We start from the raw sequence: 144,179 nt of genomic DNA, 5'->3' as shown, positions 1-144,179 counted from the left end.
GACACTTCATAAAAGAAGACATAAGACTGACCAGTAGTCCTACAAAAGATGCCCAACATCACTGTCATTGGGAAAATGCAAAATAAAATCACAACGAGATACCACCACTCATGCACCAGAATGGCTAAAATTTAAATGACTGCCAGCACCAAGCGACAGCAAGCATGTGGAGCCACCAAAATTCTCAAACATTGCTGGTAGGAACGTCAGCTAGTACAACCACTTCGGAAAATTCTTTGTAGTTATGTATAAAATTAAACATACACTTACCACATAACTGAACAATTCCACCTGTAGGTGTTTACCCAAATGAAAACATATGTCCACACAAAAACTTAGACATGAAAGTGAATGTTCAGAACAGCTTTGCTAAAAATAGTCAAAGACTTAAAGCAACACAATTGTCCATCAGCAGGTGAGTGGATAAGCAAACCATAGCCTATCCACACAATTTATGAACTGGATTTTAAAAAATGAATAACTGATACATGCGACAACATGGATGAATCTCATAGAGTGTTGACTGAAAGAAGTCAGACACAAAAGAGTACATACACATGATTCCGTTTATATGAAGTTCTAGAATAGGACAAATTAATCTATAGTCATAGAAAGCTAATTAGTGCTTGCCTGGGACGAGGAGTGGGGTAGGGAGTGAGGCTGGACTACAAAGGGTCATGAAGAACTTTGGGGGATGATGGAAATCTTCTATATGTTGATTTAGGTGGTAGTCACATAGATGTATACGTTTTCCTAAACCTGAATACTGTACACCTAGAATTTACATTTATTGTATATAAATTATACCTCGATAAAGTTGATTTTGAAAACTCAACTGAGATACTATTTCTTACCTATTAGATTAGTAAAAATCAAACAGTTTGGAAACATACCTTGTTGATGAGGCTGTGAGAGGAATGGGAACTCTCATACATTTCTTGTGACAATGCAAAATTGGATCATTCATAGGGCAATTGCCAATAGCTACCAAATGACATATGCATTTACCTTTAACCCATATATCTCACTTCTAGGAATCCATTCCAAAGGTGTATTATCAAAAATATGGAAAACATATACAAACAACTTTTCATTAAAGCACTATTTGCTCTGAAATAGAATGCAGAACAATGGGAAAATACCTAAATACCTAGGGAATATGATAAATTTAGGACAGGGGTACAAGCTAGACTTCTCTGAATATGCCTTGTGTTTCATTTATATATATATATATATACACTTATATTTATATTTCCTAGTTCTGTTTATTGAAAATGCCTAAAACAATGGTCAACCCCAGGAGCAATGAGCACCTTGACTGTGTTCTCTAAATACTATTTCCCGCCAAGAAGAGGCAGAGTTTTTAAGAAAGATAGCTGATCCCAGTTCTGGAAAAGGAAATGTACAGATGGGTCCCAATCAAAGCCAACGAAACTATCAAATACTACTCTAGTCAAAAAGACTCAGAAGTCAAACTGAAGAATCTTCCACTGGCTGAAGATGGGACAATTTGAGCATCAATAAAGATGATAAATGCACGGACTGAACAAGCAAATTTTTAAAAATCCATTCATTTATAATGGTACTAAAAAAAATACACTCATTGGTCATTGAAGGATGTTAGGGAACCAATTCATTAATTTGAAAACTGGTAAATAAAGGGAAAGAAGGAGGCTTCAGGAAATCCAGACTGCAGAAAAGGCTATAGGACAAATACCTTGTTTTTCAACAATAAATGCCAAGAAAAAAATTAAGAGATGGAAGAGTTCTCCACAGATAATATAAGATCAAGTGACTCATCAACCTGATAGCAATGTGTGGACCTTATTTAGATCTTTATTCAAACAAACAATTTTTAAAATATACTTATGAGACAACCAAGGAATATGAACATTGACTGTATATTAGATGATAGTGAGGTCTTATTGTCAATTTTGCTAAATGTTATAATGATATTTAATAAGCTTTCAAGAAAATCCTTATCATTTAGAAATATGTACTATATTGAAAGATGATATATGTCATCTAGGATCTGATTTAACATAATGGCACACAGAAACAAGGGGAATGGATGTATAGCGGAAACAAGATTGCCCATGAGTTCATTATTGTTGAAGCTGGGCAATGGGTACAAGGAGTTCATTATATTATTCTCTCTAGATTTTTGTGTGTTTAAAATTTGTCATAATAAAAAAAGGGATTTTTTAAAGTATCCTATGTAAACAGTTGAAAGGAAAAGAGAAATCCAGATCTGGACATGTGAGCTGAAAATAGATGTCATGTACAAGAGAGGTCAGACTTGGTGAAAGCTACAACTCCATGTAAACAATTACATTCTAAAACTCAACCTATGCAAAAAGTTAACAATAAGATATTTGATAAGTTATGTTTGGTGAAATATAAATAATCAATCAATCAAACAATCAACCAATCATATAATAAGGCCATGAGGTCCCTGGAGCAGGAAAAGGAAAGGAGTACATGAACCACAAGGAAACATGTACCCAACTAGAGCAGAGGAAAAAAGTGGGGGGGTCTCAGTCTGGAGGGGATAGCTAGCAAAAAATAACAGAAGGACAGTGAGGGTCTGAAACCAGGAGCAAGCAGTGAATGAAGATGATGGGATGAATTCTAGAGACAATTCATAAGAACAGTTGACAGTCCTTGATATTGAGATGAAGAAGAAAGAGGAGTCAACGACGATTTAATTCAATTCACCAAACATTTACCCAGCATGTGTGTGCCTGAAAAGGTCTCAAAGACCTGGCAGTCTAATGAAAGAGAGAAATAATTAAAACAATTAACCATAATATATACAAATGTTTTATAACAGAAAGTAGCATGAAAGTTGTAGGAGAACATAGACTAAGCAGCAACTGAATAGATGGTGATATGACCGAGATGGGCAAATACTGGAGGACAGCAGATTACAAAGGACTGCAGATTTTGAGGTGCATATAGGACAGCCAGTTGAAGAGCTTCAACAGAAGGTTAGACATAGACGTCATCTGTCAGCATACAGGCGGCAACCTTTCAAAATAAATGGATTAGTTAGGTTTGTTGGAAGAGAGTAAAAAAATTGCCATCTTTACACTTTGGTTCTATAAATACAATATTTAATTTTATCAGCATCTTCACCAAGTTTAAATTTTTATTTATTTAAATCTTTCCTGAATGCTAAGTAAAGAATATTCTAATTACTGCTACTATAAAGACTTTCCAAAATCATCTGAAAATCATGTCAAATTCCCTGTTGCACCATTTAAGTGCATCATTTAAGATAGATTCAAACAATTCATTTACAAATGTTTTAAATTGTATAAATTTAAAGGTATAAACGTAAAATGAGTAAATATCTATACTGCACTTATCAGTATAGATATAAAATAGCATAGAGATAATGGCTACCTTCAATTACAAAAAATGTTATTTCAAAGATGGAAATGTAATAAATCGTTGTTTTAAGGGCTATGTAATGAGAGAAGGCAGATACTGCTCTGCTGATGTAAGTGAACGGAAGTAACTTTTCCAAATGAAAACAAATCATATTTCTCTTCAGAAATGTTTGTACTCAATTTCTGAATGCCCTGTTTTAGAATTTACAGTTTTCTTGGAAACTCTGGGAAATTGTTTCTAAAGTTCATTTATCAATTGGTCCAAATATATGCAATAGAGCTATGACTCAGAAGTGTTCACAACACTTGCCATGTATGGTTAAACTGTAAAACACAGTTTTCAACATCGATAGGCATCGGAAACTCAATAAGTAGAAGTGCCATATGGCATTAAGTTCATATGATAGAAACATGGACAACATGTCCACTATTTAATCACCATTTACAGCCATTTTCTTGGGTTGAGAAAGAAATCCAATAACATCCTATGTAAGTAAAGGTGGCTACGAGATTATCATTGAGCATTTGCATATTAATTTTTTAAATTTATTAGAAAATATAAGAAAAATCCTTATGATGGGCCATTTTCATCTTACACACATTCGATATATCTTTATAGTGAGAAAGGAAAGTCAGTATTCTCGAAAATAACTTCACCAACTTGAAAAATGAACTAAAGTTGAGTAACGGGAAAAATGGAAGGGTTTGTTTAACTCCCACCTCACAGAGATACAGAATGGAAGACTGCCTCGAGATCCTCGTCCATAGAACGCACGGTTTTATTTTGCTCTAAGCAATGCGCGTGATACAGTACATGACTAAACATAATCCGGTTTGATTTGTGTTGCAGTGGTTCTCCAAAGAACAAATCTGTAAAATTACAACATGTGAAAGCTTAACACAGTGATATAAAATGGCAGTGGCATGGTTCATATCTTAAACTGACAGACTGATGGTGATTATTGCAAGGACAATGCCCTGCATATGTCAAACGATTTGCAAATAATTTATGTCACCTTCCCCTCCATTATTGTTTTTGCAGAGGACATAAACTGTGTCACCAATATTAAACTGTCTGCAAAAAGAGCCGAGCTCAGCTTTCTTCTCTCTGAGAACGCAGAGCCATCTGCACCCAGACAAACATGCATATGGCCATCATTTGTCCAACATCTTACACAGTGTGAAGGTTTTTTACTTGAAATGCCAACCTGGGTGGCAGATGATGTATGTGTTTCCTCAGTCCCGTGATTACCAGGCCCGCGCCACCGTGCCGCGCTCTCCCCTCATCAGTTCCACAAGCTGCACCCCAAGGTGTGTGAGGCATCTGCGGCAATATGGCTTCTGACACGCAGGGACACGGAGGCGTGCTGGTGTGAATAGCCGACTCCAGATTGTGTTCCAATCAGGGTCAAAGTCTGACCTGCAGAAATGAGTGTGGGTAGAGATTTAGGATTCAAAAACAGCAATTTGAAAACTGGAATGAATATATTTTGATAAAGGGAAAAAAACCAAAGGGCATCCTTGCTCTCCCCTGGTTAACTGCTGTGCCAAATGCTTGGAAACAGCCTGTGTTTTGTTCCCTGGGAAGAGAATGTAGCGTAAGGCCTACTGGTTATCACTAGTTGTAAACAGAAAAGGTTACACCTACAACTAGAAGGTGCAATTAGTCTTAGGATTTGCCGTTACTACAGACTAGATGTAGAGAGAATTGTTGTGCCTGCAAAATGCCATGACAAGGCAGCTCTTCTCCAGATGTAGATAAAGATTTGGGACAACTTCAATAGGATTTTCTTTTATGTATATGTACGTACACACATGTGCACACACACACAGGATAAGAATGAGATTCTAAAACATAAGTTCTAAGCTATTAAGATAGCTCTTTTTTTTTGCTTTGAAGAGCTCTCCAGAATCCAAACATTTAATTCAAGGCAGAATACAGTATTTTTCTCTTACTATGACCCTCTGTTTTTATCGGGGAGTGAGAAGGAGCAACAGAGGAGAACTAAGAAGTTTAAAGATTATCCCAAAGGGATCTGTTCAGACATCAAATAGCTTTTACAAAACCACACATTTGATGAGTTAAGTGTAAATTCATCAGAAACATATGGACTTATTTTCCTATAAAATTCACATGGGCATAAAATATCTCCCCAACCTCTCTTTTTCAATGGCGGGTGGGTGGGGAGACTAAAAGAAGACATGTGATATTTAGTTCTTGTCCTCCACTGTTTACCATATTTGGACATAAACAAAAAAGTTTTCAAACATGGACTTTGCAAATTCCACCAAAGGTACCTAATTTTAATAAAAAGAAATAATTCCTCAAAATTAATTTATAAAACTATGTACTTACCAAAATGAAAACATATCCCACTTAGGACCAGTTATGCTTATGGGAGTAAATGAAATAGAAGCCAATAAGGCCATCTTAGTAGTCACTCAATATGATACGATTTCCAGAAACTGAATAGTCTCAACGGAAAATAACAGGCAGTTAAGAGAATTTCCATCAATATTTGCCACTTCTGATTACCTGCAATTCTCTCAATTACTGACAAGAGGGAAGAAAATGGGAACAAACATATGTTAATAATAAAATTATAGAAAAATAGGCATGTTGAGTTTTGTGAATTTACATTTGAGGAGTTTTTAAGATGTGGCTGCAGCCCCTTAGGAGCTTATCCTGACAAGTATAATTTACATAATTTTTAAACGAGCATTGTCAAGGTTGGCAGAGCCTAATTACACCCAGCTTACCCCTCCCCCATCCCCAGCCTTTTGTTCTCCAATACCCTAAAAATCCCAGGGACGTGGTTATTGAAGATCTCTCTTAAGTACAGAAGATTCTTTGGGAGATTCGTTAAATTAGAATTGTGAAAAATTAATGTCTTTTTAAACTGCTTGCTGGACAATTTCCTTTGGATGTCCAGCTCAACGTGTCCAAAATTGGCTTCCAAACTGTCAACATCACCTGAGTTTGCTTTTCGCAATTATCCCTTTTCTGCCATTGAGGCTCCAGATCTTTGATGTTACTTTTTCTTTCACCACATCTGATTAGCTAACAGCCTTGTAAGTTTTCCTCCCAAGTTTTTCTCAGATATGCCCCTCTATTTCCTTTTTCTTGGTGACCTTCCTAATTCAGGTACTCTTTACCTCAACTTAAATTAATGAAATGACCTTTCGTTTTTGCCTCCCAGCTGCAGGAGGCATGCGACACATCACTTCCTGGTCAATCTTGCTCAGCAGCCAATTTAATCATGTCTTATTCTTCTCTCCAATGAAAAGAACACTTTGGATTTGTGGAGCGCTTCATAATTCACAATTCACATAATTCATTTTCACCTTAATTAATTTGTTTGATCTTCACACCAAGCCTGTGAGGTGACGGAACAAGTATTAACATTTTCCTTTTGTAGATGAGGAAGCCGAAACTTAGAGAGGGAGTGACCTGCCTGAGATCACGTATGTAGCTACCAGTTGGAGCCAGGAGTCCAATTCTAGTCTTTTGACTTCAAGCTCAGAGCAATTTCCATTACATCATTCTGTCTAGGATGACAGCACATTGCCTGAATATCTAAATTGCTTAAGTGCACTCAAGGCCTTTTATAATCTAGTCCAAATTTACACTTAAAACTTCGTTCTTGGGGCCTGCCCGGTGGCATAGTTGTTAAGTTCATGCGCTCTGCTTTGGCTGCCTGGGGTTCACGGGTTTGGATCCTGGGCTCAGACCCACACTCCGTTCGTCAAGCCACGCTGTGTCGGCCTCCCACAAAAAAATAGAGGAAGATGGGCACAGATGTTAGCTCAGGGCCAATCTTCCTCAAGCAAAAAGAGACAGATTGGCAACAGATGTCAGCTCAGGGCCAATCCTCCTCACACACACACAAAAATTTCGTCTTTCATGGCTACTCTACAGAAACCTCCAGATCTAACCACAGTGATTTGCCTGCTGTCCATGAATTTGCTGGGCACTTTTACTCATACTGTGACTTTCTATAAGTCTTCCTCCATTCAAAATCTACCTCCCTCCCTTTTCAAATGCAATGCAGTTTACCTTCTCCATGAAGCTTTCTACAGCCATTCCACTAAATGTCAGTAATTTTTCACATATTTAAATCATGTCATTTTTTGAATATTTAACTATATATGACCTATGTCCCTTCTTAAATTGTTGCTTTTTGCATTCTCATTTAACTTTTCACACATCTTTGTCTTATCTACTAGTATAGATTAGAATCTTCTAGAGAGCAGGGACTGGCTATCTTTGTATCTCCTTTAGAACCTAACAAATGCAATGTAAAAGATGTTCAGTAGATATTTGTTTAATTGAATTAAATTCATTTTAGTTGAGTTTTGTTAGTAGATGGCTTTGATATTTGGAATTTCCATTCTGGTCTTTTTTTTTAATTAAACATGGGTTTTTGTGTGGTTTTTTTTTTTTAGGAAGATTAGCCCTGAGCTGACATCTGCTGCCAACCCTCTTCTTTTAGCTGAGGAAGACTGGCCCTGAGCTAACATCCATGACCATCTTCCTCTACTTTATATGTGGGACGCCTATTACAGCAAGGCTTTCGAAGCCATGCTATGTCTGCACCCCAGATCAGAACCAGCAAACCCTGGGCTGCTGAAGCAGAATGTGTGAACTTAACCACTGTGCCACTGGGCTGGCCCCTTCTTATTAAACATGGTTTTGATGTTTTGTTTTGTTTTGTTTTGCAGGGAAGGGTTCGTCCTGAGCTGACATTTGTTGCCAATCTTCCTCTTTCTTTTCTTTTTTTTCATCCCCAAAACCCCAGTGCATGGTTGTAAATACTAGTTGTAAGTCCTTCTAGTTCTTCTATGTGAGTCACTGCCACAACATGGCTACTGACAGAAAAGTGGTGTGGTTCTACTCCCAGGAAATGAACCCAGGCCGCCAAAGCAGTGAGAGCACAGAACTCTAACCACGAGGCCATCAGAATGGCTCTCCATTCTGGTCTTACAATAGGAGACCATATATGGATATTCTGACTACCCTCAATTAGATACTTTCAATTTAATTTGACGTATTTAAAAAATTTATAGTTACTTTAAATACTACACATATTATTAATCACCATCAAATGAGAATTTTTAAAATAAAGTGACCTGTTTTCTTGGGCTCTTTTAGAAGTCAAGTTTTCACGTGACATGTTATTTTCTGATCAGGTGTACAGAGAGATGGTATTCACTGACCCCATTAGAAAACCACTTGGAACAACTTCTATGGCAGAAATGCGTCATTCATCAATAGTAATAATAGAATTTACTATAAAGCTTTGACAATATACCAAGTGAAAAAAAATAAGCCTACACTTTGTTTATTCCTTTATATATTTATATATATACATACTTTATATATATTTTTAATCATCTTAAAATAATTTCTAACACAAGCAGAAATAAGATAAACTTCAGCATTTCAATTTGCCATTTAAGATAACTTTTTCCTATTGTCTGAAAATACAAATGACAAATTTTTTCAAGGCCTTCTGTACTTTTTTTAAAATTTTTTTTATTGAGTTAATGATAGGTTACAATCTTGTGTGATTTCAGTTGTACATTAATGTTTGTCATTCGTGTTGTAGGTGCACCACTTCACCCTTTGTGCCCACCCCCCCACCCCACCTTTCCCCTGGTAGCCACTAAACTGTTCTTAGTCCACATTTTTAAATTCCTCATATGAGTGGAGTCATACACAGATTATCCTTCTCTAGCTGGCTTATTTCGCTTAACATAATTCCCTCAGGGTCCATCCATGTTATTGCAAATGGAATGATTTTGTTCTGTTTTGCAGCTGAGTAGTATTCCATTGTATATATGTACCACATCTTCTTTATCCCTTCATCTATTGATGGGCACTTAGGTTGCTTCCATGTCTTGGCTATTGTAAATAATGCTGCAATGAACATTGGGGTACATAGGAATTTTGGGATTGCTGACTTCAAGCTCTTTAGATAAATACCCAGTAGTGGGATGGCTGGATCGTATGGTAGTTCTATTTTTAATTTTTTGGCTTTCTGTACTTATTGAAATGCATCTTCTGAAAAGTCAATCATATTAACCCTGCCTTGTTCACATTTATTCAATCCTTAGCACACTTTCAAAATCCCAACATCAATTGTAAATGTAGAATAACACTGATTTTCATCTACATTCTTGAACATACGAAGTATATTTATAATGGCCATTGTAACATCCTTGTGTAGTATTTATGTCACCTCTGTCATTTCTAGGTCATTTTCAGCTGATTGATTTTTCTCCTCATGTTTCTTTGCACGCCTGGTAATTTTTTCTTGGATGCCAGACATTGTGAATTTTACATTATTGGATGCTGCAGATTTTTATGTTCCTTAAATATTTTAAGGTTTTGTTCTGGGATGCAGTTACTTGAAATTAATTCAACCCTTTTGAGCCTTGCTTTGAAGCTTTATTAGGCAGGTTCACAGACTGCCTTCACCTTGGTCTAATTTAGCCCCAACCCCCTTCCGAGGCAATCTCCTTCTGAGGACTCCACTCCTGCCACCGTTTATCAGGTCATCTTTCCAGTCTGACTGGTGGGAACACAAACTCCTTCCAGCCCTCCATGAGCTCTAAAGATCATTCTGCTTCCTCGTTTCCAAGAGTTCTTTCCTGAGGCTTGGTAGTTTCTTTAGATGCGTGGAATGATCAACACTCAGTTGAAGACTAGAAGTGGAACCCTCTCCAGCTCTCTAGAATTCTCTCTCTATGCACTTGTCTCCTCTCCAGTACTCTGCTTTGTGAATTCTAGCCACGTTGGCCTTCTTGAACTGTGAATGCTTATCTTCTCAACTCAAGGAATCTTCTGGGCTCTGTTTGGGTTCCCCTCTACTGTGCTGCAGCCTGGGAATGCTCTCTAAGCAGAAGTTGAGGCTTTCTCTTCATGCAGAGATCGTTGCCCTGGGCTGACTATTGTTTCATGTGTGAAAACCATTGTTTCATATATTTTTTCCTGGGCTCTTAGTTGTTTAAGGCAGGAGAATAACTCCAGTCTCCATTACTCACATCATCACTGGAAGTGGGAGTTCTTAGATAGCATTATAAAAGGTAAAGATTGCTCTAGGGTCAGAGTAAAAATGAGCTTTTCTTATTTGGAATGGTCAAAACAACAACAGAAATGAAAATCTGCCTTTCTAAAATAGGCCCTTCAGCAATGGTATTCAGTGAAAAGTAGAAAAAGCAAAAATGTATCGACACTTTAGAGTAAAATCTTTAACTTATACACATATGAGGAGGTAATTTGACATTTTAAAGGTAATTTACCTAATCTCTTTTGAATTCATTTTAATTTCTTACAGGTTACAAAAAAGACTATTTCAATAGGCAGAAATATTTTCCAATATACTATTAAAATTTAAGGTATTCTCCACTTGTGTTATTTGGTAGCAAAAAACAAAACAATAGTATGACTGGCAGCACAAATCTGTTCATAGTCAAAAAAAAAAAAAGAGCAAGAAAAACAAGAAAGAAATAAACAGAAAAATTGGTCTGAGTAAGCTGGTACTTTTTTTCCTTACATGCCCCACTTTGTATTGGTAAGACCAGATAATGAGTAGCACTTTTTCTTTGTAACAATTCATTAATCAGAGAAATGATCCTTGCTAGTGTTTAGATGTTTTACTTAATTTGGTACCTCTGGCCTGCTGCCCCACTAGTGCCAAAATTATTATTTCTCACCCAGCAGGTGATAAATAACAACTTCAGTGGTGATTAATACCGTGAATCCTTCAACCTGACTAAAGCAAAAAAACTTGAGAGCCACAGAACAAGTGGGTGATAATTGTTGAGAGAACTGTTCAAGCTCTGCTCAGCTTGTGAGGAAAGAAATCCACAGGAAACGGAGCGTTTGCTAGCAGCCCAGCTGATCCTAAGAGGCTTCATTAAGCCCATCTCAGCAACATTCGCCATTTGAATACCAGTGTTAAGTTCTCCCCCTCTCAACACTAAGTTTTAAGTATCTCCAGAGAAAAGAAACCACTAACTCATTTTTGCATACATTTAAATATATACTGAATGAATAATACATGAGAAAATAGAATTCTTGCCCAAATACTCGACATGGTAATATGGGTCATTTGAAAGCTACATATGTTATCTCTTGTCATTTCTCTAACAATACAATTGTGCACAAATGTAGTTTTGCTAAAACTCACAGCAAAATTAACATTCTCCGCTGGCCAAAAGAAAAGTGTTAGTAATGGCCAGTAACTAAAGCCACATGGTGCCATCAACTTGATTACTATCATTTAGCACTAGATACAAAGATAGTATACCAGTTGTCCTCAATTAGGCAGATGGTAAGGGGAATACATATTGTTCAAAAAGCTTCCCAGGATATTCCTTGCCTCCTAATTGAGAAACTTCTTTAAATGCTACTAAATATGTGGAGTCACAAGTCCATGGATTCATAATGATGGTCAACCAGTTGAATACAGCCTACAGACATATTTGTTAGGCAGGTAAGTTATCTTAATATTTTTATATTATTTAAACCCTTTAGGTAAAGGGATGCATTCTCCAGTTTGGCACAGCCCCCACTATTCCCTATTGTCTTAATATGCTGTCAGTCTCACTCTATTCATTACATGGCTGGCTTCTGAATTGAGTTTGTGATTCCTGGCTAAATGGAGAGATTAAATAATAACAACCAAGAAAAAAAACCTAATAAAATAGCTTGGATCAAGATGTGTGGCTAAATATACCCAGAGATTTTCAAGAATCATAAATTATACAAGCATCAATTTCTTAAGAAATATTTTACTGCCCTTATCTAAACAAGCAATGCCTGGCATGGTATCCAGATCACTTGAAAATTGCACAATATAATAAGTGACATGGAAACACAGAAGAGGGGAATGTAACCCAGGCTAGATCACAGGAGAACTCTTCAGAATAGTTTTAACCAGGATTTGGAATACGTGGAGAAAGAAACAGAAAGAAACAAGAACCCTCTTCCCTCAGTAACCAAATATCTCATAATTCTTAATAAAAAGTGAAGAAAAGTACCTTAAATTGAAATTTTACTCTACTTTATCACTGATTCGTTCTTTAAATTAAGAGAAAAATAGAAAACCTAAATAAGTAATGATCAAAAATGTAATTCAAATTGGTAGTCAAAAATCTATTCCTCCCCCAAATCTAATAACCTTTGAAGAATGATAATCCCTATCTTAGATAAGTTTCAGAGAACAGAAAGTGTCACCCAATTGATTTCTTTAAATCAACTTTACAGAGGCATAACCTAGACAGAATAAAATGTAGTTTGATGAGTTTTGACAAACATACACATCTTATAAGCAACACCAAAATAAAAAAAATATACCCCATTCCCCCAGAAAGCTTCCTTCTTGTGCTCCTCTGCAGTCAATCAAAAACAAACAAACAAACAAAAAAAACCCACCAAAACAAAACTCCTCACCAAGGCAAACAGTGATCTACTGTCACTGTAAATACCTTTGCCTACTCTACAATTTCACTTATACATGCAGAGAATATATTTTCACTTCTGGACTCTTACCCTCAGCATGCATAATGGTTTTGAGATTCATCCAGGCTGTTGCAAGTAATACTAATTTGTTCCTTTTTATTAATCGAATAGTGTTCCATTGTTTGAATATACTATAATTTATCTATTCATCTGTAGAGGGACATTTGGATTTTTTTTCAAATTCTAGGCTATTATGTACGAATTAAGCTACTGTGAACTTTCAGGAACAAATCTTTATATGGACACTTTCATTCCTCTAGGACAAATACTTAGAAGTGGATTTGCTCAGTCATACAGTAAATATATATTTAAGAAACTGCCACCTTTCCAAAGTGCTGCACAATTCATACTCCCACTTGCAGTGTATGAGCATTCTAATCATTCCACATCCTTGTCAACACTTGGTAATGTCAAACCTTTCAATTTTAGCTATTTTCGTAGGTGTGTAGTGGCATCTCATTGTGGCTTAATTTACATTTACCTGATGACTAATGACATCAAGCTTGTTTTCATGTATTTATTGGCCATTTATATATTTTCTTTTTTATGATGTCTAAGTTTCTTACTCACTTTTTAACCTGGGCTGTTTGTCTTTTTATTAAGTTCTAAGAATTCTGTATGTGTTCTAGGTACAAGATTTTTATCATATATGTTTGTGTAAATATTTTCTCCCAGTCTGTGGAAAGCCTTTTCATTTTATAAAGTGTCTCTGGAAGAGCAGTTTTTGATTTTGATGAAGTTCAATTTTTCAATATTTTCTTTTTTCATAAATGCTTTCTGTGTCCTATCTACAAAATCTTTGCCTACCCCAGAGTTACAAAGATTTGCCCAGCATTTTCTTCTAGAAGTTTTAGTTTTAACTTTTATATTTAGAACTATAATACAGCTTGAGTTAATTTTTGTGCATGGTTGAGGTAAGATTTGTGGGGGTTTTTTTTCATATGGTATTGAGTTGTTTCAGAACCACATGTCTAAAAGATTATCCATTCTCCCCTTTGAATTATCTAGGATTTTATTGATTTTTTCTACAGTGTGTCTGTTTCCTATGTCTTTTGGGGTTTATTTTCTCTATTGTCTGTCCATTTCCTATTTTATTGATTTCCATTCTTTATTATTTCCTTTGTAGTACTAATTTGGCAGTTAATTTCCCTTCTTTTTCTGTATTCTAATGGTGGGAGCTGAGATAATTGATCACAAACTTTTTTCCTTTTCTATTATGAACATTTAAAGCTATAATTTCCCCTCTAAGCATTGCTTAAGTTAAATCCCACAAACTTGAATATATTTTCCTTATTCTTAAATTCAAAACATTTTCTAATTTCCTTTCTGATTTTGTCTCCAACTCTAGGTTATTTTGAAGTATGTTAATTTCCAAGTATTATGGGATTATCCATGACCTAAATTCACTCAATAACTATTTGTTGAGCACCTACCATGTGCTTAACTGGTGAGTAAGCTCCTGGAGATAAGGGGCAGTGAATTATTCAGCAGATCTTTATCCAGACTACTTACCTTGCATAGTCCTTTGCAAATAAACATTTATTGAATGAACGAAAATAAGCACTTTGGGGAATTTAAACATGAGATTTGATTAGAACGTAATTCTTAAGAGCATTAGTCTAGTGATGAAATAAAAATATGATACCAAGAGATAAAAACTATACGGGTATTCAAGAACTTGACGAAATAATGCTTCTTTGGTTGTCCAATGAGAAATCCAGCATTTCTAAATTCTCCCAGGGAACACAAAATGGATGCCTAATCTGTTATTGTTTCTAGTTGGAAAAAACTTTTACCATCATATAGTCAAATGACTGCCAATAAATGATACTATGGATTTACATTATGTAAAAAACTTAAGTCATTGTTTACACAATTATGGCCTTATATTCAGGAATATATCATAGATTATTAACTAATCTCCCAGCCTATTTAAAACTCAACTATTTATCATGATAAACAACCAGACAGTTCAAAAGTGATCTTTCCTATTTAAAAGCCGGACATTTAAAGAATTCACTAATTGCCTTAATTTTGTTATTAGCTTTGTCAGTTCACTTTGAGACTCCATGAGACACAGCATTTTCTTCTTGTCTTTCAGTTTCTCTGTTGAACAAGTTCCAAATAACACCCTGAAGTATATAACTTGCTTATTCCAACAGAAAAAATAAATAGGACCAGGAATTCAAACTAAATGTGTGCAACAAAAAGCTACAAATAGCAATATCCTTAATATTTTATTTTTAGTTCTCTAAAATTTTTTTTTACAGGACTGAAACATTACACTGATGAAAGTATATTGCATTAAACTCAGTAAGGCAACAGTTCTGATTTAAAGAAAAAAGAATTACCATAAAATTAGCAGTTTTTCTGGTTTAAGTTATAGTTCTTTAATACATCATTTTTAAAACAATCTTTCTTAAGTTTAGTTTCAAAACCTAGACAATGAAAAACAATACGGAGCTAATTCCCTAGAAACAAATTTGTGCCTGTGAATGGTACTTCTTCTGAATGTATGATTAAACTAAAATGAAATAATTACATGTTCAACTTTAACAAAATACACGTTATATGGGAGCAGAGACATTTAAGATTGCTCTCCCCTCACAAACACAATTTTGACTCAGTAATTATCAGAAGTGCACAGATTAAATACCTGGGTGTGAAAACCACAAAAGTACTGAATAATATCTAATCCAACAAACTTAGGACATTGATCTTATAGCCAGTAAAAATTAATTTAATCCATCACCTAATATTTTAGTAATTTGACATATCTGGTGAAGTTTTCAAAATACTTGGTAAATACAAAGTGTTTGTTCTTTAAGGCATAGTCTGACTATCTTTCACTAGTGGAAGAAGGTAGGAGTCAGGAGGGAGAAACACTGTTTTTCAAATTAGAATCAATAATACTTTTTCCTCCAACACAACCTCATCAGTAGGTAGGCAAGGATAAAATGAATACAATATATCTTCAGTGTTTAAATAGGATGTGAATAAATCAAATAAAGTTTCAGAACTTTATAAGGATTAATAATTATGATATAAACATATATCTAACATTCTCGCAACTAGATATATCAATTGGTTACAAAATTCTTCATTTTAATTATAACTGATTTTAATAACAATAACTCTAAAGAATTACAATAGCATACTTCTGATTCATTCTGAGCTCAAATTATGCCTCATGCAATTTCATTATTAATTATATTCTACCGCGTTTTAATTATTTGAAAACTGATAATTCATATAACAAGAAATACTATAACTTAACTATAAAAACTAAAGTTACTGTAACATTTCTGGACAAAACTTCAAGTTGGAATTTAGTATGATAAACAAGGCATTTCTAATCAGTGAATTCATAAAATGGTGTTGGGACAAGTCGTTAGCCATTTGTATAAACAATAAATAAATATACAAACAAACAATAATTCCAAATCCTTCACACTCACTTCTTGCCTCTACATAATTTGCAGATAGAACAAAAGAAGCATATAAATCAGAAAGTCAGAAGGGAAAAGAACAATATAACTCAATACATTTAAAAAATTTAAATTTACTTCTGGAAAAAATAAAGTCAAAAGCAAACGGCAAGCTGAGGACAAATATCCACAACACCTATGCAAACAATGGGTTAATTTATCTATGATACAAAGATCACACATAATTCGATTGGCAACAGAAAACCAGAGATTACAAACAACCGATAAAGATAGGAAAATATGTTTAACCTCACTTATATAATTAGAGACATAAAATCAAAGAGTGATAAGACACTCTTGAGAGTATCAATGAGAGCAGTTTTAGGTTCACAGCAAAATAGAGGGGAAAGTACAGAGATTTCTCACCTACTCCCGCCCCCACATCTGCATAGCTTCCCCCTATTAACAACATCCCTCACCAGAGTGGTACATTTATTACAATTGACAAACCCACACTGACACATCACAATCACTCAAAGTCTGTAGTTTACATTATGGTTCACTCTTGGTATTGTACATTCTATGGATTTGGACAAATGTAAATACACTTTTTAGAAGGATAATTTGACAATATACACTTTTAAAATTTATCAAAAGCAAGAAGCACATACCCTGTGACAGAAAATTTCCACTATTGGGAATTTACCCTTCAGAAATATTTACATAAATATTTAAACATATGTGTCCAAGAATGTTTTTACAGTATAACTTATACACACTGTAAGCCACCTAAATTTCTTATTAACGAGGGCTAATAAACTATTTATGGTACACCTTCATATAATGAAACATTATGTGACCATTGAACATGTGTCCACATCTCCTTCTACCCCATAGCCCATAAATTGTCAGAAAATACACATATTTTTAAAAGAATTTATCTATGACAACAGTGGAAAACAAGAAAAAGTAGTACCAGAGGGGCAGAAATTCTGAAGAAGTCTTCATTAAAAATATGATGCAGATGGCATAAGATCTACATAGAAATAAGTTTGGAGGAAACCAAAGCTCCAAGTAGTAGCAGAAGGTCATCACAAAAAAAAGCAAGAGTCCAAGGAAACTCCATAGGTCAGTGGCACCTTATACAAAATGCAGGAAAGAATCCTAGGTATTCAAGTGATTAATCAGGAAAATGAAATCAGAGCAGCTGGGCTAATGGCGCTTTCCTCCATGTCCAGCTTTTCCTAAGAAGCAAGTGCTCAACAGCAGCATCTGCTCTCAGGATGACATAGTGAGCATAGATCTGGGATTAGAGAGACGGTGATGTGCACAAATAACAATTAATCCCAAGGATGAGGAAGAACACACCCACAAGAGAAACTGCCACCAACCTCTTTTTGGAAGCATAGCCCGGAAAATGAGAAGAACCAGATAAGATAATATAACTAGTATCCACAAAGAAATGTATAGCAATTCTCAAACACAACAAAAGATAAGAAGAGAGTCAAGAATTGTCAAACATATAAAGAAAACCAACTGCATAAAAGACCCCAAATTCAACAGAGAAACTATCATCCCAAAAGAGTGAATTATGCAACTGAAGATGAATTTAAAATAATTGATATTGAAGCCAGCCCTGTGGCCAAGTGGTTAAAGTTCCATGTGCTCCACTTCAGCTTTGTGGGTTTGGACCCTGGGTGCGGACCTACTCCACTCTCCACTCTTCAGCCACGCCGTGGAGGCATCCCACATACAAAGTGGAGGAGATTGGCATGGATGTAAAAAAATTTAAGTCTCCTTGTTACAAAAAATAAATATGACCTTTCAAATAAAGTCTCATGTTAAAAAAAATAATAATGGATATCTTCAGGGAGTCAAGAAAGAATACTATACTCATGAAACAAAAATAAATAGAAATCTTGGAAATTAAAGTATTATTTGGATATCAGCTTCGGCCAAGATAAGAGGAATAGGGACTAGATTAACCCTCCAACCTGAAACATCTAAAAATTCAGACAAAAACATGAAACAATGGTTTCAAAACACTGGATATCAGGCAACAAAGGTCAGTGATCCCTGAGAGGTGAGAAAGCAAATCCTACGAATGTCCCCAGATTACCGCCTTGAGAGTTCCCAGGACAAGGCGCAGGGGAGAGGCATCCAAGCAGAGCTGGTAGACTCTTTAAATGGAGGAGGTAGATGGGAGAGTCCAGGGGAACAAAGGCAGCTAGAGCTTGCAGGGCAGAGTAGTGGAGAGGAAAGAGAACTCCAGAGATATGCAGATGGTCCCCGTTGGGTATTCAGTAGACTATGGATGAGTGCATGCATATGAGGAAACTGTCTGAGGTTGAGGCTGGAAGAACACCTGAAGAGATCAGAGGTAGCCGTACTCAAAGATCATACAAGGGTGAGAGTAGTGTCTATTCCTCACAGTGAGATTTTAAAAATTCATAATTCACAGGACATTAGATAGTGTATTTCGAAGAGTCTTATCTCAGAAGAGAAAATAATTAGCCCTAAATGTTGTTCTTCTCATGCCTAACAAATCTTAAAAACAAGACCCAAAAGGATCAAACTGCTCCCAAATAATTTAACTGCATCTCAGAACAAAACCCAAGAATACTCACAGGAATACAAAAGTATCCAGCCTTCCAAAAGATAAAATTCACAATATCTGGCATCAAAAGTTACCATGTATGCAAAGAAGCAGGAAAGTACAATCTGTAAAAAGGAAAAAAGTCAGTCTACATGCAGCAAAATATAAGACTTTCGTGAAGTACACAAAAGAAAATCTAAAGAAATGGAGCGATTTACCATGTTTTAAGAGAGGAAACAATATTTTTTAAATGTCAATTCCTATCTAATTAATCTACAAGGATCTTCCTTTTTTATTTAACATTAACTTAGAGATGCTAGTTACCACAATATGACAAGAAAAAGAAACAAAAATTTAAGAAACAAAGCTGCCATTATCTAAGGATTATATTATCTATAGAAAACCAAAAAGGATCCTTAGAAAGATCATTACAATAAAAAGGTTCAACAGGATTACTGGGTAGATTTCATACAAAAGTCAAGAGCATTTCTTTATACTAACAATTTAAAATTTTAATTAAGCTATCATTTATAATAGCTAAACACAGAGTGAGCAAATAGGAACAAAATCCACAAAGGATGATCAAGACTTCCATGGAGAAAAACGTTATTGACGGACATTAAAGAAACATGGAAGCAAGACACATTTATGAATACAAAGACGCAATTTTATAAAGATAGTGATTCTTCCCAAACTAATCCAGAGATTCTATGTAGATCAAATCAAAATCCTAGTTTTCATTTTTTGTGGAATTTTAAAAATTGATTCCAAAATTTAATGGAAGTATAAAGGTCCAACTTCAATTCCTGAAGGTAAAGAATAAGACAGGGGATTTGCCCCATCAGATACCAAAACTTGATATAAACTATAGCAATTAAGAGAATATAATTTTGATGCAAAATAGGATAGCCAATGTAAGACACCAATGTAATTAGACAAGAAACAATCCTATGTGCAACCTGATAGATAATAGAATTGGGATTGCATATCAGCAGGAAAAAGCCAGATCCATCAATAAGGTCAATAAACAGTACTGCAAAAATTATCCATGTGAGAAAAGAATGAAATTAAATAGCTACCTCATACCATCGAAAAAAGATATTCCAGATACACTGAGAACTTGAAAGGCAAAACTTGTATAAAAAAATGTTGGGGAGTAGCTTTACAACCTCAAGGGTGATGAATACAGTGGATGGACACTCAACATCCACTGTATCATCCTTTTAGCATGCCTTCTTCTCTGGCAGAAGTGAGACAGTCAAAACATACAGGGCTGGCCTAGTGGCACAGCAGTTAAGTGCACACATTCCGCTTCGGCAGCCAGGGGTTCCCTGGTTCGGATCCGGGGTGCGGAGATGGCACTGCTTGGCACACCATGCTGTGGTAGGCATCCCACATATAAAGTGGAGGAAGAAGGGTACGGATGTTACCTCAGGGCCAGTCTTCCTCAGCTAAAAGAGGAGGGTTGGCAAATGTTAGCTCAGGGCTAATCTTCCTTTGGGGGGAAAAAAAAATACAATTTCCAGGGTCCTTTACAAATAGGGCTCTGGATGTTATTTAGGTTCAGCCAATCAGACACATTTTGAAAGATTTGAAAAGCAAAAGTGAAGTGGAAGTTACAATTCTACTGTTTCTCTGGCAAGCATTATTATAAAGGCTTTGCTTTTTCTGTAGCAGAATCAGCAGAGGCCCTGGTATCTAGGTGCTATCTTGGTGAAGTTAAAAGGCAGAGTGTGGGCATCCATTTTGCGAGTGCATATTACAGTAGGCCTTGTCTGATCCATGCTCAGAATGCTGCAGCAGTGGCAAGAGCACCCCAATCACGGCAGCTTCTTGATCACAGCAGTGACAGTAAGGAGATGGTTGTGGAGCCCATAGCATCCTATCATAGAAGAGGCAGAAGCTTCATTCACGTCTCAGTTCTGTGAAGCCATTCTTAAAAGTACCACCTAGAGTGTTTCTTCAGTACTGTCAAAGATTCCAGAAACTATTTAATATCTTATAATAAATTCCTTCCTGCTTAAACTATCTGGAGGGAATTCTGGTGGGATTTTGCCTTGTTTTGCTTTTTAATGTTTTAGAAGATTTATTCATTAATAGAGTCATCATAAATTGTCATCAAAAAATCCTGTATAGAACACAGGAGCCAGGCGAGCAGAGTTTGGCCCTTGGTAGGACAATTCTTCATACTAACCAGTACCTGAAGGTCTTGACTTTTTTCTCCTGAACTTTTATAGAGGAGTGCTATGTAATTGAAAATTACACCTTTTTCAACATATCTGATGTCAGTTTCCCATTGTCTACCTACACAAATTTCAACAAAAAGTAAACTGAACGCACTTAGGAATTTCACAAACTGTTCTTTGCTGGTATTACTTTTGACATACAGTTTTTTAAGGTCTTCCCTCACTTGGTAAAGTAGGCAAAAACTTACAAGGGGAACACTAAAATACACAGAAATACTTTACTCAATATCACACAATGGGTTTAGTTTCCAGTCACCTGCTCTATGACACTGAGATCCACCATAACCATATTAGTTCCCAAGACTGTGTCCAACTAATGGGTTAAAATACAGAAAATAAACCAGCCACAAGGTCTTAGGAGTCACTTGCCATGGAAAACAATAGGCCTTCTGATTTTGGAGTTCCATGAATGATAGGAAACTGAACTCTGACTTATACATAAGGATTGGGAAGAATGTCATTTATAAACAAGGCACAAAAAGCTCAAATCACAAAGGAAAAGATTAATCATCACTCTGACTATATAAAAATTAAGAATTTTTGTACATGAGAGCACATCATAATGGGAGTAAAAAGACAAACCACAAACTAGGAGGAGATATTTGTAACACTTATAAGCAAGTAGCCATTGATATCCATAACACAAACAGGACTCTCATAAATCACTAAGAATAGGCAAATAACCCAACAGAAAACTAGGCAAAGCCACTATGAGTAGTCATTTCACACACACCAGATTGGCCAATAAGCACATAAATATACACTCAGCTCACTGGTAATCTGGAAAATACAAATTAAAACCACATTGGAAGAAATCAGTCTACTAATTCCAAACGTTGGCAAAGAGGTGGATAAGTGTGTGTAAACTGGCACAAACAGTTAGGAAAGCAACTTGGAATTGCTTAGTAAAGTTAAATATACACATACCTGACAACGCAGCAAATACACTCCCCTAAGTATAGACCCTGGAAAAACTCGTGCACATTTATACCAGGAAATATGTACAGGATTGTTCGTAAGCAGCATTTTTTTATAATAGCAAAACACCAGACACAACCAAAATGTCCACTGACAACAAAGTGTGTATTTGCATATAAAAGAGTATTAAATAGTGAAAGCTAATCACTGCTAGTTGAAACAAAATGGATGAAATTCAACAATGTAATATCGTGTGAAAGAAACAAAACACAGAAGAATGCATATGGTATGATTCCACTTATATAAAGATCAAAAATAAAAAAATTAAATTATGGGAATGATAAACACAAAATTCAGGATAGTGGCAACCTCCAGTGGTGGAGTAAGGAGCTGGGATTAGATGAAAATGGTAAGTGTCATTTAGAGGTCTTTAAGATACTAGTAATGTTCTATTTTTAACGTAGGTCTGGGTATGATCTGCATAACAAAATATTAGGAAAAAATAACACGTTTGTGTATCACATCTTTTAAAAAGCACACTTAGGTGAACTTATGTGCAACATATATTATTAAGTAAATAAAACATAAAAAAGACTGGGGGTATAGACTGCTCTGAGTTGGTAACTGTTGAAGCAAGGTAGAGGTTCACAGGTGTATGGAATTTCTGTTTTTTTCTCTTGTTTTTGGATGTTTGAAAATTTTGGTAATAAAACCTCTTTAAAAATTCAGCACTTTCAATTCTAAATGAGTATTTCTTATTTCAAGAATAAAAAGCAACCTAGATGTCCAGATTTTCCATTTTAGACTGCAGAAAGCTGGAAAAAGCATTGCTCCCACCCTCACAATGATGATGAACTTTTCAGCAGGCAATCTGTAAATTCACCCCAGTTCTTGAACCAGCAGCGAGCTGAGGGTGCAGGCTAACTAACCCAAAGTCTAAGAAGAGAAGGTACACGAACACTTCTTTACCTGAAACAGACTCTACCGGACAACAGGAAGGAGAACTTACTCAAGTTTTAACTAATCGCTTAAGGCTGAGTGTAGGCTAACAAAAGACCATTAAAACCCTGGGGGCCATAGACAAAAGAGGAATTCACACTCACTCATAGGCTCTGCTCAAAGGATCTCACAGGAAGTTCGCCAAAACACATTAGAGACATTGTGGGAATCTGAGAAAGTGTCCCTCGAGAGGAGAACAGCAGTAGTTGCAGGAAAGGTACAAAACCCCCACCTGGATCCTCCTCCCCTATTTCTCACAGAGAACAAAAGGTGCCAAAGAAAATCGACTGTATATCCACATGCAAAAAAAACAAACTTAGACTCTTACCTCATCCCATTATAATTAGCTCAATATGCATCATAGACTTAAATGATCTAAGAGCTAAAATAATAAGACTTCCAAAAGAAAACACAGAAGAAAATCTTTAGAACTTTGGATGAGGCAAAGATGTTTTAGATATGACAAAAAAAGTATAAGCCATAAAAGAAAGACTTGATAAACTGGCCTTCATCAAAATTAAAAATTTCTGCCCAAGACACCACTGAGAAAATGAAGACAAACCATAGACTGGGAGTAAAGCAGTACATATTATTTGAACATAGGCTCTGGTTAAAGACATATATTGTAAACCCTGGGTAACTACCAAAAAAAGATTTTAAAGGTAATAATAAGCCAAAAGTAGAGATGAAACAGCCTCATTTAAAAACCTCAATCAATCCAAAAAGAAGGAAGAAAGAGTAAAAAGAAACAGAGAACAAGTAGAAAAAATAGACAATGCCTGGCAATATGATATATTTTAATCCACCTCTATTAATAATTACGTTAAATGTAAACACCCTAAACACACCAATTAAAAGACAAATTATCAGGTAATCCAAGATCCAATTCTAAGCTGTTTATAAGAAAACATTTTAAATAAAAGGACATAAGTAGGCTAAAAGTAAAATAATAAAAATATATAGGCCTTGCGAACATTAATCTATAGAAAGTTTGAGTACCTGTATCAAATAACTTATTAGCTGAAAGAACTAGTATCAGAGAAATTTAGAGCAAGAAACATTACCAGGGATAAAGAAGGGAAGTACATATTAATAAAGGGATCAATTTTCCAAGAACTAATAATCCCAAATATAGATACACCTAACAAGAGATCTTCAAAATGCACAAAGCAAATTGATAGAAATGAAAGGAGAAAAAAAAGTCACAATTCAACACTCCTCTCCAGTAATGGAGAACAAGTAGGCAGAAAATTATGTGGATATGAAAGACCTGAACAACACTATCAACAAATTAGACCAACTTAACATTTATAGAATACTCTACCCAATAATAGCAAAATATAAACTCTTTTCAATTGCACAAGGAACCTTACTCACCAAGATAAACCATACTCTGGACCATAATGCAAAATTTAACAAATTTTTAAAAACTGAAATATAAAGTATGTTCTAGAAATAAAACAGAATAAAACTAGAAATCAATAATAGAATGATATCTGGGAAATTGCTCAAATATTTTCAAATTAAAGAATACACTTACAAATAACCCATGGGTCATGGAAGAAATCACGAGGGAATTAGAAAATATTTTGAACTGAATGAAAATAAAAGCACAACATCTCAAAATTCTCTGCAAGCAGTGCTTGGAGGGAAATTTATAGTATTAAATGCTTATACCAGAAAACAACGTTTCAAAGCAGTCTAAGCTTTCACACTAAGAAACTATAAAATGTAGAGCAAGTTAAACCCAAAGCAAGTAGACGACAGGAAATAATGATAAGAGCAGAGAAGAAACTGAGAACAACAAAACTACAGAGAAAAAATGAATGAAACTAAAAGCTGGATTTTTGGAAAAACAATAAAATTGGTAAACCTCTGGCCAGACTGACAAAGAAAAAGAGAAGACAAAAATTACAAATATGAAGAAGGAAAGAAGGGACATCACTACAGATGCTATAGACGTTAAAAGGATAATAATGGAATACCAAGAACAGCTCTATGCCCATAAATTCAAAAACTTAGAGAAAATAGACAAATTCCTTGAAAGGTAGATGCCAAAACTCAATCCAAAAGAAAAAGATGACCTGAATAGCCCTAAATCTATCAAATAAATTAAAATTTTAAATTTAAGAATTTCCAACAAAGAAACCTCCAGGCCTAAATAGTTGCATTGGTAAATTCTACCAAACATTCAAGGAAGAACTAATACAAATCTGAACTATTCTAGAACATAGAAGAGGAAGGAAGATTTCCCAACTCATTTAATGAGGCCAGCATTAACTGGATACCAAAAACAGAAAAAGGTATTACAAGAAAACTGGAGACCAACATTTCTCATGAATATGGGCACAAAAATCCTTAACAAAATACTAGGAAATCAAGTCCAACAATGTATAAAAAGGATAGCAGATCATTACCACATGGGTTTTATCCTAGGAAATTAAAGCTGATTCAACATTTAAAAATCAATTAATGTGGCATAGTGGTTGAGTTCGAACGCTCCGCTTCAGTGGCCCAGGGTCCAGAGGTTTGGATCCCAGGTGCCGGACCTAGCACCGCTCATCACGCCATGCTGTGGCAGCGACCCACATGAAATAGAGGAAGATTGACACAGATGTTAGCTCAGGGCCAATCTTCCTCATAAAAAAAAATAACAATAAATAAATAAAAATCAATTAATGTAACTCACCATTTCTACAGACTAAATGAAAAAGAATATCATCGTGACACAGCAAAAGCCTTTGGAAAAACACACCATTCATTCATGATTTAAACACATACACATACACACACACACACACACACACACTCTCTCTCAGCAAATCAGAAATAGAAACTTTCTCAATCTGATAAAGGGCATCTATAAGAACCTACAATCATACTTAACGATACAAGACTGAACACTTTCCCCCTAAGATCACGAATACGGCAAAGATGTCCATTCTCACTACTCCTGTTCAACACTATCCTGGAAGTCCCAGGCAGTGCAAGAAGGCACAACAAAAAAACAAAACAAGCAAAAGGCATACCAATTAGAAAGAATTAAATAAAAGTACTTCTATTCACAGGAAACAGGATTGTCTAAGTAGAAAATCCTAGAGAATCTACTACCATCTCATCACAAATTCAATTACTAGAATTTGATAAAAATATAAAAAAACTACAGACAGAAATCTGATTCCAATTCTTAGGAACTTAAAAATAGATTGGGAAAATATTTATATCAGTCCAGATATAATCAAACTTTTTAATATTTCCTTTTTAAGACAATAAAATTTAGAAATTATCTCATAAGAAGCAACTTGTAATACTCCAAAACAAGAAATTAAAATAAGTTAAAAAAATTGTATCATCTTAAATTTCACTTTAAAATGTAGTATCTTGAAATATCTTAACATACAGCTACATTTAACCCATTCTCGTTTTTTTATCATGACAGTAAGAAAAATACTACTCATTATGTTTGTCAAAAAAGTATCAACACATTATTAGCAAATCTCTCAAACTGACATATTTTATAATTTCTACTTTTCCTGGACTTAGGGCACCTAACAAATTAATACAATATCTACTCATCCAATATTCAAATCAATTAAAAAGTAACAAGTTAGACTTCTAAAGGGTTTCACAAAAGAGAGTTATATTAAACCCAATAATGCACATCATTCAGAAGTCATCAAATGATACTGTAGACTATACCTGTCTTGATTTAAAATTTTGTAACTATAGGACCAGGAACAGAATTTGCCACCCCAAAATATGCCTCTTTGGGGGCAAGTGCTGTGATGCAGCGGTTAAGTTCACACATTCGGCTTCAGCAGCCCAGGGTTTGCCGGTTTGGATCCTGAGTGCAGACCTATGCACCGCTTATCAAGTCATGCTGTGGCAGGCGTCCCATGTATAAAATAGAGGATGGGCATGGATGTCAGCTCAGGGCCAATCTTCCTCAGCAAAAAAGAGCAGGACTGGCAGCAGACGTTACTCAGTGATAATCTTCCTCATAAAAAATAAAAAAAAGAAATATGCCTCTTTGGCATAAGGGCTATCTTGAGCTGATGATGATTAAGAAAGAGCAGACAGAGTTCTCGTCAAGATAGCGCTGTGAGCAGACATTGAACTCGCCTCCTCCCACGAACACAACCAGGTTACAACAATTTTGGGAAGAATCACCCTGGATTGAAAACTAGATAAAAAGAGCGCCCACGACAAGGGACAGTCCTGACGAAAGCAGAAGAGGCAGTAACTCCGGCCGGAGAGGAAAAAAGCCACCTTTGGGAGCAGCGGAGCTTCTCAGCTGGCCAGGCGGGAGCCAACCTAAGGTACGAGCCCTCCCTGGAGGAGTGAGGTCCGGAGCGGGGACGATACTGCTATAACCATCCTTCAGACTCAGCCCAACTGAGAGCGGGGTCTTACTATCTGGCTTTGCTGGCTATTAACTGCAGCGAGGACACCCCAGAAAAGCTATTGGCCGAAAACTGAAAAGATCCAGGTCTTAAAGGGCCCACACACAAACTCACTCACTGCAGCAACCTAAAATCACCAGAGAGAAGGCTGACTGTCCTTTGGTGAAACAAGACTCACTGGGTGGGCTCTGGGGGCATCTTGGTGAGAGGAGGATCCTCTCCTGAGACTGAGACATTGGTGGGGGCCATTGTTCTGAGCTGGTCCAGGCTTGCTGATACAGACACCGGTGGGGGCCATTGAGGTGCGTCCCTTGGGCTGTTAGCCCAGGGGTCTGCCACACCCACTAGAGCACAGATTTAATCCAGCTCAGCCAGGGCAGGCAACCCACCTTAGGGACTGGCCCCACCTAACAGCAAGCCCTCAGGCTACTTTTCAGCCTGCATTGACTGAGTGCCTTGATCCTCTACAGGCAGGCAAGGGTGTCTGCCTCTGTGGGGCAGGGCTTGTGTGAGGACCAGGTGAACTGTGGGGGGCATTGGGGCAGAGGTGGGGGACTCTGCAGTGTGGTGGTGGGGTATGTTCCAGGGGGTTGAGAAGTGTGCATGGACCAGGACTCTGTTGACAGTGTACGTGGTCCAGTGAGGGGTGAGGCTTATCAAAGGCAGAAGACTTGCGCTTCACAAATAGCCATAAAAAGGATCAGCCCCACCTTCCAAAGCCTGAAACAACTGAGTGCCTCCATGCCAAGGGCCACCCCCACTCAGCTGCACTCCTAAGAGAGCTGACATCAGCCTTGTTGGCCTCAGGCCTATCACAACTGTACGCCCCTGAGCCTAGCAACCACCTACACTGGGTACCAACCCAATTAAGAGGACAACTGCAATAAAAGTGTGCTGATAGACTTTGTAGCCAACAGTGCTGAGGCCCGTCCAAACCGGATTTACTAACAGCTGGCCAGGGAAGGAAAGATCAGACTCCCTGGGTACCTGCAGTGGGAGCAACCCTGCCACAGCAGAAGAACACAAGTAGCCCACAAAGGGGTCACTCCTGGTTCTTATGGTCTGGTGACGAGAGGGAAGCACACTGCTGGGCCTCATAAGGCATCTCATACATAAGGCCACTTCTCCAAGATCAGGAGACACAGCCAACTTACCTAGTACAAACAAAATAGCACAGAGAAAGAGGCATAATGAGGAGGGAAAGGAATACATTCCAAGCAAGGGAACACTACAGAACACCAGAAAAAGAACTAAGTGAAACAGAAACTAGTGACCTCCTTGACAAAGAATTCAAACAAAATATAATGAGGATGCTCACAGATATGCAGAGAAGAATGGATGAACACAGTGAGCACATCAGCAAAGAATTGGAAGATATAAAAAAGAACCAATCCGAAATGAAGAATACAATACTCAAAATGAGAAATTCACTAGAGGGACTCAATAGCAGAGTAGAGGAAGCAGAAGAACGGATCAGCGAGCTAGACGAAAGATTAGAGGAAATCACCCAAGCAGAACAGAAAAGAGAAAAAAGAATTAGACAGAATGAGAACAGTGTAAGGGAACTCTGGGACAATATAAAGCGTGCTAACATTCGGATTATAGGGGTCCCAGAAAGAGAAGAGAAAGACAAAGGGGCAGAAAATTTATTTGTCGAAATAATAGAGGAAAATTTTCCTCACCTAAGGAAGGAAACAGACATCCAAGTTCAGGAAGCACAGAGAGCTCCAAACAAGAGAAGCCCAAAGAGGCCCACACAAAGACATATTATAATCAAAATGTCTAAAATTAAAGACAAAGAGAGAATCCTAAAAGCAGCAAGAGAAAGGCCATATAAAGTGACATATAAAGGGAAGCCCATCAGGCTGTCAGGAGACTTCTCAGTGGAGACCCTACAGGCGAGAAGAGAATGGCACTACATATTTGAAGTGCTAAAAGGAAAAAACCTACAACCAAGAATACTCTATCCATCAAGGCTCTCATTCAGAATGGAAGGAGAGATAAAGAGCTTCCCAGACAAGCAAAAATTAAAGTTTATCACCAAGAAACCAGTTCTACAAGAAATGCCAAAGGGACTTATTTAAGTGGGAAAGCAATGACCACAAATAGAGATAAAAGAAAAAAAATTATCAAAAAAACCCAAAACAACAAGAAAAAACAGGCAATAAAATCACTTGTAAGGTAAAAGTATAGTAAAGGCAGCAGATCAACTACCTGTTAAGACAATATGAAGGTTAAAAGACAAATGTACTAAATTACCTATTTCAACGATAAGAGGGTAATGGATAGACAGACATTAAGCAAAAGACTATATATGACGTGAAAAACATATAATGTGGGAGGAGGGGAGTGAAAATGTAGAGCTTTTAGAAAGAGGTCAAGCTAAAGAGTCTATCTACTCAGTATAGACTGTTATATGCATAGTATATTAAATAGGATCTTCATGGTAACCACAAATCAGAAACCTATAACAAGCAGGAAAAAAAGTAAGACAAAAGAAATCAAACATATTACTAAAGATAGCCACCAAACCACAAGGGAAGAGAGCAAGAGAAAAAGAAAGGAACTGAGAAGAACTACTAAAACACCCAAAGAAAACAAAAAGTGACAAAATGGCAATAAATACATATTTATCAATAGCTACTTTAAATGTCAATGGACTAAATGCTCCAATCAAATGCCATAGGGTGGTCAACTGGATAAAAAAACAAGATCCATGTATATGCTGCATACAAGAGACACACTTCAGACCTACAGACACTCACAAACTGAAAGTGAAAGGATGGAAAAAGATATTCCATGCAAATGGCAAAGAAAAGAAAGCAGGGGTAGCAATACTTATATCAGACAAAATAGACTTTAAATCAAAAACTGTAATAAGAGACAAAGACGGCACTACACAATGATAAAGGGAACAATCCAACAAGAAAATATAACACTTGTAAATATCTATGCACCCAACATAGGAGCACCTAAATATATAAATCAATTATTAACAGACATAACAGGAGAAATAGACAGTAACACAATAATAGGAGGGGACTTTAACACTCCACTTACACCACTGGATAGATCATCCAAACAAAAGATCAACAAGGAAACACTCGCCTTAAAGGATACATTATACCAGATGGACTTAGTAGATATATACAGAACATTCCATCCAAAAACCACAGAATACACATTCTTTTCAAATGTCCATGGAACATTCTCCAGAATTGATCATACATTAGGCCACAAAACAAGTCTCAATAAATTTAAGAAGATCAAAATAATACCATGCATCTTTTCTGACCACAAAGGTATGAAACTGGAAATCAACTACAGAAAGAAAACCAGAAAACCCACAAAAATGTGGAGATTGAACAAAATGCTACTGAACAATGATAGGGTCAATGAAGAAATCAAAGAAGAAATCAAAAAATTCCTGGAGACAAATGAAAATGAAAACACGACATACCAAAATCTGTGGGATACAGCAAAAGTGGTTCTACGAGGGAAGTTTATAGCAATTCAGGCCTACCTCAACAAAGAAGAAAAATCCCAAATAGACAATCTAAAAGTACACCTAAAGGTACTGGAAAAAGAACAACAAACAAAGCCCAAAATCAGCAGAAGGAAGGAAATAATAAAAATCAGAGCAGAAATAAATGAAATAGAGACTGAAAAAAAAATAGAAAAAATTAATGAAATCAAGAGCTGGTTCTGCAAAAAGATGAACAAAATTGACAAACCCTTAGCTAGACTCACCAAGAAAAAAAGAGAGAAGGCTCAAATAAATAAAGTCAGAAATGAAAGAGGAGAGATTACAACGGACACCTCAGAAATACAAACGATATTAAGAGAATACTATGAAAAGCTATACGCCAACAAATTGGATAATCCAGAAGAAATGGATAAATTCTTAGAAACATACAACCTTCCAAAACTGGACCAAGATGTAGAAAATTTGAATAGACCGATCACCAGTAAGGAGATCGAAACAGCAATTAAAAACCTCCCAAAAAATAAAAGTCCAGGACCAGATGGCTTCCCTGGTGAATTCTACCAAACATTCCTGGTGAATTCTACCAAACATTCAAAGAAGACCTAATACCTATCCTTCTCAAACTCTTCCAAAAAATTGAAGAGGAGGGGAAGCTTCCTATCTCCTTCTACGAAGCAAACATTATCCTGATACCAAAACCAGACACGGACAACACAAAAAAAGAAAATTACAGGCCAATATCACTGATGAACATCGATGCAAAAATCCTCAACAAAATACTAACAAATCGAATACAACAATACATTAAAAAGATCATACATCATGATCAAGTGGGTTTCATTCTGGGGATGCAGGCATGGTTCAACATCCGCAAATCTATCAACGTGATACACCACATTAACAAAACGAAGAATAAAAATCACATGATCATCTCAATAGATGCAGAGGAAGCCTTTGACAAGATACAGCATCCATTTATGATAAAAACTCTAAATAAAATGGGTATAGAAGGAAAATACTTCAACATAATAAAGGCCATATATGACAAACACACAGCAAATATTCTCAATGGAGGAAAACTGAAAGCTATCCCTCTAAGAGCAGGAACCAGACAAGGATGCCCATTGTCACCACTCTTATTTAACATAGTATTGGAAGTCCTAGCCAGAGCAATCAGGCAAGAAAAAGAAATAAAAGGGATCCACATTGGAAAAGAAGTGGTGAAACTATCACTTTTTGCAGATGACATGATTTTATATCTAGAAAACCCTAAAGAATTCACTAAAAAACTTTTAGAAATAATAAAGGAATACAGCAAGTTGCGGGATACAAAATCAATGTACAAAAGTCGGTTGCGTTTCTATACACCAACAATGAAGCAGCAGAAAGAGAAATTAAGAATACAATCCCATTTACAATTGCAACAAAAAGAATAAAATACCTAGGAATAAACTTAACGAAAGAGGTGAGAGATCTGTACACTGAAAACTATAAGACATTGTTGAAAGAAATCGAAGAAGACACAAAGAAATGGAAAGATATTCCGTGCTCTTGGATTGGAAGAATTAACATTGTTAAAATATCCATACTTCCTAAAGCAATCTATAGATTCAATGCAATCCCTATCAAAGTTCCAACAACATTTTTTACAGAAATAGAACAAAGAATCCTAAAATTTATATGGAACAACAAAAGACCCCGAATAGTCAAAGGATTCCTGAGAAAAAAGAACAAAGCTGGAGGTATCACACTCCCCGATTTCAAATTATACTACAAAGCCATAGTAACCAAAACAGCATGGTACTGGCACAAAAACAGACACACAGATCAATGGAACAAAATTGAGAGCCCAGAAGTAAACCCACACATTTATGGACAGCTAATATTCGACAAGGGAGCCAAGAGCATACGATGGAGAAAGGAGAGTCTCTTCAATAAATGGTGTTGGGAAAACTGAACAGCCACATGCAAAAGAATGAAAGTAGACCATTCCCTTACACCATGCACAAAAATAAACTCAAAATGGATTAAAGACTTGAATGTAAGACCCAAAACCATGAAACTTCTAGAAGAAAACATAGGTAGTACGCTCTATGACATTGGTCTGAGCAGCATATTTTCAAGTCCCATGTCTGACCGGGCAAGGGAAACAAAAGAAAAAATGAACAAACGGGACTACATCAAACTAAAAAGTTTCTGCACAGCAAAGGAAACCATCAACAAAACGAAAAGACAACCTAACAATTGGGAGAAGATATTTGCAAACCACATATCAGATAAGGGGTCAATATCCAAAATATACAAAGAACTCACACAGCTCAACAACAAAAAAACCAACAATCCAATTAGAAAATGGGCAAGAGATCTGAACAGAGATTTCTCCAAAGAAGATACACAGATGGCCAACAGGCATATGAAAAGATGCTCAACATCATTAGCTATCAGGGAAATGCAAATCAAAACTACAATGAGGTATCACCTCAATCCGGTCAGGATGGCTATAATTAACAAGACAGGAAACGACAACTGTTAGGGTATGGAGAGAAGGGAACCCTTGTTCACTGCTGGTGGGAGTGCAAACTGGTGCAGCCACTATGGAAAGCAGTATAGAGTATCCTCAGAAAATTAAGGATAGATCTACCATATGATCCAGCTATTCCACTGCTGGGTATTTATCCAAAGAACTTGAAAACACAAAGGCATAAAGATACTTGCACCCCTATGTTCATTGCGGCATTATACACAATAGCCAAGACTTGGAAGCAACCTAGGTGCCCATCAAGGGACGAATGGATAAAGAAGATGTGGTATTTATACACGATGGACTACTACTCAGCCATAAGAAATGACGAAATCCGCCATTTGTGACAACATGGATGGACCTTGAGGGTATTATGCTGAGTGAAATAAGTCAGAAGGAGAAAGTCAAATACCATATGATCTCACTCTTAAGTAGAAGATAAAAACGACAAAAAAAAAAACAACATAGCATTGGAGATGGGACTGTGGTTACCATTGGGGAAGGGGGTAGGGGGGAGGGCAAAAGGGGTGATTAGGGTCACATGGGAGGGGATGCACTATAATTAGTGTTCGGGTGGTGAAGATGATGTAATGCATACAGAATTTGAAATATGATGTACATCCGGAAAAAAAAAATTAAAAAAAAATTTAAAAAATAAAGAAAAAAAAGAAACAGCAGACACAGGAAAAGCTCTGAAAACCTAGTAGAGGTTATTTTGTAAGGCATATTTACATTTACAAGAGATATCTCCATTTGTAAGGGTTTCTCCTTCTCTGTGCCAGGAAGAGGAGGATAACTCTAAATCTCTAGAAACTCTTTATCAATGGAGAAGACAATGACTTAAATCTGCTTAACAACTGTACCCTTGTTTACTGTACTTTTCCTGGTAAGCTCCCCTAACTGATCCCATCTTAACAACAGAATGTTAAAGCTATTTTTCAGGGACAGTGAGCCAGCCAGGAGCATATGCAGAAGAGAAAAATTTGACCTGCCGATGGAAACTCACCCTGCTAGCACTTCCGCATACCAGTCAGCCCTCCTTGCTCCCTTAAACTTTACCCCATACCTTGGACCAAAAAGACAGATTTGAGAGCTTATCTCCTGTCTTCTTGCTGGTCAACCTTGCAATGAAGCCTTTTTTCTCTCAAAAGCCAGTTGTGCCACGGTGTCGCCTTCTGTGCACATCTGGTGGCTAGCCGTTGCTCAGTAACAGTTTCTCACCACTTACGATTTTAATTTAAATAAGGTATGCCACTTATTTTAAAATCCAGTACACAGGTAAGTATTTTGGCAGCAAAACCACATTTAACTCTGGTCAGCAAACTGGCTTTTCAGGGGTAATTTTTAGCTACTGTGACTTGGCTTTCTGACCCAAATTTAAAAGATAAAAGCAGGTAACTGAATCACCATAATGGGATGTCGAGATTTCTGTTTTCTACTACATTCTGTTTTGGTGGTGATTCACTCAACACGAGAGAGAAATAAGACCTCTCTGAGAGTGATCCCTACAGTGTAAGTCTTAAATAAGGGTAAATATCTCAACTTGGAATAAATAACCTCTGTCTCCCAGTGTTCCTCACATTAAGACAATACAGCTAGTTGCAATGACTAAGACTAAAATATGGTGTCGTACTATCTTTACATCCAAAAAACTGAAAGAAAAAAGTATAGATTTTATATACTAACATACAAACGGTACTTATTCAATTAAATGAATGTCATGATAATATTAAAAGAAAAAAGTATATAGTAAGTACAGAACAAGTATACAAAAATATACACAAAAAACCTGTCATAAAAATTGTGCAAGAACACAGGTAACTTGGGATTTCTTATTTTAATACTACTACACATGACAAAATTAGTTCAGGAAAGCTATAATAAATAGCACTATAGTCCAAAGAGAGTACCCAAAGTTTATGTGGGATTTAGACTAAGGAGAACCTAACACATCCCTTGTATGCTATAAACCTATAATCTTAAAAAAAAAAAAAATTTTGTTAAAAATCAAACAAATACCAGACTGCCTGGGTTTGAATTCCAACTGCCTGGGTTTGAATTCTACCACTTACTAACTCTCTGACCTTGGGAAAGGTATTATTACCCTTTCTGTGTCTCCATTTCCTATTCCGTGAACTGGGGATAATAACCTTCATAGTGTGTTTGCAAGGATTAAATGAGTTAAAAATGCCTGGTACATAAAAAAAATAATAATAAAAGTACTATTACTGTAGACATTTGCAAGAAAAGATTTTTACATTTGATCTTTATAGCGTCATTGGTTTTATATAAAATGTTAGAAAATTTGAAAGTGATACAACATATAATCCTCCAAGCTTATATATAAATTCCTGTTTATACTTCTGTGAAAACTCTCCTCCCTTCCCCACAAAAGGAACAAAACAGCATTATTAAAATATTCTTGTTTCAAAAAAAAGTTTCAAAAAGATAAAGTCCTTCAAACTATCCCTTTATCAAATGTAAATTATAGCTGCTCAGATGAAATGTCTTTAAATTCAACTAAGTTTAGATATACGAACAATGTTCTTAAATGGCACTCTGTTCCAGGATTTAATTGTCTTGCAAGCATTCACATTTTCTAAGTGCATACTTGTTAAGAACATACTAAGTGCATACTTTCCCATGACCAGGTCCACCATGTATCTAGCAAAATCATCTTGGGAGTATGGAACATAAATTACTTGCCTTAGAAAAGACACTGTTTATTTCATGTATAAAGCTCAGAGAGTGGCTTACAGAAAGATCAAAAGAAAGTAAGCACACCAGCCATACAGTTGTTTGAGCTTTATTTTTATATGCACACATATTTGAAAGGAACAAAAATTTCAAGATATAGAGTACAACATATCAAATTATATCATTTAACATTATTTTAATGTGTACACAAAATAATGGTATAAAGTACCTATGTAGGATACATTATGTTTGTTTTGAGGATTGGAAAAGCAGTGTTTTCGGTTTTAAAATTCTGATACCATTATCTGTTACATCATTCAAGTAATATGTATTTCAAAAGTTAATTTTTTTAAATAATAACTAGATTTACACATAACTCTAAGACAATCTGATAGATGAGCTGCCTTTACCACGATCTTCAAAATAGTGCTGTTCAATTCTTCTACAGAAAGCAAGGAGGTTGCTATAGTTCTTCACCTTCTCAGAAAGTTCATCACTGGTCAACTGTGTGGTAAGAATGGTGTACAGATGGCCAAATACCAGTGCATCTAGCTCAGTAGGCCTAAAACAACAGCAGAAATGAGAGTAACATGAATAGTGATTAAGTTATATAGAATACATACTATTTTTGAAAAGATTTTGTTCATCTATTTAAAAGAAAAAAGTCACATAAGAAATAAATCCTACCCCAACTTGGTAAAATTGATTGTTTTAACTTGGAGTTTCTGTTACAAGATAAGAAAAAAAAAAATCTTTTTAACTATGATTTGCTAGGTGTGTGACTTGCTTCTTGAAGTAGCAGTATCATTTAAATGTGTTAAAACAATTGGTGTAATTGACTATATTCAGTAATTTATTCACTAAATAATACAGGTCTCCATCGAAGGGATAGTCAAAACTATCTAATATTTGTTGTTAATTGTCTGTCTCCCTCTACCGAGACCTTGTCCACTTGTTTCCTGTTATGTCCCCAAAACCTGGAACAATACTCAGCAAGAAAGTAGGCTCTCAATAAGTAAGTGTCGAATGAAGCAATGAAAAGGTGCTGCACTTCTCATCCCACACTATCACTATGTTTACTTAACCAGTTCCCCCATTATACTCCAAGCTCTTTAAAGGCAACACTGCATAGATCTTTATATCCCTAGTTCTTAGCAAAGTATCTGAGGAACTGAGTCCATATTTGCTGAATGAATGAATAAAATAAGGTGTGTAGGATATTTAATTTTTCAGTAGTAGTTACTCAAATTCTTTCAAATCCTTCCATCTTTTGACACATTCACGAAGTATCAATCAAAGTCAATTGTGCAGTCTCTGGTCATGTTTAAGAGGGTAGCCAACAGGATAGTTAAAAAAAAATCACAGTGTCCTTGGACTTGATAGCACCGTGATCTTATCATTACAGATGAAGAATAATTAACAAATGGACACCTGAAAAGAACCAAGGATGTAGAAGGTGGATAAATGTAGAGCTGAGGCACTTTGTGAGAAGTAATATGAACACCAACTCTTCCATATTCCTAAACATATTTCTTAAAAGCTCTATCTTATCTCATCAATTTAGGATTTATTCTCCTAATCCTTATTTAGAGTTAAGTACCCTTCGCTTCTTGTACTCGAGCTTAAAAAAGGTGAATATATTCCCTGATACAACTTCCAGTAGTGTAGATGAGCATTTTTTTAATCAATAAATGAAGGCTCGGAATGAGTTCAAGTAGGAATGTATGTTCAAACTAGAGTGGTCTAGAAGTACCCCTGAAGTGGTCAAAATGTTATTTGCTGCAAATACACATCCACATAACTCAAAAGGTGCTGAATAATATATGGGTAATGAGCATACAAAAATTGATCTGATGTAACAAAGATAGCAACTTTGTGGCAAGTTACTTTAGAATATCTAACAGGAAGTAGAATACAATATACTAAATCAAACAAAACACACACACAGGGCCGGCCCCATGGCCGAGTGGTTAAGTTTGCACTCTGCTTCGGCGACCCAGGGTTTTGCCAGCTCAGATCCCGGGCACGGACATGGCACTGCTCATCAGGCCATGCTGAGGTAGCGCTCCACATAGCAGTACGAGAAGGACCGACAACTAGAATATACAACTATGTACTGGGGGAACTTTGGGGAGAAGAAGAAGAAGGAAGAAGAAGATTGGCAACAGATGTTAGCTCAGGTGCCAATCTTAAAGAAAAGAAGCCCACAAACACATAACTTTTAATGTATATTTTTTGTAATCCTTAAAAATTTCAGCAACTATTTATATTAATTGACTCTGATATATATAAATTACCAATTCCCACAATTCTTTCTTTTTGAAAAGTATACTTTTGGTAGTGGTTACACAAATATACACCATTGTAAAAACTCATAGAACTAGACACATAAAATCGTCAATTTTACTACATGCAAATTATACTACAATAAACCTGACTTCAAAAAAAAAAGCAATAAACTCAGAAAAATATTTGCAACTCAAATGTGAGACAGACAAAAAAATATACTTTACTCAGTATTTCTACTGAACTGTTTAATCAAGCCAAGATCTTCACATAACTCCAGTTTTAATTACTTTTCCTATACCACATGGAGAGAAAACACAACATTTCCACCCTTCTGCTTACTAAATGTTTGTGGATTGTAATTTGAATATAAGTAGCAACTCTCCTCCTAAGACCTTTAACATCTTTGATATACATTATTGCATTTACCTTATAGACTTTTTATTAGAAAAACAGTCTACGGTGACAAATATACTTTTAAAGTCCTAAAAAATTTGTTGCCTTTTTATCTTGCATTATCATTCTTTCCACATTTCTGTTGGTTATCTACTATTCTTTTTCTTTTCCAGTTTTAGAGAGAAAGAATTGACCTACACCACTGGATAAGTTTAAGGTGCACATCATGATGGTTTGATTTACATATACTGTGAAATAAATGATTATCCCAATAGGTTCTGCTAATATCCACCAGATATCTACTATTCTTTCATTTGAGTATCAAAATAAAAACAGTACTGTAAAATATGAATGTTTTCCTAAGCTTTTCCATTTAAAATTTTTATGCATTTATCTCTTTTGCTTTCTTATGAATCCATATTTCTTTCTTCCTCTCTGACACCTTTCATTGTCAGTCTAGTTTCAAAAACATTAATTTTGCCTGAGTGTTCCCTAATTTTTTTCCCCATTACACTATTAACTTGTCATATCTTTATACTACTAGAAGCAATCTACACATCCTTTCTTTCTTTTTTTGCTGTAGGGAAGGAATTCACTCTGAGCTGATATCTGCTGCTGATCTTGCTCTTTTTTTCCTTCTCTCCAAAGCCCCAGTACATGGTTATATATCTTAGTTCTAAGTATCCTTCTAGTTCTTCTATGTGAGCTGCTGCCATAGCATGGCAACTGACAGAATGATAGATGAGTGGTGTGGTTCTGCAACAGGAAACAAACCTGAGCCACCAAAGGAGTGAGAGTGCCAAACTTTAACCACGAGACCATCAGGGCTGGCTCTACACATCCTTTCTTTATACATCAATCACTGATCTTTAGGACTGTCATTCAAGCTTGTACATTAAGCCTCTTGCCATCAACCTCTTCTAAATTTGCCTTTGGATATTTTTGAGCAATTTCCCCTCAATTTTCCTAACTGGTGATTTCCTAATTGAATAAACCTCAATATAATCCTATTCCTCCCCGAAATTTTTTCATCTTAAGATTCCCAAGCATAATTTTTGCACCATTTCTTCAGTATACTCTCCCGTCAGTACATGAAGGTATATTTTCGAATTTTACCATGTACCCTAACGGTTAATAGCAGTAGTTTTTCTTTTTCAAATCAAATTCCTTTTCCACTTTCTCATTCAATTTGATCTAGTTTTAATTACTGAGCTTCTTCTAGCTAACAGGTTTTGTTTGAAAAACACACAGACCTACAAGGAGCTCATAAAAGTTTTAGAATAGTATAACTCTTTCTATCATGATTACATTTAGAAAAAGTACACATATATATTTTTCTACTCTTTCTTCCCCTTTATTAAAAAGGTAACATAAAAATACCACTTTAAAAAAGTTTTAGTTGTTCATTGCAAGTCCACACTCACCAGGTGAAAGGGAAAAAATGACCTAGCAGTCTTTGTGTAGCTGTCTTAACAGATATCACATGAGCAAAATAGCATGTATGTCATAGGTAGTACAGATTTTATTTTAGTTGCATTTCTCAAATATAATTTAAATATTTAAAAGCTACCAACCGTATATATTATGAAGGGTAAAAAAGGCCACTAATGTTAGTATCTACCTTGTACTATTACTAATTTTTTTCAAATTCATTCTCCTCTTTCCCTTCCACCATTTAGCTTCTTTGTCCTCTTTTTCTCAATTGCTGTTCTTGCTGCAAGCTCTCCCTAAACAACTCTTTTACTTTCTCTCATCAAGTAAAGCTATTGGCTTTCTTTTCATGAGTCCTCTCAACATCCTTAGTAGACAAGTTAGGAGAAAAGTTGATTCTAACTTTAGAGGGTAAAGGGAGGATACACACAGAAATAATGTCACCTGCCAAAGTTTGGTATATGTTAGAGCCAAGAATAGCATTCGGGGTGTCAGACTTAGAATCTAATACTATATATCTTGACCTAAGCCAGTGCTCTTTTCACTAAGGTATGGTGTCTCACAAACTAATGACTCCTGCAACATAAAGGAATGAGAAAAACTTTGCCACAACAAAGTGAAAATAAGTTACTTTTTCCTAAATGTAGTTTACCTGCATTTTAATATTAATTAAACAACTGAGTAAAATTAAAATTAAAAATAAAAAAATCTATTTATCAATAATAATTGTTAGGGAAAAATATTTGTCTGAGACTCATATAAGGTAAAATTATTTCAAAAACCTACATCTTAATATTAAACAGTTCCTCAGTAGCAACCTTTGGTTTTGCACCTGTTCTAAATTTTGAATTTTTCATTATAAGTTTAAATGTAATTGGACACTTATGAAGAAAAAAATATTTTTATATTTCCACTGAAATCACATGTCAAATGATACCTGGTTACTAACTCTTTGAGACTGAGTTTAAAGGAGGAGAAAAATAAGTTAGATCTATTCTCCTGGCCTCCCATTAAGACAGCCTGCATAACAAAACTAACTCCTAACACAGAATGATGCACTTCAAACAGTGAAACATACCCCTTCTGAGCTCTTCAACTAGTAAGAATTCCTGTATCAGAAAGAAAAGGATCTACATAATATACTAACATTTGGATACATTTCTTTTGTGTTACAGACTAAACAAACAGAACCTGCAGAGGAAACATCACCAGAAACAGGAACACAGCTATAGAAGCCTTAGCTACCAGCATTTCATGATTTGAATTCTATGACCTTCCTGCTTCAGAGATCAAGAGACCCCAAATTTTATTTTAACATCAGTTACATATAGTACATATTAATATAACTACTATTTCCAAGCCATCATCATAGTCACTTTTGTTACAAATATTAGCATCTCTACCAAAAGATGTTAGATATGGCTACAGAAGATGATTGCCTATGAAGATATAATAAATAATAGCAAATAAAGCTTTTTAAAAATTACTAATCTAAAAGCAAGGAATTTTTATTAAAAAGTCAAGAAAAAGTTAGAATTTCTAAGCAAATCATTGAGATTAAAAGGCTAAATTTAAGCTCATCTTAAACCAGATCACAGACTAGCTGATTCTGATATATTAAATTACTTTTTTAAAAAAAGGGAAAACTCATTCTTTGCTTACACTAAACATTCGTTTCCAAATTACAAAAAAAAAAATCTGTCTTAATGAAACATGACTTACTCAATTTACATATTTAATCTATAGCCTTCATTTCTGTGCTTTACAAATATTTCATTAACTTTGAAAAAATAAGTTCATAATAGTGCTTGTCCATCCAACAGTATTTGTTATTGTTTAGTTTCATTCACTTCTCTAGTCCCCAGGGTATTACCTTATACAGACAAGTATGGTTACACTTCATATTTTAATAGTAATTTGCAAGTTTAGAATTTTGTTGATGTCGTAGTTCCATACACAGCACCGTGAACTACCTCTAGCAGAACCTCTACATATCATACAAAGTGACTGATTTACACGTCTCCCCTTAGGAGAAATTCTTGATGGCAAGGACCACATTTTAGAAATCTGTCTCCCAGAGCCTAGTGTTGCGCCTGACACCCAAGAAGAGCTAAGTAAGTGTTTACTTGAAGGAAAAATGAATTCAAATATAACTAAATTTTTTCATAAATATTTCTTGATAAAACAATTCCTCTATGATAAAATAAGTGTGTAACCTAACAATACAGAAATTAAAAACAATAAAATTTCTTACTGCTTATTGAAGAAATATGGTTGTGTTCCCAGTCTTTGAGAAAGAGCTTGACAGCACTGGTCTACATCTTCTAAGACCTAACATAGGCAGCAGACCCCAAAAGAAAAACATTTAAATTAGCAAAATAATAAAATGTGTCTAAAACTTAATTTATATCACACTTTACAACAAAAATATAAATTTAGGTAACTTTTTGGAATATATTTAAATAAGACTACAGACCACACATAGAACATAAATAATACTTTCTATATAAGAAATAGGAAGAAAATGAGAGCAAATTTCCTTTAAATACAAGTGCATTTAAGTTACTTATAAGGATTACTATAAAGAAAGTTTTTATCTGAAAACTCCATTCCCTACAAAAATGTTTTCCTGAATCCATATGTTCAAATGACTGACTTTATATATATTAAAAAAATCTACTCCATAAAGATGACACTGCTGACCTACCATGAGTAAAAGCATTTGAGTTGTTTTCCTACTAGTGAAGATGGGTTTTATTTACTCCATCCCTCTTCAATTACCCAATCATCCTTGTGGCCAATGGCACACATCAGTAAGCTGGCTAGCTAGGACTAGGGGTAGCCTTGGAAAAGAGACATTAATTAGCTTAATGATTGATGCTCAAACTCATGACCTTGACAAGATATATATTTTGTTAATTTTGCTACTTCAGTAAATTTAAGACCAAAGAAAAATAGATATTTTAAGCACTGTATTTAACAGGGTTTTTTTTAAGCCATGATGCCACATCTATATTTATTGGCTTAAAAGATGCCCACGATGTAATGTCGAATGGAAAAAAAATCAGGTTATAGAATGGTAGGTATAATATGATCCCATTTTAAGGAAAACGTTATTAAGAGACATCCAGAAGAATGTTCTCCAAATAGCTAACAGTGGCGATTTCTAGGTGGTAGGATTTCAGGCAATTTTATTTCCTTTGAACTTTTTGGTATTATATCATTTGCTTTACAATAAGCATCTGTGATTTTTATAAAACAAATAAAACTACTTCATGCCAGAGAAAATAAGAGCAAACGTTTTGTTAATTTTTTATTACGTTGGGATTTATAAGACTTTGAATACAAACAATGAATTTCTTAATGCATTAAAGTTGAGGGTTTTGTCAACTTCAGTCTGAACTGACCTGGTCCAGAGTCTTCTTACCCCATCCAATAGCTTTCATCTTACGCCTGACTTCCCACTGCTTCTGATAGGCCAAAATATGATTCAGAGGCCAAGGGTAAGGAGATCCATACCTAGCATGAGTGATCTAAAGAAAAAGACTTTGTTAAAAATGTGATTCTTTCTAAAAACAAAGCCTGTTTTAACTAATAGAATTCTAAGAGAAATATATTTTCAGAACACAAATAGAGGAATCTGAAAAAAATACATAGCTTACAATCTAAAAAATTAAAATTTTAAACCATTCCCTTTAAAAATATATAAACTTTTATGTACTTTGCAACCAGTTATATCAAATAATGACACATAGCTTCCCTAAAATGTATGTGCAAGCAAAATTAAAGTAAGTGAAAAACTATATCACTAATGGTATAAACCACAATGTTTCATTTATGAGCAGGGACTTACGATTCTGAGCAAAAGTGTTTTCTCATTAAATTTTAATTAAGATAAATGCTGCAGAACCACTCACCTCCCCTACTGTAGCTTCGTCACACCACTGAAGATACAACTAGGAACAAAAGAACAATCACTAAAACTTTAGAATACCAAAGAGAAAAATGGATAAAGAAAGTTATTTCTTGCCATGGTCATTTTTTATAAGCAATTTTATAAAAGTCACATATGTGAGGGTTTTTTTCCTTGGCTAATGTTGCTATACAGAATTATTACGTTTAATGGCAGTACTTTATAAAAATATTTCTTATTCATACAGTATATCTCTAAATACCATTAACATATTTTACAGATATTATTTTATTTAAGTAAACTTCACAAGGCCAAAGCAAAATAATGAGTGGGCAAGAATCACTCTTTTTACAAACAGAAAAACTAGAACTGAAAACGTCAGGCAACTCGTTCAAAGATAATGACCAAATATCTAGTTTATTTGGCCTGAGAATTGCTTGACTATTTTCCTATTTCTCAGTAACTTTAAAATAGTCCATGAGAAAGATTATATTTTATGAGAAAAAAGCTTATTTTCAAGGCCTAGTATCTTCTATTGTACCTCTGCAGTCAACAGCATATTGTTGACTAATTCCATGTAGGCTTTCATTTCTGCTTTTTGGACTTCATCCAGCCCATCACTAAGAGAATGACCCTAAAGGGAATTTAAAAAAATTTAAAAGAGCATCATATTAAAAATACAAAAACTTTCAGTTATCTTACTACCAAGTAATATAACATCAATGCTTTTACTGCAAATGTCCAATGGATTAATTTCTAAAACCTCCTAAGACAAAATTATTTTATATGAAAAATACTAATATTCCGCTATTACTATAAAATATTAATCAGTACTATTTACTTGTCATTATAAAAACCTATCTTTCAATGGACAAAATTATCAATTATTTCACAAAAGAAGAAAACAAGAATGGTCAGTAAACCTTGTATTTTTAAGAGACTAACCTTATTAGTAATAAAATAAATGCCAAAAGATTGACAAGTGTTGCTTATAAAGTAGTCAAATGTGAAAAATATGTCAGTAAAGGTATAGGGAAATAGACACTAATTTTTAACTCTAATACACAATAGTAATGAGTCAATGCATAAAACAGTATAACCGTTAATTCAATCTGGCAATCTATTGCAAAATTTAAAAAATGTGTACCCTATAATGCTGCAATATCATTCATAGGAATTTATCCTAAGGAGATAAGCTGACAAGTGTACAAAGGTGTATACACAAGAGTATTTATCTTAGCACTCAATAACAGCAAAAAAAGGGCAATAAATAAATAAGTGAATAAATTATAATACATCCATATACTAGAATACTGTACAGTCATGCACTGCCTAATGACGTTTTGGTCAACAATGGACCACATATGCAACAGTAGTCCCATAAGGTTAGTACCATATAGCCTAGGTGTATAGTAGGCTATACCATCCAGGTTTGTGTAAGTACTGTGGGGGAGAAAGAAATTTTCCTCTACCCTTCTAGGTTCGCCCGGCTGGGCTAAGAATTAAACTGATGTGAGATAGATAAACAGGAGAAAAACACACAAAAGTTTAAAAATACACATACATGGGAGAAACCCAGGAAAACCGAGTAACTGCCAAAATGGCAGAAGCCCTCACCTTAAATACCATCCTAAGCTAAAGACAAACGAAGACGCTGGGGGTATGGAGAGTTAGAGACATCAAAAGAAAAGAAGGGAATTCACAGGTAGGTGAAAAGGAACAAACATTAGGAAAACAAGTGTTTGGCCACAGAGAAACAGAAGAATACAGAGGGGAGTCCAACAAGCAGGCTTTTTGAGCTTCTACCACCTAGTTCATGTTATGCTAAGGCGATAGCTCGCTTCCTGAAACAGGTTTTGTTATCTGAATTCTTTTAGGCAGTTAAGGGGAGGTAACACGAAAAACTTTCTGAGTCTATCATTTCTTAAAAATAATCAGCCTAAATTAATCCTCATGTTGAAGAGACACATTTTGGGGTGGCAAATTTTGTTCCCCTTCAGTATACTCTACGATGTTCGAACAACAAGAAAATCGCCTAACAACATGTTTCTCAGAATATATCCCCGTATTTAAGCAATGCATGAATGTGTAACAATTTAAAAGGATAATGTATATCTATGTATCTAGAGACGTTAACACGGAAGAATTCCCAAATCTATTGATGATTTTACAAGGCAGGTTGCAAAATAATACATAATAGTATGATTTATATTTTTCTATATATGCAAAGAGAAAAGTCTGGAAGGATGTTCCCCAAAATGTTAATAGGGGTTGTCCTTTGTTAACTATTAAAATCTAAACTCAATAATTAAAATAAATTAGTACATTTAACTTCTAAACATATCCTGTATCTCCCTTCTCAAAGATTAACCTGACATTTCATAATAACCTACAGTTTTCATTTATGACCAAAATTCTCATAAGCATAAGTTAGAAAATTATCTATCATCTTGTAAAGATCAAATTACCTCTTCTGCCGTTGATTTACATTATGAAAAAAAAAAACTCACACTTTAGACAGATTTCTCCAGTAGTCTATATTGGTATTTTATAAGACTAGGTTAAAATCAATGTAAATGTAAGATACTAAAGAATGATGAATGACTTTAAGAGTAACTGTGATCAAATGCATTTAATATCTTTTTTATTACCTTGGCTTTAACGAATTGGACTATTGGACCAAGTTCTGATACTACTTGATTTCCTACATGAATAAAAGGTACTTTACCTGTTGAGAAAAGAAAACATGAAAACACTTTCAGTAAATTAAAGTCTGTGCTAATAAGAAATTAACACAAAACTGGGATAAGTTTTATTAATACGCAGATTTCATAAAACTATAACTTTTGAAAATTATAGTTAAATGTGTATGCTAAATTCTACAAATTTTTAAACACTGAATGCCAACTAATTTTAAAACAAAAGAAAAAAGAATAAGGAGATTCATTTCTAGAGTTCTCATTTGTATATAATAACAGATCACAATATTCCCTTTTCAGAGCTAACACTAACAAATCAGTAATTAGTACAGCAGTAAATGCTAATTATTCAAATCACATGAGCCACGCCTGGACATTGTTTCATGACCACCAATAAATTTCAAAGACAGTTAACTGGGTTTTCTCTTCAGAGTACAATGACTCAATCCATATTTTAAACTACATTTAAGAAGATTTCTTTTTACATCTTCTACTTTTACATCTCAGATACCCATTAAGGTCAATATTTTAAGCACATAATGGTGCACTAATAAATGCCTGTGACTCAAAAATATCAGGAATTAAGAGAATTAACAATCTTTGAAGGTATGCTACTTTATGAATTATAATACACAGTATATTCATTAACACACATGGGAAAAGAGAAGCAAAAGTACTATGCTTATAAAAACTGGCTTCTCTAAATGAATGTCACATTAAAAAGGTAATTATTTCATTTTTATAAATACTAATATTTGATGAAATTCTCAGAAATGATGAGAACAGAACAGTCTCCAAATAGCAATAAAGTTTACCCCAAAAGCTACAAGGTGAAACCTGCTGTCAGACCTAGTTCAAACAGAGTTCACACTAACAGCAGGCTTCCTCAGGGTCCTTTTCAATAGATTTCCTCCTCTCCAGCTCAGTCAAGCCTGAGGGTAATGGATGAGTTGCAGAACACCACCAAAAGCCTCATCTGCATCCACGGGATAACACACATGACAAAGGAAAGGCAGGCTTTTTGGAAGACAACAATCAATAGACGTATTTAGAAGACATTTCCGTGTAACCAATATAAAACCACTGAATTCTGCATTCCTTTCTTCCGCTGCTTTATAACAATCTTGTAAAAAGAAAAGAATTTCCTATCTGGATAAGCACTAGGTCATATTGTTTTAACTTGGGATAAAATCCTTCTAACTACTATGCTGCTAGAAATAGTGCAGGTCCTCTGAGATAAAACGATCTGAGAAAGACAACTATTTGTGAATGAATGTCTAGACTAAAGGGGATTTTTAGGGTGTGACTTTGGAGAGCAAAGTATATTTCTCATTTTCAATATCCAATTTGGAGTTCGTGGAAGAAAGAGTTTGCATTTTATTTCTTTTCTTAAAAATACTGTAGATTCTGAAACAGGGAAGCAGTGTGGGTAGTCAAGTGAGTATCCATATCTCTATAAATATAAAGAGATACATAAAAATCAAGGCAAGAAATTAGAAGTGAATAATGTTTTCTGTGACTAGCCTGGCTTAAAGGAGGAGCCAATGTTATATATCCTTATTATTGCAGGTACCAGGGAGGAGCACGGTGACACAGGTATTTTCCAGCACCAGTCAAAGGTCAAACAAAAAAACTGAGGGCCCTGTTTCTCATTTTAGGCAGAATAATCACTTTTAAAACTTTTATTTCTAAAGAAAGCAAGAAGATATTGCCAAGTAAGTTTGTAGTTTCAGAAGATATTAGAAATAGAAAGGACCTTGGATGCCATCTAATGCAACTACTTCAAATATTACAGATGAAGTCACAGGGGCTCAAAGAAGAGAAGTAAAATTTCCCACAGAAATGTTAATATGTGACAAAGTTACAGAAGGATTAGAGTAAAAATTTCCTAACTCTTAGTTACCCAAGCAGTCTTCTGACTATTCCATGATGCTCTCTGCTTTGAGAAAATCTACCACAGGGCCCGGCCCGGTGGCACAGCAGTTAAGTTCACATGCTCCACTTCTCGGTGGCCTGGGGTTCACGGGTTCGGATCCCGGGTGCGGACATGGCACCGCTTGGCACACCATGATGTGGTAGGTGTCCCACATATAAAGTAGAGGAAGATGGGCATGGATGTTAGCTCAGGGCCAGGCTTCCTCAGCAAAAAGAGGAGGACTGGCAGCAGTTAGCTCAGGGCTAATCTTCCTCAAAAAAAAAAAAACAAGAACAAAAAACAACTCTACCACAACAAGTTCATCAGGCAAATAAAATAAAACACACTGCCCTGATTACCCCAAATCATATGATGAAAGAGAATAATAACTAGAGATATGATGTAATTTAAATATCTTAACAGAAAATGCCATTTTCATCTACCTATAGGAGACTCCTCCTATGAATGTATGTATGTATTGTAGTCTCTATAATATTTATCTGTTTGTCTTTCACAGAGCTTATAAAAAGGAGATATGTATCTACCTAGGTGATACTAAGTATAATACAGTCATTTTAGGAAATGAGTGGATCAACTATATGGCTTCCTCTCATTTGCCAAAGATATTAACTTTAGTATTAGACTACCAACCCTTTTATATGTATATCCACACTCTTTTTATATGACTAGATAGAGGAAAAAGATGGACAGAATCCAATATAATTCATTTCACCAGAATTCAGTAAAGTTTATAAAACCTAAGCATAAAATTAACACAAAATGAGTCAATTAAGTGCCTTTAAGAATCTAAGATATGTCTATGTTTATAAGTCTAGAAATTCCCTTATGGAAATGTTTTTAAATGTATATTCATAAACTTATAAATGTAGATACATTCATATAGACCTTTCAGTGTGTACGAAGAGAGTGTCTTCACAGATTTGATGATTATCACCCTTAAGAACTTAAGATGAAAAAATGTTTAACACAAATCATTCCTAAGTTATCATTACAATGAAGAGAGATGAATGTCTCCCTAAAAAGGAATGTAACACACTTATGCTAATCAGTGAAAGTCAATGGATTTACTCATTGATAAAGGAGTTATTCTATGTGTTACTATTGCTTCAACAAAACCACAGTTATAATCCATACCAATTCTATTTAACATTTATTTATCAGCTTTGTAGCACTATATTTTTATATTAAAAATTATCTGGGGGCTGGCCCTGTGGCATAGTGGTTAAGTTTGGCAAGCTCTGCTTCAGAGCCTGGGTTCATAGGTTCAGATCCTGGGCAAGGACCTACACCACTCATCAGCCATGCTGTGGTGGTGACCCACATATAAAAAGAGGAAGACTGGCACAGATGTTAGCTCAGGACTAATCTTCCTCAAGCAAAAAAAAGAGGAAGACCAGCAACAGATGTTAGCTCAGGGTGACTCTTCCTCAGAAAAAAAAATTACCTGAATCATATTTGTTTAAAACTATACTTTAATCTACTAATACAAGACACACAGAAAAGGTAATACTGATTATAAAAATAGCAGAAGGCTAAAATCTTAATAAAAAGTGTCTTAAAACCTATTAAAATAAAAAAGAAAGAATTAGAAACCAAAAACATCGAGAGATGACTTTAAGGCCTATGACAAGTTAATTTAATTATTCCACAATCTCTCTTCTTCCATCTGTATAATGGGAGAATATAATTTAGAGAAGTGTGTTTAATAATGAATGGATCCATTAACACTAAAATTTGTTTTCTAAAGAGGAAACAGTTGCTTGTAAATAAGACTGGGGAAGTCTGAGATTATCTATTTTCTTAATATTTACTATTTAAAACAATTTCCATAACTTTCCAGTAACCATCTCTGACTACCAAGTTGAAATGAGCAGACATGCCCAAGCCACGACTGTCAAGTTTGCAACTGTTACTTTATAAAACCATGGGAAAATTCCTCAAAGGGTAAATTTTTAAAAAATGCATTTTAAAAATCTAAGTACAAACTGGACTATCACTGCAATTTTATCAATGCAGAATATTAACAGAGAAGGGAAAAAAAAAAACACTTACCAGATGGAGACATATATTCTGCATTTGCCCTACAAACCACTTTGATAGGCAGATTACACATTTGCAAAAAGGCCTGTAAATCAAGAGAAGTATAATAAGCCTAGTGAAAGTATATGCCTAGTTGAACACAACTTTTTGTTTCTTTTCTAAACTTAAGAGCTCATATAGTAACAATTTATTGGAAAAGAATCAATCAATTTAAAGTGAAAGATTTGCATTGCAAACAAAAGTAAAATGTCATTTCACTACTAAAAAATCAGTATGACTCAGACGCCAGTAAATGTATGAAACTTAAAGCATTTATACACATTTAAGGAAGGAAATGTAAACTATCCACATTTATTTTACCATATTAGTTTATGTACATTGCTTTCATTTTCTTTACCAGTGACTAAAGTCCACATTTTATAAGCTATTGCTTAATTCCACTACTCTTTACAGGATCATCATCTCTCTTAGAGTGTTAGAGATGGTAGAGCAACAAGAGTAACGGAGCCTAGGTCTTTGATAATTATGTAGTCACCAAACCTCGATTACCTGTGTTTATAAGAAAAAGAAACAAACTTCTACCTTTTTAAGCCACTGCTATTTCGGGTTTTCTGTCACTCACAGTCAAACCTAATCCTAACTAATTCACCGCCAATTACTGTTTCTACGTTTAAACACCACCTGACCCAACCACAAGCTGACTCCTGTGTGTCTATGAAGTGCACGCTAACAGTCCTCTAAATACTCTAAGCTGTACTCCCAATCACAGCGACAACAGCGAGCTTTCTGACTGGCCCATCAGTATAGACTGCGGTAGCAGTTCTCCAACCGCAGCATGTAGCAACATCACGCGGAAGGCTTGTTAAACACAGTTTGCTAGGAAGGGAAGAATTAGAGAGAATAAATATAAACAGCTCTTTCAAGAAGACTGAACGAGAAGAAGAAAGAAGGGGTTAGAAAAATAAACTCCCTTCTACTACATAGATACCTATGTAGTATCTCCAATGATGGAGAAAAGTTGAGCTCGTAAAAACATAAATAGAAAAAAAAGCAGTGGAAATAGGCTAACATGACAAGACAAGAAAACTGGCAGAATAACTGACATCCAAGATCCATGAGAAGATAAAAAGGGATGGGAGAAGAGCACAGGCAGAGGGTTCTCTTTTTGTCAGGAAACAGGACACTTTCTCCACTATAATACAAGAGCGGTCAGAATCAGTGATGATGACTACAAGGTGATAAACTTGAAAAGAACAAGAAAATGAAGAAGCACTCACATTCTGTGAAAGGGGTCAAGAAATCATCTGCTGAGAATGAGGGACTAAGAGGGAATTGAGGTCTTCAGAAGAACAAAAAGGATTTGAAAGAACTGCTTAACTTCTCAAAGGTCTGAATAATATTGTTGTCAGTTAACAATCATAATACTACATAAAATAGTAAACACTGTACATTTTGCTTAACTACATGTAGAGTGGTTACTGTACTAACGAATATTCCAAAAAGCTGTATTTCACTAGAAAAGATATAAGCAAAATTGTAATGTTCTGCAATCAAAGCCATGCTTCCTGTCCCGTGAATTTTTCACTTCTTTACTAAAAGTAACTGACAATTTTGACCAATTTAGCAATACTCAACTTACCACAGGCCTCAACTGATGACATAACTTTGGTTAGCCAGAGATTTTACAGCATTTACTATAAGTACTTTTCATCCCTGATTCAAAAGAAATTTCCTGAATTAATCTGTAGTTCACAAAGAATACTGATGTCACAAACACAATACTTTCATGGAAACACTAAAAATGCAAAACAAAACACTCCCATGACTATCTTCTTCAAGAACATAAAAACTCTAAAGCCAAACCAGGCTTTGATTTAAACAGCAGTTCTCCCTTCTTGTAGGATGGAGGAAAATCTCTGAGAGGTTCCAAAACAATACTTTCACCTCTCATTTTCATCTTCAGTCTGTTATCAAGCACCCTAAACACTCCAAATAAAACATGCTTGATAAACCAACCTAAAACACATTTTATTTTCAATTCTGACTTAGCTATCCGCATGTTTTAATTCTTGTGTAAATCCAAAAAATATATAATTTTAATTATAATGATGAAATTTAGGATAACTTGCCCAAGTCCTATTCTTCAGTTGGATACTTTATTCCAAACTAATTCAAGTGGTTGACAACATAAATTAACTCGAATCAAAAACTTGGCACATCCTATCAGAATAACGATTTATAACTGTGCTGTCCAATATAGTAGCCACTACTCATCTGTGGCTACTTAACTTAAATTTAAATTAATTAAAGTTGAATAAAATTTTAAATTCAGTTCCCCAGTCACACTAGCCACATTTTAAGTGCTCAACAGCCACAAGTAGCTGATGTAAACAGAACATTTACATCATCTCAGAAAGTTCTATTGGACAGCGTGGGTCTATAACAGTGGTAATCAGTGCATAAAAGACATCTTAGCAAGAGAGGCTGACATCACCTGAAAGTGATTAGGCTAAATATTATAAAAACAATCTGCATAATAGTACAGTGTCTACAACCCTGAAAGTGATCAATCAACTTTTGATGACAGTGATACATTAAGCACTGTAATATTTTCAATTTCAGAAAGAACTAATATAGGGTTTACTCACTTGCTGAGCAACTCCAATTGCTCAACGGTTAGTGAAAACTAAGAACTAAAGAATGAATAAATTAAAACTACAGCCAATAAATATATTCATTCTTTGAATATAAATGTACTGACCACCTAAGCACATGACATGGTAGGGAATGTTTAAACACACACACACATATGCACACAGAACGTTATACCCAGTACCTGACTTTTAAAACCATGAAATTTAAGATGTTGCTGTAGACAACATATTGAATAAATTAATCAAATTCTTAATGTCAAAAAAATTCATTAAAGGGGTATGATGTCAGTATATTTTTTATTTCCTAAAAAAAAACTTGAGGGAAAAAAGTATTACCAGATCATCAATAACTGGCTAAACATGAAGGATTGAACTTACACATTTATCTCTGCAACCTCTCAAAAAATCTACGAAATAACAGAGAAGAATCAGGAAACTTATAAACCCAGAAAGATACAAAATGGGAGAGGAGACCAAAGCAGACCAGAGATGTCAACTCACTTTTGTAAGATGGAAAGCAGACTTAGCAAGGCAGAGGAAACTGAAACCTGAGAGCACGTAGAGGAGAAAATCAATACAGTTGCATCACAGAAACTAGGAAGATTCCAAAACTAGAGGCACCAAGCATCACAGAAGGCAGAGGTCAGGTAAAGGACCAAAAACAGGAGGACTGGATGAAAGTCTGCATAAGCATCAGACAACTAGCCCACCCCTAACTAGCAGAAAACGAGGTTCACTCTCTGGAGAAACCCTGACAGAGAGACTCCTGACTCAAGACCCAAATACAACAGAGTTTTGGGGGGGAGGGGGAGGGCCGGGTTTCACACTGAGGAAAGGAAGAGAAGCTATACACACTGACTAAAAAGACCCACAGCACCCCTCTCCCTCTCAGCTTCCAAACCTTGGCAGTCAAAATTAAGTCCTTCCATGATATCTCTCTGTAGAAAAGACCTCCAAATACTGACGGGTTTTACTGGAGGAGGGGAGTAGGATAGTGGTCAACAAAAATGGCAGCTCACTATGCAATCAGTCCACAGTGAAGCCCACATGTTAAAAAGCCCCTCATCTCCCCATCAGCTTTTTAGTGCCTCACTCTTACATACAAATTATTAGCAGAGAGCAGAAGACATTTGAGGAAAGCCTCAAACATAAAACATAGAGCCAAAACAAACCACCAAAAAGGAACCGAGAAGAAACAGAAAACACAGAGAGCAGAAGACAACTTCAAAGAACATTATAATGGCTAATATTTATTAAACACTTACTGTACACCAGGTACTCACATAAGGACTTTACCCTATGAGGGAGATACAACAAATAACCCTATTTTAAGATGAGAAAACAGAGGTACAGAGAGGCTAAGTAATCTACTCTAGACATATAGGAAAGGGAGGGGGAGAGGGAAAAAGAAAGAGAAAGAAAAGGAAGAAAGAAAAATGAAAAGCATTAACTCATACAAAGAACTGAGCAAAGACATGATACTGAATGTCTCCACAGCAACACCAAAAGCTAGACAATAACACAGGCCCTTTCAAGGGCTTTTAAAATTCTAAGGAAAAATCTTGCCAACCTAAAATTCTACACATGGCCAAGGCATCACTCAAGTGTGAAGACAGAATAAAAACAGCATCACACAAGCAAGGTCTTTCAAATTTGATCTCCTATGTACCCTTTCTCAGGAAGCTAATGAAGAATACGCTGCACAAAATTAAAAAATAATATACTAAGACAAAAAGAACATGGGACTCAGAAAGTACGGGGTCCAACAAAGATGAAAAGCAAAAAGAATTCCCTGGATGATCATGAACAGCAGGCATTCCTAAGAAAACAGCTCTGAAGCCAGCCAAGAAAGAAACTGCTCCAATGAAAGTCAAAGGAACCGAGTTTCAAAGGTAGTATTTCCTCAAGAAAAGAAAAAAAAGGACCTGGAATGTTCAACCACTGTGAGGGGGAGTTGTACAATTTGGTCAAAGAGTTTAGGGGAGAAAACTACCCAAATGAATCCAATAAAATAATTACTTACCTGAGGGGAAAAAATCATATAGAAAGAATATGTTCATAGAACACTGAGCCACTTAGCTGAGAGTAATATTTACATTCTAATTATAATCTAAACACTGATTATTAATTTAAACAAAAAAATGAGAGAACTATTGGGAAGATGGGGAACGCAAGAAGGAGGAGAGCTGTAACAGGTGAAATTTCATAGTGTATTCAATAGATCTAGTCAATACATCAATATATTCCATAGATACATCTAAAATTTTTAAAAAAGAGCAACACGAGCATCTTACTTAAAAATATTAAGGTAAATACGTAGGAAAATAATATAGTTAAAGGGACTGAAAGTGGCTGTCTCTGAGTATCAGGATTTGGGGTGGGGTAAGGACGGGACAGTAGACTAGTTTTCTTTTTGTGACAAGTCTCTCACATATTGCTGGTGGGAGTGTAAATTGATCCAGACACTTTGAAAATGGTAATATCTAGTGCTGAGCATATGCCTACCCTATTAGCCAACAATTCCACTCCCAGAAATATGCCAAAAAGAAAAGAGGCATATGGTCACTAACATACAGGTACAAACAAGAATGTTCATGGCAGCTTGATCCATAATAATCAAACATTGGGAACAACTCAAATGTCCATTAATAGGAGTAGCATATTTGACTCTAAAGTTCCTAACTCCAAGCTAAAAAGCATATATAGTATGTCACCAATTGCTATTATGAGAAAGGAAAAAGTAAATATAAAAGGATTATCCACTTTTCTTGACTAAATTCTTTAGAAATCACATTCATTGAGAACTTTTAAATCAGAGAAATTCTAGAAACAGTCCTAGGAGTGACACCTGTGATACTCCATGAAGATTCTAAATTCTATTTCTTCACGAATTACTTCTGAATCATATCTTCAGGGAACTACAGCTCAGAGTTTTTGTAAAAATTGGTTTTGAGAAATAAAATATATTTCATTTACACGTAATTGAAAGTAAGGCCAGGAGTCTAAAGAAACAAGGACAATCTGTTACCAATCAATTCAACCCTTACAAATATCTTCAATACTAGATTCAGAAGTTGTTATTGTAGACAACAATGCCACTGTTTGATTAGATTATAAAACTAGAGGCTTTTAAATGTTGGAGAAAACCTTTCAAATGCTGCAGGTAACAGAGTATCAGGAATGCTTCAGACAGGGATCCTACTACAGCAATCCTTCAGCATCATGGTGGCAAGGCTTCTGATTCCTCTTGCTTCTCATGGTTTCCTCTGTCTTTAAAACCAGCTTTTACTGTATAATTCCAAGTCATGTGACTGGTACATAACTAGCAGATAATGGTTATCAGCTCAATGAATGAATGAACAAACATATGAAAATTTGAACAATGCATCAAATCACAAAATAAAGGGTACAGAAATCTAAAGCTCAGTAAATCTTCTAGTTCCAGTGAATTTTTTTTTTTTAAGATTTTATTTTTTCCTTTTTCTCCCAAAGTCCCCCGGTACATAGCTGGGTATTTTTAGTTGTGGGTCCTTCTATTTGTGGCATGTGGGATGCCGCCTCAGCAGGGCTTGATGAGCGGTGCCATGTCCGCACCCAGGACTCAAACTGGTGAAACCCTGGCCGCTGAAGCAGAGCTCACGAACTCAACCACTGGCCACGGGGTTTCTTAATGAAGCAACAGAAACTTCTGATAATAAAAACATAGGAAAAAAGGGTGCTTAGTCAAAATTCAGAACACAAAATTTCTACTCTACCAATGATTAGGTATAAATCAACGCAATCTCTTGGAAGGGCACTTTGGCAACATCTCCCAAAATTCCAAATGTACATATCCTTTGACCCAGCAATAGCATTGCTAGAAATACATCATATGGACATGTGTGCATAAAATTATATAAGATATATGTAAGGATATTCACACTAAGCCCTATTTATAGTAGCAAAATAATTATAATAGCCTAATATCCATCAGTAAAAGAGTGGCTCAATAAACTGGTAAATCTATCAATGGAATATCTGTAGCCTTCAAAAAAGAATGGGGCTGCTCCTCAACTGAAGTTCTCATACTAAATTCCAAAAGACGTTTCTCCTCTGGAATCTTCTATAAGAGCTACTGAATGACACGAGACAATACACAACAAACGCAGAATTGCTTTCTATGTGATTTCTCTTCTAAAGGCCTAAAGCAAAACATTAAAACATAGCTCTATAAGGCCTGCAAAAGGCTAATTTATTTGGTTCAATGCATAGCTTCCTATGAACTAACTTGATAGGAGGATATGATTTTGAATATCTAGAAGAATGAAGAGAAACCACTTATTCATTCATTCACACACTCAATATATACTTATTGAGTACCTAGTACATATCAGGGACTTTTCTAGGCACTGGGAATAGAGCAGGTGAACATAAAGTCTCAGATTTCATGGAGTTCACAGTCTAACGGAGACAGATGGTAAGGAAATAAACCAGAAAATATGATGGTGATTCCAGCTACTTACAAATACAAAGCAGGACGAAGGTATTGCTATTGTATGTAGAGTGGTCAGATAAGCCCTCATCAATAAGGTAACATCTGAGCATTAACCTGAAGAAAGTTCGGGAGCAAGCCATGGAAATATCTAAGAGAAAAGCAGTCCAAGTTCAAAGGCATGAAGCAGACTTGCGTTTCAACCGGGGTGTTGAGGAACAGCAACAAGACTAGTGTGATGATGGGGAAGTAAGGAAGTGACTGGTAAGAGATGAGATCAGAGAAACAACCAAGAGATCATGTAGGACTTACAGATAATTCTAAGGATTTGGGCTTTTCCTTTAAGTGAGATGAACAGTCATTAGGAGGTCTTGAGCTGCGGATTACTGGAATCTGACTGACATTTTAAAGGATTACAAACAGGATTTTTTATTATAAAGGATTACATATAGAGATTAGATGGTAAAGAGCAGAAGGGTGGAAGCAGGAGAACTAGTTAGGAGGATTTTTACAATAATTCAGGCAAGAAATGATAAAAGCTTGGACCAGTGGGAGTGCTGGAGGTGGTAAGAAGTCAGATTCTGGCTATATTTTTAAGGTAGGACCAAAAGGATTTGCTGATAACTGGATGTGGATATAAGAAAAAGAGAGGACTCCACAGATGACAAAGTTTCTGACATAAACAACTAGAAAGATGGAATTGTCATTTATCAAAATAGGAAAAACTGTGGAATGATCACATTTTGGTGGGAGGAGGGGACTCAGGAGTCTTTAGATGATCTTCTCTAATTATCACTTCTCTCTTAGACTTCTGACAGGAAATGAAAAGCAGACAACTCTGCTCTTTTCAAAGGCCTAGAGTTGCTAAGGTACAACTATATGCTTTGAAATCAGATAAGCAGGTTCTATTGAAACCTTGAGAAGCCCAAGCATGAAGGCCATGCCATCTCTTGTGGACACAGGTGACAGAAGTACCTACAAATCAATATAATCTTTGTCAACACTTTCCTGCAGGTAAGTAATATCAAGGCGTGAAGAAAAGGGTAAAGCTACAGATATTATACAGAATAAAAACACAATCAAGGACAGTTTTTATCTTTGGTAGTTTCTATCCCCTGCATTAACAGATTACCAAGTTTAAAAAGTGAAAAGTCAATTTAACTACCTGGTTAAGTAAGAAGCTTTAAGAAGCTAAGAAGTCATCTAATAAGAGCAGTACTATCTTCTGAAATATTTACTGAGAAGTAACACAGGAAGGAGCTACTGTCAGCAAGAGTCATTTAAAATCTCAGCAACTATGACCTAATATTGAGGAGATTTAAAATAAGCATGCAAGTCTTATAATTAATATAAGTAGGAAAGCAGAATAACATTAATAAGCAAATCAAACAAAACAAAATATCTCAAATACTATGCGTATCTAGTTTCTTCAAGTCATTATTCCCAGAGAAATAAACTAACAATATTCCAGAAAGAAATGTGGAGGGGGGGGGGAGATCAGTGAAATTAAATTTAAAGCCAAAAAGTCATCCATTTCTTTTACAGAAAACAATAAATATGATGGTTCCTGACAGGAGTAAGAGAATAGAATCTACAACGTTAAAAACCTTAAAAGATCATATATCCTTTGTTTTAATTGCACTATACTTTAAAAAAAAAGTAATAAAAAAATGCTCAGTTCAGAAAAGGTGAAAATCAACTCTGGTTGAACGGAAACACAGCCAGCCAACAACAGGCCAGCCCTAGTCACTACATGCACTGGAAGGATGCTGGCTCACTGAGATGCTGTCCTTACTATGATTTAGAGTAATATGACTGAATGTTGCTGAATCATAAGCCGTACCACTCTGTTCCCTTACCTGATTATCCTGCAGGATAATGGGCAACCATTAGCACATTCCCACTCCTTAACTGTCACTGGTAAAGTGCCCTAGCAGAACCTAATGGATCCTAACAGAGTACAGATTTAAGAAACAAGTTATTTAAGTGGAAAACTGAAGTGTCTTTCAAAAAATGAGAATCCTCCACCTCATTCTTAAGAGCCAGTTTAGAACAGTAAGGAGTTAATAGAGCAGAAGCCTCCTAGGAGACGTCTCCAAGTGGAATCTCGATGGCTGGACTGCATTAGCTTGAGAAAAGTTCCTTTATCTCATAAGCTTTCTCATTTCTAAAATGAAACCTATTTATTAGGCAGATTAATTGAGGTACTGTATGTAAAACACTTTATACACCATCTGATACATAGCAGTTGAATAAATATAAGGTGTTATTAAAATTAGTAGTAATAATAAATACTCATTTATTCATCCGCAAAGAAAGACTATTTAACCTTAGTAACTTCAAAAGAAAGCTGACTTCACTTATTTTATTACCTTTTAACACCTCCTTAAGAGAAAAAGGTAAATAATAATTATATACTATAATTTATATTTCTTTATAAAATTGTAGACTGTGATAAAAAATCTCCAGATAGTAAAAGGATAAATAAGAGACCATAATCAAAAGCACTTTTTTAAAGAATAACAATGTAAAGACTAAATATACGGTTCCTATGTTTTCAGTACAATATCTCATATAAAATCTTTTCTAACAAGTGAATAAAGATATCTTCATATTGACATAAACGTCTACTTCATGAATAATTCTTCAAAGTCACACACACTGATGAAAATGATAAATGAAATGAAAAAAGGCCTGCCCCCCATAACATAAGCTCCATTAGTACACACTGACCATGTTCTATCTTGTCCACTACGTTATCCTTGGCATACAACAGATTCTCAATAATCTGCTTAATGAATAAGCTACAGATATTCATAATAATAAACACTCAATATACCTAAATTCATAGAAAACCAGTAAGCAACAAAAAAGATTAGCATTCTGTTATTTTATGGGCCCAAAGCTCACTGTTTTAAAAAGTTGGATGCAACTCCTGTAAAATTCGGAGGTCTTTTCAAAAATCAATAAAGTTACAAATACCAATAAGCAGATAACTTTTTACAAAACAGTACAGGAATTCAACTTAAAAAAAATTAGCTATGCAGAAGTCATCAGAAACCAAAATTCAGTAAGCATAAACAGCTTTAAATAGAGCAAATTTGTTACCAAAAATACGAAATGCTATTAAGAGTACATATGAAGAGAGATCCCATCAGAGAAGAGGACCTTCCTTACTTAATACAACTCTCACCTGAATACTACTCTTGGAATGTTTGACTCAATTTTAGATACATCAACATCTGACAGCTGTACAAAAAAATCAAGTTCAAAAAGAAAGCAACAAGAAAGATAACCAGTACAGGAAAAGAAACAATCTTTTCCTGTGAGAATTAAATATAAATAAAAATAAGTTGTAGGGTCCAAATTAAGCAAAAGAGTTATAAAATAGTCGAAGGTGCAGTAAGAATAATTCTTGTAACCCAAGAACCTAATGCAATACCAGTCACACAGTTGGCACTCAATGAACAATTTGGGAGTAAAGAAAGGGAACTACTTTTTTTCTGAGCTCCTATGATAAACGCTTTAAAATTTTGTTATTTATAGATAAAATAAATATTCTCAACTGAGACAAATAACAATAGCAAACAAACAAGCAAAAAAAAACTCCACCAAATTTAAAATTCTTGGGATAAGCTAAATAGTAGATGGCAGGGATATAACATATATTTATTTCATTTTAATAAACTAATGGTAACACAATATTGAATCGTTAACCAATGAGCAGCACCAACTATCTTCTTTCCTCTTCTTTATTCCAAAAACAAAATGAACATTAACTTGACTTACAAGTTAAATACATAACAATACTTTTTTTTTTTTGAGGAAGATTAGCCCTGAGCTAACATCTGCTGCCAATTCTCCTCTTTTTTGCTGAGAAAGTCTGGCCCTGACCTAACACCTGCGTCCATCTTCCTCTACTTTATATGTGGGATGCCTGCGAAAGCATGGCTTAACAAGCGGTGTGTAGGTCCGCACTTGGGATCCAAACTGGTGAACCCCGGGCCACCAAAGCATGCAAACTTAACTGCTGCACCACCAGGCCAGCCCCATAACAGTACTCTTTAATTGCACTTAAGCAATAAAATCAACACTGCTTGCCAATAAAAATATAAAAATAACTCAAAATTTTTAAGAATTGTACTTAAGTTTTTAAAAGATTAGGTGTTTTATACTGATTAATATAGTGGAATCTAAAGGATTATAAACATAGCTTCTAAATCTATGTAAATCACATTAACAAAGGTATCCAAATTCTAGACAGGGAATCATCCATTTTCAGTCCAACCAGGTAAAGCTATCCTTAGGAGACCTCAGGTTTGCTTCTGTAGGACAAAGCTTCTTTTCATTTCATAATTAAATCTGAAATATTTTATGTAAGAATTCACTAAGGAATATTCTAAAGCATGCAATGCCATTTTCAGGGCATGAAATGAAAATGGTTCTGAATTTTAATTCCATATCTTGTTTTACCAGGACACAAAGGAAAATCTGTGACAACAACCGAAGAATTATTTTCCACCTTACTGAAAAGGCAGGTTTTAAAATTAAAAACTATGAACAAATCTATCTACAAAATAATTCATTTTTTATATCAAACAGCTGCAGACCCTGTAATTGAAATAATGTACCTAAGGTTACAAATGAAAAGTGTTAGGTATCATTCTTGAAGTGACAGATTAAGCTCCTAATCCAGTTAAAGTAATAGCCATATTTGTAGTTTAACATAAATTAAGACCTTAATTATATTTGTGACTATTTTAAACAAAATAACAAATTTCTTTGTACCTGGGAATGTAATTTATAGCAAAGCCAGGTTCATTTTCCAAACCAATCTATTTCACGCTGCAGAAGGACTCTGGTATAATGTAATTCTTGCTGTAAAATGTTGAAAGAGTAGATTTGCTAAAAGCACAGAAGATGTTTGAAGATAAATGAAGATGCTATTCATTCAAGGGTAATTTCATCCTAGAACTATATGAAAGATGTTTCGCTCACACAGGGTAGTGTGTGGCCTCAAATTTAAGTGTATTTTCAGCTCAAATACAACATTGCTGGATCGATTATGTTGATACTGTATATCTAATAATGAAGAATTCTAGCCTTTTTCTGTTTAAAAATAGACTGTCATTTTTTTCATCTTACTGCTATGTCTTTATTGTTCTGTTTAACAGCAACAAATTTTGAAATCCTGCTTGCTACTTACTTTTTAGACAGAAAAGTATATGGTTAATAGTCTAACCTGCAATCTCTCAGAACCACAAGAGTGAATTTTTGCTAAGTTAAATAGATACTTATATTAGCAAACCATTACCCAGTATAACCATTTTATATTATTTTACTAAAATTACTAAAATGACAACTCTAACAGACACCTAATTCTATTTAGAATATACTTCATTTTCACAAATCCCGTAAGACCAATTTAAATGTTTTATATACAGCATACCATTTATGTATTGAGGGATTAATATTAATTAATACTGACAATTTTTTTAATCTGCTAAATTCTGTTTGCAATTTAAGTTCACAGTTATCTTTTCTAAAGATCACATTTTACATATTTAAATCATTCCAGATACTATAAGCATGAATCATGAAAATGCTTTAATACTTCTGGTATACAAAAGGTGATGTAATAGAAGACATTCAATCTGAAGAATTTAAATTCAGTGATATTAAGGAAACATCTGCAGCCTCCATTTTGCTCATTTAAAATACCGAAAAGGATTTTCCTAGTCCCCTTACATAATAAATGTTCCCTAAAACTCTCTCTCCTCCTCAGCTTTCCTTTCCTTCTCGTAATCCTGTGAAAGTGAATACAGAAAGACGCCTGATTTTGCACAGGATGATCAAAGTGGGAGAAATGAACAGACTCCAAAAAACTAAAATTTTACATTTTATGAAACTTTAGGAAAGTTGTATCAATTTTTAAAATGTGTTGCATAAAATAGTATTCTATTAATTCTCTAGTAAAATATATCCACTGGTGTCATCCTACTTGCATTTATATCAGGTATAAACTGACACTTAAAAATTGCATACGACCATGAACTACTCGTTTAAAGCAAAAACGTATCTAACCAAACTGAAAATTCAAAATCATTTCCTCTAAACTCCTGCAGGTAAGCTGTCCACTGTGCCCATCTGAATGACATAAATGACACGGCAAGTTTACAGCGGCTGTATTTTCATAATCACAGTTGTTTCTCCACTGCAACAACTGACCTGCAGTCCCAAAGGAGAGAGCTACTCCTCCTTCCTGCTCTTCCCCAATCACTACATTCGGATATTACCATTTAACCGCTAATTAATACGTCCACCTAAAAAGCATCGTTTGCTAAAAGGAAAAAGCAAGGGTCAACTAACTATTTATCAGCAGATCTGATGTTAGTGTTCACGGCCCAGCATTAATGGGGCCTATAAAAATGACGACTTCTTTTAATGATACATTTTCAACAGAAAGAAAATAGTTTTTTTCCTGTCGTCTTCCCTTTCATTTTTAGAGATAAAGTATTTATTCACAAAGGGTAACAAAAAATGACAATATTAAATGGAATAGGATATTCCTCTTAATCTCAGCTTAAATGTTATTCTTACTTGAACTAATTAAATACTGAGTAGGTGAAAAGTAAGATTACTGTTTCATGTAGCATTCTAACAATGATTACCAGTTTGAGACACTCTCTAAAAATGTATTCAATAATTAAGCTTCTACAATATTGAGACTAAGACATATAAAAAAGGAAAACAGATTTCTTTTTAAATTGGCTTTATTTATACTAAACAAAATCCTTTCTAAAACTTCATAGAAAGTAACATTACACTATATAAAGACATTCACAAAATATGTATAAAATCTTTGAAATAAAAATAGGCACTGATTAAGCATTCAAATATCATTTTGTATCTGTACTTATTTCACCTTTTTCAAGAGTCCCATTTATTACCTAAGTTGAGCTTCACAATAACTCATAATATAGGTAAGATTGTCTATCACATTTCAAAGACCTAAAAGCTGAAACATGTTTATCTTTCACATCTTAATGTAATCTATAAATTGTAAGATACAATTTACTAGGACATGTCAGAAATGATGTTTGAATTAAGGGGCCACTGATTTTTGGATGAACATTCAAAGATCTGTATCATTGCACTGAACTGATACGCAGCAAAGTGTTATGAGTGTGGACACTCGACTCAGACTCCCTGGGTTTGCATTCCAGCTCTGCCACACCCTTCTTATGTAAGTTTGGGCCAAGTGCTTAACCATTCTGCCTCAACTTCCTAATCTGTAAAATGGGAATAATCATACTACCTACCTCACAGGGCTGCTGTGCGTGAGGATTATCCACAATACCTGAAATACATAGAACAAGACCTTGCAGATGGAGTAAGTGCTGTGTAAACTGTAACTAGCGTTATTATCGTGGTTCTTACTCCAACATTATCTGCAGAATCGAGATTATAATAGCACCTACCTCATACAGCTGATGTAAGGATTAAATGAGTTAATAAGAATTAGGTGCTCAGTACAGCGATGCACACACAGTGGGCACGCAGCCAATGCCGCTGTTGCCTGTTTACCTCCACAGGCAGTGGGCTCTGACCTTGGGCAGAGCTTTCCTGAGCTTCAGTTTCCACACCTTTAAATGAGGTTAGTAAGACTACCCTACACTCGGATTACGGTAAGGACTGAAGGAGATACTTCACATAAAAGCTCTCAGTAGACTGCCTTATACAATAAAAGCATCCAATAAATATTCACTTTTAAGACAAATCTTATTCAGTATTATTAAAATATTTTGTTTGAATTAAAGCATATAACATTAACATTTTTTAGGTACAGAATTAAGAATGATTACAAAAATTATTAATGCTCACACAAATTCAAATATGTCCAAAAAATTCTTACACCTAACACATATTTTAATTATTCTGGTGTTTTTAGGCATTACAAACCCTCAAGTTTCATTCCTCCTGCTGACATTGATTATATGCACTTCTGTCAAGAATCAGGAGAGAAGGAAATAATAACCAACATTCATTGCATATTTACAATATGCCAGGTACTTATCTAAGTGCTTTATACGTATTAACACTTTCAATCCGTGTAATGCCCAAGAGGAGAGCTTCTACTCTATCTCCATTTTACAGGTGAGGAGATTTGAAACAAAGAGTAATGTTGAAGGTATGCTGTATTTGGAACAGAGAGCAACTGCCCATTTCATTTGTGGAATCTGCTATTAAAAACAGCACATACTCGGGGCTGGCCCCGTGGCCGAGTGGTTACGTTCGCGCGCTCCGCTGCAGGCGGCCCAGTGTTTCGTCGGTTCGAATCCTGGGCGCGGACATGGCACTGCTAGTCAGACCACACTGAGGCAGCGTCCCACATGCCACAACTAGAGGAACCCACAACGAAGAATACACAACTATGTACCGGGGGGCTTTGGGGAGAAAAAGGAAAAAATAAAATCTTTAAAAAAAAAAAAAAACAAAACAGCACATACTGAATCAGTAAAGACATAAACTTCTTGAAGAAAACCAAATAAAACATTTTTTGTGGAAAACTTGTGGAGTTCATATGTATTTGCTCATACTGTATTTCTAGACATGTGTGTCCAATACAAGAGCCACAAGCTACATGTGGCTATTGAGCACTTGAAATGCGGCTTGCACAAATTGAGACGTACTCTAAGTGTAAAAAAAAATCAGATTTTGAACTTAATATAAAAAATGTAAAACAGCCCAGAAATAAATTCTGTATTGATTACATGTTAAAATCATAATATTTGGAAACATTGGGTTAAATAAAATGTATTATTAAAATTAATTTCACCTGTTTCTTTTTACTTTTTTAGTGGTACTACTACAGAATTTTAAACTACATATGCGGCCAACATCATATACATTACGTATCTATTGGACAGTTGTTTTAGATTCAAGGGTGAGTAGAATTATTATCACAGAGAATTCTTATCAAAGTTCTTTTCCCAATCAATACAAGCGTAAGTCCTTCAAAGTGGAATTATTATGGAATGGAAGAGCTCTGTGTTTGTATGTAAAATACTGTGTGTGTGTGTGTGTATATGTGTGTGTACTGCTATATATACATACATATATGCACACACTGCTCATGAGAACCAGAGAAAACACTACACTAATACTTCACCATATTCGACATACAAGATTATTTTATGACCAAACACTTCAGGCAGTATCAATACTTTGTGGACGAGGGAAGGAAAGCAAATCTAAGTGAAAATAACCGCCATGGGGAAAAAATTTATCTTCTTTTAAACTGAAATCATACAGGTTCCTTTAATCAAAAAAGATTTAACCATTTAGTTCCAGGGGTATAATAAATGCCAAGTCTATGTGGTATGATAAATTTTCTGATGGCTTAACTGGTAAACTATTAAAATATCTGATGCTTGATATCTGGTATCTTCTAGAAAATATCCAGTTTATGGATACCTGTCACATTGTTTTGATCAATTTTATATATTTAACTGATTCTTCTGAACGGATGCTGGTCCACTATATAGAAGAAAATTACTCCATAAAGTTTACATCAGATATCTGGAAAAGTCACATTTATAGTCATGGCTACTATCAGCTGTCAAGTCAAAGCATATTGAAGAAGTCCAAGAATTTTTAATATATGCTGGTTAATTTATCATCTAAGTGACATATGTAGGATAACAAACAAATTGAAAAGGTTAAAGTAAAATTCTGCATTTTAAAAGGTTCTTTTTTTCTGGTTTTATTTTTAATTGCAACTATGACTTGAGAAGCTATGGTGAGAAAGCAAATTAATAGGAACCATAAAAAAGAGTTGCTAAATAAAGTACACACACTAAGATTTCTTTTTTCATCTATTTCTGAGATCATTTAAGATGTTAATTTTTTTTCTTAACAGTGATATACTGATGTCTTGCTTTGTACTGAAAACTAGTTAAACCATCTATTCCATGGTTTCTCAACACTGACACTATTTACATTTGGGGCTGGCTAATTCTTTGCTGTGGAGAGACTGTCCTGTGCACTGGGAGACGTTTTAATAGCACCCCCAGTGTCTACGCACTAGATGCCAAAAGCAGTTGTGACAACCCAAAAAGGTCTAACCACCATCAAAAGTCCTCTGTGGGAGAGAAATCTCCCTCAGTTAAGAACCACCGGTCTATTCCTACCAAAATACCTTCCTATTTGGTGAAAATGACTTCAGTACTTCCTAAACTACTCTTCTTTAGTTTTAGGGGTTCTTCATAGGGGATCCCCAAAAAGCTTCCAACAGGGAGATCAGTAAACCTCCTGAAACCATATGCAGAACAGCCTGGATGCGTTTTTATTTGTGTGTGTGCAATGGAACGTTTTCTGGAGAAATGTGCTATAGCTTTCACCAGATCCTGAAACAATTATTCCAAAAATGGCAATAAAAAAAGAGTTAAGAATTAGTATTTCAACTAAAATATTCACTGTGCCCTGAAAATATCTTTTCAAAGATATAAAGATTGAAAATACTATTTTATATGTACACAGCAAATAACTTACTTGTGCTATCAGTAGTCAGGCAAAATTGCTTTTACCACACTTACAAACTCTTCATTCAACAAACATTTACTCAGTACATTCTATATGCTAGGCACAATGTTATTAGTATTTGAAAGCTAAACTTAAATTCCATCTCCCTTACCAAAAAAAAAGATTAATAAATAGCAGTATAAAGTCTGTATTTGTTGCATAATAACCAACTGAGAATTTCTGCTTCTCAAAAGTTAACATAAGAAAGAAAACACACTAGTGATAATACTAGCGCCTAAAGGAAAAATAAAAGTAAATCAATAAAATAAACGTAATTTATATTCTTGGTAAAAGGATATAAAATAAATCTTCTAAAAGAAAGAAACGTAAAGATACTCATAGATACTCACACAAATAAATTATTGTCCAAACACATTTCTTTCCATCTTTTCCCCTTTCCTGCCTTAAGCAAAACAAAAATGTACTGAACGACACACTATGTACCAGACATAGTTATTAAGCCCAGAGGACATAAAGTTGAATAAAAAAATATGAGATGAGGGGCTGGCCCCGTGGCCGAGTGGTTGAGTTCGCGCGCTCCGCTGCAGGCGGCCCAGTGTTTCATTGGTTCGAATCCTGGGCGCGGACATGGCACTGCTCATCAGACCACGCTGAGGCAGCGTCCCACATATCACAACTAGAAGAATCCACAACGAAGAATATACAACTATGTACCGGGGGGCTTTGGGGAGAAAAAGGAAATAATAAAATCTTTAAAAAAAAAAAAAAAATATGAGATGACCAAGTGCCTAGCATCATACCAAGAACACAGCAAAAGCTTACAGTTCCTTTTCTTCCCTTTCTTTCTGTGCTCAAGAAGCGCGCAGTCTCACCTCCAATAAATGTCACATGTCTTAGATTTCTCTTTTAAGTTATCTTTTAGATGCTGCACAATAAAATCCTCTTTATGACTCAAACTAAATAAATAAATATGTAAAATGTTTCAATAATTTTAATTCTATAATCTACATAAACATTTCCTTTTTTTTTTAAAGCCAACAATCCCCATGTATCCTATTCTTCCTACAGTGCAGTTTAAAGTTTATAGGGCCGTTAATCTTTATGGATTACACAACTGTGATATACAACTTGAAGGGCGACTGCATTCAATAAGTGGTTTGGGGATAATAGACACTAATGTAATCAATAAATATAGAAGGAATGGCTAGAGAAGAATATGTCTGCTTCAGGATTACCAAATGGATTAAGGCTAGAACGAGTACAATGAGAGAATGATGCTTAAAAATACGTGGTGAATAAATCTTCACAAATAAGTTAGAAACTAATTCTGTGTCCATAAATGAACATATCACCCCACATAATCAATACCATCATATCTAGCCAAAAGCAAAACAATGACTAAGAAAGAGAATGCACCTAGTGATTTTTATAACAGAATGAACAATGAAAGTTTCTATGTTTATTCCATCTACTGGAAACAATTAACTGAATAATATTACATAATAAAATTATACTTCACAAAGAGACGTTATATTGATAATGTTAAATCACACAGAAAAATTCTAAGCACACTGTATCAGACCATCTGGAGAGGAAAAAAATAATTGCAACTCACAGTGAAAAAGTATTATTAAATTATTCACATATTTACCTGCACAGCAAGAGAAGCTGCATTGTCAGAAAGCAAAATTTGCTCGCCTGGGGAAATACAACAAAAGGTCTGAGTCAAAAGCGCGATTGCTAAACAAGTAAAATACACTTGTAAATTTTTTGTTTTTAAAAACTATTCCTATTTTTCAAAACAAAAGTTATAGCCTTTTGCTAATATAATTATGAAGTTCTATATCAATGTTATTGTGTAATTTTAATTTTAATTAAATTATCATGTTATGTAAATAATGGTGGAAGAAGACTATTTCCTCTAAAACTATTTGATCATTTATCGCATCTTATCAACAATATGTAAGTAAAATGGCTCATTTAAAAACAAATTCATTCTTTTGGTTTTCAAGAAATATTCCTCTTCTTTTCATTAAAATTAAGTAAAACAGTCTCTGCTCAAACCTCTCTAGTTAAAAGTAAAAGCATTCAAAATCCTATCAAACCAGCTTGCAGTTAATATTGCACAGTGTGTCTAGGTCTGTCACACAAAAGAAAGATGACAAGTTCGCTGCAATAAAAATTCCATGCTTAGAAGACTAGGGCTGCTGCCTATTAGTCTTCATTACTTTGCAGTCTTCTGACAACTGTAGCAGGCTGCTGAGCCCCAAATGGGGTCCATAATGTGATCTGATGATATATGAAGAGCTGCTAAAGGGAGCCTGAACCATCCTAGCCTATACATTTTAACAGTTCCTTTTTACTGAGAGCCCACTTTACCACAGGACTTCAAAAATCTGCTGTGTCAGCTATTGGCGCAGTAAATCTGCCAACTGCTCCTGCAACCACATCATTTTGCACTGCCTACAGCAGCCAATATAATGAGTCAATAATAAACTAAGCACCTTATAGGCCATGAATAGTTGGTTTACACTGGCAGACACAAGTTTAGGTAAAATCTGCTAGACAAATTATACAAGGGAATCCCTTCTTTATGCCTTATGTTCTCTTTGCAGTCAGTTATATTATTGAGGGCTTTTTGTGGTAATAAATATGTTTTGATATAAAGCCATTTTTAATTGTGAACAAGTACCTACCTTTTAGTTGCTGATATAAAGTAGCATTTTCAGGCCAAGGTTCTGCAGCTGTGGAAACAAGGTAGTGAAAATGAGGCACATGGGGCAAAAACATATCAATGACCAACCAAATTAATAAGCACATACACATACACATTAATGCCTGGAGCATTTAGAGCCAATAGCCAAGATTACCTGAAATACGGCAACTAATCAACCTACCTTAGATTCTGTGGTAATCTATATAAGGAGGTTAGATAATTTGTTTTAAATGCATGTTTGGTTTACTGTTTGGTGGTGGGTTTGTTTTCGTTATGGGGAGGAGGTGAAGAAGATCTTGCCCAATCAAAAGTGAGAATTTAAGAGCCAGCCCCATGGCCAAGGGGTTAAGTTCAGGCGCTCTGCTTCGGTGGCCTGGGGTTTGCTGGTTCGGATCCTAGGCACAGACCTACACATCACTCATCAGGCCATGCCACGGTGGCATCTCACATAGAACTAGAATGACTTGTATCTAGGATATACAACAATGTACTGGGGCTTTAGAGAGGAAAAAAAAAAAGGAAGATGGCAACAGACGTTAGCTCAAGGCCAATCTTCCTCACCAAAAAAAACAAAAATTACATACTTAAAAAAAAAGGTGAGAATTTAAAAAATAAAACACCCTAAATGCTACTGTTCCTTTAGCCTCCGTCAAACAAAGACATATACAAAATGTTACTCATACATATAAAAAGATACTGAATTTCCATTCACTATAAAAAAAAATAGTGAAACAATATTTATAATATTTTACAGTAAAGTTTTAACAAAGTAAATTTTCAAACAGAGAATACTATATGAAGGAATCAAATGGATCAGGCTGTGCACATTTCCTTATAAGCTGGCAGTATTTAAATATACAGAGGAACCCTGTTGTATTCTAGAACGCTTCAATGCCTTGACCCCACTACCACCACCCCACAAAAACAAAGAGGAGCAGCACAATGAAGCAATAAGTACTTAAAATGTGAAACAAAGCTGGCAAAGCTAATTTTAGGCCTGAAGCCAAGCTTGACCTTGATTCTCAACCTCTCAGCTAGAGAAGACTAGTTACAAAGAGAATATTAGCAACCTACCAGTGCTTGGGAAAAGCACTAGATATGAATTTTGTCTAATCAACTGCACTTAAGAAGCAATGCCTCCACTGAGAATATACAGGGTATCATTTGTTGAATTCTTCTTTGTAAAAGCCACAAAACAGCAGAATCACCAATTCTAACACAGTACTACATTTGCTCTCAGCAAGGGAGTAAATTAAATATATGACATTTGATAATAATTGGTATTATTCTTAAGTTTAAACTAATCCAGTCTCTGTGACACAGCAACAAATTATTTTTTAATATATAATTCTAGCTGATTTTTTAAAAAAGAAATTTATATGTGAAGTATTTTTTTCTTAAGACAGGTATTTAAGATGCACTAAAAGAGTCCTGGGGAGGGGGAACCCCTTAATTTGCTTTTATTTACACTTTAAAATGAAAAGAAAAACATGGTAGTAGTATTATAAATTCTAAATGCTACTTTTGGTTTGGTTTGGGCTACAGAAAATTAAACTCATATTTAGGGACAATACCATGAAATCATAAAGCAAATAATGGATCATACACAGTTTTGTATGCTGTTACCCACGATATTACACATATATGTAAAGGCTACTGAATTTCAACTCATGTACCAAAAAGGCAGTGAAACTAAATATTTATTATATGTTACTGTAAGCTTTTTAACAAAGTAAAATTTCAAAAAGAACCCAATTAACCTGTGTAACGGTTTTTAAAATAAAAGTCATGGAAACAAAAACAAGCTGACATCAGCGAATTACTGAAAAATAACCTTTTAGGATAAACTGTATGGTCAGCACACCCACACCATTTACATCTATATGAGAAACAATGCAACAAGGTTCATTTGTTACAAGACCCTACATCATCAAAGATTCAATTATGTGCATTATATTAATCTTATTAAACAATAAAGCATAGGAATAAAATTTACAAAAATTTCAAACATATTGAAACTAAGTTCCTTGAGGGTACAGATGTATCACACGTATCTGTGTATGCCACACTGTACCATGTTTTGCACATAGTTGGTGTTCATTAATTGTGCATGGAAAGAAAGAAAAGGGATATCTGATTAAACCTACCACTCTATTCCCTAAACATTCTAGCTAATCGAAGTTTTACTGAATTTAATATTATCAACTATGTTAAAGTAATGGGGTGTTCCAATTAAACATTCTGGTAATTTTAACATTTGCTTAGCTGTTTTGTGTACATAGTAGACACGGATCACAAATTTTCAAAACAATGGAATAACAGCATTAAATATAGGTTGAATACAATTTAAGCGTTCTTTGATAAATCAGAAGCTACTTCACTTACTCTGCAACACTGCAGAGTTGTCACATGAACAGCAATTTATGTGTTCAGTAATCCCAGTTAAAAGTTAACTCATCATCACCCCATGGATTCTCCAGATCTAATACAACAGACATATGTGAAAGTAAAAGAAATCTTGCAACGTATTACCTGACTGCAAATAAGAATAAAGAAATTGCCTACAAACACTAAAGCTGTCTTATTAAGAACCTAAAGTTGGAAACAGGGGTGAAGGGAGTATGTTTTTCTTGATCCAAGATACACACTATGCTCCAACTCAGAAATTATTACTGAAAATAAATTCTGAGAAAGTCACTCTGCATAAATGTCTCATGTTATCTTCACAAATAGAATCTACTTCAAAGAGAGAAGGCAAGTAGGCTGATATAAACCTCTATAACCATGTTTTTTCATAGCTTGGAATTCCAGCACATCCAGACCAGGAGGCAAAAAATGCTAGAGGATGCAGGGAATGACCAGCTGCCTATCTCACCCATGAGCAGCTCAGAGTACAAAAACACCACTAATTTAGTGCACTGCCTACATGAACAGCTCAAATAACTACATTTCAAGCATGACACGGGAGAAGAACTGGCTAGTGTGTTATTTGATAAGAGGGCCAAAAGTGAAAATCCTAAGTTGTGCGGCCTGGCAGCGGATCTACGAATCAACCATGGAGACATCGTTCTAGGAAATGAGCTCTGCTGCAACTGCCTTCACAAGAATTCCATGAATCATGAACATTATTATCCACACATAACACAGTGCAAAGCCTATTTCTTGGTTTAGGTAACATTATTTAAGGCCTTTTTATTGAGAATGCCTATTATGTGAAAAACAAAGTCCAAAAATACAACTTCTTCCTCACTCCTCTTTTCCAAGGTCAGACAGGTCAATATCCACCCTTGCTCCTGACTATGTGTAAAAAGAGAGGGAGATTGAGAATTTAATATTATAGTGCTGACAACAGACGTTAAAAATCTGTAACATTTAAAAAGAAAAATTTTTTTAAAACAATAATATAACATTTTCATCTATTCCTAGTTTTACTTCAGTCAACCTAAAATGTTTTAGACCACAGAGTAACTTTAATAGTGAATAAAATCTCATGACTCACCTATCCTATTTTCATTTCTACCACCAAAAGCACTCCCTGATGTGAAGTGCCTTTTTAAACCTGCCTGAGGGAAGAGCCAGCCATAGAATGAATATAGAAGGTGAGACTAAAAGTTTCTGAACAGGAGGCTGGGAGGAAACGGGGACTGAGAGAGAATGCTGTCCAATGCTGTCAAGGTGCCAGTTACCGGAACTACAAGCACATCAAAGGACACGCTATGCTTAACACACACCAATAGTTTGTGTGGCTCTTGGAATAAAGAACAGATTCCTCAACTTGGCCATGCACATCACCCTCTCTACCTCTCTGGCCTCATCGTACCTCCACCCAGCTCTGTACTCTAGCCACAGTGGCCTGCATCCAGTTTCTAAATGCTCCACATTCCTTCCCGCTGTTTCCTCTACCATGGAGCAACCTTCCCCACCCACCATATCCTCACATCTCAGCTCAAACATCACTTCCTCAGGTTGGGCCAGCTTCTTGGATGTCCAACCTGAGCAGCTGCACAGGGCCCACACTTAGAAGGGCTCCACGCTTGGTTTAATGTTCTGCTGTCACAGTCTTAGAATTCTCTTGAACAAGGGACCTCACATTTTCATTTTGCATTGGGTCTATAAATTACTGGAAGCTAAGCATCATGAATCCAGGGTTCATGTCTGATTTTTGCTCAGTATTCCATCCCTAGACTCTAGCACCTAACAGGCAATCAGTAAATGCTGGCTGAATAAATATTTGTTTTTATTATTACCATTATCATTATTGTTATTATTATGTACCATTTAGGCTAACAACGCAGCAGAAAAGACAAAGAAACTACACAACATGGTCAAAAAAGGGAAACTTTACCCAGAGAACTTCAATACTACAACCAATAATGCAACTGTAAAAATATTAAACAGTTGCCTGAAAATAGTTGGCAGAACCCAATTCTATAAACTTATCTATGCAGCAACCCTAAAACTGGAAATTTATTTTTTATCAAATATATAGTTTCCACGAGCTATTACTGTGGTAACGTTCTCAAAACTAACATGCAGCCCTCAACCATCTGACAATTCATCCCGCTGTTCCACTTTCACATTCTGTAACTCTAACTCACTTTTTAAAATCTCATGTCCCCATCAATACAATATTTGAGCATGCAGGCCCAAACAGATTTAGAAATCATATGGTTGGTATTCCTGAGCTAATAAATCATGGGCATTATAAAACATACACTAAAAAAGAAAGGAGAGTTAAGAAATAAAGTAAAATCTGAATCCCAGTATTTTCTTCCTGTACTTCAAAGGACTGTCTTGCATAACACAGGGTATATACACCCCACCTCACTTTGGAAAACACTGTTCTAATTAAATAAGTAACTACTTATTTGCAGTTTCAGCAGGGAACCCAGCCATTCATGTACCCTTGAACAAAGAAGAGTCCTCCTCTATTCCAGTGAAATCATCTTTTTTGACCACAGAAAAAGCCTGGAAAGAACACAGCTGAATTAATTGGGGCGGGGGGTAGGGGGGGTAACCTGCCTACCTATCTACCCAACAACAGGACCCTCGTATCCTACCAGAACACTTACAATTTCCCCGATGGGGGCCAGCCCCATGGCCAAGTGGTTGAGTTCTTGCGCTCCACTTCGGCAGCCCACGGTTTCACCAGTTCGGATCCTGGGTGCGGACACGGCACCGCTCGTCAGGCCACGCTGAGGCAGCATCCCACATGCCACAACTAGAAGGACCCACAACTAAAAATATACAACTTTGTACTGGGGGGCTTTGGGGAGAAGAAAAAAAAAATTTCCCCCACATACGTCACACTTTCTCACCTTCCTGACCTTGCTCAAATTGTTCCCCTCGGTCCAGGAGATCCCTTCACCACCACATACCTAAATCCTACACGTTTTTCAAGACCAAGTTTACATGCTGCTTCCATCAAGAAGGCTTTTGTAACAAACCTAATTTGTTAGATTTTTTCTAATTTGTTAGGCTTTTGTAAACAAATCTAATTTCTCCTTTATCGATACCGCCCACAACAGTTTGTACCTGTCTTACACCATATATTACTTTCTACTCTATTAATACGTCAAAATCTTATCTCCCTTTCTAGACAGTGAGTTCCAAGAATGTGAAAAATTCCTATGGTCCTGAGACTATTTATTAAAGACGGCTTCTCAATAGCTCTAAACTGAACAAGACATTTACAATAATATATGCCAAAATATGAAATTCAAATTAAGCCAAGATTTAAGTTTTTTAGTCTAAGTATCATTTAAAGCAAATATCTTTATTACAAGAGTTCCAAAGTAAAACTATCCACCTTTCAGAAATTCATTCTTTCACAATAAGAAACGATGATATCATTTTCATACCAAAGCAGTAACTTACTCTAAGGTAGTCTTAGCAACCTATGTTATATTAGTTCCTTCTTTAAAATTAGAAGACTTATTTCATAGCAAGACTCATGAAAGTTTTTATCATTTTTATAAAGAAGAAATATATTCTATTTTATAGATATAAATAGAGAACATCTAGAAATAAAGAAGTATCAGAGCACCCCATAACTAAGTTTCTATCCAATTAATGTTATTAAAAGTCTTTTTCCCACTTAGTCCTTTACCTCCTTTGCAATCTTGCCCAGGAAAATTATGATTATATTACATTTAGTATGTCTTTCACCAGGAGCAAAGGAGCTGCCTCTTAAAGTTTCAGTCTTCAGTAGGATGGAGAGTTGTTTTATACAAATAACTGTTTTCAAATTTTTCAAAGAAACTTTCTCTACTCCTGCATTTACATCAGAGGAGAACAAAGTTTAAAGAGAGGGAGAGAGGATACACACTTGGACTTCTGAAAGCCATTAAGATAAAATAAATAACGTATAAATAAATTAGTGGTAGAAATGCACACATGGTGAAGCAACAGCCACAGCCCCAAAAACATGTATTTCCTTCTCCTTTAATTATCTTTAAGGTACACACTATTTTTAAGCTTTATCAATCAAAACAACATAAAAAATCATTTTTTACTACCAGTCAATTACAATTTTTAGAGAAAGGACTACTGGGCAATAAATTCACATATGTACGCCCTGCGGTCTCTTAAAGGACTGGACAATTTACCTGCAGCATTGCTCGAGTATCAAGTTAGGTGATAAGTCATTCTGGTGACAGATGATCTATCTATTCCATTCAACCCAGGGTATTACACAGTAGAAAAGTGCTATGACCTAATAAACAAGTCTAATCCCAAAGTCCATCTCTTGATGATCTAATCTAAGAGGCCAAGAGAAGGCCATGAAAAGAGGTGCCCTCTGTTGTCATCCTTTTTTTTTAAGTTCTGCATTCTTAATGTACAACAAGACTCTCCCATCATATGAATGTAAGGTGAGACATAATTTGTAGGATAATAGGCACTAATATTACACGCTGCTTCAGTACTGTCATATTTCCAATCCATCAAATTGATTAATGCCATAATAACTCTACACAAACCTATCATTTGTGCACTAATGAAGTCAAACCCAGTTTATCCCTAGGCAACTAGATTCTGAAAGCTCGTAGATGTCATCTCTTCAGCTTCCGAAGACTATTCAGACAGTGTCATACAAAAGGAGTAAGAAACATGTGTAGTTTATCTCCAAATTTGGATGGCTTTCTGCCAAAGGTGTAAATGCAACTACTACTAACACAACAAAATGCTCAAAGAGCACTTGGCAGCTCTTAAACACGGACAAGTTACTGCAAGACACACAGAGAAAAGAAGGAAATAAATTTACTAGTTTGACAGAAATACTGTGATGATGATACGGGACTTTATCAAAACCAGAATTTTAAAAGCTGTGTATTAGATTCAACAGCAATTCAACCTGCAAACTATAGTACAATTCAAAGATAACACTGTATCTCAGATAATATTGATCATGAAATGATTAAATAGTGATGCCCCCGAGCTACTGTTTGATAGAGGATATTTAACTATAGTAGACAGGATGTGTAAGCAGGAAGTGACTCTTCCCACAAAAGGAATTTTTTTTTCTTTTTTTTTCCTTTTTCTCCCCAAAGCCCCCCAGTACATAGCTGTACATTCTTCGTTGTGGGTCCTTCCAGTTGTGCCATGTGGGATGCCGCCTCAGCGTGGCTCGATGAGCAGTGCCATGTCCATGCCCAGGACCCGAACCAACGAAACACCGGGCCGCCTGCAGCAGAGCGCGTGAACTTAACCATTCGGCCATGGGGCCAGCCCCCCACAAGAGGAATTTTAAAACATTCTCCCCTTCACCTCAACAGTCAGAGATCAATACTCATGTCAGAAAGCGACTCATTTTGGAGAATGGAGAAGTGCGATGTCATGCTGTCATTTCCATAAATTTAAAAAACTGGCAGGTATCATTTTGTAACATAGTGGTAAGGCCACTGCCTCAATGCACAACAAACAAAATACCATAGGGGCTGGCCCAGTGGCACAGCAGTTAAGTGTGCACGTTCCACTTCGGCGGCCTGAGGTTCGCAGGTTTGGATCCCGGGTGCGGACATGGCACTGCTTGGCACACCATGCTGTGGCAGGCGTCCCACATATAAAGTAGAGGAAGATGGGCATGGATGTTAGCTCAGGGCCAGTCTTCCTCAGCAAAAAGAGGCAGATTGGCAGCAGTTAGCTCAGGGCTAATCTTCCTCAAATAATAAAAAAAATAAAAAATAAATACCACAGACTGGATGGCTTATAAACAACAGAAATTTATTTCTCACAGTTCTGGAGGCTGGAAGTCCAAGATCAGGGTGCCTGCATGGTCGGGTTCTGGTGGAGGCCCTCTTCCAGGATGCTGACTGCTGACTTCTTGCTGTGTCCTCACCTGGCAGAAGTGGCTAGAGAGCTCTCTTAATCTCTTTTATAAGGCACTAGTACTAATCATGAGGGCTCTGCTCTCAATGCCTAATCACCTTCTAATACCATCACCTTGGGGATTAGGATTTCAGTACGTGAGTTTTGGGAGGACATAAACGTTCCATTCATGGCTTCATATTATACATAGCTCTCATTTTAGAAAATAAATTTAGCCACATTCTACCAACCTGTTTTATCATTCATTCAATAAATATTCACAGAACATACACATACATATATATTTTCCCCCACAGAATATGTTGTGCCAGGCACCATTCTAAGCACTAAAGATAAAATTATAAAGAAAAGCAAGTAACTGCCTTTAAGGCACTTAGACTTTAGTAATACCATGTGGCCTATTTCCATATTGTTACCTTTATAATGTTTCAAGTTAAAAACTTTTGACAAATATTGAAGTCTATCTGACTAGAACAATAAAGATTATCTGATATACTGGTTACAAGGCTTAATTCTGTTTGGTCTACATGTTATATAGAACTAAGAAAAAAATACAACAGTACACAATCTCATGAATGCCAATGTACTGAGCCCATTACAAATAACTCAAATCATATCTCGCAAATCTCTCATCAATATCTCCAACCACCCATTCATTTGTAACAAAGTAGTAAACAAAAGATTAAAATTATTCAAAGTGAGGGTACATGACTGAATGATACAGAAGAATTAATATCCAAGGCAAATGGGTTTTAACATCTTGACATCCAGGAAGCAGAGGATAGAAAGCAAAACAGATTAAAAATTCAGGAAAACTGGTGGAGGGCAGAACTTCCCCTTCACAACCAAAGCTGGAGACCAAATAAAACTAGAGAATAACGAGAATCTATCTCCTTCTAGTCAGACACTACCCAGACTTCTGTCTAGGCAGATGATGAAGATGCTGGCAGTTGTGGTAGCAGTTAAGATTCCTCAAGACTCAAAGAGCTTATATCTAGAATATATAAATAACATTTACAATTCAATAATAAAGAAGACAAATAATCCAATTTTTTTTAACAGGCATAGGATTTGAATGGACATTTCTCCAAAGGAGATATATGAATGGCCAACAAGCACATGAAAAGATATTCAATACCATTAGTCATTAGGGAAATGCAAATCAAAACCACAATGAGATACCACTTCAGACCTACTAGAATGGCTATAATCAAGACAGACAACAACAAATGTTTAAAGGATGTGCAAAATCTGGAACTCTTACACATCGCTGTTGGGAATACATAAAGTTTGGCAGTTTCTCGAAACATTAAACACAGAATTACCATATGATCCAGCAATTCCACTCCTAGGTTTCACCCAGGAGAAAGGAAAAAACATATATCCACACAAAGACTTGTACACGAATGTTCACAGCAGCGTTATTCACAATAGTCGAAAACTGCAAATAACCCAGACAACCATCAAGTGGTGAATGGATAAACAAAATGCAGTATATCCATACAAGAGCATATTATTTGGCAATAAAAAGGAACCAAGTATTGATACATGCTAAAACACAGATAAACTTCAAAAGCATTACGCTCAACAAAAAAATCCAGTCACTAAAAAAAACATATTGTATGATTCCATTTATATGAAATGTTTAGAACAGGCAAATCTAAATCTACAGAGAGAGAAAGGAGATTAGCAGTTGACTCAGGCTGGGGATGGGAACAGGAAGTGATGTACCTGGGCAAGAGATTTCTTCTTAGGGTGATGAAAATCTCTACAATTAAATTGTGGTAATAATCACAACTCTGTAAACATACTAAAAAATCAATAAATTGTATACTTAAAAGGGGTATGTAACTTATACCTCAGTAAAGCTGAGACAAATAGAAAACTTTAAGATTCTTACTGCATTTACTGTGCACTTAAGTGCCTGACATATTAACTACCTCACAACAACTTTATGAAGTAGAGATTATTATTGTTATCCCTATTTTACAACAAGAAAGCTAAGGCACAGCATAAGTAATTTGCCTGAAGTCACAGTGCTAACGAGTGACAAGAGCCAGGGCTCGAACCCAGGTAGTCTGGCTCAAGTCAGTGAACCCACAACCTAGCGAAACTCTTACGGAGCCCACAAATAAACATTCTTGAGTATTAATTAATTATTAGAATTAAAGCAATTATAATCATCCTACAACAGTGGTTCTCAATCCTTAGTGTATAAAAATCACCTGAGGAATTTAACAAAATTGTGTATTTCTACCAAACCCTAAACTCAAGAGATTCTGATACTGTAGAGATGAGGACCGAGAATACAAACTTGCCACAAGCACTTCCAGTAAATCTGACACAGTTGGTCTGTGAACACCACAAAAAAGGACTGTGCTGAGGGCGCAGAATGCACTTGAAATCAGATTAAGTTCTTTTCACCTCTTTCATTCATGTGCCTGAGAATGTGGTAGTGAGGATCTGTGTAGATTAATTTTATTCAAGAAGATTTTTCTCCATTTTATTCTAATTAAGTATTTGTGGATATGGCTTAAAAGCCAAGTTTTAAAACATGCCTTAGTAACACGTTGCAATTTTACAGTGTTCCGGAGTAAGCCTTTAAGAGTAATGAACTGAGGCCTCACTTATTTTGGAACGAATGTGGTTAACAGATAGTTTTTCCATCAGATGTAATCAATAAAGAAAGTAAAATTAAGTTAGTAATTGTGACACTTGAAGACGAGCCATCTAACCCATCTATGTGAAACTAGAGATCAATTTCAAAATGGTATTTAAGGATCAATTTCGTAAAACTGACAAACTTCTGGAGTTTAACAAGGGTCAGGAAAACAAATTCACAGCATCAACAAGCCAATGACCACGGCTAAAATGAACACAAGTTAAATTTAAAACCTTCCATTCCTTCTTAACAAGTACACATGTGTCATCTTCTCCAATGGTTACGTTTAGACTTTGTCCCATTATAAAACTGATCCACCATTTTTCATTAATTTGCAATAAAAAGCAGGCCAATGATGCGCGATTATGAATAGACATGAACCTTGTTGCTTAGACTCAAAATTTGAATTCTTTTTAAAAATGGTAATCTGAAATTCATAAAAGAAGAGGAAACACTGACACCATGTCTGAGCTTTTCTCAGAAATAGAGATGAATGTGAGATCAACAGCAGAGCTATACAAAAACAGCTGGTTAAGATTAAAAGTGCAATTTCTGGCCAAAAACCAGAAGACAAACAGCCCCACACAAGTATCAGACCTCAACAACGTGAACAATGTTAACCTTCACGGTTTAATGGTTCTCTCAATCTAATCCCAGAAAACGCAAAATAAATGTCCCTCAAACTAAGGAGCCATTCTCCCCACTACTGTAAACATACAATCACTGTAACAACAGCACCTACTTCTTTAAGTATCTACCATGTGCTCACTGTTCCGAGTACTTCACGTATGCTGGCTCTGTCACATTAAGCTCCTCCCTCACTGCTCCCAGCTAGCATGAAACAAATGATCCCCTACAGAGGATCTCTGATCCTCCATTCTAGCTCCTGAAATTCTGGCAGAACTGCAAGATTCCAAAAGAACAAAAAAAAAAACAAGAAATAAGATAAGAAGCCTAACTATCATAGAATACCTTCATGAACAGGAACACAAGGGTAGAAAAGCCTCAGAGATGCGGGAAAAAAAAAATATTAACGGCAGGGCCGGCTCCATGGCCGAGTGGTTAAGTTCATGGGCGCCGCTGTGGCGGCCCAGGGTTCGGATCCTGGGCGTGGACATGGCACTGCTCGTCAGGCCACGCTGAGGTAGCGTCCCACATCCCACAGCTAAAAGGACGTGCAACTAAGATATACAACTGTGTACCGGGGCGGGGGAGTTTGGGGAGATAAAAAAGCAGGAAAAAAAAAAAAGAGTGGCAACAGTTGTTAGCCCAAGTGCCAATCTTTAGGGAAAAAAAAATACATTAAAGGCATTTAACTGAACAAACATAGGTTACTAAACTTCCAAAATGTGCCAGGAACTATAATAAAAAGACAAAGATGACTATAAACCTGTCATTGCTCTCTAGGGTCTGATTTTGACGAGTACGTCGGGGGCACGTCGCAGGGTGAGAGGAGGTGACTGGGATACACGTGACTATTTACAATAAGTAAGTGAATACAGGTGGTACAGGGGAAAAACGCAGCTCTTGAAGTCAGACATACTTGGGTTCCCTCCCAACTCTACAACTTAGTGTTTGAGTGACCTTGGCCAAGTTGCTTAACCTCCTCTTGCCTCATTCACCTCATGTGTAAAAAGGGGAAATATTACCTACCTTATAAGGTTGTTAGAAAAATAAAATTAGAGAAATTATGTAAGTGCCATTTATAGTCTTTAGCTCACAGATAGTACTCAATCAATAATTAAGATTAATATAATCATCAGACCAGAAGTACGTATAATGCACTATAGGAATGCTCTTGAAGAAATACTTAAATCTGTCTGTGGAAGATAGGAAAGAATTCACCAGAGGCGATGAAATCTGAACTTGGTCCAAAAAATAATCAGAACCGTGCCAGACAGAGGTGAGGGGCAGGAAGAGGAGTCAAGATGTTCACTAAAAATCTAACACCCCCTAACCCAGTTTGAGACAAGGGAGAGGAAATGCTCAGTAAAGGCTTCCTAAGTTAGCATTGCTATACCACTTTATATCAACGTTATCTGTTTCAAAGGATGTGTCCTACACAAGAACGTAACTCCATCAAAGGCAAGAACTGGGTTACTCATTTTTGTACCCCAGCACCTAGCAGAGCACCTCATGCAAATCAGGTACTCAACCCAACAAACAAACATATTCCGCAGAAAATACAATCAAGTCTTTTGCTATCTAAAGGCTTAAAGATATCTGACAGCAAAAACAATTGCTATAACTCTGGAAATAAAACCATCAAACCAAATTAAGGAACAATAACATCTCAACGACGTGTACTAAATTCAACAGTGCAAACTCATGAACTCACTTTCTCTCCAAATTGTTCAATGGCTCCTAACCAGAGGTGCACCAGCCAATCACCTACAGAGTGTTTAAAAAATCCATTTGCCTCAACCTTCAAAAATAATAGGCCTTTGGTGAGAAAAAAAGAGAATGTGTGTGTGCATGCGTCCATGTGGGCGGGAAGTACAATGCAAGGCAAGCATAACTTGTTTTAGAGAACTCCATAGATAAGTGATTGCAATGTGCTATACCACCCTACCACCCTCACACACTATTCTACCCACCCCCACCTCCCATCCACCCCCATCTCGTTTTAGAACCTCTGTTAGTTCATGAGTGGGACCAGTCAGTCCCAGCTCTAATTAAAACAGACTCAGCTGAACCCTGTGCACTAGGATATTACCACCTTGGTTACTGTGGCAGATTATATTTCTTAACAATGGCCACAACAATAGCTCCTGTCCCACAAGCGCTTCTAGAAGCTCACCAAACCCTCCACCTCCAATGAAGAAGTCTAATTCCCCTCTCCTTGAATCCAGGCAGACTTGTAACTCTCCTGTGACGAACAGAATATGGGAAAAGTGATGCTTCAAGACTTCCAAGGAAAGGTCATAAAATGAGATGCAGCTTCTCCCTTGTTAGCCTGGACACATGTCTTCAGAGAACTGACTAAAATGTCTGACTACCCTGAAGCCACCAGGCTCTAAGGGAGCCCAGGTCACATGGAGAGGTCATGTGTAAGTATTCTAGAAGACAACTCCAGCTGAATTCCTAACCAGCAACAACTGTCAGACATGTGAGTGAAGATGCTTCCAGACGTTTCCAGCCCTCAACTCTTGGATCATCTCTAGCCTTTGGGTCTTTCCAGACATTGTGAGGTAGAGACAAGCCACCCCTCCTCTGGCCTGTTTGAATTACTGACCCACAGGATCCGGGAACACAATAAAATGGCTGTTTTACACCCTAAGTTGTATGTCGTTTGTACACTACCACAGTAACTGAACAGGTAGAGTTTTAACAGTTACAATTAGTCACAGATTTATTATTAAAAGCAGAATTAAATGTTGAATCATCTGAAGCCTCAGAATTCCCTCTGTTCATCTAAATCAATTACCAAACTGACTCCTGATCATGTTTACATTTATAAATTCCACTTTACTGCTTCAGGCATAGATTTTGACATTTCCCCCTTCCCTCCAGTCAGTTCCATCAACTTGAAATTTTACCTTCCTGAAATCTCACTCTCCAACTTCCTGACCACATCACGGCTCCCTGGCCCTCCAAGTTGCCAGAATTGGGAACCAGTGACCACAATGGCTTACCTCCATCACAAATTCTGGTCTGATGGCAGCTGCTACATTACTCAGGAAATGAGAAAAACGAGAATCCAAGAGAAAAATGACTTAATTAAGCCAGCTAAACTCAAATCTTACCATAATCTTTTTATAAAAAGCAGATCTGTAAAATCACTTACCTGTCATACAAAGATAATCCAAAACAGTAAATAATGAAAACATACTTTATATCTGTCTTTGAACTGCACTCCATAATTTCTAAAACATATCTCCCTTTCTAAATACTTTAAAATTAAAATTATTTTGCCTTCTCCAAACAGCCACCAAATGTCTCTATGGGAAAATCAGTACAGCAAGAAAGAGAAATCTATTTGAAGAGAAAATACATCAAGAATAATTCACAATCTTAACTAAAGAATAAATATCAATTACCACTTAAGTAGCTAACATTACATACCTAGTTCTCATCCACTAGCCAAACTAGAAAGTTAAACTGATGAACAGTAAAAATAACAATAACAATGCCTAATGAAAAAACAGACAGTAATTTTTATTTTCAGACTATTTTCTTATTGACGCATCTTTTTCAAATTTATAAAATAAAATTAGGAACATTACTTATAACTTATGATGCCAAAACATTTTCCTATATAAAGTCTAAAAATCGAACAGGAGGTCAACAATAGGCCAGATCATTAAGCATCAGCTGCCAATATTACCCTAGAGAAATAAACAGGAGAGCAATGACAGCCTCTTCATGTCTAACAAATGATACAACGTATTTGTACGAAGTTCTAGTCAGTACTCTAGTTTGACCAGGTAATGAAATGTGATATAAAGAAGAAACTCACTTATAATACTTAGGATACTGTATCCACTAGAATAAATATACACAACAAAAGTCTTTTTTTAAAGATGGAAAGGCAGGTTAAGTCATGAAGAAACTTCTTTGGCTTATAAAAGTTCTTAGAGATAAAAAGATATAATTAGCACAAAAACAGAGCTAAGCGTATAAGCACAATGAAATGCTTTTTATGGGTTCTATTTTGCTAACGCAGTTACAGTTAATGGGAATTGCCATGACAAAATGATTGTTTTTATGAAAAGAAACTTCATTACTAACCAACCAAATTTCATTTTTATTACTGATGTAGAAAAGTTCAAAACCATGATTCATTTATAGAACGTACAAAAATAAGAAAAGTGTTCAAGAATAGAGGATCATTTACAAAGCAATAAAAAATTAAAACATGCATTTCTCTTACTGGCAAGGCAAATACTTCTCTTCTACACATAAATGTCTGTGGCTGGATATGCTGAATATTATAACTTCTGTCTTTGAACAAAAAATGAGAAGCCTGAATTTAACATCTCATCTCCATTTGATATCTTCAGTCCACCTAATAATTGCTTATCAAGATAATTCAAAAATGTTTGAAAAATGTTAAGAAGTTTGATGATGTTTTCTTTCAATTTTCATTCAAATATGGAAGGCTTGAGCTAACATTAATAACTCAAAAGTCTTCACAGAAATAAGACTGACAAATTTTATGGGCACCCATCAAAGTCTTTTAAGTTAAAAACCAAAAATCATGTAATTTCAGAGTACAGAATGTTAATAAAGCATACAAGAAAACTAACACTCACATTATGCTTAACTATGGACTATTTCAACAAGATCAGAAACAAGCCTTTCAAGTGATCTTAACACCATATCAAAGTTTCCTAAAAGGCAACAAAACATTGCCTCTCAGAATTTGGTTTCCAACCTATTCATGAATTCAAATGTGACAAGATACAACAGGCCACACTGCTGTCAATAAACTGTACTTTGCCTCTAATCTGAAGTATAACCTGTTTTATCTTAGTTGTGCTTCTCGATCTGCCTCTTCACTATCAACTTCACAAGGTGATAAGCACCATTCATATGACTAACAGGAAGAGAAGAAGATTCTCTGAAATGTAATGGCCCGTTCAACAACTTTTCAATAATTCCTCAGTGCCTCCTCAATACCAGAGAATCCTCAGAATACTGAGTATAGATATACCTAACAAAATATTTTTATTTTCAAAAACAAAAGAATTGGATGCATTGTATTTTTTCAATTATCTGTTGCAATTATCATTAGATATGAGGACAAGCAGATATAAGAACCCTATCATTGTCTTCATTCTCAATATACCTTTCGAGCAATAGTATCACTTTTGTCTTAGAAAGAACTTTTAACTTGTTTTCCACTTCTTTGAGCTTCTAAAATCCTTCTGAAATGCTTTGAAAGTCCAGATTTCCCAGTACTCATGTGGAAGAAGGATAGAATAGAAAACACTTTATTACTGATATAAAAATAAAATTTTTTAAACATGTCTGTTTTGATTATACTTACTTTTAAGATGCTTACATATTACGGGTTCCATGGAACCCATAAAACTACTTTCACAGATCATACTATAAATTAATGCTTACTGCTATAATGAAGTTATTAATAAACTTAAATAATTAAGCACCCACATGCCCACAATGAGATAAATGAAATATTACAAGTCTTCTTTTTTCATCCTTTATACAGTTTACTGAGCTTCTAAATAAAGAACAGAACAGATAACTGTCCTGATTTCAAAGGATTACTAATTATAGTATGATGAAATTAACCAATATGCTTAAAATATAGCAAGGCACTGGTGAAGTAATAAGATCATTCACAAAAGATGGTATAGGAGTTAATAAAAATAAAGACACTTTGGACATTTTCTGCTGTCTAAAATGGTAATGGAATAACATAACAAAGGTAACATCCTCAAAGGCTCTTAGGCAATAAGAGTGATAACAGAAACGACCATATACCAAATATTTATTATGTACCACCCTAAACTAGGTGCTTGATATATATCATAAAATATATTATCCCCCTTTTACAAATAAGGAAACTGTAGCCTAGAAAGGTCTGCCCAAGATCACAAAACAAGAGGCAGAGCTGAGCTTAACAATCAGTTCTCTGTCTTACTCCAACGACCTTGTTCCTAACCTTTACACTCTATCACCTTACGGAGCTTCAATTTCCTCATCTATAAAATAAGAATAACACCTATCTCACACGATCAAATTGTTAATATTAGCAATTATGTATATAAATCATCTAGCACAGTGGCTCAAAAATGGGCACTCACTCTTATTATCAGTAACTAGGTAATTATCACCTAAATTTTTAAGGCTAAAACTTCTTGATAATGTCTAATAAACAGGCCTCCACTGAAAAAGGCTCAGAGTATATGTACCTATGACCTACACCAAAAATTCAATTTCATAATGAAGATAAACATGGCTTAGACTTTAGCAAATGTATAATCTTGAAACAAACATCTTAGAATAATTTGTTATAGGAGTAATTTTAATAATTATAATAACTTTGTAGATGTTTTATATTACTGAAATAAATTATGTATTCTATTTATAAATAACTTTTGGAAACTTTACCAAACTTGTATAATCACAAAGGAAGTCAGAGGTAAAACCCAGTAGAAGAGAAAAACTGATAGTAAACAGCTAGAAATATTAATGAATGCTTACTGAGTGATTATGATGTGCCAGACACAATGCTAAGCATTTTATATCTTTTCTCATCATCTTTAAATAATCTATAACTATCTTCATTATTTGGCAAACAGGAAACCTGAGACTTAAAAAGACGAGTACTTTGCTCAAGGTCACACATTTAGTAAGTAGCTGATTAAGAACCCAGGTGGGACTCTCACCCCAAAGTCCACAGGAATTGTGAACGCAAGGTGAAGAAAGTGATCAACACTGCGGGAGAATTCTGCTCTTTAGTGCTCAGCACCTCTCTCCTTTTGTGTGTGTCTGGTGGCACTGTAGAGCCCCAAAGCCTGGAGCCACTCCTGCTACAGGGACGGGCTAAGGAGTTAGACCTGTCCATCACAGTACTCCATCCTTATGGCTACAGTGACTGCTCCAAATATGGTCAGAGAACCCAAATAGGGCTACTCAATCCTACCCTAGGGTATATTCATAACCAATGTCTGTAAAAAAAAAAAATTTTTTCAACAGAAACTCAAGTAACGTATTGGAAAATCTTGCCATGGGAAAAAAAAAAACCAGCAAGTGAAAATTTAAAACACAAAGGCTGTTATAAAAGATTCTGAAAACGATTCAATATCCAGGACTATTTCTATCCTCCTTTTAAAGTTCTAAATCTAGCACATCATCATCTAGAGATCCAAGCTATTAATCCAAAATCATACTTTACCATTCCCGTCCATATTACTGAGTTAAAAGAACAATTCAAAAATTCTCTTCCACTTTAAGAAATTTATCCAAAGAAACTACTCAGTAGATACACAAATATGTCTACAAAAGCACTGTTTACGTCAGAGAAGAATCGTATATACTTGTGATAGCTTTAGGATGCATCAACTTGGCTAGACAGAACTATATTTGCCAGAATTCCCTTTCTGCTATGTTTCTGATTCGGGTGAGCTACAAGGGACATTCTCCAGCAGGCGCTGGGAAGACAAAGGGAGGCAACAGCCATTTGGTAGCATACAAATACTTTCTCCCAGTTAATCAAACACTAATCTAGGGAAGTGTGAAGGGATTTTGCTGATATAATTAAAATCCCTAATCAGTTGACTTTACATTAATCAAAAGGGGAGACTATCCTGCGTGAGCCTGATTTAATCAGTTGGGAACCCTTTAACAGAGGGCCTATGTCCTCCCTGAGATCCGATACTGCAAGTAGCACCTGGCACAGGACAGAAGTGCTCCCTCTTCCTCCTGGATCTCCCCTTTCTGGCTGTCTGCCTTGGAGACTTGGTACTTGGTTGGCCAAACCCTACAACAACAGGATAAGCCAATTCCTTGTGTGTGTGTCTCAGTGTGAGAGAGAGGGAGTGTGTGTGTGTGTGTGTGTGTCTGCGTGCGCTCAGATATAGATCAAGATCGAGAGCCTACCACTTCTGCTTCTCTGGTTGAACTGACTAACACCCTAAATATACATCAGAACAAGACTAGATCAGTAAATTACAATTTCTTCAATACAGGGAGATACTATGCAACCATTTAAAAATGATGATACATGATTCCATTCATAGACATGGAAAGAGATCTCAATATGTTACATGATGAACCAAGTTACCAAAAAAGTATGCATATTTTATATCACCTATGTCATTTTTTTCACTTAGGGAGAGAGAACAAGATAGCTTTGCTCACTAAAGTTTTAATGACGAGGACGGGAATTCGAAGTCTTAATCTGGGTGTTACGATTTTAGGTGATTTTTACTTTATTCTTTATATTCTTTTGGATTGTTTTCACTTTCTAAAATGGCCATGTATCATCATTATTATCAGAAAAAAGGGGAAAAAACCCAATAAACCTTTCTCATTGATAAGAAAGATGTCATGTAGACTTACAGGTTAAAATGCGCCCAGAGTCTCAAAGGACAAACACAAGTTATCCCAGTAAAGCCGACATTTCAGGCAGAGGGCAACATGTGCCAAAGATGGACGCTACAAATAGTTTATAAAGGTGAGAGTTCAAGGAGAGGAGTGACAAGAGAAAGGGCTGGACAGACAGACTAGGACTAACTTACCACAGGTCTTACATGCCTCACTCCACCTACTGACAATGGGAACTAACAAAGGTGTTAAAACAAGAGTCGTCACATCTGCATTTTAGGAAAATAAAAATAAAACAACACAAACAAAAACTCACTGAGGCTCGCAAGTGTGGAGACTGCATTGGAAGGAGGCCAGACTAGAAGCAAGGAAACCAATTCAGGGACTGCTACAGTCATCCAAGCAAGAAATCCAGCCCTGAACTAAGGTAACAGCAGTGCAGATGGAGAGAATAAGCCACTGAGCCACAGTGAGGAGTGAAAACTGAGAGAACCTGATGGGGGATACACTGGTAGTAAAGAGACAGAAGTGGTCCTCTTAAACTGGGGAGTTCAGAGAAGGCTTCCAGAAAGATGTCCCTATAAAAAAGGCTCTCAAGGAGGGCACTTCATGCATATCACAGAGAGATGTAAGAGGCCTTTAAAGGTTTCCAAAATAAACATCAACAGTGTGTTGGCTCATGGCCACTAAAAGAATAATAAGCAAAATGTTAAATATACTACAAATGAGAGACCTCAACCAAAAAAAAGAACAGATCCACAATTATTTATTAAGTTATAATAGGACTATTATAATCTCTAATATATGTAGATATCTCTCTCTAATATCTTAAGGTTGACCGCTTCCAAAAAACCAGATTACTGCCAGAAATAGAATACTCTCAACAGTTGTTGGATTTGAGTCACACTTGTAAGTCACTTACAAGTCAAACATAGGGTTTCATATAAACTATTATTTTAGCCACCCTATTTTCACTGCTGGCCAAAATATAATCTTTTAAATTTTTAAAATTACAATCATTTAAATTACAAAAGCAAAATATTCTCACTATAACAATTCAAGCAATTCAGAAATGTAGTTCCTGCACCCTCTACCAATGCTCTATCCTTACTACTCTGAAATTCCTAGTTAAAATTAGTTGAATATTCTTCTGTTTTTCTTTGCTTACATAAACATATACATATTTTCATAAGGTTTATTTATTTAACAACAGAGGGTTCATACAATATATATATTATTCTATAACTTGTTTTTACTTAAGATAATCAGTTTTCAGGTCAACATATTTGACAGCTGTCCCTCTTCATTTTTAATATCTGTAACAACGTGAGCAAACCATAATTTGATATATATTTAGGATATTTCTAGTTTTTTGCTATTACAAATAATGCTAATTAATACTGCCATATATTTCTTTAAATACTATTCCTTACATTTCTATCAGATAAATACCTGAAGAAAAAATTTATGAGTCAAAGGACGGCATCTTAATAAATACTGCTACATTTATTGTAAATATATAAAAGTAGTAATGATTTACAGACTCACCAATAGTTTGAGGGTAACTTTTCCCCATGCCCTTGTCAGTACTGGAAATGATCACATTCACTTTTGCCCATCTGACTGGGTGGAAAAGCTGTTATCTACTGTTAGTGACAGGGAGCATCTTCTCCTATGTTCATTGTCTATTTGCATTTCTCCTTTTGTGAATTACCTGTTCCTATCCTTTACCTAAGATTCTGTTGGGTTGTCTTTTTCTCATTAATTTGTAGAAACTTATGTGTGTTATGATACAAAGCTTTTTAAATTTTTCTGCAACCAACTCTGCCACTTTTTTCTCCCACAGATTCTGGATTCCGTGTCTTGCTTAGGCCTCCTCTGCTACCCAAAATTATTAAAATAATCTCCTCTATTTTCTCCAAATTATTTTATTACAATTTGGTTTTCGTTCTTACTTTACATTTAGATCTTTAATTAATGTGAAATTTATTCTTGTGGTGTTATGACTTATGAGTTGTCCCAACACCATTTATTGAATTATCCATCTTTAAATGCCTCCTCTTAGAGTAATAGATCATTACAAATAACTAAGTTGGCAAATAAAATTCCTTTTTTTTAAATTTTTTTCCTTTTTCTCCCCAAAGCCCCCCAGTACATAGTTGTATATTCTTCGTTGTGGGTCCTTCTAGTTGTGGCATGTGGGACGCTGCCTCAGCATGGCTTGATGAGCAGTGCCATGTCCGTGCCCAGGATTCGAACGAACGAAACACTGGGTTGCCTGCAGCGGAGCACGCGAACTTAACCACTCAGCCACGGGGCCAGCCCCAAATTCCTAGAAATTCTTAAATTTCACTAACTGAAGCAAAATTCCAAACTTATTAAAAGTTGATTAAAAGACATTCATCATTTTTTCTTTAAAAGAAATCGTACATTGGGACACATGCATACAGTATACCAATAAAAGCATGCACTGTGAAATGCTGACTTTTTTAACATAGCTATCTAAGTTAAATCAATAATCTAACTTTTTTACCATAAACAGTAGATACAGAAATAATCATTGTGTGAAATCTCAAGATTATTCATTGATTCGGGTCACAAATATTTATTGAGCACCAACTGACATGTGCTCAGGATACAATGGAGCACAAAGCAAGTATGCTCCCTGCTTTCACAAAGCTGGTGATCTAGGGGTAGCTTCCCTCTCTCCTAGAAAACAAGGTATTTTTAACTAAAACAGGAAAAAAGAAATGTATGTTCACACAAATGCAACACAACGAAAAACATTTTGGCAAATTTTATAACACCTTCAGTACTTTCCATTTCCAAAATACTACCTTATTTCAAATGTACCTATTTATCCTAGTGACTGTCTCTTGATCGTACTAATACTGAAAATACTGCTGGGAAGTTGATTGATTCCATTTAAAGATTAACTATTACCCATCAACCTATACTACAATACCTATGTCTAGTCTCGTCACTTTCTCAACAATATTTAATTTCTTTTACTGCAGTAAATAAGAATCTCAATAGCAGAAAATATATAAATCTATTTACATCAGTCATGTTCTGCCCATCAAATCAAAGGTATTTCTAAAAAGTATACTTAGATTTAAAGATGTTTCAATGAATTCTAGAGATCTAGCAAATGGCAGTATTGTGTCGCCTGCAGAGGAATCAAGAACTTCAGTGGCCCCTCAATGACAACAGCTAACAAGGGCGACTCAGTGACAATCACTTTAAACTTCAAGTCCCACGACCGAGGCTGCCCCTACTCTTACCCTGAAGCCTCGGGATGCCCGGCCCCTGTGGCCACGGCCCCCCCCACCTGAATCCCAACCCCCGGCCTCCTCCAAGCAGCCCAGCCCCTCCCGACCGAATGGGGAGCTGGACAAAGCACCGCCCAGGAAAAGCAGACGAGACTCCGGCCTCTGCGGGGTGACTTCGACCAAGTGTCTCCCCCTCAGTTTTCTCATCCGTGAGTTGAAGCTGGTACCCCGCGCTCGCCTCCACCGCTAGCTCTGGGCTCAGCATCTAATGCCGCAAGGGTGGGGGAAAGCTGCAGCCCTAACCCCACGCAGCTCCCCGCGCCGGCCCCCGACTCCCGTCCCGTCCGCGGTCCGCAGCCACGCGCGCTACCTGCGATCTGGGAGACGAAGGCTTCCGCCACCAGGGACATGTCGGCTGGGCGGGCCCGCGCCCGCGGCGCTTGCTCCCTGAGGCCCTAGGCGTCCTCCTCCGCAACCCCGGCGGCTCCCGGCAGCTAACCGGCTCGGCCCCGGCTGAGGTCTGGCTCGCAAAGCCCACCCTGCCGCCGGCGGCGGCGAAAACCCCAAGGTTACTGCCAGGCCCCACCGGGAACTTCCGGCGCAGCTGACAGCGGCGCGCGTGCGCTTCCGCCGGCCCCGCCTCCGCCCTCTGCCCTCCGCCCCCCGCCCCGGGCGCGCGGGGCCCGCCGGTCCTAGCTCACGGCCGCTGCGGGGCTGGCTGAGGGGTTGCGGGTGCCTGGTTCCCAGCGACTCCCACTCCAGCCTAGGGAGCCGGTGGGGGAGGAGGGGGACCCCGGAGGTTTTTAGTATCTTCTCTGCATGGGAGAATTTTGTTAACAAGTAACATTTTTAAGAGCACACTAGATACCATTTTAAAAAACATACACAGCATTCTATTTCATTTCATCTTCTCAACAACCCAATAAGATGATATTATCGCCATTTTACGGATAAGGAAACAGGCTTAGAGAGTTTGAATTGCCAACTGAGGGAGTCCGCTCAGGCCCAGAGTCAAATCCACGTTAATTTCCTCTGTTCCATTATACTGCTAGGTGGATTAGTCCATAGACAGACATTAGTGTTTGATTATTCCTTTATTCAAACATGCTTGCCAGAGAGGAGGCTTGAGCAGCGTGTAAACTGAGAGATGGTTTGCCCTTCAACTCTCTACACCCGAAATGAACCTTATCTTGGCGAATAAGATACAGTTTTCCCTCGGTATCCCTGGGGCAATGTTCCAAAACGCCCCCCCACCACCCACCGCCACGGATGCCAGGATATGCGTATGCTCAAGTCCCTTAATCGGTCCTCCGTATCCACGGTCCTGCATCCGCGGATTGAACCAGCCACGTAGTATGTCTATAATACGTGGTTGGTTGAATCCGCAGATGTGAAACCCGCGGATACCGTCGGCCGACTGTACTGTAGTTTTACACACAGCTCCCCTTTCCAGGGTGAGAGGGGGCAGGAAGAGGAGAAACTAAATCCCATAAGTGATGTTTTACCACTTAACATAATACTACAATTATACATACACAATTCAAAAAAAATTGGAGTATGTTACATATTTGGAGGCATAAAATGTTACAAGTGAGTGAAACAGATTTCAGAGGTCGTTTGGTGGGTCAAAACCCGCTTTCAGTGATGAGAAACAGACTCAGAGAGGTGAAGTGACTCATTTTAAATCATACAGTAAATCAAAAAGTCAGATAGCTTACTGTTTTTGCAAAAGGAACGTGGCGTTCTAAGAATTACCGTCCATGACATTTAGAAAGCTATGTCTCCTTTCTGTATGCTTCCCTAACTCTAAAACTCTGTTAACAATTTGTTGTTCATATTTCTGCCTCCTTAACCAGTGTATTAGTTTCCTAACAGATTACAACAAACTAAGCGGCTTAAAACAAGAGGAATTTATTCTCTTACAGTTCTGGAGGCTAGAATTCTAAAGTCAGTGTGTCCCAGGGCCATGCTTTCTCTCAAGGTTCTAGGGAAGACTCCTTCCTCGCCTTCCTCGCTGCTTTGCGACTTCCGGGGGTTGCCAGCAGTCTGTGGCCTTCCTTGGCTTATAGACATATCATTCGGATCTCCGCCTGCCTCATCACATGGCATTCTCCCTTTGTGTCTGTATGTAAATTTACCTCTTCTGATAAGGCCACCAGTCATTGCTTTAGAGCCCACCCTAATCAAGTATGACCTCATCTTAACTTGATTTCTTCTGCAAAAACTCTATTTCCAAATAAGGTCACATTCAAGGTACCAGGGGTTAGAAACTTGAACATATCTTTTGCAGGGGACATAATTCTACCTACTACACTAGATAATAATTGTTTTAAGGATAAGTCAATATTTGCATCACCTCTTGCAACTAGGAAACTTGTTTAACTGAATTTAAATTTACCCAAAAGCTTACATGTACGTAAACACAGTGGTTTAAGAAGCCTCATCTTCTTGCTGGCTGAGATTCAGAGTTGACAGGCAGAGATAACAGGTTTTTCTTGTTTGTGCTGAGGGAGGTAACGCTGATAGTAAAGGGTATGCTAAACCCAGTTTCCTCCTCCTCACCCCATGGGTGATACTGACCAAGAGAAATTAACTGTTCCAGGTGTTTTAGTGTCAATCCAAAGAAAAGCTTTCAGTTCCTGTCTGTTCTCTGCACAGTGGAGAGTTGTGTATGACTTGTAAAAGTGAAGAAGATCCATCCCCTATTTAAGTTCTATTACCGAGTTTGATTTATCACCTTTAAAAAGCTGAAGATAAAATGTTTTGACTACTTTTTGACACATATGGGGTTTTTTAAGATTTCGCCGTATCATAGAGCCTGTGTGGGAACCTGAACCAAAGTCCCTAGAGAGTACTGTGGATTGGACTGGGAAAACCAAAGCCCAACACATCCAAAGGGCAGAGGTGAGCCCCAAAGTGGAAGAGAGTGGTAGGAGCCAGGAACCAGGCCTGCGTGCAGAAGAAATGGAGCAGGATTCGAGCGAAAGGAGAATGTGCCCTCAAAATCTTAGTTAAGTCTATGGTTGAGGCATGGTACATGGGTGAACTGGGCTGGCTCACAGGTACTGGGTTGGGACTGACACCAGCCCCGTTCCAGCAAGATTTGGAAAGGAAACAGAGATCTGCTGGGGGCACTGTCTGTACTCGACTCTTTCTCCATTGCAGCTGGGGAAACAGAGTCATCAGCGCCATATGGATTTATTTTTTCTGCCTGACTGATGGTTCCTTTGCTTCCCACACAGGCTAATTCAGGCTGGAAAGAATCTATATTGTGGGAGGTCTTTATTACTGAAAATTAAATCCAATAAAATGCAGATGTCCTGACGGTGCCCACATACAAGCTGTCTTTGTAATAAATAGCCAACTGGAGAAAATATATTTATGCATCTGTATTAGAACAACTGGCAGATTTAAAACTGCAGATCTGTTTAAGATCACCACAATTAAGGAAAATACAAGAAAACAAGCCACTGGAGTTTTTAAGAATGAGGTTATAAAACAAAAGTGCTAGGGAATCCATATGTTACTAAAAGGATAATCACACAATTATTTAAAATAAAATTCTAATGCCTGACATGAGCAGCCTTATTGTTTGCCTTAATAAAATCACTTTTCTTGCAAAACTGTTCTGTCATAAGAATATTTTCATGTCTCTAATCTAGATTTTATGTTACTATATTAAGTAGAAAATATACAGCTATCATGATGGATACATACATTATTAAGATTAAAATACTAAGGCATTTTATCTACCATTCATTTTTCTCTGATAGAATGTTAATATTTAAATGTAAATTATTTTCTTTTTTAAAAAATGGCTGCAAGAGAAAATTTTTGGCTACAATCCCTTCAAAATTCTACTATTTATTTGACAATGATATAATAAATCTAGGCCTTTTTATCAAGTTAGTTCCCCCCACATCCTCATCAACAGAATTAATTATAGTTAATTCAGTCAATCCAAATAGAGTGAATAGAGTTAAAAACACTAAGGTACCACGTTGTGCCCCAGAGCTTTTCTGTCCGTCTGTTAACAGTTTTTACATCTTTAATAACAATGGAACTGAGGACAACTACAAGCAATCTAATATATGGGGTTTACAAAGATATTTTTTACTTTTTTTTTTTTGAGGAAGATTAGCCATTAAGAATCAAGAGTGCTATACGGTGGCTACCACTTGTTTTAAAACTGGAAAAGTTATCTAAGCTCTTTAATATTTTTCACTTTCATAGAGGAGGTAATAAAATGTAATGATGTCTTAACTGCAACCCCTGGGGTGGGAGGAGGGGAACAGAAATCAGATGATTGTGTTAACAGAAAGGAAGAGCTGAGGATGCCTTCAACAGAATTATTATATTGCATGAGTTGTTTATTTATTAAATATACATATGATTTATATATTTATTATATTTATATATTATATTTATATATTATATTATATTTACTGTTATATTTCTTAGGCTAACTAAGCCCTAAATCACTATATCCGTAAACTTAAACAGGTTTTCAAAACAAAACAAAAAACCTACACACAACTGTCTCATCTTTCGGTGCATACATTACCCTTCTAGAACTGGCTAACAAGGCACACACTTCCTGAAGCTATAAATAATATGTGTGAATAGAATAAAATGGAAAACGTGAATGATGCAACATTAAGGAAAAACAGCAGAATGCAAAATGTATTTTATTGTGAATACAACTATGTGAAAACATGTCTATGAAAAAAACCTGGGTGGAATTTCTCAAATGTCATAAAGTTGTTGTATCAAAGGGGTGAGTTTTTGATTTTTTTCTTTTTCGTGTCTCCTAAACTTTACGTAATATTTTTATGCCATTTTTACCATTTAGAAAAAAAAGTGTGTGCATCACGCTAGGTAGTACTTCTTTAAAGCTAATATGGCAAGTGCTCTGATCTGTCTGCATCCAGACCCAATATAAGTCTCTTTATCCTCAGTGATACTGCTGAGAACCTTTCTTAAACCAGCTTCATGTTCCTTGACAGAGATTCACTCCCACGGTAATAATGAGAGAAGAACATGTGCAGACAGAACAACACCCGACGTATGGTATTGTTTGATTGTGTGTCCTTGTTTAAGACTGTATACAGATGGGCAAGACACATCTCATTGTGTGACTCCTATCGTTGAACATTGAGTGACGTGTTGAACAGGGAGAAACTGGCAAACTTTGTAGACTAGTTGTAGACACTCTTGCTTCTGATGATGATTTGGCATTGGTTTTAAACTTTATCTGAGTTGTCATATTTTACCTCATCACCCTTAAACAAAGCTGAAGAGTTGACAATGGTGATTAAGGAGCCTGAAGCAAGAGTGTCTACAACATGCGTGTCACAAACAACTGGTAAAGAGATCTGCCTAAGACAGCAGAAATTTGAAAGGACTCCTGAGCACTTGGAGCCGCTTTGAGATAAAGGGTCCCATGATTGAGAACTAGGTCACCTCTGATGTAAAACCAGCATCTAGCAAGTTATGTCATGCGACACAGTCACCACTATTTTCTTGTACCTTCTTTTCAAATTAGAATCTATATTAGAGCGTGAGATTTATTCACTCATTCATTCATTCATCAGATAATTATTCGACCCCATTTTGCAGTAGTAAGCCCTCAGCTAGATCTCGGAGATACTATGGTGAACAAAATTCAGTGTCTGCTCTGAATTATGATCCAGTTGATCATAATGTAGATGGACAAGCAAACAAGCCACTTCAACACAGTGTAATGAGAGTGTCCAAACCCATTTAAAGTCATAGGCAAAGTTACCTAAGACATGTGGCCAGCTCCATGGCCTAGTGGTTAATTTCAGTGCATTCTAATTCAGCGGCCTGGGTTCGGTTCCCGGGTACAGACCTACACCACTCATCAGCAGCCATGCTGTGGCAGAGACCCACGTACAAAATAGAGGAAGATTGGCACAGATGTTGGCTCGGGGCAAATCTTCCTCAGCAAAAAAACACCTACTCATACTGGTGTGAAGAACACCTTCAGTAACCCAATACTCATCAAATATCTTGGTGTTCAAAGGGGTAAGGAACAATCTTACTTTGGCACATGTTTGAACCCACAGTTTCTGAGGAATAACGCACTTCTGTTCATGGCCATTCGTTATTTTTTCCTTTCTAGATAAAATGAAAACATCTCACTATATAACTCTTCAAAATTAAAAGCAACTATTTTAAGCTCTTGCTCAGTTCAAATTTCAGTGTGAAATATTTAGTATCTTGCCAGCTTCCTTTTTTTTTTCAACAGTACCCCAGAAATAAAACACAGGAACTCAAAAGGAGTAGAAACAACTGATATTGGACAGCAGTACCAATCACAGCGATGGTTCCCATCTTCTCTGGAAAGTGTTTTGTAAGTGAGTGACCATTCCCCTCTGCACTGTTGAACGCAGTCATCCACACGAACCTGCATGAATTTTATCTGGATCTTCTATTTAGTTTTGTCTGGATTTTACTGTCCGTAGAGAACTTAATTCCAAGGATAAAAATCACAAAGACCATCTGCCTCTGCTTTGTTTAAAGTTGTATCTATAATACTAGCAGTGTCATCAGGCAACTACTCCAGTTCAGGAAGTAAAGATATTGTATGTGGAGCCCTCAAAGCACTTTAGTTGCATCTAAACTGCAATCTAAGGCTGAAGTATTAACAACTCAACTAAGAAGCCCTTTCATGGAGCCAGCCCAGTGGCGCAGCGCTTAAGTTTGCATGTTCTGCTTCAGCTGCCCAGGGTTCACCAGTTCGGATCCCGGGTGCTGACATGGCACAGCTTGTCAAGTCACACTGTGGCAGGCGCCCCACGTATAAAGTAGAGGAAGATGGGCACGGATGTTAGCTCAGGGCCAGTTTTCCTCAGCAAAAAGAGGAGGATTGGCAGCAGTTACCTCAGGGCTAATCTTCCTAAAGAGAAATAAAATAAAATAAGAAGGCCTTTCACCAGCTAAACAAGGGAGAAAAGAATTCAATTTCCCCACACAGGACTCCCTCATCCAGAGGATTTGTAGCTAAACTTCCCTGAACCTGAGGAAAGAGAACCTGCCCATACACGTATCTATATCAGGGTGGTTGTGCACATACATGAACAGCAATAGGAAACATAAAGAATCTCAGTATCTTAAAATGAGATGAAGACAGCGTGAACAAAGATGATACCCAAGAGAATAAATTCTAAAAGGAGTAATAATAAATTTACTTTAGTATCTAACAACAATTTAAAGGTCATATAAGCAGCCTATATATTTTTCTTAGGTAAATAAACTAAAAATATATCTTTCAACTTTTCTTTAATGCCCATTATCACTTTGAAGTGTATGTTTACAGCAAGACATAAGCTTTCAGAGAAAGAATGGCATACTGGAAAAGACTTTGAGCTTACCAGCCCCGCCAGATCATGTCGTAGTAAGAAAGCGTGTTAAAGAAAGTGTAAGTTGGATTAAAACGCCCTATAGCAGACCTAAATTTAAAATTAATATCATAGCCTTGCCAGTAATTTTTTAAAATTTTAGTTCTTAAATATTAAAGTGTGTATTCCTAATAGATGAAGTTGTGTCCTATTTATCTAATTGTTTTTAACCTTTGTTTCAAATAATTTTAGACTTACGGAAAAGTGGCAAAAATTGCAGAGTTCCCATATATATATATATATATATACCATTCAGTAAGTTTTCTCTAATGTTAACATCTAATAGTAAAATATAATTTTGTATTTTGTGTAAATACAAAACTGTATTTTCAAAGATTCTGTATTTATATTTGTAAAATGTATGTGTATTTATAAATGTAAAATATAGCACAATTACAGAAAACAAGAAATTTATATTGATATGATACAGTTAGCTAATCTACAGACCCTATGCTAATTTCTCCAGTTTTCCCACTAACTTCCTTTTTCTGGTCCAGGCTCCCACATCGCATTTACTTGTCATGTCTCTCCAATATGTGACAGTTTCTCAGTTTTTCTTTTTCTTTGTCTTCCATGACTTTGACACTTTTGAAAAATACTGGTCAGTGATTTTGTAGAATGTTTCTCGTTTGGGTGTCTCTGATATTTCCATAATAAATGGAGGTTATGTGTTTTTGGCGAGAGTACCACAGAAGTGATGTGCCCTTTTTAGTCCATCACATCAGGGTACATGTCAGTAGATCTTGTTACTGCTCATGTTAGATTTGATCACCTGGTTAAGGTAGCATCTGTGAGGCTTCTCCACTGTACAGTTACCATTTTTTTCTTGTAACTAATAAGTACATTGTGGGAGATACTTTGAGACTGTGCAAAATCCTGTTTCTGATCATAATTTTGTCCACTAATTTTAGTACCCATTGATGGTTCTTACCTGCAACAATTATTACTTTGGTGTGTACCAATGGTGATTTTCTATTTTCATCATCCCTTCTACATTTGTTAATTAGAATTCTACCGCAGGGAAGAGCTATGCCTTCTCCCCTTTTATTTATTCAATTATTTCTTTATATCAGTATGGATTCATAGATGTTTATTTTATTCTATTGATTATCAACAAAAACTATCATTATTTATTTTGTTGCTCAAATTCCCACAGATTTGGCATTGGTATATCTTTCAAGTTAATTCCGGTATTTTTTCAAAATGCCCCTATCATTTTTTGAGCATTTCCTTATTTTCCCACACTAGGAAATTTTCCAGGCTCATTTTGTATTTTCCCTGCCCAGCCCACGGACTGAACCATTTTGCAAGGAACGCTGGTTTCTTTTAGTGGAGAATGATAGAAACCAAGATCCGGCTGCTAGGCACACCTGATGTGGCTGGGTTGTCATTGCTTCTGGGCCCACGGAGTGAACGAAGGTGGGAAATATATGTGTGTATAGTAACAAGCACACACACACATCTATATTTATTTCTAACACTACTCGTCTGTGTGTATAAACGTACATACATATGCATATATTATACATAAAATATATTTTATATTTATGTGTGTGTATATATATAAATAAAACCATGAGTTCATACTGATACCTTCAATTTTAATCCAACACCACAAAATTCATTCTTGCCTCCCCCGCTTTCCTTGTTTGTGACTTCTTTCTCTGACAGTGAGAAACCTGGCTCTCATTACCCACGACGTATTTTCCTATTTGTTCAATCATAGTATACACATAAAGTAGTTTCATAATTTGAAACCCATATTCCCATGAGAAACAAATTTATTGAGTACAATATTTCTGTGCAGGATTTTTGGCCTTAGCCTTACAGTTTATAGCCAAAAAACTATTTTCCAAAGTTAGTTAGGTTAGTTCTTTTCTTCCCCACCCACTTCAGTGTCATCACATTATTCACTGAACACACTGAGGGTCATTTATTACTCTTCATGTTTCATTTGAGGTTCCCCCCAAGTCCTGGCTTATTTTAATTATTTATTTTGAGGAGAAAGCATGTGGAACATTACCGTGGTTCCGAGAGTCAAAGCGATATAAAAAGACATACACAGAGAGCTGTCACTCCCCCCTCATTCTTACTACACATTCTTTCTACCCATTCCCATCCACTCCCTGGAGGTAACCAATCTCATTATTTTTGATTTATCCTCCCTGCCTTTCTTTTGCACAAACGAGCAGATAAATGTTTATTTTCTCAAAATCTCCTTCCCTTTTACATGAAGTAGTTTATCTTCTTCAATGTCTTTCTTATCTCATAATTTTTGAATGTTATCCTGGATATTCCTGCATGGTTATTTTTCCACATGAACTTCAGTATCAACTTATACAGCCCCGTAAAAAAAGCTTGTTGGTACTTTTATTGGAATTACATTAAATCTATAAATTGATTTAAGGAGAGCTGACATCTTTATAATGTTGATTCCTTCCATCCCAGCATAAAGGATATCTTTCCATTTGTTCAAGTTGACATTTTTCACTTTCAGGAGTGTTTTAAATTTTTCACACCTAGATTTTGCACATTTCTTGTTATGCATATTCTTGAGTATTTAATCTTCTTTATTGCTGTTAAAATGGGGTTTTCTCGAACTTTGTGGACTGTAACTGGTTATTGTTTGCATAGATATACAGAGAAAGGGGTACATATTGTGGGAAGAGGAGTATAGACATTTGCCTTTGAAGTGGCAGCAGAATATACAAGTGAAAACGTTCTGGAGGCGTTTTGAGATGCAGGACTACAGCTGGGAGAGGTACTAGAGATGGATTTTTTTAATCCATATATGGGTGATGATTGAAACCAGGAGATGGAATGTGATCCCAAAGGAAGAGAATTATTAAAAAAAAAAAAAAAAAAAAAAAGAACCACGAGCTGAGGCCTGAACCTTGGAGAACACCCAGGTTTACGACACAGAGAGGAAGTAGGAATAACATCAGAATGAGGGAAGTCACAGAGGCCAAGAAGGAAGAAAGGTCCAGAATATAAAAGTGGGCCTCTGTGGCAGAAGCTGCAAAGACAATGAGGCCTGGCAGATGCAGGTAATTCTAATGTTTCCAAACCACAGTCCCCAGCATTCTAGTTCCCTCAGGATGGTAGCATGTACTATTCAAAAAAGGTTACGGAGGGGCCAGCCCCGTGGCCGAGTGGTTAAGTTCCCTTTAGTGGCCCAGGGTTTTGCTGGTCCGGATCTTGGGCACGGACATGGCATCGTTCAACAGGCCACGCTGAGGCGGCATCCCACATTCCACAACTAGAAGGACCCACAACTACAATGTACGACTATGTACTGGGGGGACTTGGGGAGAAAAAGCAGAAAAAGAAAAAGATTGGCAACAGTTGTTAGCTCAGGTGCCAACCTTTAAAAAAAAAAAATGTTATGGAGATCAAAGAGTTTGGAAAACACTGGATTAATCAAAATTAGACAGGTTTCTTTACTGTAGGACTTCTCAGAGCTATTAACATGCTCCTATGAATTGTGAATTTCCACAAGGGAGAATAGTATGCAGATTTCTACACATTTTTTTAACCAACTAACCTAAAGTTTCCTTAACCAATCTTTTTTTCCTAAAGGACTTCTCAGGATGAGATGTATCTCGGGACACACTTTGGAAATTTTACAGCACACTGTAAACCAATTTTTCTTAGCCTCCTCTCTGCCCTCAAACACAGATTCTAGGAATTTTATTTTTATTTTACAGGAAACAGAACTCTCTAACTCTGGAAGATTGCCACAAAGTACTCCTAGTGTTGTCACACTGCAACCCTGCCTGAACAGCATGCTGAAAATTACTCTAAAGCACGTAGCTGTGAGCTGGAGACAGCGAGAGCATGCACTGAGGAAGACAGGGGCTCTGTTGAGGGCAGGGAGAGCAACGAGCCATTGGAATCCAAAGTCCCAGGAGTATCTGGAAACTCACATGCAATCTGGCAGCACAGTTCCCAAGAGGTCTGACCCAGGACGATCAGAAAGACTGTGGTTCTTGGGGCTGGCCCCGTGGCCGGGTGGTTAAGTTCGCGCGCTCCGCTGCAGGCGGCCCAGTGTTTCGTTGGTTCGAATCCTGGGCGCGGACATGGCGCTACTCATCAGACCACGCTGAGGCAGCGTCCCACATACCACAACCAGAAGGACCCACAACGAAGAATATACGACTATGTACCGGGGGGCTTTGGGGAGAAAAAGGAAAAAATAAAATCTTTAAAAAAAATTAAAAAAATATAAAAATAGAAAGAAAGACTGTGGTTCTCAGTTGCAGATCCTCAACCCTGGGAATCCAGCAGCTGCGGCCTCTTTCCAGAAGGGAGCAGCTCCTGCCAAGGCCCATCCAGACTGAGCCTGTAGATGGGCAGCAACATGGCAGCCAGTTAGGGTGAGGAGAGGGCTGACTGGAATTCCATCTCTCAGACAGAAGACATTCCAAACCCAGAAACTTAAAATTTCATTTTCAATTTTCTGAAATGAAAAAACTACTCATCAAAAGATTCTTTATTAGCAAAGAAAAAAGTGCTCCTCTTAATAAACACCTCAAAAGAAATTATAGTGATGGTGGAAGCCAAATAGCAAAGAGTTGGATGGATTTAACGTAAATCTGTTCATTGAGATGTTGCATTCATTTAAATAAATCATTTTGTGTGCAAAAAGAAATATTTTGCATGATATTTTGTAGTAAATTAAAGGGGATGACAATTGCTTTATTACCCAATGCTAACATAAGATTCTTCTTTCTTTTTTTTAGGGGAAGATTTGCCCTAACCTAACATGTGTTATCAATCTTCCTCCTTTTACTTCTTTTTTCCCCCCAAAGCCCCAGTACATAGTTGTGTATAATTGTAAGTTCTTCTGGTTCTTCTATGTGAGCTGCTGCCACAGCATGGCTACTGACAGATGAGTGGCCTGGTTCCACACCCAGGGAACTGAACCCAGGCCACTGAAGCAGAGTGTGCCGAACTTTAACAGCTAGGCCATCACGGCTAGCTCAAGATTCTTCATTTTTTTTTAAGTCCTAAAAACATTGCACAGTCTAGAGATAAGTGGATATGTAGATACAGTCAGATGTATCAGTGCCTGCCTCATGGAACTTCACTCAACTTTAGGTTCTAAATTTGCTCAAGTTCTGAGCAAGTCCTAACGAAGCCTGGCAGCATATTGGAAACCTCGTTCCTATCAGTGTGTAGGGTCTGGAATTAGTCTTGTTATTCTAAGTCTGGTATCCAGGGCACCCATAATTCAAACCTTGAACTATGTCCTCTCTGCTCCCTGTCTTCTTCACACATGCTTAATATGCATTACAGGACTTCTTTCCCAATTTGTTTTGTGCCCCTTTTCTCTCCTAGGATATACATCTGCCCTGAACTCAAGCCCTTTTGACTAGGGTTTTACAATCACCCTAGTCCTTGTCAGTGGCTATCCTCCACCTCCTCCCAGACTCCTGCACCCACCACCAGCCCCCCACACTCTACCTGATGGCTGGGGTCTTGCTTCCAACTGGACAGAAATCTCACAACCACTTTTCTTCCATTTGACTTAAATTATCACCACTCCATGGATATCCCTGCCACTTGGCCTCACCCAAAATATCTGACATTTTTAATATCAGCATTAATTGAATAGGATGGAAGCTCACACCAGCCCCATGGACATTACAATTCAGAGTGCTAACAGCTTCCAACCATTAGTCTTGGTCCTGTTTGTGCCCTAATGGCTCCTCTTTCCCAAACAACCTGCCGAGAATGAGGCTGCAAAATGCTTTAAAAAATTTTTTTGATTGCTTGTTCTTTTTGTGTTCTTCATTTCTTCTTTGAAGTCTATGGTTATATGTATCAGATGTTTTCCGTTAATGTTCCCATTAATTGAAGTTCTTGGGGTCTAATCATGCTATTGGATATATTTGCTGACCCTCACTCATAGTAGATTATTTCCTTGTGTATTTTATAATTTTATTCTGTGCAGGTGCCTCTATGGGAATTATGCACAGAGGATAACGCTTACATTATACAATTATATCCCTGTACCACTGGAGTTAAGAGTATACCCCCCAGAAAGGTTTTGCATTTGCTTCTACCAAGCACTCCCGAGGTAATACCGGCCTAGCCTAGACCACTTTTTTGGTTCATTTCTCATTGTGGGGCTGTTCCTGGGCCCCAGCAGATGGTGTAAATTCAAATAAATCCAAATGAGGGCTTGTGGTCATAAACTTTAAGTGGATACTATTTCAGTCCCCCCAGAACACAGGTGAAAAGCATCAAGCTCCTGGCTGCCTCCCCAAGTTGGTAAACAGAGTTTTGCTGGCTTGCTCTTTCTCTGAGGGCACAGCATTTCAGGGGTTCCAGCATTAGGGGAGTGTCTGATCTGACACTGGCCCAAGGCTTCTCGTGTTCTTGCATGGAATAAAAAACCCCAGGCTCTAGGTTAACAGACCAACAAACTCTCCAGGGCAGCCATAACATCATCTTCCACTACACCGTTATGGTTTTCAAGTCACTCTTCACTTTTGGTGTATGAGAGTATTGTATTTTACCCTGATTTCCAAGTGTTTTCTAATGAGACTGTTTTTCAGATTATCTAAAATTCAGTTTTGCTAAAAATAGAAGTGTCAGTGTGCCTTTTTAATAACAAAAATTCAACTGATAACTCTATCAGTGTAATTATGTATCATTTAATATGTTTTTTACATGAACAAAAAGTACCTTCAAAAAAGACAATACAAGACCTCACAATGATGTATTTCAAAGAATATCTCACTGTGGTTTATATATTTGTTATAAATTAGAAGGCCTAGAATATAATTTCTGCTTTATGAAATAATAAAATATCATTCATTTCCTATTATCTTTTCCCATATTTTTTGTATATCAACTACAACTCTGGTTTAGGCCATTATCTCATGAGAGGATTTGTGAAAGAGACTCAATTGATTTTCCCATTTCCAATCTCTCTCAACTCCAAATCATGCCACAGATAACCACCAGATTAATCTTCCTAAAGTTCTGTTCTCACAGTAACATGCTTTCTACAAATCTCTGACACTTCTCTACACAACTTAGGTTTTTACTCACTATCCCCCTGTACTCCTTGTTGATTCTTGCTTTTGTTCATAATTTCCCTCTCATCTAGAATGCCCTTCTTCCTACTCTCTGCCTTTTCAACTCCTGCCCATTCTCAAAGTTTCTTATAAATCTTCCATCTTGAAAAGTTTTCTCACCTACTCCCCTGGAAGCCATCTTGCCCTCTTTAGTACACCATTAGCGTCCAGCATCTGAAATATTCACTTAGCATTTATCATATATAACACAGAGAATCCCAAATTTACAAACAAGTTGTATTCCAAAAGTAACTATGTAAATTGGCCGCATGAAATGCTGAATACTATTTCCCTCAGAAGTCAGATTATAAATGCTGGTTAGATTTTGAAGTTAGCTCACAGAAGTCTATTCAGCCCTTGATGAACCTGAACCAAAGAACAAATCATACAAGTTCAAGAATCTGTGGGTCAAACTTTATGCTCTTCAGAAAAAGCAAAAGGATGAATATTGATTTATTCCTCCCTTTTGATAAAGCAATAATTTCACTCTTACACAAATTTCTACTTAATTTAACCAACATTTATTGGACAATTACTAAGTGCCAGGTAGTGTAGAAATACAGGGACAGACATATCCCTTGGCCACATAACAGTCCCTTATCCCTTCCCCCTTCATGCATGCAATCGCCCCCACCATCCATCATGCCCTTCTCCCAGGGTCCAGAGTTTCTGACCTGGTGACTGGGTTGTTGGAAGTAGTGCCCTTCACCAAGGTGGGAATTGACAGAGAAAGGATGGATTTGGTTTGGTTTGGTCTGGAGGTTTTTGGGGGCTAGTTTTTGTAATGGTAGAAGCAATGGAGGTGGTTTCTGCTTTTGTTACTTGTATTTGTTTGGGAGAGAGATGGTGTGTTGGGGAGAGAAGATGATGTATTCTATTGGAACTTCAAGTTTGGCGTGCTTGTAGGACACCAAGTAGAGATCTTCAGAGTGGAAAAATAAAGGAAATCCTGTCTTAGAGCTTAGGGGGAGAAGAAGTGACCTGGATGAGAGCTAGAGCTTTAGAGTCATCAATGTATCAAGGTAAGCATTCTCATCACGCCTGTGAGCAAGATCACTTCTGTAAGTATAGGTTGCTTGAAGATTTAGTTTTTAAAGTACCAGATTGGCTGTATGATCTCCTATTTTATTTTGTTTTTTCCTTGAGGGCATTTTACAACAGTAACTAGTCTGCTCCCTTAGGGCACGAACCTTTCCAGCGCAGCTTTACGCCCTATAAAGACTTGCACACTATATGGATCCAATAAACATCTGTCAATTGTTCTACTGTGTCGGTGTTAGATTCTGAGACACATCAATAATTTCCCTAGGGTTAATAGAAGTAATTGTAAACAGTTGGATAGTCTGATGTACCACAGGCTGGCTAAATATAGCAATAATAGTTACCACATTTGCTAAAATACCAGTTAAACTGCTACACACAATTTGGGATTAAAGATTCATTAAATAATGTACAATTATTTCCAGTCAAACTGGCCTACTCATTATTCCAAGACAGGCATTGAATATTCTTGTTCCCATGTTTCTGATGACTCCATTTATCCCTCCTGGAAAGACCTTACCACCCCTTTCCACGGGTCCCCTCTCTTCTAGCTCGTTAACCTCTCTCAAGTCCAATCTGTGAAGGCCTTCCTAAAGCTTTTGGCCCTAGGTTATCATTCTACCCAGTGCACATTACCCTATTCCCTTGATTTTATTTGTCTAATCCATCTTCCCAGCTGGAATGAAGAGAAATCTTTTAAACTTTTTACTATCTCCCTTTCCTAGCCCAATATGGTAAAATAATAGGCACCCCATAACTCATTGTCGTTGATGATGATTGAAGGATTGGCAGCAAGTAAGTCATAGGATCATAGACTGCCAGAGTTGGAAGTAAACTTTGGGAATTCTGTGATCCCAGCCTCACATCTAACACATGTTGTGAATTTGTCCCCAAATTGACTATATATGCTAATTGGAGGTTCCCAACTGGAAGTCCTCAGACAGCTGCTCAAACGAGGTCCTCTGGTGCTGAAGCAGGTCAGAAAAACTAGTCTAACCCAACTTTCTTACTTTGAAAATGAAGGAACAGAATTCCAAAGAGCTGACATTGTTATTATTATTTTATTGACTTCATAAGAGTTTACATCACTGTGAATTTCAGTTGTACATTGTTTCTTGTCCGTCACCACATAAGTGCTCCCCTTCACCCGCTATGGCCACTCCCCAACCCCCTTCCCCTGGTAACCACTGAACTGTTCTCAAAAAGCCAAAATTATGTTTCCAAGACTAGTGATAGCGTCTAAAAGCCTAGTTTTGTGACCTCCACCTTGAAGGTTTTTGCATAATGCCAAAGTATTTGGAGACTGGTACTTAACTACATCACCTATGTAAAGGACATCCAGACTTGACGTCCTTCCCTTTCTGCTTTCAGTATTTATATTTTAGTTCAAAACCTATTGAATAATTGAACTAGACAGTGACTGGATAAAAATTGTCCTTTGGGTTAACCAAAATAACTTTGCTCGTAAAAATGTTCTTTTATGGTTTTTACCACTGAAGCTCAAGTCCAAATAAAGTAGGAGAAAGCTCCAGAACGAAACTGCTTCCGCTATGCTATCCTTGTTACCAGTTCCTACAAGGGCAAGGATGCTATGAACTACTAAATGCCCCAAAATACTTCTATAATATAAGTATGGCTTCTTGGATGCTGTGAAATTACCATGCTTCATTTTGTTTTGAACATCCTAGATAGAATTCAACCAACTGTCTTAAACTATATGGAGCTTTAAAAGTGGAGTATGCTGTAACATGGTCAGTACCTCAAAAAGAGAGTTTATTAAGTAAATGAGCGTTTTTAGCTTTCCTTGCACCCTCTCAAAGGTCTGTAATGGGAATAATCAATGCCAAAATTAGAAACTATTCACTTTATACCTATGCTTATGAAGCATTTGGAGGTGCTACATCAATAAGAAAAAATGCCATTTAGTAGAGGAATTAGCTTTCTTACTCTTTCCCTTCCTCTATCTTTTAAACTAACAATAAAAAAAGAAATACGAATTTTATTTTTCAGACAATGTATTCCGCCTTGCTATTGTTATATCTCTGGGGATTAGATTTACATTTTGAAAAAATACAAATGATGTACAAATGTGCATACCCTACTCAGCCAACATATCATAAATACTGTATAATAACATCTGGGAATATTAAACTTTGCCTTTACTGGCAACCCAATTGGCATCTTTAATTTACAGTGCAGATGTTTTACACTGATGCATTTTGGAAATATTTGAAGTATTCTCAAGACAGTATTCTGAGGTTTCTGCAGTGGTCCACTTTAGTCTTTTGAAGTTCTCTATACAATAGGATACATACATAGATTTTCCAAAACATGCTTTGGTGAGGAAAAAAAAAAGTTCCAGTTGGCATTATACAAAGCTTCCTTGAGTGGTCTGTACCTAATTCCTTTTCGGCACTGTTGTTTTGGCAGCCAGCGAGCTTTCTGATACCCGCCTGATGAAACTATTCCTGTACCCCGACTGCTTTGTGGAATCGAAATCATTTTAATGCCTTGTATTTATGAAACACTCACACAGTGTATTTCTAAAGTACACATATAAAATTTTAATTTTACCTCTGAGCACATCACATTTCAGCTATGCATTATCCAGAGGGTGATGCTCCCTGACAGCAATTATTGCCTGTCGGGGGGGATGGCTGATGAGTCCGATGTGTGGTGAAGAGCTCTTCCACAGTATTCCCGCTGAACAGCGTTATTTCATTCAAGGCCTCAGCCACTCCTCATGGAGCTTGCCCCTGTTCACACCACTGGCTTCTCAACTTGAGCACAGTCTGGCTTTTGTTTATAAAGGAGCTGTCTTAACCATCTGTTGCTAGGATTTGCCAGTGGTGCACTACTCTGCCACATGCTTAAAATGTGGACTTCGGAACATTTTTCAAGCAGCATTTACATCTTCCCTATTTTGGTGTGATGTAGTTAGCATAAAGAAGGCACAGAGACATTGGAGACACATATGCTTGGATAAAATCCCCAGCTCCATCTCTTACCAACTGTATGACTTTGGAGATGGCAATACTCACCTGATTAGGCTGCAGTGAGGAACTAAGAGGAAGTGGATAGAACACTTTCCACAGGGTCAGACCCCTATTAGGGTGTGCAACTGACATTGTCTGAACTCACTTGGATGAGCAAGTGTTAAAATGCACACTGCTTCAATTTTTTTTATTGTGGTAAGAAATACATAACATACAATTTACCGTTTTAACCACTTTTAAGTGTACAGTTCAGCGGCATAAAATACATTCATATTGTTGGACACCACTACCACCATCCACCTCCAGAAGTTTGTCATCTTCCCAAACTGAAACTCTATACCCATTAAACACCTACTCCCCTCTTCCCTTCCTCCAGGGCCCTGGCAACCACCATTCTACTTTCTGTCTCTATGAGTTTGACTACTCTAGATAGTTCATATAAGTGGAATCATACAATATTTGTCCTTTTTCTTCAATTCTTATAAATTAACTACAATTTGGGACTTCATTATTGATTACCTTGTCTTGGCATTAAATCATTAATTAACATTGCCTTGTGTACATTGCATTCAAGATGTTAGGTTCCAATACAATGCGCTTACATGTAAATGTATCTTCCTATCCTCCTAACGGGACGTTAGACTACATGATGAAGAAGATGATGATGAGGTACCCTTTCACTGTTATCTCCCCAGCCTTCTCATTTTAGCTTTCTGGAACAGTAATTCCATTGTTAGCAAATTCCTCTCATCCTCAGCCTCTTCACGAGAGCTGACTCACTTCTTGCCTATGGAGAACTTGGGAACTTTCTGTGCCCCAGCAACCCCCTGCAGCCCTCTGGAGTGGAGGCTGCTTATTTTCTGTCCCCCATATTCAATGGTCCCAGAGGCCGTATTGGCGTTCTCCCAGTATTTCTGTTTTTAAAAGCATTACTTTTTGATCTTTATGCAAAAACTCTTGATCATTTGAGTCTCTTGTAAACTGAGATAGCTAACAAGACTTGCTGAGGGATTAGATGTCGGGTGTGAGAAAAAGAGAGATGTGAATTATGATGCCAAGGGTTTAAGGCTTTGGAAGGATGGAGCTGCTATTAACTAGAATAGAGTGGACTGAGAGAGCATTTGGGGGCAGAAGGGACTATCTGGAGCTATGCTTGGATGAATTAAGTTTAAGATGCTCAGATGCCCGTTAGACACCAATGGGAGATGATAAATGGCCATCGGGGGTTCAGGGAAGTTGAGATTCATCAGCCTATAAATGGTATTTAAATTCATGAAGGTGAATGAGATCCTGTAGTGAATAAGTATAGACAGGAAAGAGGAAAGGTCCAAGGATTGGGTCCTCCAACATTTCCAGGTCAGAGAGGCACCAACAGTAACTGAAAAAGAAAGGCCAGAAAAGTCGGAGGGAGAGCAAAGTAGAATGGTAGCCTGGAAGACAAAAGAAAATGTTTCAAGGAACAGGATCAACTGTCAAATGCTGCCAATGAGTCAAGGAAGATGAGGACTGAGAAATAACTATTGCTTTGGAAATGTGAATGCCGTTGGAGGTCTTTAAAAAAAGAGCAATTTCTGGGCTGGCCCCGTGGCCGAGTGGTTAAGTTCGCGCGCTCCGCTGCAGGCGGCCCAGTGTTTCGTTGGTTCGAATCCTGGGCGCGGACATGACACTGCTCATCAAACCACGCTGAGGCAGCGTCCCACATGCCACAACTAGAAGGACCCACAACGAAGAATATACAACTATGTACCGGGGGGGCTTTGGGGAGAAAAATGAAAAAATAAAATCTTTAAAAAAAAAAAGAGCAATTTCAGTGCACCGGTGGGAGTGAAAATCGGCTTAAGGTGGATCCGAGAATGAACTAGGGAGAGAAATTGGAGACGGCTGGTATAAATGACCAATTCAAGGAGTTCTACAGGAAAAGGACAGAGAAGTAAGTGTGTAGCTGGACAGGGAGGGAGGGCCGAGAGAGGTTTTCTAAGATGGGAGAAAGAACAGAGTGACTGTATGCTGATGCGAATGATGTAGCAGAGGATGGAGGGGAATAATGATGCGAAGGAGACGGGAGGACTGCCAGAGCAGCACCCTTGAGCTGAGAGGGCGTGGCGCCCGCGTACAGCTGCAAAGATTGGCCTTTGCTAGGAGCGTGGCAGCTCATCCATAGAAGCATGAGAAAGGATAGTGCATATTGGCACACACACAGGGAGGCGAGTAGACATGATGCTGAGAGCTTGTGAGAATTCTCTTCTGATTCCTTCAAGTGTCGTGGGGAAGCAAAGCCATCAGCTGAGGGTGAGGAAGGGCAAGGTGATGGTGGAGGTTTGAGGAGGGGGAGAAGGTACAAAATAGTCTAGTCACTTAGAGCAGTGCTACTCAAAGGGCGGTCTACAGACCGGTGGTTTCTCGCAAATTCCTTCTTATGTGTCTATGAAAAGATAAGTACAGAAATTAAGGTTAAGCATTTAGAAGACTTTGGAACAATTTGGTAGAGTAACTTTATGACTTAAATTTAATCAAAGAAATTTGGGACTTGCATTTTATATGTCTATTTCATTTTTCTTGTAACTCACTTTAGTTGTATTTTACAAAAGTATTGTTCCAAGGTGTATTGAAAATTATAAAAAGCTGGCCCTTCACCACAGATGGTTTGAGAAACACTTGTTTAAAAAGCAGGAGAGACTGGACTAAGCCAATATAGTCTAACTCCTGGGAAATATTAAGCATCCACTCGGTTTAAGTAATCACAAATTAAAAACACACACAGTGGCTGGCCCCGTGGCCAAGTGATTAATTTCACGGGCTCCACCTCGGCTGCCCAGGGTTTCGCCAGTTCGGATCCTGGGCACGGACATGGGACCGCTTGTCAGGCCATGCTGAGGCAGCATCCCACATGCCACAACTAGAAGGACCCACAACTAAAAATACACAACTATGTACTGGGGCCTTTGGGGAGAAAAAGGAAAAAATAAAATAAACTCTTTTTAAGAAAACACCAAAAACCCACACAGTCATCATGGTTGTTTTTGTCTCGTTTTATTCAACAGCACAGATAAATTTTTGTCAGTTGGAGAGTTGGACTTAAGCAGGGTTTTGGTTTCTCCAGATGAGTGCAATAAAGAGAGAAGGGACAAGAGAGTTGGTATACAAAGGGATTGATTATAAAGAGTGACCATATAGTTTGTCAAACTCAACAAACGTGAACTTAAGATTTGTGCATTCCTTTGTACGTAAACTTCACACAAAAAAAGAAGAAAACCGTAAACAAATATTGAACTCAACTTAATGATATGCATGCTGAAGAATTTAAGGAGAAAGTAGGGATGTCTGTGATTTACTTTGATTTACTTTGAAATGCATTTTTTAAAAGATGAATTGATGGATGGATAGAGGAATGGCTAAATGGACAAATATGTGATATGATAAAACCTAATGGCAGAATTTAAGTGATGGAGATATGGGTGGTCACTATAAAATTCTTTCAATTTGAAAGAAATTTTTGAATATGTTTGAAATTTTTCATTAAAAATGTTGGAAAAAATATTGCCTTGAATTTTTTTGTGGTCATTCATTTTATCTTCCTAGCCAGATTATTAGCTCCCGAAAGAGGAAGTTATATCTAGAAGGTTGTCTAGTTCATGCTTTTTTTTTCACAGATGAGGAAACTGAGTCCTGAAGATGCTGAGTGACTTCATCAAGATCAGATGGCAAACACACAGACATGGAGAACAGATTTGTGGTTACCAGAAGGGAAGTGGTGGGGCTGGGGGGAAAAGCGGCACCTATGTATGGTGACAGACGGCAACAAGACTCTTGGTGGTGAACATGATGTAGTCTGTACAGAAATCAAATATAATGATGTACACCTGAAATATATGTAATGTTATAAACCAATGTGACCTCAATAAAAAAACACAAAGATCAGATGGCAATTTAGGGGCATTTTGACTCCTACTGAGTTTCTTCTCCATACACTAGGGACAGCTGAAGTTCATGACTCATCCTTACAGGATCCATGGAAGGGCTTCTGGGAAGCTCGTAAGACTGGAAAAACTGAATGTAAAATTTTGAGTGTATGTTCAAATATGCATTTTCTAACAAGAAAATTCACAGCTTTCAAAAGATCCCTAAGCAGCCGATGACTCAAAAGAGGTTACTGTCTCTTTAAAAAGTTACTAGGGAAAATTTTATTTTCATCTGCATTCCTTGGAAGTACTGAACACAGTGTTAAGACATTCAAGAAACATTTTAAACTGACAGTGTTTTGCCAATAATCAGTGTTAACCTGATAATATTTTGAACTGATTAGTGATAATAGTATTGGAGAAGGCTTTTTGTGGTTCCAAAATTGTAAGGGTGTTTATAATTTGAGGCACTCAAGCTATTTGCAGTTTTTAATTATTATTTGTTTGTTTTTGTTTTTGAGGAAGATCAGCCCTGAGCTAACTACTGCCAATCTTCCTCTTTTTGCTGAGGAAGACTGGCCCTGAGCTAACATCCATGCCCATCTTCCTCTATTTTATACATGGGATGCCTACCACAGCATGGCTTTTGCCAAGCAGTGCCGTGTCCGCACCCAAGATCTGGGCCGGCAAACCCCGGGCCACTGAGAAGCGGAACGTGCGAACTTAACCACTGTGCCACCGGGCCAGCCCCAAGCTTTTAATTATTGTTGAGCTTGTCCCTTAGTAACCTGCATGTGGCTGACTAAGCTTTGATAAGAAATTTGTTTTTCTTTTTTCCCCCTACGTCTTTGACATTCACAGATAGCTGTGTTGTTTAGCAAAATCCATCCAAGACTTTCGATCCTTAATTTCCAGCAAAATACTTTATTATGTAACATCCAAGTTCAGGCTATAAGTTATCTTGCCTTTGCATATGGAGTGAGTAAAGGGTTAGCACAGAATAAGGCTGGTGTGCTCTCCCCTAGTCCTCTGCTCCACCACTAGTTAAGGAAAGCCATCTTCGTGAGCTTTAGTGTTTTTACCCATAAATTAAATACTTCCTGAAGTATGACACAGGTTTTGTCAGTATTAAGTGAATTATTATTTTTAAAATAGTTTTAAGAGTATGAGACAATGAATAACATATATGGTATTACATTTGGTCAAGACAAGGGAAAAAAATATATATGTATTGTTTGTGTACTTCAAGAGACCCAAGATGCTATAAATTATTGAAGAAATGAATGATTCGGTAGAGCTTCTTCAATCATTGGGGGGAAAATATTCCTCGTCTCATATAAGCATCATTCTGGGGTGACTCTCCCACCGACTGTTCCTGAGTTTGCCATCTTTCTATTTTTCTTATTTGTCAACTCAGTCAATGCCTTCCTTGATCTCCTAAAGGCCACATTTATTAAGTAAATATCAAAAAAGCTTATAAACACTAACTGCAACAGGTTTCTCCTGAATCTCCCAAGATTAAACTGGATAGGTCAGCATAGCTAAAAGAGGACTGTCTGTAGATCTGCTTGGGCTGTCAAAGAGAGAGAAGAAAAATCGTGCAGGAAGTAAAAGAGCCAGTGAGACAAATTACAGGAAATAAAGGATTCTGCTGTGGATTGAACTGACGAGCTCAAGAACGAAATGATAAAGTCCTTTAAGCAAATCAGAAAGTCTATAAAACTGTGTAAGTACAAGGAGGAGAAAACGTTAATAATAAACCTCATCCTGTTACATAAGAGACAAAAATGAATGGCCAAAACTTCAGAAAGGTTGGCTCTATCGTATATTATATCTGTATTGAATACTCATACTGAAAACTAATTGGAAATCTAATGAAGAATTTACTTTGCTAAGAAAGAATGATCTTTTTAATGAATCAAATGATTTCAAATATGGAAAGCTCTTGGACCCTTGTAATTGCCATGAGAAAATGCCTGGGCTTGCCTGCTTATAAGATGAGATGCAAGGAGCATCAGATGAGCGGTCCCACTGGAGGCCATCCTAGATCAACTAGTTGGTCAACTAATGTGTGAGCCCTGGCTGAGCCCAGAAAAATCACCCAGCCAAGATCAGCAGAATTGCCCAGCCAGCCCACTGCTCAGCGCCTCCATGGAAACTATCCCTTATGGAGTGGGGGCAAGGGCAAAGTGGGGACACCTGTGAAGAGGTTACCCCAATACACTATGCTGACAGCCCCTAAACTACCAACCCATGCTAACATCACAAAAAGAGAGACAACCAGGCATTCTGTGCCTTCTGATGCGATGCAATAGGGAGTACACGACGCCACTTATGAAGCAGCCTTCCCAAACAGCAGAATGTGCTCTGACCAAGCATCCAGACCTAATTACTCATTTAGAAGAAATGCAGGAGACAGAAAACCTGTTAGACAACAACAGGAGGATGCAATCAGCAAAATCCAGACTATGGAAGACTCTCTGGGACAAGACACCCGGTTTCTTCAACAAATAAATTGTAAGGAAAAATTGGGATGGGGGTCATCTATAGACTAAAATTCTACGTCTATACATAGGTCAACTATTAAACACATTTATGAGATAATCAGGAAAATTGTTAACAATCAGTGGATAATTAATAATATTAAGGAATTCCTGGGGAGTTTTTTAGATGTGATAATGGTATGTAGTTACTTCTTTTAAAGTCCTTATAGAAATACACACTGAAATATTTATGAATGAAGAGATATGATATGTGGATTTGCTCCAAAATAATTCAGTTGGGAGGGGGAGCTAGTTGGGGGTGTAAAGAAGACAAGGTTGTAGATGAATTGCTCCTTCCTGAAGCTGGTTAATGGATACATAGGGGTTCTCTCCTTTTGTGTATGTTTGAATTTTTCCATTTTTAAAAAGGGTTTTAAAAGTATGATAGAATATCATTTATACATAACATATGACAGGAAAAGTTCATGGCTTCTGCTCTTCTCCATGATTGACAAGCCCTACTATGGCAAAAAGCTCTTCTCCCTTTGCAGATGCTCATTCCTCTGGCAACCATCAATGACATTATTAATGCAAAGATCCCCCTGGGCTAGAGAGTGGGTCTCACCAACTTAAGAATAAAGGAAAGCACAGTATAGACGTGTAGGTACAATGTGCGCCTGCAGACTGCAGTGTGTATTTTAGTGTACCCTCATTGAATGACTACCTTCTTTAATTAGCCAGCTTTTAAATTATTAAAATGAGATCATGTTCCTGACAAAGAAAATAGTACAGAAGATAGGAAAAAGGTGAAAAGTAAAAGTTCTTCCTCTCAACGCCCAGTCTCACTCCTAGAGGTGTGGAACCACCCAATTAACACATTCTTGAGTGTCCTTCCAAAAATGTTCAACGCCTGATCAAGTATGTGCGTATGTGTGTGTGTGTTTGGAAAAGTTATCTTTAAGGAATATTTGATTAAGCACAAGAATGATCTACTTTTGGTTAATTTTATTATAAACAATTACTAGTAAACATATACATCTGTATTTGCAGCAACATTTTTATATTCAAAGAGCTGTATATTCACACAACTTAATCATAGCCCTCTTGTCACATATGATTTTCCATATCAGTCTAATATAGTTATTTATATTTTTATTGATCATTTGAAAATATAGCTGAATTTTTCACCCTAATATAAAAGAAGATACATTAAAATGAAAACAAATCAATGGCTTATTTATCATTGTTTCTTTAAAGCTCAAATTGAAAATGTTTAGACGGATTTTCCTTTGGGGCTGTTACGGTGCTGTCTCTCATCAACAAAGTAATACAAAATTTTAGTGCATGAAAAGGAAAGAATAAGATTGGTATCTTTGCTTATTCTTATGTCATCTGCCTGAATTAGGAGTAAAAACTGTTATGTTATAGATATATGCAGCAAATTTTTCAAAATATATTAAAATTGCAAGAGTAGCTTTTTTATATTACCTCTCTGTAATTTTTAACCTTTATTTTTTAAAAGTTGTAAGGTTTGTGGCAATAAACAAAATTGTTTCATTCTTTAAAAGTTTTTAATTGCTAATTTTCCACACACCTATGTAATTATTGCACTTAAGATGGCTCTCAGGGGCCGGCCTGTGGTGGAGTGGTTAAGTTCGTGCCCTCCACTTAGGCAGCCCAGGGTTTCACCGGTTGAGATCCTGGGTGTGGACCCAGCACTGCTCATCAAGCTGTGCTGAGGCAGCGTCCCACATGCCACATCTAGAGGGACCCATAGCTAAAATATACAACTGTGTACTTGGGGGCTTTGGGGAGAAGAAGGGAAAAAAATCAATTAAATCTTAAAAAAAAAAAAAGATGACTCAATTGAACGTTGACTACAAGTTCTTTTTGTTCCTATTAACTTTTTTACAATATATCAAGATTCAACTCAGGCAAGAGTAGCCATTGCCATGCTGGTTTCAATATCACCCCAACTGCCGTGTGCTCATTTTGTTTATGCTCTTCCAATGATTACTGATTTTTCAAATTACTGAAAAAGAAAAGATAACACTGACTTTGGTTACCTGCAGGGCTGGCTTCATAGGTGTGTGATCTGTGAACTCACATGGGGCCCCACGTTCGGAAGGGCCCCGCGCTTGGTTTCATGCTCTGCTGTCACTGTCCTGAAGTTCGTAATAATTTTATCTTTGAACTGTGTTTTGTTAGTGAAGTCCACAGGGACAATGGAGCACTGCGTGAGGAGAGATGTGTATTCCCTTCTTCCTTGCCACCCCATCTGCCTATAGCATTCCTGATGCTGCACAAGCACAGAATTCCAGGGGACCCAGCGCAGGAGTTCAGCACAACTCAAAGCAAGTACAAGGTAAGCATTTTCTGGAAGCCGTTGGCTTCCATAGAGTGTTGGTAGAAAGTGCATGTACCAAGAAGTAAAATAAAAACAGTCAAGGTAGTGTTTTTGCAGCATTTCCAGTGTTCTGGCAAGAACAAAATACAAATTGTGTAATTTCACTGATTCTGCATACAGGTTAAATGTTCTCATATTTACAGTGAAAACTGACACTCCACAATAAAAAGATGAATGGTAAAAATCATGCCAGTAATTTAAAATTTAAAATTTTTCTTTACTTACAGCAGCATTAAATAGCAAATAAAAAACACCATGGCAAGTCAAGACAGAGACCACAGAAGAAAGGAAAAAGCTTTATATTTTAGTATCTTTAATGGCACTTTTTTCCTGACTTTTTTTTTTTATTAAGGTTATAAAAGTTAACATCCTTGTGAAATTACAGTTGTACATTATTAGTCATGTTGTAGACTTTTTTCCTGACTTTTGAACAAAGGGCCTCATGTTTTCATTTTGCACTGGGCCTCACAAATTCTGTCACCAGTCCTGGTTACATGTTCTTTGTCTGCCTGAGGAATCCTCCTGCAGGAAGCATCTGTCTTCCATTCTGAAGTCATTAGTTCACTCTCGCAGCTGAGCTTGGCTGGAGAAAGGACGTCTTTATTTTGGCAAATGGGCAGAACTGGCAGACAGAAGTAGCAAAAGGAATAATCGCGTATCCTGAAATCTAGTATGGTAAAATGCTTAGGCCCTTATAGATTGGGTTTTCTTTGCTTTGTTGCGGTTTACAGCTGCAGATTTTTCACACTGAAGAGCAGTTGTCAAATAAATATTTTTCCTTCATCACGTCTTTCCAAAAGCTCAAGACCTCCCAGGGTTGTCTTGCTGTGAATTTTCTTTTCTCTTAGAACTACTAGAAATGACCCAAGACTAACCAAATGCTGTGTCGTTAATTTTTATTGTATACTTTTTGGCCATTGTCTCTGATGAAGCATCTTCAGATTATTTCAACAAATATTTATTGTGAGCCAGCTTTGTGAGAGTCACTGTGCTAGGCACCTGGAACACAAAGCGATATAGAAAGAGTCCCTGGCCTCAGGGGGATTAGATCTGCAGGTCTTTCCGAAGGAACAAGCAAGGCCAAAACGTGATAGTGAGTGACGATGGTTCATGGGGAAAGTTCTTTTGTTTTGTTTTTTTCCACACAAAATAGTAAACTCTGCTTTTCGTGGTACATAAATCACTCCCTAATAGTGAGTTAAGCACAGTTAGTTAATTTAGAGTGCCACTGAATAAATATATTATTGCTGCAGGAAATGGCAAGAAGGGGTTGAAACTGACTCATTTGGGAGGAAAAATGCTCCCTTGAAAAAAAGCTGTTGTCATTTTGAGTTGGAATTTCAGTTTCTCTGATTTGAAAATCTAAGTACAGAAACACTGCTGAGGAGGGTCGGACCAAAATAAATCTCCCCAAGTCCCAAATCTGCGATTCAGAGTAACTCCACTGACGATGATCAGAATCATTCCTCAAGCTGTGACAGGCTGCCCTTACCCTTCTAGAGTCCATTTATCCAGAAGTCTCTGAGGCCTTTCTTTTCAACATCCACTCACTCTTCTTCATTCTCAGCACCTACATTGAGAGACTAACTTGTGATGTGCTTCTAATACCATGCTCTCCAGAGTTGTGCTTGTGGTTCTATTATAAAAGTGTTCCTAAAAATTATTTAACATATATTTAAACTTATTTATTTAATGCTGGAAGGCAGAAATTCTTTGAGACTTGTTTTTATAAAATACTTGTGTATCTTTTTAGACCCAACAGTCCCCAGTTACAATGAATTTGTCTATTCTCCAATATCTATTCTTTCCAACTTCCCTGCAATATTACTCCTGATTTTTGACGGGGCATGTGGCCACCTGGTATAAAGACATTTCCCAGCTTCCCTAGCAGCTAGGTACGGCCATATGACTAAGTCGTATTTAATGGGATATAAGCAAGATATATGTATGTAATACCCTTCTTTGTTGTTGCCTGGAATGCAAATGTGACAGCTGGAGCTTCAGTAGCCTCTTTGGACCATGAGATGGAACACTAAAGACAGTAAAATAGAAAGACAGAGGAAGCCTGAATCCTTGATGACTTCAAGGACTACCTACTTCTAGCCTTTCACATGGAGAGAAATAAAGCTCCATCTTCTTAAAGCTGCTGTTATTTTGGGTCTCTGTTACTTGCTGTTGGATTTTATCTTAACTGATAAATTTTCTTAACTGATATAGATTCCCGGTTCATTCTGTCTTACATCAACTCAGTCTTAATACTTACACTTTTTTCTCTACCTTGAAAACATTGCTCCTTCTGCTGGAGATCCCCTAAGGAAAGTTACGCTTTTCACAGTTTCGGTTAATTCATCCTAGTTATAAAAAGGATTTGAACAGCATAACAACTACAAATATTGAAGTAATAGCTGAAAATATCAGTTGTTGGCTTCCCGCCAATGCATATTCTAATACTGCTGAAGCATGCCATTCTATGTTCTAATTCTGTATTTCTGTACTCTAATCTTTTCTAAAGCATTCGTCCCTAGGCACTCCCTCTTAGTTTAGTTTCTGATCCTATCCATCCCATCAGCTTCCACAATTCAACACTTAATTAGCTAAAAGCATTTTTAAAGGAACGAGGCATCTGGATTCCACCTCAAGCCTGGAACAAGTCTGATAGAAGCATCATTTCCTTTCCTAAGTGGAGCTTGGGAGAGCATTTCCTATGGTGGCTGGAATGGGAAAGTCAGGAAATGCCAAAGTTGTAAGCCAGAAGACCCCTGGTGTGCTTCTGCTCCAAAGGACAAGAAGAGAACTAGACGGATAAATGAACTATATGGAGAAGCGAGGTATAGAGTCACCAGGGGAGCGAGTCTCAGTGGGACAGTCTAGAAGTGTGGTTCAGGATCTCGTCCAGTAGCAGAGGATCCCTTTACTTAGTTTCCTGCAGACTCAAGTGAAAGAAGATGTTCTAATGGCCTTAACATTAAAAAATAAAGCCTAAGTTCATGAGCAAATCATGAGATGGATAGGCTGTCCAGTTAAGGCAACAATCTTAGGGAAAACTCATCACGGTGGTTAAGACAAATGAGTGCATAAATAGACTACATAAAAATAAAACACTTGAAGAAATGTATTAATGTAATTAAAATTCCATAACTGGTTTAACTCTTTAATGTGAATATTTGGAGATCTAGATGAAAGGGGTGGTACTAATACCAAACAATAGCGACCAACGTGAGGGCTACTCTCCTTTTAAAACTACTCTATCTCCTTGCAAAGAACAATTTCCATCGTGCAAATCCTGATGCATTTAACAAAACTCATTTTAACTAAAAGTAAAAAGGTTGGAAATTAAATTAATAATTGAAACAAACCATTCCCAAACAATCTTAGAATATGTTGGTTTGAATAACTGGATGCTTTAGTTCCTAAAAGAGCAATAGTCAACTATAGCACCCAGTGGCGGTACATATCCAGAATTTAGCAAGAAAACTAAAGTAACAGATTGTAACTGAACTCCAGTGAGCCTCAGACAGAGTCTTTCCCTTCCCATTCTCTTCCGGGAGGTGATCTGGAGAACGATTTCTTACCCATGAGACGTGAAACTGGTTTAGCCACAGAGCTCACTGCTCTTTCTTCTATTTCTTTTCCTTACTGGGAAATGGCCTTTGCAGTGGGCTAGAGAGGCTCATCCGTGAGGGGAATACCTGTGCCTCCAGGAAAAAGAACTAGAAAGGGGAGCTGGCCCAATCTATCGAACATCTGGAGCTATCTAGATTGATTTAAGGGCTGTCCCACAGTGTACAGAGAGAGCTCAGCAATCCTCAGTTTCTAATCTGATTTCCTTCTTTGCCTCGAGGCCAAATCTGCTGCCTTTGACACCACAGCAGGCAGAGTAACAAACTCTGAACTATTAGCAGGAAATGTATACAACAAATGTATTTACTGAATGTCAGCTATATGCTTCATACTCAATAGAGATAAAAACTATAGTTGTGAATTCTGCCCTCTGCTTACAAAAAAGCTGGCAAAATAAAGAACAAATGTGTAATTATCTTCTCGTATATCTCTATCCTCCGCTGGACTGTAAGTTCCATGACAGGAGGGACTGTATTCGTCGTATTCACAGCCGCCCATTGTAGCGCAGGCCCTGGGTACTCAGCACATGCTTGAACGAACATACACCACTGAAGGAATGACAACAGGCAACCTCTACATAGTCACATATCAAAGTGAGAGGTAGAGAATTAAAGCTGGAAGCATTCAGAAACGTGAAGCCAGCTGAGTGGACAGTCAATGGATTTGGAGGTAAGGTTGGAGATGGACGTAACAAGGTTGCAGAATAAAAGAAGCTCCCCCAGCTGGCTAGAGCCTGGCAGCTTTGGGGCCCTGACTGTGTCCTATCAAATGTATAAGGCATTCCCAAGAGAGGACACAAAGCAGCAATTGCCCCAATCCCAATGTCAAAGCTGTCTTCCCTGTATGAGACGATGATGGTATCACGGTAGGGGTTTCCAGGACAATCTCTTCTCTGGAGTCTAGAGACCTTCAAACAAATGAAACTTTGTAATGAGATTTTCTTTGGTCACTAGACTGTTCCTTAAAGTAACCAAAGCCAGAAAGTCTAAGATACAAAGCTTAATTATAATACCGTAATTTAGGCACCAATGATGGGGCTGAAATGTCAGGATTTGGTTGCCTTTTTAGCTCTACGACTTTTAAGAATCAGTAGATGCCTGGGCAGCCCAGCCCTGGATTGCCTGGCCATGCTTGACAAGAGTCCAGACTACATCCAGAGGAAGAACCTAATGGTCATCTCTCTAGGACAGCCCAGGGAAGCAGGACATCACCCAGTTCAGGACTCTCTTCTTGACCTGGTGAGACCCCACTAATGGAAATGTCATCTCACCTTTGACTGGAAGAGGAAGAACCCAGTTTCTTGAAGACTCATGGCTGTTGGGACATCTCCACTCACCTTCCTTTGCCATCAGCACATGCCAAACCAATCTGGAGTGGTGAGAAACCAGATCCCTCTTTGGCCTCTTTCACCTCCTCTTTCTTCCCCAAAGGTTCTAGTCAGTGGCAATAAAGTTCATGTATGAGTCAGAGTCCCTGCAGAAAACAGATGGTGTTCTCAAAATGGGATAATTTGAGGAGAGTTTGGTAAAGGGACCATTTAGAAAGGTGTGAGCAGTGCATTGGGAATCAACAAGGCAGAGTCCAGTGGTGCCCTGGGCTGTTACCACCCTGTAAAAACAATGGTACAGAGAAATTACTGAACCTGAAGATTAAGAGGTTGTGCACGGAGGGACGCCAGACAGGAGTGAGGACACAGCCAGCCTGATGAAACCCCTCAGGGAGGAAGCCATAAATACTCTCGTCCCTCCAATCTCCTTGGCCAATACCCACAGGAAGCTGGGGGACAAGCGAGCCCTGTGATGCAGTCTCTACAGGTCAATTCTGATGCAGAGAGCAAGATGGAGAAGGGCAGGAGTGGATCTCAGGGGGCAAATGGAAGCTTGCTGGCACAGCTGTGCTTTATCCATTCCCGGAGAGCGTGTATCTGCGTAAAGACTCACTCATTTCAAATAAAAAGGATCTCCTTCTAGAATTAGTCTTTAGGAAGACTAATACAGTGAGCCACAAGCAAATAAAATCATGGAATCAGGAAGCTAAATTCTAATCCCACTTCTGCCAGTGATTGGCTGTGTGATGCTGGGAAAAATATGTTTTCTGTATTTAGGCTTTCTTGTTTGTCTGCTCTTCACTATCTCCTGAGAGTATTGAGAAGATATTTACAACACTTCATTGTATGTTGACCACCTCTTTTTCCACGAGTGCTTTCCTTAGTAGCTTAATAACCAGGAGCTTCCCTGGTTCTCCTTCTACTCATTGCTTCAAAATGTCTCTCTCACTCTCTCTTGTGGTTTTGTATTCTTTCACAGTGCTCTTCATCTGAGATTGAAATCTGCCTTGTGGTGGTGTACTGTGAGTACTGTTGTGGTTTAATTCTGTGTTGATTGTATCTATTGTTAAACTCTATAAGAAGCTGAGGCTTCAGGATTATGGTGAATCACCCCAAAGTCATCTGTTACAATCCTGAAACCATCACAACTTGTTCAAAACAGAAATATTGTTAAAAATCCCCTTACAGTGCAGTATAAGGCAGAAATAGTAAAATGTCAGAAGCCACAAACAACCGATTCTATGGGATTGTGAATATGATAATAACAACGATGATGATCAGTATTAGGTGTTTGCATATTACTAAATAAATAAAGGGTGCAACTATGTACCAGGCGCCACTCTAAGTACGTTACACATATAATTTGACACTAGTTATTATTAGGTATTATTAGGTGCCATTATTACTCTCACTTTGTAGAAGAAGAACATAAGATTTAGAGAAGTTAGAGAACTTTTCCAAGGTTGTAAAATATCACTCAAATCCAGGGTTGTCTGACTCTCTAGTCCATGCTCTTCGACACTACAATACTACTGAATTTCACAGAGGGCACATCACTCAAACTCTCTAACCCAGTAATCACACTTAGGAGAATTTTTCGTAATCCGAAAGAAAGGCAGTACTGTTCTGGAGATGGATAATGGTGCTGGTTGCCCAACAATGCAAATGCACTTAATACCACTGAACTGCAGACTTAAAAATTGTTAAAATGGTAAATTTTATGCAATGTGTTTTCTACCATAATAAAAACTTTTTAAAGAATTTAACAAGAAAAAAGAAAGCAGTATTTCAAACTAAAAAAGTGAGGGGCCAGCCCAGTGGCTCAGCGGTTAAGTTCACGTGTTCTGCTTCTGTGGCCCGGGTTCCCTGTTTCGGATCCTACGAGCGTACCTGTGCACTGCTTGGCAAGCCATGCTGTGGCAGGCGTCCCACATGTAAAATAGAGGAAGACGGGCATGGATGTTAGCTCAGGGCCAGTCTTCCTCAGCACAATGAGGAGGATTGGTAGCAGATGTTAGCTCAGCACTAATCTTCTTCAAAAAAATAAAACTAAAAACACAAAAAATAAAAAAGTGATTTTTATAATATTTGCTTTAAATGCTTTTGTGACAAAATTAATGGGAAAATTAAATATAAATATACATTACCTACTTTCTTTCCAGGTGTAAAATTGTATATTCAAATTGACTGAAAGATTTTAAACTATCTTCTTATTGGGAATGTGGAATTTTTCTTAAGTTTGATATTGTCATATGTTTGGGCATGGCAATTTTCAACCAAAAATCAATAGCCATCTAAATTAATATTTAATAAAGAGAAAAACAAAGAGAGCTTTGGACATGAAGTGGCTCAGAAATGCTGCCATCCACCGACCACTGAGGAATATCTGAGGCATGACTGCAGCAAATTGAGAACCTAACCAAGGAAGAGAATGTTCTTTTTTTCTCTCACACTAAAATTTTTCCTCTGCCATTCTCTTCCATGGAAAAACTTAAGTATGAGAGAAAAAAGAAGACAGCACCACATACACAAGACGAGGGTTGCTACATTTTCTTTAATTGCAAATTAAATAAGAAGTAACCAAAATGCCCAAAGAGAATGAGAAAATTAGCCAAATTTTAGTAATTCTACTTGAGAGAATATTATGCAGCCATTAAAAATTATAAGTACAAGGATTTTTATAGCAACATGGAAATACTTATGACAATGTTAAATGAAAAAATAAGATGCAAAATTTTATTCACATTATGCTTATCAGCAATAAAAGTAAATGTATACATATGTATGTAGACTAAAATACATGATTGTGTGGTAGAATTATGGGTGATTTTCCCCCTTCTATTTTCTAAACTTTCTGTAATGCTATTTCGTTGTTGTGTTAGTTATCAACTGTTGTGAAACAAATTACCCCAAAATTTAGAAGCTTAAGACAAGTATTTATTTTCCCACAGTTTTTATGGGTCAAGAATCCAGGCACAGCTTTGCCAGATGCCTCAGCTTCAAGGATGACAGTCGGCTCAAGGTTTGACCAAGGGAAGATCCACGTCCAAGAGCACTCAAGTGGTTGTTGACAGGATTCAGTTCCTCTGAGGTTGTTGCATTGAGGGCCGGGATTCCAACTCCTTGGCTGTCGCCCAGAAGCCTATCTCTGCTCCTTGTCACGTGGCCTCTGCACAGGGCAGCTCAAAACACTGCAGCTGATTTAATCAAAGCAAACACATGAGGGCAAGTGCGAAGGGAACGAGTCTTTTGTAGGATAATCTCGGAAGCAACATCTCATTACTTTTGCCATATTCTGTTGGTTGGAAGCAAGTCACTAGTCCAGCCCACACTTGAGGAATCAGGGATCGTTGGGGCCATCTTAAAGGCTGCCTACCACAATTGTCAGTAAAATAAAAGACTTAGGAAATAAGGGCTTTTCTTTTCTTTTTATCATCCCAGGGTCTAAAATAAACGGAGACCCATTATTCTTGAGGAACAGGGATCCAGCAACTTCTCTTAGCACAAGTATCAGCAGGAATGAATCGCACTTCTAAGTATAGTGAAAAGTTTATGCTTTTAGGCTTGTAGGCAGGCCCCTTGGGGCCATCTGTGAAAGGGCTGGAGCGGAGGTGAGGACTGGGGATTGGAGGGGTACCTAAACAATCTACTACTTGTCCCTAAGAATAGAAGGATTTCTTCCCCTTATCCCTAAATCCTAAAGGATGTCTTTATGCTTTGTCCTTGACTGACATGTCTTTGAATCTTTTGATTTGAGAAGGATCCTTTATGTTATATTTTTTAAAGGTCAGAGGAAAAATGAGTAGGTAATAAGGAAAAATGAAGCCCATTCTGGCGTTCGTAACAGCTGCATAAGATTCCACTATAAAAGCTGCACGCCGTTCACAGAATGGTAATTTATACCTTTCCATTTGGGAGGCACTGGGTATCCCTGAGAATCCAAAGACAGAAGCAGGGGCGAAATGAGCAATGGGAGGAAGAAGGGAGTTTAAAGATGACCCTCTACCCCCAAACAATTAGAAAGAGAAAGAAAAAGATTCATTGATTATGGAGTGATAGTAAACATCTAATTATGCCCCAGCTGCCAATAAAAGCCACTCTCTGCAAAACTGCCCACCTTGGATTGCCAGTTCTGTACTTAGAGTCTTCACACCTAGAAAAGGGCCTTGCAATGTCATGTTTGAGGAAAGAGGGCCTTATCTAGCTCCCTTCAGCCCAGTTCAGATTAGAATGACACATATTTAAACTGTTCCCAAGGACATCTGTAAGGAAGTGATTGTTGGGGCCGGCCCAGTGGTGCAGCAGTTAAGTACGCATGTTCCACTTCGGTGGCCTGGGGTTCACCGGTTCAGATCCCATGCTGTGGCAGGTGTCCCACATATAAAGTAGAGGAAGAAGGGCATGGATGTTAGCTCAGGGCCAGCCTTCCTCAGCAAAAAGAGGAGGATTGGCGGCAGATGTTAGCTCAGGGCTAATCTTCCTCAAAAAAAAAAAAAAAAGAAAGAAAGTGATTGTTTACTCCAGTTTACTGTTTGAAACATGAGGTGAACCCCCAGAGGCCTCAGAACTCTATTTTAGATGCTTCTGTGACTGTCACAAGTCTGGGACGTCTCCCCTAGCTCGACAAGGCTCACTTGGAATTTGTGATTCACAAACAGTTGCTCTCCACCCTCAACCCAAATGACAAATCTCTCCAGCTGAGAAGGGTTTTTATTTTACTTGCCTCAACAAAGAGAAATTTTTTTGCCTTTTTTGTTGTTTGTTTGTTTGTTTGTTTTGGAGGGAGATTTTATTCAGCCTGCGGTAGGCAAAGATGTCCTAATGCCCACAACTTGTGAATGTGTCATGTTACGCAGCAAAGGAGAATTCCGGCTGCAGAAAGAATTAAGGCTGCTAATCAACTGACCTCAAAATAAAGAGATTATCCGGGATCATCCAGTAATCACAAGGATCCTTAAAAGGGGAAGCCGGAGGCAGAAGAAGAATCAGTGTCAAAATGATGTAATGTGAAAAAGACTCACCGGCTACTGCTGGCTTTGAAGATCAGAGCCAAGGAATACAGTGCCTCCAGAAGCCGGCAAGGCCAGGAACCGGGTTCTCCCCTAAGGCCTCTAGAAAGGAATGTAGCCCTGCCAAAGCTTTGATTTTAGGCCTGCGAGACCCGCATCGTACTCCTGACCTCTAGAACTGTAAGATAATAAATTTGGCTTGTTTTAAACCACTATGTTTGTGATAATTTGCTAGGCCAGTTATAGAAAACTAACACAAGCCTCAAGTCAAACAAATTGCTAAAGTATGGTTTAATTCAGTCTCCCTTAGATTGAATGCTTTTTTTCCTCGGAGCGGTTGCACAGAAATGTGGGGATTCTTTTGCGCGGGCTTATAGAACTCCTGTGAAAGGAGTCTAACTCTTTGCTTGTGCAATCATCAGAAGCGGTCACAGAGACAGCAGTCTTAAATTTCTCATTGACTTTTCATACTGAGTTGTGGTAGTAACTTTCATCCACTGCAGAAATTGATTTCAGTTAGTGAAGAAATCGGAAAATATAGGCTTGTTTATTCCAATCAAAATAAATGGAAAAATAAAGACATTTAACTTCTACTGATACTCTGAGAGCGTAAAGCCTGTTCTCAGCTTTAAGTCAAAGAATTCAGAGACATTTTGGTCAAGGCCAAAAAAGAAAAAGAAAACAGTCCTTTAATGTCCATGTAAATCAGAGGCAACTAGCTTTTTAAAGCTTGTCCTTCATGGGGTAAATTAGATGAAATCTCATTAATCTATTCTAGAAAGGTAAAGAGCAAAGTCCCTCCTCCAGGGATGGGATCACGTGATTCCAAGCATTGTAGCCGTTTTAAAGCTAAGCCTGTGGTGTGGTGAACTGGTACGTGTAAAGAGATGGATCCTTCTTACTTGCAAATTCCATGGGGTTTTCTTTCCTTTTCCACCCCCCTTCAAGAATCTGTGAAAGGAGATTGACAGATGAAGGTGGATGTTAAGAGGTAGATTCTTCTGAAGATGCACTTGCTGAGCTTCCATTAACACTTCGGGGAATTACGTGCAACTATCATTGGGAGAATATACCCCTAATACCCTATTTTTAATTTTTTTTCAATTAACAATTATGTTTAGTCAATCCCCAGCAGGATTTGTTGGTGAGATTGCTGGCTTCCTAATGCAACTTTCTTTTCAGTTAGCTGAGCTAATGCTGATGATCTATTTTCACTTCATACACCGTTAGATATATCCAGTGTCTACCTAAATGCATTTGTGAATTAAATCTTGTCTGGGAAGGCTTGCTCATTCAACCTAGGGATTAGAAATCATATTGACCCAAGGAGCAAGACCTGCTATATTTAGTCTGGGATCAGTGCCAAACATGCACAGCCAGACCAAGGGATTAAGGGGCCCTGACATCATTTTTCATCCAGCATCTTATAAAACATCAAGGTTAGCAGTTATGCTACATGATTCGAAAGATACAATTCCCAGGTTTCAAATTATTTTAAATTTTTGGGGAGAGCCTCATTTTTAGATCAATGATATTCAGTGCTTGAAGGGAAAGGAAGGGTCTACAAGGGGAAAGAATTAGCCTTTAGCAAGGACGAAATGATATTTTTATTCCCATTCTGCAATGAGGAAACCAAGCCGCAGAGACGCTAATTAAGTAGATTACTAAAGGGTGCAATCGAATTGGTAGCAGGATAGGTATAGCTTGTACCTGACTTCAGATCCCATGCTTTTGTTACTATTTGTCCTATCTTTGTGTGAGAGAAAAGGGGTTTGTATGTTTCATTTCAGTTGGAGAAGTGAGACCATTACAATAATGGAATGAGTTCAGAATCTCCCAAGAAAAGCTGAATAATAGCTTCTGACTCAAGCTTCTATTCCTTTTTTAGACAATCATTTTCCTCCTCTTCTGCCTTTCCCTCCTAATAAAAGCAAGAATGAAATTAAACATTAAAAGTCTTGGAGGAAAAAAATCTCCAGGAGGGCACAGATTGTCATTTATCTTTGTATCTCCAGGGCCTTGTACATTACCTGGTCCAGAGGAGGTGCTTGTCACTGGCTTGTCATAGGAAAGAAAGACTGAATTAATAAACCAATGAAGATTGTTCTATTTATAATGCTTATTGGAACTGCTGTTTCACTTTCAAATGCAAGAAAGTACTTTGTTATTATTTTAAGCCAACTGTTTTGACTATGTTAAATATTCCAAATTTCTGAAGTGTGTTACTAAAGACTTATTCTGGACACAGATCTATTTTTCTTTGTCACTATACACAGACACACATATCCATAAATATTTAGTACTATATTATTATTGTGCTTCCAAAAATGATTTGAAACAGTTTATATTCAGAGGTGTAGGCACTCTGAGCTCCAAAATAACATTCTCAGAGAGGGCCTTTTAAAATTTCATCAATTAAAAATAAGATCTCTAAAAATGCAAGCATTCATAGGTCTCTCTAAAATGTAGGCATCTTTTGGGAAGGATTTAAAATTATTCAACTGTAATGTAAAATAGTTTCAAAAACTTGGGTATATGTGGATGATGTTGCCATTAACAAGGAACTAAGAAAAAAAAGTGATTCATATTTAAAATCTCCTATATTTGAAGTGGTGGTTATAGCTGTATCTACACAACCCCAGACAGCAGTCAAAACTTTCCCCAAGTAACATGCAATGATGCTCTGAGACTTCTCCTCAAAATGTACACCTAACATTTCCCACATTTGACCTTTCTTTAGAAGAAAGTATGGCATCTTTAATTGTCTTTCTAGCAAAAAGCAAACAAATTTTAGAACTTTTCTTATATCGCATTCCATGAAATGCCTTGTTCTCAAGTGAAAAAAATCCTAAGGAATTGTAATTAAATATAAGTTTTGCTTCAGTGAAAAGACCATTTCCAGAACTTTATTTCTATCAAAAGTGGAGCATTTTCTATGGAAGACTTTAGTTCATATCCTTGAGAATAGAGATTCTTTTTTCATAATACCACCTTTGGAGGATGTATTGGTTTAATGAAAATGTCAATACACATAGGTCATACATGAGGTGTGTTTGGATTGATTATGTGTTCTAATAGCCTGAAATCTAAATGAAGAGGTTTTTTAATAAGAAGGTAATAGGACTATAGAGACATCGTATGGCACAAAAATACATGGGGAGGTGTGTTGTAATGTGAATAAGACTAATTGATCATCTTATTGGAGAAACACTTATCTGAGGATGAAAAATGACCACATTGTTGTTTGACATTTGGATTGTCGATGGCTTGACCAGAAGAAACCTTAGTCAAACACTCCAGAGACATGAGCAGTTCAAGAGAGCAGTTGCTTGCCAAAGGTCACTGATAGAATAATAGGGTTTTTTCTTCACAATCTTAAGAAAGTCATCTGATGCTGCCTATATCCCAGTGAGGGAGAGAGAAAATGGTGGCCAAAAGTCATGCTTTTATTAAAAATAATACATTCATGTAACAACCAATACAACAGGGTAAACTCCAAAATTTCTCTGTAATAGAATCCCTAAATAGCATACTTATACATAAACTATACTTTGCTTATCTTATGTACATCAAAAATTAAATATTGAATTCTTTTTGGGAAAACATAAACTAAGAACATATCCAAGGTGAATCACTAGTTATCTAGCTTGAAAATCATCCAAATAAATAGAGTTCTCAGGGTGAGTTTAGACTCCATATTTGTTTTTAAATTTCCATAATAAAAAGAGACTTTAGGCAGGCTTAAAAGTGTTTTTAAAAAGAAAGAAAGAAAGAGATCCAGTGGGCCTCTCTTCTCCGCTATGGAGATAAAGTTTTCAGAGAGAAGAGTTGGTGGATGTTCTTAGTCATTCCATGCACCTTTGCTAATTTCAGCATTTCCTGTCCCCTGAAGCTACTCACATTAAGAACTTTAATTTTTAAAGTTGTTTGGGATTTTAATACCACATTAGCAAATACCACACAACTGAATAATTTAGCAAGGTGTTGGTAACAGTGCTAAGCCTACTGGTGAACATCAGGCACTCTCAAATCTTGGACTTCCCATTCTTCACCAAGGAAAAGATTTCACAAAACTACCAATTTTAACCAACGTGGTGCCACCCCAAGGGAGATACAAAACCTAAGATCGTATCTGGGGAAGTTAAAATTTCCTCACCACCTCCCCACCCCAGAATTTTTGCACCGTGGATTTCAAGGTAAAATATATGGTTATGGGCAGACTTGAAAGCAAAAGAAGTCAAGACAATGCATTATGAAGTCTGAATTGCGTGCAGGGGAAGAGGGAGAGGCAGCTCCATTCCCCTGTACCTTGACAGTATTGGCTGTACCCGAGCTTCATTCTTCCTACCTTAACCTTTCTCCCACACAACAAATACACACTCCTTCCTTGACTGTCTTGGCCACTGTAGCAACGAAGGGCCATATCGCCCCAATTCTTGCTACTCCCATGGACCGTTCTGAAAATTATCTGCTGGTGTTTGTGAGTAACTAAATTGACCACTGAACTTTTTTCTGCCCACAGCACGTGAGATAAATTTTGAGTTCTCTTAGGCGTGAAGAGCCCCATCTTTTTTACTAATGGTAGTATTTATCAGTATAATGGTAGGCTCTGACAAGTACAGCACGGTTTGGGTAGGATCGAAAGTTGGCCTAATAACCAAATCACTGCGAGATTCAAATTCTCACTAGCACTTCATCCACGGTGCCCAGACCACCTCCATATGGCTTGAATGGAACCGAAGAAGCCCAAAAACAACATCTCACCTGAACTCTTCCATCAGGAATCCATGCTTTTAAGTCCCAGAGGAAAATGCATGGACTCGGAAACACCCTTTCCCAGGTGGCTACCAATTCCATGAATTTAGTAAAATTAGCTTTTTGCCAACATTAATTTTACAAGATTCTCTGCAGATCAAGGTATTACTTGTAGCCAAAGATTGCCAAAACTCACTGTTTCTTATGATCCACATACGGGAGATAGCTACAGGATTCTCTGCTACTCCAGAAACAGACCTGAGTCTGGAAAGCCAACTATCTTTGGAAAGCTGAAAGATTACTCGAAACCAAAGTGTCTTGGAGTACCAAGCTGAATTGCTGGGCTATAGAAAGATGGTAGCATCCAATCCTCTATCCGATTTTGAGGCTGGGTTGTACCCTAAGCAAACCATTCAAGTGCTTGAACATTTTTATCACTGTCACCTCTGAATCATAAACCTTAAGCTAAAAATGGCAAACCAGAGCTCCCAGAAGGCACCCTGTCCACCAGCATGACCTTTGTCATTGACTTCTGTGATGTCTCTGACTACTCTTTCAGAAGAAATCCATGTAAATAATTCCAAAATTCCCTCTGTCTTTCTCTTTCTCTTGTCCCCTACTTTTTAAGGTTTATAGTAGTCACATTACTTAATAATCAAGTCCTCAATGATGGACATTTTATTAGGAGTGAAGATGTGTTAAAATTTGTTTCAGATTATTATGCAACAGAATCAAGTGAAAATCCTGAACCTACCATTCTCAGCTGTGTGATCCCGGGAAAATTGTCTAACCTCTCCTGGCCTGTTTTTCCACACCCGTAAAATGAAGCTAATAAATAATACTTGCCTCACTGGCTATATTGTAAGGATTAAGTGATGTATAAAGTAACTAGAGTGGCACAGGCATGTAAGAGATTTTCGATTCTTTTTAACAAAAATTCAAATTGATTTACACAGAAACTTGTAAATGGCCTGTGTTTTTCTTTTGTCAGTAAGGTCTTCAGTGTTAAATTATCTTTTTTCATCATTTTAAAAAGGGGAATAATCAAGCTTATTTAAAATTTGCATATTAAGGACTGATTTAAAATGTTTATATACATATAATATTAGATTCTGTTCTACTATTTAGTTAGCTTCGTCTTTTAACAAAACATTTCATATAATTACATAGTCTTTATAATATTCATTTTATGCATACAAAATTTCCATAGAGTGATGTACAATAATTATTTAGTTCTATTATTGGATATACAGTTTGTTTCTAATTCTTCAATATTATCAGCAATAATGTTGTGTGGGAGAGGAAACTGTGCACAAGAGCTTTTTGTGATTTGTTAACTGTTGATTTCTTAGGATACAGTTCTAGAAATGGTATTACTGGATCAAAGAGGGTGAACGCCAGTTTATGGTTTTGATCTGTTTTGTTTATTTAAGTTCAGGGAAAGAAGAAGCTACTGTGAGGTAGAGTTATCAGAGATCTGAATATGGAGATTTAGACGGAGGGAAAAGGAATATTTCAGGAAGAAAAAACAGTGCCCAGGGGCCAGACTCATGGCTGAGTGATTAAGTTCTCACGCTCCCACTTCAGCTGCCTGGGGTTCCCAGGTTCAGATCCTGGGCGCGGACTTACACACCACTCATCAAGCCATGCTGTGCGGCATCCCACATAGAAGAACCAGAATGACTTATAACCAGGATATACAGCTATGTACTGGGGCTTTGGGGAGAAAAAAAAAAAAAGAGGAAGATTGGCAATAGATGTTAACTCAGGGCCAATCTCTCCTCACAAGACAAAAAAAAGCAATGCCTGAAAAAATAAACAGAAACAAGTAAGAGCTTACTATGAATACAAGACAAAAGGAATGAACCTGACTGAAGTAGAAGGGGTTTTTGGCAGTAGTGGGAAATCAAGCTGGATGAGTTAAGTGCATTCTTATGAGAGGTGGCCCTTGAGAGAGAGAGAAAATAGTTTAGGCTTGCTGTAGTTCGCCTAGAGCCCACGGCAGAAGCAGGATTGAAAGCGGGGAGATGATTCACGAAGAAGCGCTGGTGACAGGATTGAGGCTAAACTGGATGGAAAGGACACTGGAGTCATGGAAAGCAGCTATACTCAAAGCTTCCCATGTGACGTCAAAGGAGAGGAATATGGAAAGTGAATGCAACACTTGAAGAGAAAAGGAAACAAAGGGACTTAGAAAGAGGTTAGTGTAAGTGAATGAAGAAAATTGTACTTCCCTGGTGTTCTCACCTGGGTGACTGGAAGTGAACAGAAGTAGATGTCACCAAACTGACAGCAGTTGGGTAACTGGGAAGGGAACCAATTTACTAAGGGGCAAATTGGGCAGGGGGTATTTTTTTGTTTTTAAAGATTGGCACCTGAGCTAACAACTTGCCAATCTCATTTTTTTCCTTGTTTTCTCCCCAAATCCCCCCCAGTAGATAATTGTATATTTTTAGTGTGGCATGTGGGACACTGCCTCAACATGGCCTGATAAGTGGTGCCATGTCAGTGCCCAGGATCCGAACTGGCGAAACCCTGGGCTGCCGAAGCAGAGCGTGAGAACTTAACCTTTCGGCCACAGGGTCGGCCCCTGGGCAGTGGGTATTGATTTTGAGCTGAGGCTAGGATGGTCAAGAAGAAAGGTCAAGTATACCAAGCAGTTGAAACCCTTAAGCTCTTCAGGACTTTAGTGGTTTAAGCTGGATATGTACAAAACCAGAAGTTCATATTACAGTACAAGACATCTTACCAGAAGATGGAAAAGGACTGTGGAGTTTCTGAGATGGTCAGATTGGCCAAGGCCTTGGGTCAAGGCAGCAAGAAACCCTGACTTGTCAGCATGTGGCCTTCCAGGACCAAGACATGAGTGTCAGAATTTCAACAGAAATCATGTCCCATTCTCTAGTTCCACCACCAAATATGTGGTAAAACACAACTGCGGTGAAACATCAGGACAAAAAGGAATGAAATTTGGAAGTATTCAATTAAAGTAGGTGTAAAACTGGCAATGCTGTTACAGACTCAACTCATTTTCTCTGGGGGCCAATAAATATTGTTCAGGAATTATTAATTTTTTACTTCAGAAGTTATCTGTGTCAAAAGACTCCTCTAAGATACATGATAGAGACCCTGAAACTCAGGAATCTTCTCTGAAGAGGAGTATGAATAACTTTCAAGAAACTACACAACAGTGAAAATTTGGCAGGACTCACACCTGCAAAAACTTACAGAGGGCTCCGATGTCTATCCCACACAGTCAGAATTACAGATTCATCTTTTAACTATAGAAAATTCCACAAAAAGAATCTAATAATCCCCTGGGTCATCCAGAACCACTGAACACATACCCCATATTCTAAATATAATCCTTTGCATTTTTCCTTAGAGGAATACTAATCACATGTGTGGGCCATATGTTGCAGTCTAATATCTCCCCAATCAGGAAGGAATTTCCTCGGATTTTTCATTGGATCCCTGAGGAACCAGAAACAGACAGCAGGAGAATCCAGTCTGAAGTAGACATTTTAGATTGAATTAAATATAATCGTATATGTAATGGTGCCAGGATCTGCTAGAAAATTTGGGGTGTACTAAGCGTTCCTGAACTTGTGTGTTTTATCTATTTTTAATTATTACTTTTAAATTTGTGGGGAAAATCTCCCATTAAAATATTTTATACTTCAAGAATCATAAAAAGGACAGTTGGTCTAAGGTCATAGTTAATCACTTCAAAAACTGCTCACTCTGTCTTTGAGGTGCGTAGAGGACGCATCAGAATAACTCATAGATAGTGTGACAACTCATGGCCCGAGGGTCTCCCAGAACAATCCATCTGCTGACCAGAGGAAGAAGGCTCTGGAAATTGCTGTTGGTGAGTCACCCTAAAGCCCTATATCTGAATCAAACGATGAGCATGTTAGCTATATCCATCTCCCGAGAGTTCTGAGCCAGAGGTCTCCAAGGCCACGTGAGCCTAGAAAATGCTCTGGCCCAGGGTCCCCTGCTCTCTCAAGGTCTACAGAGCCCGGACAGAGGGAGTGAGGAGAGAGGGGTTGAGAGGGGAGGGTAAGAAGATGAGGAAGCACTCTCTTGCGCATCACCAGAGGTTGTTTTGATTCTTGTAAATTGATAGAAGTTCACAGAATTAGCTTTTCTCTTTTCTGTAACTCCAGTAAATATGTTCATTGCAATTAAATAAGATTTTTCAGTCCATTACCCTGTAATGGATGTAGCCTTTGGGTGTTTTTGAAAACTAAAATTAAAAGAAAAACGAGCAAGTAAATGTGTTGATTAATGCATCTATGAGGATCTTTATGCCATCTTTTAGACAGACTAATGAACATTTTAAAGCAAAATAATAATACAAAAACAAATATACTGTGTATTTGTAATGATAAACCTGTTTTGCAAAACAACCACCAATGAATTAATGTTGTCAAACCCATTCCAAAGATGGAGACAGTGAGGCACGAAGATACCAACTTGCTGTGGCACACGATGTTGGTAGGAGCAGCAGCTGCTATCTGAAACTGCTGGCCCAGCCAGGGGCAGGGATTACCAGGACCTCTGTCAAAAGTTTCAAAGTTGTACCCAAGTTACTTAAAAGAGGAATCATTTCATCTATATTTTCCAGGCACAGGTGTGCTTCTGAGGTCTGTCGTTTCCTTCAGGGGCTGTGCCTTCCTGATTCAAGCTGCTTTCCAGGCCCTCCATTAGAGCAGGGAAAAGGAGACGAAGCTGGCTTTCAGGTCTTTCTGCCGCCCCCATCAGGCTAGTCTGAGGGCTCCCTCCAGACCCTACCCCACCTCTATGTTTCTTCTACTCCCAGGTTAACTCACAACTACGACTGGAGCTGACAATGGGTGTGGTAGCCAACCTCCGAGATCCTCACTTCCTGGTCTTCACGGCCTTGTATAGTCCCCTCCTGCAGCCCACACTGAACCAGAGCTGGCCTGTGTGACTAAGAGAACATTCCGATGTGACAGTATGTCATTTCAGAAGCTGGATCATAAAGGTATTGCGGCTTCCACCTTGGTTTCATGGATGGCGTGCTTTGGAGGGAGGCTGTAGCCGTGTCATGAGGACACTCAAGCAGCTGGGTAGAGAGGCCCACGTGGAGAGGACTAACCTGCCAGCCATGTGAGGGAGCCACCTTGGGAGCAGCTCTCCAGGCCCAGTCAAGCCATGAGACGGCTGCAGTCCAGCTGACATCTGGCTGTAATCTCACAAGAGATCCTGAGCCAGAACCACCCAGCCAAGCCACTCCAGCATTCCCACCCTACAGAAACTGTGCGGTTTAATAAATGATTCTTGTTGTTTCAAACCACTAAGTTTCGGGGTGGTTTGTTACTCCGCAATGGATAACTAATACAGGAGGTTAATATATAACCCTTCTTGAGGGGCATTTATACTTTAACTAGACTCTTTTACTAAGGAAAAATACAAAACAGTGAAATTACTGTCTGAGTGTGGGAGAAGGGGCCCCGCTGGCAGTCGGCCCCTCCCTCACGGGGCAGCCCCTCCTCTGCTTACCTTCTCAGTAAGTCTGTCCTTCTTTCTAATGTGGGAAAATAAAGTGCAGTGCTTTGAGCATCAGGTTACATTTTCTCCCTCAGGCCTGAACAGAGAGATTCTTGACTATAACCTAGTGTTTCCCCCTCCTCCTGGCTTCAGGAAACCAGAGAGCTAACAGGCACTTAAGGGTTCTGATTATTGTAGCTCCAATCCTGGCTCTACAGTGAGCTGTCAGAGTGACATCTCCAGGCCTCAGTTTTTTTTGAGAGTAAAATGAAGGATGGCTAATGCAATTTAGTACTTAAGATATGCTAAAAACCATCCTTAAATACTTTTTACATGTTGTCTTACTTAATCCTTACAACAATCCTATGAGGTAGATACCATTTTGTTCATTTCCCCATAAGGAAATTGAGGCACAGAAGAGGTCAAATGACTTGCACAAGGTCAAACAGGAAGTACTGGAGCCAACATTTGAACCCTGGTCTTCTGGTCCCATGCTCATGCTCTGGGACTGGACTCGGAAATCACTAAGGTTCTTTCCAGCCCAAACAGTGAGGCTTCTGGGCTGTGAGAAGCTCCTCCTCCTCTCCCTGCCTCATGCCACCTAAAGCACTACCCACCTTTAGCCAGGTGTGCTGGGGCCATATTGCCACCGGAGGTGCTTATCTGCACGGGAGGTTTGAGAGCGCCCCAAGTCTGGCCTGGCCACAGGAGTCTCACCTCCTCCTGCATCAGCTTGCCAGTCTCCTGAAATTTCCATTTCCACATCGTCTCTAGGACTCATTCGGGTCTATGAAAAGAAAAATCCCTGTTTAAAGTGTAAATATGTTATCTGGGAAATGCACATCAACCTGTTGTCACCATTCTTAACCTATTAGGAGAGAACAGAGCCCACAGGGAATAGGAGACTGGGCTGACACATTTGAATCTGGGGGGAATTGAAGAAAGATCTGAAAATGCAGCATTTCCCGGTGCTCGAAGGCCTCCTGGGCAGTGGGGGAGTTCCCAGTACGTGAGCAGAGTTTCCGCTGCACGTATGCCCCACTCACACCCCAGACACAAAAAGATAGAAAAGTTTAACTTCAGTTATCCAGAAGTTTGCAATCAGAAAATCCAGAAATATGCTTTTTTAAATTTGTGTATGCATAATTTGGTGTCATTTTGAAAAATATAATTTTATCTTATATGACTCATAACAGAGGTGAGGCACAGCAAAATCATTTCTTTGCTTAAAACATTGTGCTAATTGAAATAAGCTAGACACAAAAGGACAAATACCATATGATTCCACTTATGTGAGGTACTAGAATAGGCAAATTCATAGGGACAGAAAGTAGAATGGAGTTGCCAGGGACGTGGGGAGGGGGTGATGGGGAGTTATGTTTAATGGGGACAGAGTTTCAGTTTTGGGGATGATGAAAAAGTTCTGGTGATGGATAGTGATGATGATTGCACAAGAATATGAATGTACTTCCTGCCACTAAATTATAATATACAAATGGGTAAAATGGTAAATTCTAATTTATGTATATTTTACCATGATAAAAAATTTTTTTAATCATTTCTGTTCCTTGAGCTCTAAGGTCTGTATCTGGTCTTATCTCCTCTTGTACATCAATCGCTCACACCTTCCCATTTTTTCCTCCAAAGTGTCTGTTTTATGTTTTTCTGTCTTCTTCGTTGGCTCAAGCCTTCATCTCTCATCAAGGCTATTGAAATGAACCCTTCAATGGCCTCGCTGACTTCTGCCTCTTCCCGTCTAATCCATCTTACAACCCTGCTTTCTATGGCAGCTCAGCGTTCAACACTCTCCAGGTCTCATTCTTGTCTCTAGAAGAAGCTTAAAACGTTGAAATGAGTCTTATCTCTCATTCAGAGGGAAACCCAGTATAAGAACTGAGGGACACATGTTTTTAATGTGCATTATTTCACTTATTTTGGTTGTGAAATGTAGCATATATGCATGCAGAAGGGTGCATTGAACTTTTGTTTACAGTTTAAAATCAATCATAAGAGACCACTCGTG

General features: G+C 37.2%; 1 protein-coding gene and 1 non-coding gene across 4 annotated transcripts; one reads left to right on the top strand and one right to left on the bottom strand.

Annotated features, from left to right (window-relative positions):
• Window positions 1-36,312: 36,312 nt before the first annotated feature.
• Window positions 36,313-95,251, bottom strand: MTX2 (metaxin 2). 3 transcript variants are annotated; one of them, XM_070241274.1, is made up of 11 exons: window positions 94,957-95,215; window positions 71,287-71,334; window positions 70,242-70,288; window positions 65,368-65,405; window positions 50,933-51,005; window positions 46,897-46,973; window positions 44,787-44,879; window positions 44,250-44,288; window positions 43,740-43,865; window positions 42,587-42,663; window positions 36,313-36,781 (listed from the first exon to the last, which is right to left on the bottom strand). In XM_070241274.1, the coding sequence occupies exons 5-11, from the start codon at window positions 50,991-50,993 to the stop codon at window positions 36,598-36,600; spliced, it is 657 nt and encodes a 218-aa protein (XP_070097375.1). In that variant the 5' UTR covers window positions 50,994-51,005; window positions 65,368-65,405; window positions 70,242-70,288; window positions 71,287-71,334; window positions 94,957-95,215; the 3' UTR covers window positions 36,313-36,597. The 3 variants fall into 3 exon arrangements, with proteins under 3 accessions (XP_070097375.1, XP_005601664.1, XP_070097374.1); XM_005601607.4 differs by lacking the exon at window positions 65,368-65,405 and having other exon boundaries at window positions 94,957-95,251; XM_070241273.1 differs by lacking the exon at window positions 65,368-65,405 and having other exon boundaries at window positions 94,694-94,965.
• A 633-nt stretch (window positions 95,252-95,884) lies between these two features.
• Window positions 95,885-96,009, top strand: MIR9185 (microRNA mir-9185). The gene is given in 1 exon segment (NR_128267.2): window positions 95,885-96,009. It is a non-coding gene; the product is annotated as a microRNA mir-9185 (primary transcript).
• The last annotated feature ends 48,170 nt before the right edge of the window (window positions 96,010-144,179 follow it).

This window comes from Equus caballus, chromosome 18 (genome assembly GCF_041296265.1).
Source record: "Equus caballus isolate H_3958 breed thoroughbred chromosome 18, TB-T2T, whole genome shotgun sequence".
Classification (NCBI taxonomy): Eukaryota; Metazoa; Chordata; class Mammalia; order Perissodactyla; family Equidae; genus Equus; species Equus caballus.
The sequence above is the reverse complement of the archived record's forward strand: the minus strand, read 5'-3'. Positions and strand labels throughout refer to the sequence as shown.

Bases quoted from the DNA above. Each gene is read 5' to 3' on its own strand.
- MTX2 (XM_070241273.1), bottom strand. From the start codon at position 94,793: ATGAGAAAACTGAGGGGGAGACACTTGGTCGAAGTCACCCCGCAGAGG. The intron at 71,335-94,693 runs GTCGGGAGGGGC...TTGTTTCCACAG, and splicing joins TTTGTCCAGCTCCCCATTCG to CTGCAGAACCTTGGCCTGAA. The intron at 42,664-43,739 runs GTCAGTTCAGAC...TGCCTATGTTAG, and splicing joins GTAAGAAGACTCTGGACCAG to GTCTTAGAAGATGTAGACCA.